Below are 144,179 nucleotides of genomic sequence, written 5' to 3'. Positions count from 1 at the left end.
AATTCCTCATTGGATAATATTGAGCCCTATGGTGTACAGGGGCCAATGGGAATCTACACCGGCGGTGACGGTGTACACCGCCGTGGACGTGACAGACATTTTCTCTATCATTCCTCACTTATTTCCTGACCTTCCACAGGAGAAGATCTACACTGCATGTGCTGCTGTGACCTGTGTCTGGAACCTACCATGGCCCGTGTGACCGGGGAAAGGGCCCCAGCCTTCACTTCGGTGGAGTTGGAGCGACTGGTGGATGGGGTCCTACTCCAGTACGGACCGCTGTATGGGCCTCCAGACCAACAGGTGAGTACACTGTGAGCACGATGCAGGTGGCATGAATGCATGGAGATGTGTGTGAAGGCATGGTGTACAGGGGTATCATGGGGGTACAGTGATTGTCTGTTGGGGGGTACATGTTGTGAGCTGGCCTATGTGTGTGCCAATGGTGATGGGATCGGGTATGGCGAGCCATGTGTGTGACAGGCTGGACTGTTTGTTTAATGGAGTTCTCCTGTATGTATTATCTCTGCAGGTTAGCGCCCATCAAAAGAAGGGATTATGGTGTGCCATCACCAAGGACGTGTGAACCCTAGGGCTCTATGGAAGGCGGATCACCCACTGTCAGAAACGGTGGGAGGACCTGAGACGCTGGGCACGGAAGATCGTGGAGGCCCAGCTGGGGATGGCCTCCCAGTGAGGAAGTGGTGCTCGTCGTACCCTTACCCCCGATGGCCTGCATACTGGCAGTGGCCTACCCTGAGCTGGATGGGCGCTTGAGGGAATCACAGCAGCTACAAGGGGGTGAGGACAGTGGGTATCATTACAACTTGTGGCTGGTGGGGTGGTATCCGGGTAGTGGTTGTGTGTTGGTGGGTGCCACTAAGGCCAGGCCAGACATTGCAGCATGTGTCCTCTGAAGGGTAATGGTAGCATGGCAAATACAGGTAACCTAGCTTGTTAGTATTCACTTCTAGGCCAATCTGTGTGGGTCCCAGGTGTGATGCAGTTGGCGGTGTGTGCTTCTCCTCATGCTTTGGTGACTAGCCATTTCACTGGTAGTGCAATACATAGTGCGTAGGCCTGTTCCCTGTGTGTGAGGGTGCTGTGTACGCCAACTGTGGTGTTGTTGCAGTCATTGACCCAGTGTATCCTTTGTCTCTCTCACTCCAGTCTTGTTTTGTCATCTTGTCCTTGTGTATATTAGCATCATCTGGCTGAGGAGCAGGGGCACTGACGACAGAGGGAGCTGCATCCCACAGGACCCTGGAGGCAGCGTCTACCGACGCTGCCCCTGTACCAGCACTGCCCTCCCTGAAGTCCCTCAGAGAGTTTCCTGTGCCCGCTCACACAGGAGGGTGGGCATCCCCTTCACCCCAGGCACCACAAGCCCTGCCACAGTGAGCCCTGCTTCCCTGAGTGAGGAGGCAATTGACCTCCTAAGATCCATCTCTGTAGGGCAGTCAACCATTGTGAATGCCATCCAGGGGCTGGCATCCCAGATACAGCAATGCAGTGCATTCCTGGAGGGCATTCATGGTTGTTTGGCAGCCCAACAGAGATGGATTCAGGCTCTGGCCTCCTCTTTAATGGCAGCAATTGTCCCTGTTTCCACTGCCCCCACTCCAACTTCCACTTCCCACTCCCATTCTCCTCAACCCCAACCCATCCCAAGGACACAGACAGACGAGCATGCACACAAGGCAACACACAAGAGTGGCACAGGCAAACACAAGCACCACACTTCATCCTGCAGGCACTCACACAAACGCCATACCGTTACAGACACAACAACATCCACAGCCTCCACTGTCTCCACCTCCTCCGTCTCCACCTCCCTCCCAGTTACGTCCACACTCACACCTGCCTGCACTACATCTACATCCACTATCAGTATCACCTCACTGGCAGACACCTCCACAACAGCCATGCACGCATCACCTGTGTCCTCTCCCACCGAGTCTGTCCCCTCCTTCTAAAGGACACAAACGCAAGCACTCAGACACCCAACAGCCATCCACCTCACATCAACATACAGCCCATGCACCTGCACCTAAATCCAGCAGATATACACCAACAACCACTCCCTCATCCTCCACTCCCATTACTCCTCCCTCCTCCCACCCCTACATCCCTAAAAAGCTTTTCCTTTTGCAACTTGACCTCTTCCCTACCCTTCCCCCGTCCTGCCCGTATGGCCAGGGTACCAAGGACACAGCCCAGCACCTCAGCCAAACAGTCCACGGGGACAGTGGTAGCACCACCAACACATGGTGGTAAGGATACCAGACCTACAACACTGAATGGGAAGTAGCCAGCACCACCAGGGATGAAAGTGAAGAGTCCTGCATCAAGTTTGAGGAAGGGGAAGGGGCCTGCACCAACTGTGAAAAAGGGCAAGGAGCCTCCGCCAGCTGTGAAGAAGGGGAAGGAGCCTGCACCAGCTGTGAAGAAAGGGGAAGGAGCCTGCACCAGCTGTGAAGAGGGGGAAGGAGCCTGCTCCAGCAGGCAGAGAGGGGAAGAGCCCATCCACCACTGCCAGGAAGGGTAAAGAATTTCCGACCCATGAACAGGAGGAGCCAAGGCACTCTACATCAGCGGAAGCTGTCAGGATAACACCACCCCCACTGCCAGCTGTGGATGTTCAGCCATCAGTGAGTGCAGGGGCTGCCAAGGAGCCTCCTCAAACAACCACCACAATGCAGCCATCAGTGAGTGCAGGGGCTGCCCAGGAGCCTCCTCCAACAACAACCACAGTGCAGCCATCAGTGAGTGCAGGGGCTGCCCAGGAGCCTCCTACAACCACCACCACAGTGCAGCCATCACCGCGGGCGGGCGCCATGTAGTCTACCCTCCAGGGGCTACTGTGCAGGCTGCCCCCTCCAGAACCAGTGGGAAAGACACCCACTCCAGAGACTGTGGCCTTTCACTTCCCAAGACAAAACAATGGGCATTTTGCCCCATCCAGAACCAGTGGAAAAGACACCCACTCCAGAGACTGTGGCCTTGCTCTTCCCAGGACAAAGCAATGGGCATGTTGCCCCCTCCAGAACCAGTGGGAAAGACACCTACTCCTGAGTCTGTGGCCTTGCACTCCCCACGACAAAGCAATGGGCATGTTGCACCCTCCGGAACCAGTGGGTTTGTTCCCGCATCCAGCTGAGGTGCCCCCCCTCCCCATGAGGTTCCTGTCTATTTGAAAACTGATGCCCCTGCAGTGTGCTATCCGGATGTGTTCAGGATTCGAGTTGGGCCTTAGACTGTGCCCTGTGGCCATGAGGGCCCTTTGAACATTGGGCCGGGCAGTGTCTTTTTGTGTACATGTGTACATATCTGTTTTATTGACAAATCAAATTATTGATTTGAATTTGATCTGATTACAATCACTTTAGTCAATTCCTGTTGCCCTTGCATTATTCTGCCGTTTTTCGGGGACAAATAGTTTTTCTTGTGCAGCTGGCTGTGTGTGCCCGGAGTGTGTTGTGTGTGTGTGTGTGTCACTGTTGTTTTTCTCCCACCCTCCCTTGTGTGCTAGGTGGCTGTGCTGACCGTCGTCGGCATTGGTGTTCCAGGTGGAGCATAACGTAGAAGATCATCGGAAAGACATACAGTTCCGGTTCCATGGCGGCGTGGTTCTTCCCTGTGTCTCCAATGGTGAGTCCTTTCACTTCTGAGCTCTGTTTCCGCCAGGCTTTCATTGGCGTTGGTACCGCCCCAGAAAAGGTGGCGGATTGCAGGGTCAAAATATGGTGGGTGGTATTTCAACTTCTGCCTGGATGTTGTTGGTTACCACAGTGGTGGCTGTTGTTTCCGCCGTGGCAGTTGGTGTGGTACATTGGCTGTCTATGGGAGTTATCACCGCCATAGTCAGAATTTGGCAGAACTTACCACCAGCCTGTTGGCGGTATTACCACACTTTATCATCCACCGCCAGGGTTGTAATGAGGGCCATAGTGTCAAAAATATTGAGAAGGTAAGCTTCCATAGGCAAGCAAAGTTTTACCATATATAACTCCACATATATCTACCTTGATGATAGATATATCTTCAAAGTACATTGATGTGGAGTTAAGAATAGTAAATCTATACTTACCTATTTGCACTTATGTTCCCTATATTTTGGTCCTCAATATGTTTGACACAATATTTTGTCCATCCAATATTTTTGTTTCTGATATTCTGTCAGTTATCCCATCCCAGCCACATTATTGCACCCCCTCCATTACATCATTGGAGGTGAGGGTTCTGAGAGTTGCTTGGCCAGCCCTCCTTGCTCAGCTATAAGAGTTTGACCTACGGAGAAACTGTAAGTGTAAAATAGGAATTACCATGAACACATGCATGGTTTTAGAGTTGTGTCCTGTCATGTGTTCCCTGTGAGTTTTGGTGTAACCTTCTATGTTATATTTAACAAGTTGTTGTTTGTGATCTGAAAGCTTTGGAAGCTAAACTTTGCTAACATACATGTTTATTTTTTGCTATGTTTGGATTGATTAATCAAACCATTTAGGCATAATGTAAATGCATTTAAAAAAAAACTTGGGCCTGATTTATGAAAAGTTAGCACCGCCTTTATGTCATTTTTTGACACAAAAGTGGTGCAAACTTAGAAAATATAATTCTCTTTTGTAAGTTTGCTCTGCTTTTGCATCAAAAAATGACATAAAGGCAGAGCTACCTTTTCATAAATCAGGCCCTTGGATGTACAATTCAGTACTATTTTCAATTTCTTCTTTAACTATGTATACTTACCAAGCTATGAATATGAAAGTAAACAATAGTGAGATAGGTGTTAAGGACTCTACAATGGCAGCACTTTTATGGGGAAAATCTCTTTTAGCAAATGTTACGTAGAGATACATTACTAAGCCAATTGATTCAAAATACCTCTGTGGAGCAGGGTAGCCAAATAATATCCCAGCAGGATCCAAGGCAAGAATCAAGGACCTCAATTAAGAGGAGACACTAAGGCCCATATTTATGCTTTTTTAGTGCCACATTTGTGCCGCTTTTTGACGTAAAACCAGCACAAACTTACAAAATACAATTGCATTTTGTAAGTTTGCGCCACTTTTGCGTAAAAAAATTATGCAAATGTGGCACTAAAAAAGTATAAATATGGGCGTAAGATTTTCTGCCACCAGTGAAGAGGATTACCTGCCTCGATATTATTAAGATCTGTCTCCAAGAGAGTCTGAGCGTAGGCCTACAAGCCAAAGTGTGAGATCAGGGGGCTGTCACCAGGAGGAGGAAATACTGGGTCTCCTCTTGGCCTTCAGCAAGACCTACCTGTGGAGTCCTAGGAGGATGCCCCACACCATCTGGATCTGGATCCAGCCCATCAAACACTCCTGAGTTTCCATTCCACTGGGGGCTTCCAGCTACACCTCTTGACCAAGCATTCTCTCTTCTTATCAGTGCGTACCCAGAACAACTAGTCAATCGTCACTATTGCCCCAACACCCCTCTTTTGTAGCCTACTCACTTCTCCCAGTTATGTGTCCTTGACGCCTCTCAAGGAAACCAGACACCCACCAGAGAAGTTTGAGGAGTAATTTCTTTGTGTAGGAAAGTACCATCTTTCCTGGCATGTTACCCCCATTTTTACATGTATATCAGTTTGTTTTTGCCTGTCTCACTGGGATCCTGCTAGCCAGGACCCTAGTGCTTATAGTTTGTGGCCTGAATGTGTATACCTGTGTAGTGACTAACTGTGTCACTGAGGCTCTGCTAACCAGAACCTCAGTGCTTATGCTCTCTCTGCCTTCACATTTGACACTATAGGTTAGTGACCACTTTTACAAATTTCAATTGGCACACTGGAACACCCTCATAATTCCCTAGTATATGGTACCTAGGCACCCAGGGTATTGGGGTTCCAGGAGATCCCAATGGGCTGCAGCATTTCTTTTGCCACCCATAGGGAGCTCAGACAACCCTTTACACAGGAGTGCCATTGCAGCATGAGTGAAATATTGCACACGTTATTTCACAGCCATTTTCACTGCACTTAAGTAACTTATAAGTGACCTATATGTCTAACCTTCACTTGCTAAAGATTAGGTGCAAAGTTACTAAGTGTGAGGGCACCCTTGCACTAGCAAAGGTGCCCTCACATCGTTCAGGACCATTTCCCCGGACTTTGTGAGTGCGGGGACACCATTACACGTGTGCACTACATATAGGTCAAAACCTATATGTAGCTTCACAATGGTAATTCCGAACATGGCCATGTAACATGTCTAATATCATGGAATTACCCCCCATGCCAAATCTGATATTGGGGAACCAATTCCATGCACCCTGGGGGCTCTACTTTGGACCCCGGGTACTGCCAAACTAGCTCTCTGGGGTTTTCACTGCAGCTACAGCTGCTGCCAACCCACAGACAGGGTCCTGCCCTCCTGGGGTCTAGGCAGCTCAGTCCCAGGAAGGCAGAACAAATAAGTTCCTCTGAGAGAGGGTGTTACACCCTCTCCCTTTGGAAATAGGTGTTAAAGGCTGGGGAGGGGTAGGGCACTCTGAAGGCCTCTGAGTGGCCAGTGTCAGCAGGTGACGTCAGAGACCCCTTCTGATAGGTGCTTACCTGACTAGGTGGCCAATCCTCCTCTGAGGGCTATTTAGGGTCTCTCCAGTGGGCTTTTCCTCAGATAACGACTTGTAAGAATTCACCAGAGTTCCTCTGCACCTCTCTCTTCGACTTCTGCCAAGGATTGACCACTGACTGCTCCAGGACACCTGCAAAACTGCAATAAAGTAGCAAGAAGACTACCAGCGACATTGTAGCGCCTAATCGTCCCAGCTTTCTCAACTGTTTCCTGGTGATGCATGCTCTGGGAGCTACTTGCCTTCACCCTGCACTGGAATACACGAAGAAATCTCCAGTGGGTCGACGGAATCTTCCCCCTGCTTCAGCAGGCACCAAACTTCAGCTTCATCCTGACAAGCGTGGCCCCTGGAACACATGTGGTGGACCCCCAGTGACCCAGACTGTCCAGTGGTCCAACTGTCCGAATTTGGAGGCGGTAAGTCCTTGCCTCCCCTCCCAGACAGTACTCCTGTGCACCAAGTGTTCTGCAGCTACAAGAGCTTCTGTGCACATTTCCAAGAAATCCTGCATGCACAGCCGAGCCTAGGTCCCCAGCACTCTTTCCTGTGGTGCTCAGCTCCCTGAGTTGATCTCCGGTGTCATGGGACCTCCTTTTGCAGTGTTGAGACAACCGCTGTGTTCAGTCTCCTTTAACCCGTGTTCAAGGACTTCTGCGGGTGCTTCCTGCTTGTGCGTGGGCTCTCTACATTGCTGAGGGCCCCCCGTCAATCTCCCAAGTGGCGACATCCTGATCCTTCCTGGGCCCAGGCAGCACCCTTTTTCTCCAACTGTGACTCTTGCATCTAGCAAGGCTTTTTTGTGGTATTTTGCCAAGGAAACAAACTCTTCATTCTCCAGCACTCCGTGGGACATCTTCTGCATGAAGGAGAACTTCCTACCACTTTTCGTTGTTGCAGAATCTTCAGCTTCTTCCATCCAGAGGCAGCCATTTTGCACCTTCATCCGGGGTTAGTGGGCTCCTACCTCCCCCTGGACACTTTAGCAACTCTTGTACCCTCTTCCTTTACAGGTCTTCAGGTCCAGGACTCCATCTTCAGTGCTGTGCAGTTTGTTGTGGTCCTTGCAAAATCCTTTATCACGACTTTAGTGGGTTTCTTGGGAAATAGTAGCAATTTACTCCGACTTTCCAGGGTCTTGGGGTGGGGTATCTTTGACACCCTTCATGTTTTCTCACACTCCCAGCACCCTCTACACACTACACTAGCCTAGGGGTCCATTCGTGGTTCGCATTCCACTTTCTTAGTATATGGTTTGTGTTGCCCCTAGGCCTTTTGCATCCTATTGTATTCCACAGTGTTTGCACTACTTTCTGACCGTTTTACTTACCTGATTTGGTTTGTTGTGTATATTTTGTGTATTTTACTTACCTCCTAAGGTTTTATATCCTCTGAGATATTTTTGGCACATTGACACTGCAATAAAGTACCTTTATTTTTAGTAACTATGAGTATTGTATTTCTTATGATATAGTACCTATATGATATAAGTGGTATTGCATGAGCTTTGCATATCTCCTCATTCAGCCTTGGCTGCCCTGCTATAGCTACCTCTATCAGCCTAAGCTGCTAGAACACTACTACTCTACTAATAAGGGATAACTGGACCTGGCACAAGGTGTAAGTACCATTGGTACTCACTATAAGCCAAGCCAGCCTCCTACAATTCGTGACTTAGTTGCTGAGGTCTAGATATTCCAAAACAAAGTCACTGATCAACTCTGAACTTTATATGGGGTTATAACCTCTTTTATAGCAGGTGCAATGTCACATCTCCCTTTTCACCCCATCCCACCACACCTCCTGATTTCCCAACTTCCACTTTGTCTGTATTCCCGGCTTCCACTGTTACTACTGTGTGTCACACTTCCCATGGGATATCTGGTCCTGCCATGGCCAGCTATTTGATGACTGCATGCTAGGAGAACTTCAATGATATTCCGTTGAAAGAAGAAAGCAAGGAAGGCCAGGAACTTTCCACTTCAGGCCAGGAATATGATACAAAAACTCATTCTGCCCTGAAGTGGACTAAATTTATTTGAAATTAGGACAGTGGACTCTAGATTTAGGACTGTTTAGGACCATGGACTTCACTTTTTCCCCTTTTCATATACACTGCTTCCCTTTATGATTCTTGGAATGTTTTTATTATTTCCCTACCCTCTCACAGTTTGCATTTTTTCAATCTGAATAAAGTCTCCATTTTTGTTTGTTTTGGCCCCTTCCATAGGTCAAATTATCATTTCCACTAACTCTATTTGTTATTACGACAAAACAAGTGAATTTGCAAGTTAGTGACAAAATAGAAATTTGAGATCACAATTATTTTGATTACTTTTTCTACTATTACTATTCCTACACAATGCCAATGGTGAGAATGCGTGAGACTGTGCTTGTGTTGTTGGTGGGTGAGTTGGTGGGGGTTGAGTTGGTGGGTTTGAGGTTGAGATGTTGGAGAGGGTGAATATAGAGGTTGTGCAGGTGGTTGTGGTGGAGCTGGTTGTGGTAGAGGTGTGTGGTTTGCAGGTTATGTGTCCCTGAGGTGCCTCTATAGATTCTCCAGCATACGCCAGTCATAAAGAGTGATATTGGTGTTTGTTATTTATTGCCTCTACATCTTGAGGACCAAGGTATTTTGGGCCAGATGTATAATTTTATCCAATAGCAATTACCTAAATGAGATTTTTTGAGAATTGCAATTAAGTAATCGCTATTGGAATGTATGAACTCCAGAAGTTACATACTGCGATTCGCAAGGGCTCACAAATGGATCTACCTTATCAATATTCATGAGGTAGGTCGCAACTTGCGAGACATTGCAAATGGCTGCAATCACAGGGGTGGTGGCCTGCTGTGCTCAGCAGACCACCATGTCTGTGATTGCTTATCAAAAAAGCAACCTTTTTCTTTTTAAATGCAGCCTGTTTTCCTTAAATTGTCATTTTTTTAAAGTAGGCAGTGGTCCCCAGGACCACTGCCTGCTCTTAAAAAACGTTTTTGCATGCATTCACAAAGGTTAATGGGTCCCTTGGGGACCCCTTCCCCTTTGCAAATGGGTTACCACGTACTTGAAGTAGGTGGTGACTGTGATTGTTTTGTGACCACATTCACGGTCACAAAACAATCATACATACCACTGCGATTCGTTATTAGGAATGGACGCTCTTGACACACCCCTTCCTAATACCGAATCGGTATGTAGTCACAAATCCAATTTGCGATTCGGTAACAAGTTACTGAATCGCAAATTGGACTTGTTACATACCAAAAGGCATTTTTGCGATCGCAAAAGGCCCGTTGGGCCGTTTGCGATCGCAGAAATGTTTGATACATCTGGCCCTTTATCTTTCATTCACTTCCCTTAAAGTTCTTAGCTGTTCTTGATGCATCTTTTCTATGTCTTGTGGACATTTTGCAACTTTATCCAAGGCATGGGTCTTCCTAACAGTCATCTGAGGAGCTACTTTATAGGAAGTGGCTATTGCACGCTGAGTAGCCCCATTTGCATTTATATACCCTCCCTCACTATCAACTGTTGTTGGAAAAATGTATCCTATTAGGTGGCATCATTACCCCCACATCAACCCACTGTATGCTGGCTGTGTGGCACGGCCAGCAGGTTATCTAGCATGAATAGGGGTGGTAGGCATGGGGAAATGTAGGAATAAGGCATACCTGCCAACAATGTTATGCCCCTCACATGGTTAAGAGAAGATCATCAATGCGCCTTCGTGGAGGGTATGTGAAGGAGAATGTGCATCATGGTACCTGTTAGTTGAAGACTGAATCGAGGTAAGCATTGCTTAGGCGAAATGCACATCTGTGGCTGCTTAGCTAATTACTGGTAATTGGAAATCCTCAAAAGTGGTTGAGGAAGAACACTGCTATCTGACCATGAAGTTGCCTTTTTGATTATCTGGATGGCCACAACAATGTCCTTGTCCTCGTCCTTTTCTTCCTTCTCTTCCTTCTCTTCCATGTCAAGCTCCTGCTTCTCCTCCTTTTCTTATTGTTGAGCAGTGCTGTCAACAGACATTGGGGCATAGTTAAGAGCCCCTAGCACCACTGGATAATCACTTTTTGTTACAACAACATTTCCACTGGGCTTGACGGCCGAAACCTCATTATTAGGAGGCTTCCACTGGCCAACCCGGAGGGAACAGTGTGGTGGCATTGACCTTGGCTCTTCAGGGAGCAGAGGCCAATGCAGTCGTACAGAAGGTGGCCCCAACACCTTTGAAATGTGCACTGTCTGCCATAGCAGACAGCGCACATTCCAAGGATGCTGGGCACAGGGGACCCCAGCACTGCCTTTCCACCAGCCATTTAATGGCGTGGACCCCACCAAGAAAAGGCTGGAAGAAAAGAGAAGTCGTGGTCAGCACGGTGGAGCTGAACTCATCACCGCTGTGGTTGACCGCAACTTCGACCGCCGCCAACCCGTCGAGATCCGTGATCCTGGTGGTGGCGACTGTCTCCTGATGGTCTAACCACCAGGGTCGTAATGTGGCTGTAGTACCACCAGGAGTGTGGCAGTCACACTGCTACCACAAGTTTGGCATTCTCATGACCACCATTCTCGTAATGAGGCCCTTAGAGAGGTACAGACCTCTTTTATTCTGCTTGGCTGATGTTTCTTTTTGCTACGCACATCTGTCTTCTTCAGAACTTCTACTGAGGTTTCTAGGATCGGACACTTTTGACTCATTCCTTATATCGATGAACTAGAGAATCTTTAGGTGTTTTCTTAGCTTATAAGAATAAGTAGATTCTTTAGATTTAAATGATTAGGCAGGAAGATAGAAATCTGGACTCTGATCATCAAGTACTTTTTTTTATCTTTTATATTGCAGCTACAGAGATTTTGATATGCCTTATGCTTGTGTGATTTAATCTGATTGGATGCTATAACTCCCCTTTGGCGATTCTGTGCATACATAGAATGTTTTTGAGATTCATTTATATAAGTCTGGCTTTGAATCTGTAATAAATCTTATGGACTTTAATTCCACCTATGAGGTTCGATGTGTGGACAAATGGGTTACAGTTAAATGTATTGATGTGTCTCTCCTTACTCCTCGAGACTCCTACCAAGGTTCATCAGACTTATAAAATTAGTGAATGGGAAAAACTCTTGATAATAAGCATCTGCGGTTTAGCTCTTTTTAATTCAGTGCCCATCATTGCTGTTTTCAGGTACAAATAATCAATGCTTGTGTTCTCGATTTTGAATGTTTAGAATGTGTTCCAACCACCCATACGAAAAAATACAAGCACAAACTCCATGCCAAACTCAACCCGAAATGTGTTGAGAGTTATGACCTCTCCCCATGTTGGCACAGATGATAGGAGTCTTGAACACTGAAATATACATCGTAGATGAAAAGAGCTAGTGAAAGAGTTCCAGAAGCGAACTTTATGACAGTATGATTAAAACTTTTCCCCTTCCTGCATTTCGTTGATTTATAGTACATTACTGTGAGGAACAATTTATCGTAGCATCTCACTGACAGCAGGAGTATCATTATTCAATCAAGTCTTCTTTAACCAGTGTTTAATTTATTTTCGTTCTGTCAGCGGAGTGTCTGAAAGGATGTTATGACCTTTTCATTTTAAGCTTCAGAAAATATTTTTGGTTGTTCAAGAATCGCATTTGTGTCAGCCATTTCAGAAAAATTAGAAAATGGCTCACCTCTGCAGTTAGAATTAAAGTGGCATAAGAACGAGGTTATGTATTGCTGGCAGCAAGGGCCTGTGCCATAATTAGAAAGAAAAGAATGTCAAATGTGTACATGGAGGGTGCTGAACTTCTAGGAATGTACATTCTGGGCATAATATCTTGCTTTCATTTAGTTTGTGAAGTACTGTGCCTTTCCCCGCAATAAGTCAGGTCTAGGGCTTAGAATTATTTCTGTAATAAGTAACGTACACACGTAAGCAGTGCAAGGGCGAATGCAGCTTTGACATCTCAAGTGATCATATTCAAGGTTTGAGCTTCCGGATGTGTGTTCGGTCATGCACATTGTTCTGCGTAAGTGTTCCTTTGTACATCTGGCATATGCGCACAAAGTGAGAAAATCTAATTGCTTGAAATGGTTTCGGCGAATTTCATTTATCTTTGAGCAGCAAATGTTCGAAATATGGATGCTGCTGAGCTTTAAAGGCTACAAAGTAAATGTAGGAAATTGTACATGAGACAAGTTATTTTATGAAGGGCATGAAGAACTGTCTCATAAAACTCCTCCATTGCTGCACATACCCAACATTAACAAAGATGGGCCATCAATTTGGGACTGTCCCTGACATTCCAGAACATGCACACAACCCTACAACCAGTAACCATCTTCCTCCATCTGTTGCTGGTCTTGCACACGTATGTATTAAGATTTTTAGTTTATTCGAATCTGCCTGCTCCTGGGTGTTATGAATGCTGGGACTGATTGTGTTTTAGGTGAATACATGCTCTACAGTGTTGTTTTGAGTGAGGATATGACTGCAGTGCCTGAAGGAGAAAGGTGATCTTTTTTTTCAGAAAAAAAAACGGTATGGCTTTAGGGCCACGTAAATATTCTGTCATAGATAATATTCTCTGTATTAGGTATAATTTCAATAATTTTGACATTCACGTATTCTGGAACCTACTGGCTGCGATGCGACTGGAAAGTTTCCCGGGAAAGATAAACATCCTTCTTTTGATATGGACGCCCAACGAGACCAGCAAAGAAAGTAGAAGGTTGTATGGTCAGCCCCAAACAAACTGGATCACATAGCTTCTGGTTGTGGTGTTCGTCTTACAGCAGGAACTACCTGTTGGATGTTGTTTAGGATAGAGACAGCCGCCGTGAGCAGTACGTGCAGCGGACATTTTGATTGATTGATATTAAAGCATCATAATATTAAAGAAATGGAGCTGCCGTTTTTTGGGGAATATTCGCGTCCCGAATTTTTCCGCTGGAGACATGATTTATTGAGTAAGGAAGTCAGTTAATTGAGGGTTTTATAGGTTGGAAGTGTATTTTAAGTTACTAAAGCAATTTGGTTTTGAAAAGGTGTGGAAGCAGAGAGAAGGACGGTCATAAAATAAGAATATGCCAGGTTATGTTAAGGAAGTAAGGCCCATGTTTATACTTTTTTAGCCCCGCATTTGCGCCATTTTTTGACGCAAAATTGGCACAAACTTACAAAATACAATTGGCCCATATTTATACTTTTTGACGCTAAACTGCGCTAACGCAGTTTAGCGTCAAAAAATTTAGCGCCGTCTAACGCCATTCTGAAGCGCCATGCGGGCGCCGTATTTATTGAATGGCGTTAGCCGGCGCAAGCAGACCGGCGCTGCCTGGTTTGCGTGGAAAAAAACCACGTAGACCAGGCAGCGCCGGCGTTGGGAAAAAATGACGTTAGGGCGTCTTAAAATGGGGCAAGTCAGGTTGAGGCAAAAAAATCGCCTCAACCCGATTTGCGCCATTTTTTTACGACGCCCAGACGCCATTTCATGACTCCTGTCTTAGTAAAGACAGGAGTCATGCCCCCTTGCCCAATGGCCATGCCCAGGGGACTTGTGTCCCCTGGGCATGGTCATTGGGCATAGTGGCATGTAGGGGGGCACAAATAAGGCCCCCCTATGCCACCCAAAAAAAAGTAAAAAAATATTTAAAAAATAATACTTACCTGAACTTACCTGAATGTCCCTGGGGTGGGTCCCTCCATCCTTGGGTGTCCTCCTGGGGTGGGCAGGGGTGGCAGGGGGGGTCCCTGGGGGCAGGGGAGGGCACCTGTGGGCTCATTTTGAGCCCACAGGCCCCTTAACGCCTACCCTGACCCAGGCGTTAAATAGTGGCGCAAATGCGGGGTTTTTTGACCCGCCAACTCCCGGGCGTGATTTTTGCCCGGGAGTATAAATACGACGCATTTGCGTCGCCGTCATTTTTTTTGACGGGAACGCCTTCCTTGCATCTCATTAACGCAAGGAAGGCGTTCACGCAAAAAAATGACGCTATTTGCCAATACTTTGGCGCTAGACGCGTCTAACGCCAAAGTATAAATATGGCGTTAGTTTTGCGCCGAATTTGCGTCGAAAAAAACGACGCAAATTCGGCGCAAACGGAGTATAAATACGGGCCAATTGTATTTTGTACGTTTACGCTGCTTTTACGTCAAAAAGCGGCGCAAATGCGGCACTAAAAAAGTTTAAATATGAGCCTAGGTGTTGTGCTGAAAAAGCCCAGTAATTAGTTGAACAAGAGACTGGGGAGGATATTTATACTCTGTTTGCGCTGAATGTGCGCACATTCGGCGCAAACGGTGCACCATATTTAAACCTTGACGCCCGAGCCCGCGGACGTCAAAATTCCTCTGTGTGCATCATTTTTTGGATGCGGGAAACTGCCTTGCGTTAATGACATGGAAGGTAGGCGTACCCAAAAAATGACTTTAACCCCTTCGCTGCCAGGCCTTTTCCCCCTCCTGTGCCAGGCCTTTTTTTGCCTATTTGGGGCAGTTCGCGCTTAGGCCCTCATAACTTTTTGTCCACATAAGCTAACCAAGCCAAATTTGCGTCCTTTTTTTCCAACATCCTAGGGATTCTAGAGGTACCCAGACTTTGTGGGTTCCCCTGAAGGAGGCCAAGAAATTGGCCAAAATACAGTGAAAATTTCGTTTTTTTAAAAAAAATTTGAAAAAGTGGCTGCAGAAGAAGGCTTGTGGTTTTTCCCCTGAAAATGGCATCAACAAAGGGTTTGCGGTGCTAAACTCAGCAGCTTCCCAGCTTTCAGGAACAGGCAGACTTGAATCAGAAAACCCAATTTTTCAACACAATTTTGGCATTTTACTGGGGCATACCCCATTTGTGCAATTTTTTGTGCTTTCAGCCTCCTTCCAGTCAGTGACAGGAATGGTCATGAAACCAATGCTGGCTCCCAGAAACCTAAACATTTCTGAAAAGTAGACAAAATTCTGAATTCAGCAAGGGGTCATTTGTGTAGATCCTACAAGGCTTTCCTACAGAAAATAACAGCTGAAAAAGAAAAATATTGAAATTGAGGTGAAAAAAACATCAATTTTTCTCTACGTTTTACTCTGTAACTTTTCCCTGCAATGTCAGATTATCGAAAGCAATATACCGTTACGTCTGCTGGACTCCTCTGGTTGCGGGGATATATAGGGTTTGTAGGTTCATCAAGAACCCGAGGAACCCAGAGCCAATAAATGAGCTGCACCCTGCAGTGCGTTTTCATTCTATACCGGGTATACAGCAATTCATTTGCTGAAATATAAGGAGTAAAAAATTGCTATCAAGAAAACCTTTGCATTTCCAAAAAGGGCACAAGATAAGGTGTTGAGGAGCAGTGGTTATTTGCACATCTCTGAATTCCGGGGTGACCATAGTAGCACGTGAATTACAGGGAATTTCTCAAATAGATGTCTTTTTTACACACACTCATAAATTTGGAAGGAAAAAATGTAGAGAAAGACAAGGGGCAATAGTACTTGTTTTGCTAATCTATGTTCCCCCAAGTCTCCCGATAAAAATGGTACCTCACTTGTGTGGGTAGGCCTAGCACCCGCGACAGGATATGCCCCAAAACACAACGTGGACACATCACAGAAAACCGAGCTGTTTTTAGCAAAGTGACTACCTGTAGATTTTGGCCTCTAGCTCAGCCGCCACCTAGGGAAACCTACCAAACCTGTGCATTTCTGAAAACTAGAGACCTAGGGGAATCCAAGGAGGGGTGACTTGTGTGGCTCGGACCAGGTTCTGTTACCCAGAATCCTTTGCAAACCTCAAAATTTGGCTAAAAAAACACATGTTCCTCACATTTCTGTGGCAGAAAGTTCTGGAATCTGAGAGGAGCCACAAATTTCCTTCCACCCAGCGTTCACCCACATCTCCCGATAAAAATGATACCTCACTTGTGTGGGTAGGCCTAGCACCCGCGACAGGATATGCCCCAAAACACAACGTGGACACATCACAGAAAACAGAGCTGTTTTTAGCAAAGTGACTACCTGTAGATTTTGGCCTCTAGCTCAGCCGACACCTAGGGAAACCTACCAAACCTGTGCATTTCTAAAAACTAGAGACCTAGGGGAATCCAAGGAGGGGTGACTTGTGTGGCTCGGACCAGGTTCTGTTACCCAGAATCCTTTGCAAACCTCAAAATTTGGCTAAAAAAACACATGTTCCTCACATTTCTGTGGCAGAAAGTTCTGGAATCTGAGAGGAGCCACAAATTTCCTTCCACACAGCGTTCCCCCACGTCTCCCGATAAAAATGATACCTCACTTGTGTGGGTAGGCCTAGCGCCCGCGACAGGATATGCCCCAAAACACAACGTGGACATATCACAGAAAACAGAGCTGTTTTTAGCAAAGTGACTACCTGTAGATTTTGGCCTCTAGCTCAGCCGCCACCTAGGGAAACCTACCAAACCTGTGCATTTCTGAAAACTAGAGACCTAGGGGAATCCAAGGAGGGGTGACTTGCGGGGCTCGGACCAGGTTCTGTTACCCAGAATCCTTTGCAAACCTCAAAATTTGGCTAAAAAAACACATGTTCCTCACATTTCTGTGGCAGAAAGTTCTGGAATCTGAGAGGAGCCACAAATTTCCTTCCACCCAGCGTTCCCCCACGTCTCCCGATAAAAATGATACCTCACTTGTGTGGGTAGGCCTAGCGCCCGCGACAGGATATGCCCCAAAACACAACGTGGACATATCACAGAAAACAGAGCTGTTTTTAGCAAAGTGACTACCTGTAGATTTTGGCCTCTAGCTCAGCCGCCACCTAGGGAAACCTACCAAACCTGTGCATTTCTGAAAACTAGAGACCTAGGGGAATCCAAGGAGGGGTGACTTGCGGGGCTCGGACCAGGTTCTGTTACCCAGAATCCTTTGCAAATCTCAAAATTTGGCTAAAAAAACACATGTTCCTCACATTTCTGTGGCAGAAAGTTCTGGAATCTGAGAGGAGCCACTAATTTCCTTCCACCCAGCGTTCCCCCATGTCTCCCGATAAAAATGATACCTCACTTGTGTGGGTAGGCCTAGCGCCCGCGACAGGATATGCCCCAAAACACAACGTGGACATATCACAGAAAACAGAGCTGTTTTTAGCAAAGTGACTACCTGTAGATTTTGGCCTCTAGCTCAGCCGCCACCTAGGGAAACCTACCAATCCTGTGCATTTCTGAAAACTAGAGACCTAGGGGAATCCAAGAAGGGGTGACTTGCGGGGCTCGGACCAGGTTCTGTTACCCAGAATCCTTTGCAAATCTCAAAATCTGGCTAAAAAAACACATGTTCCTCACATTTCTGTGGCAGAAAGTTCTGGAATCTGAGAGGAGCCACAAATTTCCTTCCACCCAGCGTTCCCCCACGTCTCCCGATAAAAATGATACCTCACTTGTGTGGGTAGGCCTAGCGCCCGCGACAGGATATGCCCCAAAACACAACGTGGACACATCACAGAAAACAGAGCTGTTTTTAGCAAAGTGACTACCTGGAGATTTTGGCCTCTAGCTCAGCCGCCACCTAGGGAAACCTACCAAACCTGTACATTTCTGAAAACTAGAGACCTAGGGGAATCCAAGGAGGGGTGACTTGTGTGGCTCGGACCAGGTTCTGTTACCCAGAATCCTTTGCAAACCTCAAAATTTGGCTAAAAAAACACATGTCCCTCACATTTCTGTGGCAGAAAGTTCTGGAATCTGAGAGGAGCTACAAATTTCCTTCCACCCAGCGTTCCCCCATGTCTCCCGATAAAAATGATACCTCACTTGCGTGGGTAGGCCTAGCGCCGGCGACAGGAAACACCCCAAAGCGCAACGTGGACACATCCTAAATTTTGGAAAAAAACAGAGGTGTTTTTTGCGAAGTGCCTACCTGTAGATTTTGGCCTCTAGCTCAGCCGGCACCTAGGGAAACCTACCAAACCTGTGCATTTCTGAAAACTAGAGACCTAGGGGAATCCAAGGAGGGGTGACTTGCGGGGCTCGGACCAGGTTCTGTTACCCAGAATCCTTTGCAAACCTCAAAATTTGGCTAAAAAAACACATGTCCCTCACATTTCTGTGGCAGAAAGTTCTGGAATCTGAGAGGAGCTACAAATTTCCTTCCACCCAGCGTTCCCCCAAGTCTCCCGATAAAAATGATACCTCACTTGCGTGGGTAGGCCTAGCGCCGGCGACAGGAAACACCCCAAAGCGCAACGTGGACACATCCTAAATTTTGGAAAAAAACAGAGGTGTTTTTTGCGAAGTGCCTACCTGTAGATTTTGGCCTCTAGCTCAGCCGGCACCTAGGGAAACCTACCAAACCTGTGCATTTCTGAAAACTAGAGACCTAGGGGAATCCAAGGAGGGGTGACTTGCGGGGCTCGGACCAGGTTCTGTTACCCAGAATCCTTTGCAAACCTCAAAATTTGGCTAAAAAAACACATGTCCCTCACATTTCTGTGGCAGAAAGTTCTGGAATCTGAGAGGAGCTACAAATTTCCTTCCACCCAGCGTTCCCCCAAGTCTCCCGATAAAAATGATACCTCACTTGCGTGGGTAGGCCTAGCGCCGGCGACAGGAAACACCCCAAAGCGCAACGTGGACACATCCTAAATTTTGGAAAAAAACAGAGGTGTTTTTTGCGAAGTGCCTACCTGTAGATTTTGGCCTCTAGCTCAGCCGGCACCTAGGGAAACCTACCAAACCTGTGCATTTCTGAAAACTAGAGACCTAGGGGAATCCAAGGAGGGGTGACTTGCGGGGCTCGGACCAGGTTCTGTTACCCAGAATCCTTTGCAAACCTCAAAATTTGGCTAAAAATACACATGTTACTCACATTTCTGTGGCAGAAAGTTCTAGAATCTGAGAGGAGCCACAAATTTCCTTCTACCCAGCGTTCCCCCAAGTCTCCCGATAAAAATGATACCTCACTTGTGTGGGTAGGACTAGCGCCCACGAAAGGAAAGGGCCCAAAACACAACGTGGACACATCACATTTTTTTATAAAAAGCAGTGCCTACCTGTGGATTTTGGCCTGTAGCTCAGCCGACACCTGAGGAAACATAGCAAACCAGTGCATTTTTGAAAACTAGAAACCCAGGGGAATCCAAGATGGGGTGACTTGCGGGGCTCTGACCAGGTTATGTTACCCAGAATCCTTTGCAAACATCAAAATTTGGCCCAAAAAACACTTTTTCCTCTCATTTCGGTGACAGAAAGTTCTGGAATCTGAGAGGAGCCACAAATTTCCTTCCACCCAGCGTTCCCCTAAGTCTCTCGATAAAAATGGTACATCACTTCTGTGGGTAGGCCTAGCGCCCACAAAAGGAAATGGCCCAAAACACAACGTGGACACAACATATTTTTTCACAGAAAACAGAGGTGTTTTTTGCAAGGTGCCTACCTGTGGTGTTTGGCCTGTAGCTCAGCCGGCCCCAGGGGGGGGGGGCAGAAATGCCCTAAAATAAATTTGCCCCCCCAACCCCCACCCTCCCCCGCCGGGAGCGACCCTTGCCTACGGTTCACTCCCCCTGCGTGACATTGGCACCAAAAAACAAATCCCCGGTGCCTAGTGGTTTCAGCCCCCTTGGGGGCAGGTTGACCTAAACTCAGCCAATCTGCCCCCAAGGGGGGCAGAAATGGCCTAAATACAATTTGTCCCCCAGGGGAGCGACTTTTGCCTGATGGGTCGCTCCCCATCTCTAAAAAAAAAAAAACAAAGAAAAAAAAAAAACACAAAAAAAAAATTGCCCTGGCGCCTAGAGTGTTCTGCTCCCCCCCCCCCCCGGGGGCAGTTCGGCCTAATAATAGGCCGATCTGTTCCCCGGGGGGGCAGAAATGGCCTAAAATAAATTTGCCCCCCCAACCCCCACCCCCCCCCCCCGGGAGCGACCCTTGCCTACGGGGTCGCTCCCCCTGCGTGACATTGGCGCCAAAAAACAAATCCCCGGTGCCTAGTGGTTTCTGCCCCCTTGGGGGCAGATTGACCTAAAATTGGCCAATCTGCCCCCAGGGGGGCAGAAATGGTCTAAATACAATTTACCCCCCAGGGGAGCGACCCTTGCCTGATGGGTCGCTCCCCATCTCTAAAAAAAGAAACAACAAAAAAAAAAAACACAAAAAAAAATTGCCCTGGCGCCTAGAGTGTTCTGCCCCCCCCCCGGGGGCAGTTCGGCCTAATAATAGGCCGATCTGTCCCCCGGGGGGGCAGAAATGGGCTAAAATAAATTTGCCCCCCCAACTCCCACCCCCCCCCCCGGGAGCGACCCTTGCCTACGGGGTCGCTCCCCCTGCGTGACATTGGCGCCAAAAAACAAATCCCCGGTGCCTAGTTGTTTCTGCCCCCTTGGGGGCAGATTGACCTAAAATTGGCCAATCTGCCCCCAGGGGGGCAGAAATGGTCTAAATACAATTTGCCCCCCAGGGGAGCGACCCTTGCCTCCCCCATCTCTAAAAAAAGAAACAACAAAAAAAAAACACAAAAAAAAAATTGCCCTGGCGCCTAGAGTGTTCTGCCCCCCCCCCCGGGGGCAGTTCGGCCTAATAATAGGCCGATCTGTCCCCCGGGGGGGCAGAAATGGCCTAAAATTAATTTGCCCCCCCAACCCACACCCCCCCCCGGGAGCGACCCTTGCCTACGGGGTCGCTCCCCCTGCGTGACATTGGTGCCAAAAAACAAATCCCCGGTGCCTAGTGGTTTCTGCCCCCTTGGGGGCAGATTGACCTAAAATTGGCCAATCTGCCCCCAGGGGGGCAGAAATGATCTAAATACAATTTGCCCCCCCAGGGGAGCGACCCTTGCCTGATGGGTCGCTCCCCATCTCTAAAAAAAGAAACAACAAAAAAAAAAAACACAAAAAAAAAATTGCCCTGGCGCCTAGAGTGTTCTCCCCCCCCCCCCTCGGGGGCAGTTCGGCCTAATAATAGGCCGATGTGTCCCCCGGGGGGGCAGAAATGGCCTAAAATAAATTTGCCCCCCCAACCCCCACCCCCCCCCCGGGAGCGACCCTTGCCTACGGGGTCGCTCCCCCTGCGTGACATTGGCGCCAAAAAACAAATCCCCGGTGCCTAGTGGTTTCTGCCCCCTTGGGGGCAGATTGACCTAAAATTGGCCAATCTGCCCCCAGGGGGGCAGAAATGGTCTAAATACAATTTGCCCCCCCAGGGGAGCGACCCTTGCCTGATGGGTCGCTCCCCATCTCTAAAAAAAGAAACAACAAAAAAAAAAAACACAAAAAAAAAATTGCCCTGGCGCCTAGAGTGTTCTGCCCCCCCCCCCCCCCGGGGCAGTTCGGCCTAATAATAGGCCGATCTGTCCCACGGGGGGGCAGAAATGGCCTAAAATAAATTTGCCCCCCCAACCCCCACCCCCCCCCGGGAGCGACCCTTGCCTACGGGGTCGCTCCCCCTGCGTGACATTGGCGCCAAAAAACAAATCCCCGGTGCCTAGTGGTTTCTGCCCCCTTGGGGTCAGATTGACCTAAAATTGGCCAATCTGCCCCCAGGGGGGCAGAAATGGTCTAAATACAATTTGCCCCCCCAGGGGAGCGACCCTTGCCTGATGGGTCGCTCCCCATCTCTAAAAAAAGAAACAACAACAAAAAAAAACACAAAAAAAAAATTGCCCTGGCGCCTAGAGTGTTCTGCCCCCCCCCCGGGGGCAGTTCGGCCTAATAATAGGCCGATCTGTCCCCCGGGGGGGCAGAAATGGCCTAAAATAAATTTACCCCCACCCCCCCCCGGGAGCGACCCTTGCCTACGGGGTCGCTCCCCCTGCGTGACATTGGCGCCAAAAAACAAATCCCCGGTGCCTAGTGGTTTCTGCCCCCTTGGGGGCAGATTGACCTAAAATCAGCCAATCTGCCCCCAGGGGGGCAGAAATGGTCTAAATACAATTTGCCCCCCAGGGATGCGACCCTTGCCTGATGGGTCGCTCCCCATCTCTAAAAAAAAAAAAAGAACAAAAAAAAAAAAAAATAGGCCGATCTGCCCCCAGGGGGGGCCGAAATGGCCTAAAATAAATTCCCCTTCCCCCCAGGGAGCGACCCTTGCCTAAGTGGTCGCTCCCTTTGCGTGAAATTCACGCAAAGAAAAAACTCCCTGGTGTCTAGTGGTTTCTACCCCCCTTGGGGGCAGATTGGCCTCATCAAAATAGGTCCCTGGTGCCTAGAGGTTTCTGCCCCCCCTGGGGGCAGATCGGCCTAATAGTAGGCCGATCTGCCCCCAGGGGGGGCAGAAAAGGCCTTCCCAAAAATATGCCCCCCTGGGAGCGACCCTTGCCCAAGGGTTCGCTCCCTTTTGTCAATAACAATAAAAAAAAAAAAAAAATCCCTGGTGTCTAGTGGTTTCTACCCCCCTTGGGGGCAGATTGGCCTCATCAAAATAGGCCAATCTGCCCCCAAGGGGGGCAGAAATGGCCAAAATATAATTTTCCCCCAGGGGAACGACCCTTGCCTAAGGGGTCGCTCCCCACCTCAATAAAAAAAAATGAAACAAAAAAAAAAATGGACCCTGGTGCCTAGAGGTTTCTGCCCCCCCTGGGGGCAGAAAAGGCCTTTTCAAAAAAATGCCCCCCCTGGGAGCGACCCTTGCCCAAGGGGTCGCTCCCTTTTGTCAATTTCTAAGAAAAAAAAAAAAATCCCTGGTGTCTAGTGGGGTTTCAAAAGCCGGATTGCAAGCAATCTGGCTTTTGAAACCCTCAGAGGGACTTCAAAGGGAAGGAAATACTTTTCCTTCCCTTTGAAGCCCCTCCGGGCCTCCCAAATGATTGAAAAAGAAATGCAGAGCTTCCAGCGCGACGAGGGAGGCCCCTGTGACACATCAGCGCGCGCGCTGACATCACAGGGGGGTGTGGGGGGGGGTCGGGGGTGAAAGGGGAAGGTCTTCCCCTTCCATCCCCGACTTGGGGGGGGAAGGGGGGTGCACGGGGGGGGCGCTAGCGCGCCCCCAAGTTCCCCTGTGCCATGGACGAGATGATCTCGTCCAAGGCACAGGGGAACTGTAGCCTTGGACGAGATCATCTCGTCCAAGGCACAGAAGAGGTTAAGGCCTGTGCACCTTATTTATACTCCTGCATCATTTTGACGCAATGGAGGGGGCAGGCCTTAAAAAAACAGCTCACCACCTGAGTCCAGAGGTGCCCTTCCCTGCCCCCAGGGACACCCACTGACCCATTCCAGGTAAGTACAGGTAAGTCGAGGTAAGTATTTAATTTTTTTTTTTTAAGTGGCATAGGGGGGGCTAATTTGGCCCCCCTACATGCTACTGTGCCCGATGACCATGCCCGGGGGGCAGAAGGGGGCACGACTCCTGTCTTTGTTAAGCCAGGAGTCATTTCAATGGTGCATCAAAAAATATCATGATATTGTCCCCCCATGCCAAATCTGATATTGGGGAGCCAATTCCATGCACCCTGGGGGCTCTACTATGGATCCCGGGTACTGCCAAACTAGCTCTCTGGGGTTTTCTGGGAATATCACAGCCATCATTCTCTGCCTTTTTGCCCAAAGTACTGGATGCCATCACTGGACTCACACCTCGCCACATCTGCTTCCCTAACACACTGTAGAAGCAGCAGGAAACAAAACAGGGGTTCTACTTCATTAGTGGCTTCCCACACGTCCTTGGTGCAATCGTCTGCACACATGTGCGCCTTGTGCCACCTGCTGCAACTGAACACCTCTACTGCAACAGGAAGCACACACATTCCATCACTGTGCAGGCCATTGTCGATCACCAAGGATTGATCACCAACATCGTGGCAAAATATCCTGGGAGTGTATATGACTCATTCATCTTCCGTTACACCACCATCAATCAACACTTCCAGGATGGACGGTATGGCAGTGGACTACTTGTTGGTAAGTACAAAAACCTACTTATATACACACTGCACAGCAACCCTCTAGGACACACAACACATACACCACAACAGCAACATGTCGACAGGAACACACTGAGGTTGTGACATCGCTAGCCATGTTTCATAGGTCACCATTGAACCTGTCACACATCTGAAATTACTGTACAGCCTAATGTTAAGACGTCAATAATCACAACGTTTGGAGTGTGTTGCCTAAATGTCACCTTGCAAATTGTAAGCGTCTCAATTATGTTTACATTAATCCATTGCATAAGTTTAAAGGTATGTGATGTCCAGGGTACATTGATATGAACGTGTCAACAACACTGTCAATTTTAACCTGTGTATGGAACTATCATCTCACCCCCAGTGAAGACACAGGGACACCTGTATCACAAGTCACAGTGCTAGGGAGGGCACACTGTACTGCAAATCCCAAAACATACTGCTGACAACCGGTCAGCAGCCAAACACTCGTTCAGCCAAGGAAACAACACACTGCAGATGGTACATCCCAAGCCTAGTATGCAAAACAATAACACAAAAGAGTCACAGACAACTACTGCCATGCAAGCTGATATAAATGGGGCAAGCTACATCAACATGATCCCATTCATTTTCTCTTTCAGCTGATCAGGGGTAATGGATCCAGCCATGGATTATGACACCTATTGGCAACCCAAGTACTGCAGCAGAGCGTGCCTACAATGGCGCACATAGGAGGACACGCAGCATAGTCGAGAGGACCTTCGGCATCCTCAAGACGAGATTCAGGTGCCTCGACATTACTGGTGGTAGCCTCCTATGTTCCCCTGAAATGGTCTGTGAGATCATTCTAACATGTGCCATCCTGCACAACATTTGCATAAGAAGGAACATTCTCCTCCTGGAACCAGAGCCACATATGCCTGAAGAGGAGGAAGAGGAGGAAGAGGAGGATGGTGGCCTGCAACATGAGGGGGAACAACAAAACACAGCAGCTGGATTGCGTAGACGCCAACATATCATGAACAATTTCTTTTAAGTATAATCACTATCACCACTTTATGAACTAATGTAAATAAACACCGATAATAATCACCATATCATGGTCTAGCTAATCAGTTGTGCTCACCTTTATCTCTAACTATCAGAATAAGAGTGTTGCCTCATGGAGCATTGCTGATATACCGATCATAACACTGAAAATCCCAGAGCAATTGTGATGCGTATCATACAACGGTCACATACACACACACTGTAAATGACATAGATCCTGTACATTTCACCTTTGAAGGGCAATAGCAGAGGACCACACCTATTTCACACATACCTGTTGGAAACATGGTTCATCGCAGCATATAGCACACAACTAAGACACCATCACTCAATAAGGGGGAAACAAGCCTCATACATGAGGCAGTTGTTGTGCTTTTGCATCAGTAACAGGAATGTATGACCAGACCCTTGACAGCAATAACTCCAACTGCATCCAATCTTTGCAAGGACTATCTGTGACCAGAGTTCCATGTTAGCAGAACATAGACAGCACAAGTGCCACACATATGACAAGCATTGCACACAGGACATTCCATGTACATGTCAGCCCATTTCCTAACTCCTGACACACCCATGCACCTGGTCACAACCCACCTGTCTGAAGATGTCCCTGGAATAGTAATATGTGTACCCCGATATTCCCTCCTCTACACACACAGACTAACAATTGTAATCCAGTGTGCTACACCCTTTCCTATGGTATACCATTGTCATAGTACATCTGACTGCATGGACGTCAGGTCAATTAATACACTGGCTTGTAGTTTCTAAGCCCTGTTATCACCTGTAGATTGCTTCCCATGTGAAAGGTACTGTTGGCCATTTGAATGCAAATCTCACCTACAGGACTTGTGAGAAAGTGATGCAGCCCACACCTATGATCACCTCCATGCACACCACCCATTTCAACATGCACTGCCCCTGCTGATGCCTGGAACAGCATAGAAGTTGCCATTTTGTCAAATACACCGTTATGCCTTGCTAGTAATGAAGCCGTGTAACACAGCCCTTGGGTTCATGTGTCACCTTCAAAAACACAGGACATGCACAATTTTACATGTCAACTGTCTAGTTCTTCCTCCGACCAGTCTTAGTCAGACCACTGATTATGTAACTTGTGAAATTGCTGGATCCCGATTGACCCTGAATCCTGTCAGCCTGACTGGCACCTGTCTGTGCATCACCCTAAAGATTCCCTGTGGCTACATATGTACCACACTTGCTTTACCAAACCTCTCATTCCTCAGAGGGTATTTTGTCATGTGCTTCATCAATGCATACCCAAATACATTGTATAGCATCATCTGCCTTTTAATTGTACCATATTTGTTCAATTGTCTTTGAATACCAAAATCATCGCCCATCCCTTGTCTGGGTCTCATTTATGCATGAACGACAAAGTGTGACAGCGTCCCAGGGCCATATGCAGGGATTGGGTACAGTGCTGCCAGCAGAACCAGTAACCTCTGATAATGTCCATGAAAAGTCCACAGATGTTAGGACCCTGACAGTTCACACGCTGAATTACATTGCTCACAACATATTGATGGGCTGTGTGTGGTGAATAGTTGCGAAAATAATCAGCACAGAGGCTATGATGTTCCCAGATGCAGTGGGAATTTCAGAGGCCAACCTGTGTACAAATGTTGTGATGACACCTGCCGGAACATGACACCTGAGACATGATCTCACTCAGCACACCAAGGTTGCCCTGTTGACAGTCTCATTACGCGTCTTCAGTGACAGGGTGGGACCATCCCCATGTAGGTTCTCATGTCCTCATTGACTTTATTCACATTGATCTCTGAAGGATATTCAGTAGATACAGGAATAGCTGCCACTGACTCATGATGAGACCTGGACGTAACTGTGACAACATACACCCCTAAAAATGTACAGGATCAACATTGGACCACACACATGAACAAGACACCTCTGTGCAATTGATCAAAGGAAATATTTGGACATGTGCTGCCTCGTATGCTCATCCACCACAGCCACTGGAGAGTTGTGGCTCAGTTATATGACCTCAACTGTGGCGTCATAATACATTTGTGGTTCACCTTTGGCTGTCTGGGCCAATTACATGGTACCCACTTCGTCAATGCATGTGCCTGACTCACTGTGGGATTCACCAACAAGTGCCTAGGAAGCAGTTACAAAAAATCTAGGACATGGGATGGTGAAATTGTGGACCATTGACATGAACAAGCGTCTGCCATATATCTGGTGCATGCTTTGTCATTTGTGGTGTCTACGTTACCCAAAATCTTGGAAGTGCACACAACGGATGTTGCTACATGTATGGCTAACACATGTCCTCTCTCATTTCCACAATGACTTGCATCTAAGGTTTGGACACATTGACTTCACATTCATACAAGCATATTTTCAATAATGCATCTTGTGATGCACACACACTGGGTCAACAACTACATTACTTGCCACTGCACACACATTGAGCCATAGGCATTGAGGTATTGTACTTATCTACGTCACCTTGCTATCCTCTCCTGATGCCAAACATGCCCAAATTGTGCAATACATATATGTAGGCCACGCATATGGCCATCTAGTGCGTCAGCCAACCGTCAAATCCTGTTAAGGAAGTAGCGGGTCATGGTCCGCTGCAGTATGATGTCTCACATGTGAACATACACCATCAACACCAAAGTGGGTGCAATCAGCCTATCTCAGTTATGTCCCAAATGTAACATAACATAAAAATTGAAAAAATCCCCAAAACCAGTTCATGCACTGAAATTTTGAAATTTTTAGCGTTATGTGTCATTTTTTACCCACCAATACAGATTGTGCGTCATATTTTTCGATGCACAGGAGTGAAAATTAGGCCGCATACAAATAATTGTAAAGACAATTTACTATTATTTGGATGCAGCCTAATTTTCACTCCTGTGGATCGAAAAATATGACGCACATTCTGTATGCGTGAAAAAATATGACACATAACGATAAAAATTCGGCCATTTTCTGCAGGATGTGATGTAATAGGATATCCTGTTTACAGATTATGTACAGTGGGTGTACTTTCACTTTCACTTTGCAGTCTGTGAATCTTCTAGACAGTGTGGCTGAGTTCAGAGTGTTGTCCAGTGATTTTGTGCTTTGGTGTCCTGTGTGCTATATTACTTGTTACTTTGTGAAATACAAATTGTTGTTGTATACTGTCTGAGTGTGTTTTGTTTACAATTATCCAGTATTGTAGTGTATTTGTTGTTTGTGGGAGTCTGTTGTGGGTAGTGCTAGTTTGGGGATAGTTCGGCTCTTTTAGTTGTTAAGTTTACTTCTTTTTTCGTACTCCTACTTTCCCCCATTTCTCCTTTCATCTTATTTCTCTCCTATTCCCCTTTTCCTTGCTGAGATGTTGGGTAGGCCACGTCTTTGCAGGATGGGTGAGGAGGAGTTGGGGGGGTTTATATGGCTGGTGCGCCACTTCCTCCCACTCATGATCGAGGCAGGGGGCAGGGTGATACAGGGGTATCACACTGAGGTGCGAAGAATCCGGTGGGGAAAGGTGCTGCATCACTTGCAGCACGTGTATGTGAATTAGAGGAATGACCACCAGCTGAAGCACCGCTGGGCTGACCTCATCACCAGTGAGCAAGATCTGCTGGACCACCTGGGAATAGTGACTGGTGGCCCTATTGGTGAGTACAAATGATGTAAATGTGCACATTTAAAAGCTCTGTAGTGACATCAGATGATTTGTACAATATCTGCCAGCTAAGTTGCTGACTGTGTGTAATGCTGCGGAAACATACAGGGTCATTGATGCACTATGTGAAGGATCACAATTGCTAGCTGTCAGGAAGCACGTGCTCTGCAAACTTACAGGATACTTTTGCTTAATGTAATTTGGCGCCACCTTTGTGTCAGACAACAAAACAAAATATGAGCCAATCATGTCTATATAGGTCACATTTGCCAGTGAAGTATAGATGTACTAAAATATTGGCAAACGTTGTTGACGCAATAGCTAGACTGACTTTAGATACACTACATGATGCAGAAAATGAGTGCTGGCTTCACGTCAATTGATGATAGCAATGTGGCCCAGACATATGTCTCATGTGTGTCTGGTGAGTGTATAAGGAAAGCGTTCCCAGAAGTTCTTTGAATGTTAGGGATTATTGTGGTCCTTCATCTTTTTGGATACATGTCAGATCTGGATTTGAAAACATCGGGAAAAGGTGTAAGGTGCCCTCAGCTAACATCTTAGTTTGGTATTTGGAGTTTGTTGTGCCACATTCCAATTAGGGATGGCAGTCCAAAGGTATGCACATGGGTTCATATCTCAATGCTTGGTGCAAATCACCATTGCTGGGCCACATCAAATGAAGAAACTGTAGCAACATGAGGGCTTACAAAAGTCCCTGTCCCTCTGCACATTGTACCTATGTGTCATAAATGTGTCATGGCCACATAGGCTGTTTGACTGGTAATGCAGTCCTCAAGTAACCAGGCCTTGGATGTCTCTCTTGGATGCACATGATGAGATGAGTACACACCATTATTATTTCTGCTCACTAATGAAGGAGCATGTTTGCCACCACATGAAAGTTAGGGCCACTGCATGTGTGTAGATATGTGTGTAACTGTCACAGGAGACCCATGCCATGTACATGTTGGCTGTGATATATCAGATGCAGTATCATCATGTCTGAATGGCTTTCATTACTTATGTCAGCTTACACATTGTTTTTGTCTTTGAAATTGTTGATCAGTGCACAGATTCTGAGCACATTTCTTCCTTCCATGCCTTACAAGTGGACCGGCACCCTACACTGTGGGAGAGGTGGCTACATTTGAGGACCCCGACCACTCCAGTAAGTGTTGATATGTCTGTTATGTGTTGTGTTTGCTGGTGATGTGTGATGGACTCCTGTGTGTTTAACACATAGCAAGGTGTGATGCGTTGGCCAATCATTTGTCTTGTTCCATCAGTGGGATTTTAGTTTCTCAAAATGTTTGAGTTGGCCAATGCTTATCCTATTGTATTATCTAGGGATTGTAGGTCATTCCTGTAAGCCCCACAATGAGAACTGGGGTGAGTCATGTGGATAACACTTGTATCAACAAGAGTCGCACTGGAACTCATATCAGATTTAGTCTGCCTGTCAGACCCACACTCTCCCAGATTGGTACTGCAAATCGCTTTCCAACAGACTTCTGCTTCCCTATTCACCAAAGTACTTATTAACCTGTAGGTTGAACTTCCTAGAAGCATGTACTTCCACATGTAGTGCTACAAGTATGTGGAACTTGAGTGCAATGGCCTAGGTGTGCATGCAAATCATGATGATGGGTGTTCTTGCAACTCTGTGTCTGTTGTAAGTCATGCCTTACTGGAAGTATGTGATGTGGACCAAGGTCTGCATTTCCTGACATGTGTGGCGCTAGGATTGGTCAATGGTTTGCTGACTCCTAATTGTTGATAGACCTTACCTGGGGTGTGTGTGTAGAGCCAAACATGTGTTGAGCTTTCTATACACTCCTGGGTGTCCTTGTTGTTTGTAATTGTTCGTTGTTTCTCCACCCCCCCTCAAACACAGGCATGGGTTTGTGATTAGGGTACCTAGGACTGATGCTACCAGTATGTTACACATACATGTGAATCAGTGAATGTTTGGTAGGAACATAGTATGCACACTCAGGTATGGCACATGAGTACTATACTACCATGTCCAAATACAACTTGCAGACCATGTGGCTTTAGATTTCCATCCTGTACACTGACATCTGTAGCCCAGGCATTGGCGGAGGATGTGCAGCATGATTGTTAGTTGACAACTGGCAGAACTCAGATGTCAAGTTAATGCCAGTTGTTACCCATATTGTAGGTTTTGGATGTGCTTTGTGTGATATGACCTTTGTAGGCTGGCCTGCCATGTACTTCCTCGGGGACATTCAATGATCTGTATGGTGATATGAGCTGTTACAAGTACAGTAGATGCATTGTCTGATTTACTTCTTGTGCCATTTCACACAATGCAGTTCCTAATGCAAATTGTTTGCCTTTGTCTTCACAGCTGCGAACATGACACCCATCCAGGTCCGTGAGTTCCAGAGGCGGGCCATGAGATACCAACATATCCTGCTGGTAGAGTCGGGGTTCAGGAGGATGGCCCGTAGATACCGGAATGAACGGGCATCCGAAGCATGGAGGGCTTTCCAACAGGGTGGCCCTACTTTGCCCACCACAGCCACCACCAGCACAACCACCAGTTCCACCCAGGTGGCACCACCCACAGCTGGGACTGTTGTCCCAAAGTCTGCAGTTGTCCAGGCCCCAGCAGTGCAACCCCTTCAGGGCAGCCCACAGGCACTGGCTCTACACACCCACAAACCTCCTCCGCCGGTACCCAGACTGCCCCAGCTGCTACAGTTGACCCTGCAGCTTTCCAGGCAATGGAACGTAAAATGGACCGTGTGCTACAGAAAATTAGTCATCTGAGCCGGGATGTTCGCCATATTAACAGGTATGTGCGGTCCATAAAGCGGACCCTCCGGAGGGCCAACCTCTAGACTTTTATATATGGACATGATTCCCTCCCCTCCCTCCTCTTTCCTTGTTCTCATACTTAGTGGGCTTAGGGGGCTTAGCGTTAGGTTAGTGTAGGCTGTTAGTTTAGTTAGTGTTAGTGGGTGGGGGGTCCAGAATCTTTCTAGTTTTACTTATTAAGTGTGTGGGTGGGTGGGTGGGTGGGGGGCTTTGTTGGGGTTCTTGTGTGTTTGAAAAAAATAAGATAAAAAAATATATATTTTTTTTAGGATAGTATAGTATGTGTTTAGGTTAGTATCTGTTGTCCTCCATGTGTCCCGTCTCATAAGGAGGGTAGGGGGTTTGTTAGGGACAGTTGTGGGTAATGAGTAGTCAGAGTACATTAGGGTAGGTAAGGCTTTTCCCTCAGTTTCCTCTTCTGTGATTACCATTTAATGAATATATAGTGAACCCTTTACAGTATGCGTTAAATGCTTGTTGATCATGGCCTTGGCATTAGTGTACATTAATTTTGTACTATTACATTTGTGTCCTATGCTATGAACAAATCCCAACTGAGCTGTAAGATTGGCAGCTACCCGAGAGCTACCTTGCAAAGATTCCACCATTCATTGCAACCACCAATCACAGTTAATATGGATCCCAACGTGTTTTTGTAAATAAGTATGTTTTCTAAGTCACAAGCAGTGCTTCCAGATTTGGTATGGGGAACAGTTTTAGGTCTGACTGCAGTGTGATGTTCAAGGACATCCTTATAAGATGAGTTGACTTAAGCACTCTTGTAGTATCGTCTTCATGACTCACATAGATCATTTGTGACACTGTTCAGCATGATTACCTATTTGGACGTAAACTCAGATACCTTCATTCATGCAGTTTTTGGAGTATTTGCTTAGATTTGTGTGCACTGTTGTATGTGTTAGTATTGCATGGTGACAACATTTTGCGGCCACTATTTGATGACTTAGATGTCCCTTGAGGATGCATTATTCTGTCCAACATAGCATGATGGTTTATGGTTTGTCTCTTCATCAGATATTACCCTCGGGAAGGGCAGAGTATGATGCAATCCTGGCAACTGTGTAGATTTATATGACTACATCATTTCAAGACAGTTGTATTGACAAGCTACGTTATTTCACAGGTGTCACATTACCCAGAGACAGATTTGTTGTGTAAGTGCTATTTATTGAAAAGTGCTGTAGTGATATATGTACATTGTGTAGGATTGTGAGTCCATTATAGTGACATCTTCCATTGTGATCCTACACAAGGGGTAAAGGAAAATGCTTTTGACATGCTGGGTTGATGTTTCAGACAGTGCAGAGGGACAGAATTTGCCAATGAGTAAGAGAGAGACAAGCACTGGACAGGCTGACAAGATATACAGTGGTTAGCAGAACAGTCATTGAGTACAGTTGTTGTAAGACTGGCATGTTACAAAACGCAGGACCTTGGTAATAGTTGGCCATGTGGCAGGGACTAGTGCTTCCGGGTACTTTTCCTTGTGAATGTGATCTGTTCCATGTCTTCTTCTTCTGATGTGTGTGTTGCCTCCTCTGTCCTTGGTGGTGGTGGTTGTGAAGGGGCAACACACACCTCAGTGTTAGAAGACGTGGAGTCAGACATCCCGGTCACTGCTACCTGTGAAGGTCTTAAGGGCAGTACTGCAGCAAGGAGGATCTGCTGATTCTTAAGAATAGCAGTCACATCACGATGGTAGGCAGCCAGGTCGGCCCTGAGGGGGTCATGATTGCATTCGTGCATGCAGTGGATGGTTTGGTGTGCGAGGTGCTGTGGCAAATCCCTTACTGCAGTGGTGAATTCCTTGACAGTTTCTTGTAGTCCTTGCAGGATGGATGTTAGGGCTTGCATGGCTGCTGCCTGATCTGCAGATGACATCATGCACGAACGCACCCCCTCTAGGCTGGCTGCCATAGTTTGCATCCCCACCCGCACCTCATTGGCCAGCTCCCGCTGTACCCCAACTACAGTTCTCTCAAAGCTGGTGCCTGTGTCGTCTGAGTCCTCAGCTGTATTGGAGCTGGCAGGTCTTACAATTGGGGTGGTGGGTGGATCCTCTGCGATGGCTGCTTGTTCTGTGCTCCTCCTTGTGACTGAAGGTGGGGTCTGGAGGGTTCCAAGGACATCTTGGATGGTCTGCTGGGGAATGTTTGTCAGCTCGTCATCCATGTCATCAGGGTATTTTGGGACAGGCATATCCGCAGGAGATCCATTGTCCTCTGAAATGAAATGGGGTACAATTAGTGTGTGTGTGTTGTGGCTTTTGTGATGTGACATGCCTGCCTTGTGATAATTTCACATTGTGATCTTGTTTCCTGTTCATTGCTCCAGTCTTTCAGATGGGCATTCTCCCAGGCCTATGCCCCACCTGCATGTCACATGTATTGTGGTAAGTTATTAGACTTGTCCGCATCATCTCTTCTAGGTGTTGGTTTTGGTCAAATAGTGATTAGCCCCCTTCTTGTCCTACTCAACCCTCAGTCTACATCCATTCTCATGGTGAGACCTTTCACTGGCTGTGGGTGCTCTGATGGTACTAGCAGCACACTTAAAAATCTGGACCTTCCCCAGTCTCTGATCTTTCACATCCACTTATATGTAGTTGACATGTAGCATATCCTATGCATAGCATTGTTATGGCACGATATGGATGTTGGCATTGGTAATGTGTACAGCTGATGTTAGGGAATGTGTGGTACATTGGATGCCCTGATAGTCGTAGCAGTGTCCTATTTCAGGTGTATTTCAGTGACCAGTTACATGTGTCCTCCCCCTCAATGCTGTTGTCTGAGCAGTATGCCATGTGGGATGTTACATTGTGACCCAGGAACAGGATGGACCCTGACATATGCAGCATGGGTGTGACCTTAGTGATGTGTAGCTCCTAATGTTGATAACATTGGCTGATGTTTGCGACAACTATGGGCATTGACATTTGACAGGACTGGAGCCTTTGTCTTGTTTCAGGGGATTATTGGAGTTGTCATCCTCAACCCTCTAATTTAGGTGTGTATGATCCATGGGGAAGTTACTACCATTGGCTACTTGAGCTGCACACAGAGTGGAGGTGGTAGTGGCAACTGCTGTCACTGTTACATTCCATTTGTCAGTATGACTAGAGGTTGTTAATTAGGCCATAGTTAATGTAGGGGGTATAGTGGCTGACGTGAGCCAGGATGTCAGTTTGGTGTTGGCGTGTCCACAGGACCCCCAACGCCTGGTCTGACCCAGGTGTTAAATAATGGTGCAAAGCAAGTTTTGCACCATTATTTAGCCCCTCCTCCCATCCGTGCGACATTTTTGCACAGGGGATAAATATGGGGCTATGGGTTAGCACCATTTTTTAGATGGGAACACCTACCTAGCATCTCATTGAACCAAGGTAGGTTCACGCATCTAAAATATGGTGCAAACTCCAATATTTTAACGCTAGTCGTGTCTAACATCAAAATATAAAAATAGAGTAAGTTTTAGGCAGAATTTGCTTTAAATGACGAAAATTGGGCGCAAATGTAGTATAAATATGCCCCCTAGGATTTCATCAAAGAACCCAAGAGAGAAAAAAAATCATGTGAAAAGGACAAGAGGGAGTAGTAGAGCAAGGTCAACAGCAGGTGGGTTTGGAAATGGACCTTATTTCTAGGGGTGTGCAAATTTGCTGCATCGTAATTATGTTATCTACCACAAAATTATGTGAAATTCTGCATATGTAAGCAAAAATGTATCACACACTAAACAAATATCTGAATAGTTAGCAAAAATTCAACTCTAAAACGTAATTTTGAGTTGATTTCCAGTAGCTCACATTCAAAACAATGCTGCTTGCCCAACAATTACCCAAACCATCCGCTTGGGTAAAAAAATACCTTAAATGCCACTCACTGTAAAAAATGGATTGAATGCTTTATCTCATGTGAAATAATTCTCCTCAAAACTACTGTGGTGTGGATCAATGATGTAATCTCTAGAATTCTGCATACATTTTGTTACACTAAATTAACAAGATTATGCCAATTACCCTGATGTAAATACATTTCACCCAGTCCTTTTTATTTCTATCGCTGTAAGACTCAGTGCCTAATCTACACAGTTTCTTGGAATGTTTGAGAGCAGTAAGGCAGAATCTATAGCTCTTATACATTATTCAATGCTATTACACAGAGTTCAGTAAGACACCAGAGCAGTTTGAGAAGACAAAAGGGTTACATTTCAATGCAGGAGTCTAAGCTGATGTTTCAGGAAGTTCAGACTTTGTTATAAAAAGTGCTACTGAAATTGAAAAGTTTGCTTCAAAAGGGCTTGGAAACAAAATATATTTGTCATAGAAACATAAGACGAAAGAATGAGATCAGTGATCAGTCTTGGACATTTGAATTCTTTATAGTATATTCTCATTTCAAGATGAAGGAAATCAAACTATTGAAGCATATGCTCCGGAAAGGGGTTTGGGTGACTTGCCTAGACTTGAAAGATGCATACTTAATGGTCCTGATTTGTAAGAATTAACAGGAGAGATTTCAGTGAGAAGGATAACTGTGGAGACTTAAATTCCGTCCATTCAACCTGACATCAGCATCTTCACGAAGGTGATGGGACCAATAGTGTCTTGGTTGTAGATCAGGGAGTATGGTTAACTTTGTATGTGGATGAGATTTTGGTCATGGCTCTGTGAAAGGCACAAGTAGTGAAACAGACATTTATAGAGATGGAATTACGCAAAGACTAGGGGTTTAGACTGAACAGAGTGAAGTCCAGCATGGTTGATGGAGAAGTAGAATCAGCTTTTAGGTTTTCAGTTTCTGACATTGGAGTGTATGTTGAAATTACAGAAGGAGAAGTTGGGGAAGATTTGCTGGAAAGTTGGAATATAAAAAAAATCTCTTTGAGACAGTGAGAATGGTATATATCAGTGGTGAGGTATGTGAACAAAACAGGAGGTCCACGTTCATGGGGTTAGGTGGAGATATCCATGGAATTTTGGCATTACTGTCTAGACAGAGGATAATATCACAGGCATATCACATTACTGGTCATGCAATGTGGTAGTGGACTGTAATTCAAGAAATTTGTGAGACTGTGGTAATTGGAGGTTAAGTACAGAGAGTTTTGAGGAGATGCAGAGGCCATGGGAAGCAGCTATGGCTTGTCCAAATTCAGCGAGGAGTCATTTGTGTAGACTGTAACCTCATTGCTGAAATTAAAAAAATAATTAAAGTGAGGAGGAAAAAAATCCCATTTGATGACAACACTTTCCTCAGTAATATTTGTTTCCCCAATGAATGATTTACAATAGTAACACATTGGTGCGTCTATCAGACCCTTCTACTTGTAGGGCTATATTGTGTTTATTAGTTGTCCAAAAACATGTAGTACTCGGAGAAAAAAACTAAGCTGCAGCTTCTAATTATTTTTCATTGTGTACCGACAATGCAGCAATTCATATTCATCTAATGAATGAAAAATGGGCATGAAGGAAATCTATATATATCTGAAATTTGTGCAAGATATTCGGTTTAGGAATGGTGGATATTTGCATACCTCTGAGCTTGGGTTGGCATTTTAGCCAAAACATAACTTGTTAGCTTCAATCTTAAAAGAAAATGTTAGGTGATACACTCCTCTTTAATGCATCTTTGACTTTATAAATATCTTAAGTAAAATGTTATTTTAGATTCTTTAAAAAATCAAACCACTTAAGGCTTTAATATACATGTTCTATAATGCCTGATTCAGGTTCAAACTCCTGTTTGTGATTAATCAGGATTGTAATTGATGACTCAAATTGTGTTAGCAAAGTGCGTAAACTCTGAGATTGCATACAAACAGGGAAAACCTGTGCTATTATTGTGTTCTCTCTATTCCAAGGACAAAACTCACACATTTGCACTTGATAACTACCAAGCCCTGTGATAACCATATTTACAGACACAATTTATGCATATAATTGCAGTTCAGAGAAAGTAAGCTTGGAGCTAAATCACTGAAGTTTAGAACCATCAAATGTGTCCCTAACATCAGTCTGAACAATTCTATCAATGCACATGATACAGATTCCATTTGACTTTGTGTACCCAGTGTGAAATCTCCAACCAAGAAACCAATTACTGCTAAAGAATAACAAGAACAATCTTGAGACAGAAAACAATTAAGGCATAGGAGGAATGGATGGCAATTCATGGAGATATAGTAAAAATAAATAAATAAGTTGGTGTGATAAAATAAAAAGCTTATGCTTCACTGTGCTACATATTATTGTTAAGTATATTTATATTTGGTAGTACAACAGAATATCAGGAACAGCAATGCTGACTGACATGAAAAGTTCATCAAAGATATTGTGTCAAAAATATTGTGTTTACGTACTTACACATTCTTGTAAAATAATACTGTTAAAAAGATATGAATATTCTTTGCTTGCTAAATATTGGTTTAATACTAGATTGTTTAACATATTAAATTGCTAAAAATGTATACATTTTAATACACATAGATTGTATTAAATTAATATACACTTAAATCAAATATAAACATATATTTAATTTAAAAACCTAAAACAATAATTAAACAATCTTTAACTACTTTAATTTTAAAATAACAGTAACATAAATGTAAAATTAACAAACCATCTATATAACAAACAAAAATATTTAACCTAATTTAAATATTAAAATGAATATATTAAAATAGATGTATTTATTATTTTGAAGTAAGTATGTCATTAATCTACATCATCAATATGTTTAACATAAAACAATATTACATTTTAAAAGATACAGTAGAAATATGTAAGCAATACTTCAAACAATCATATTAGTATGACATTCATTTAAAATAAAAAGACATTGATAAAAAATCATAGAAACATTTTAAAAAATCAGGGAAAGAAAGAACTAACGATTCATATTCCCTCTCCAGTATAGGCAATAGACAATATATATATATATATATATATATATATATATATATATATATATATATATATATATAATGATCAATTCAAATTGAACATAATTAATTATCAATTAGCAATTACATATTTCATTAGGTAAATAAACGCAATAAAATAAAGCATCAATTTAAGTGGCCTCTTGCCTTATTCCTCTACAAATGCACCAACCCACTGCTTAAACATAAATGACTAATTAAATTATAAAACGTAAGTAAATAAAATAGCAATTACACAGTTAAACAATGTTCATATTTATTACCTAATTAAATATAGTTATTTAAAATTACAAATTAGAATGAATAAATGATAAATTATTTAACTTCCCACCCAATTCTCCTATAGACCCAACAAACCACCGTTACAGTATACATGACTAATTGTATTTAAAAAAGGTACACATTTTAAAATTACACACTATATTTACAGACATTTTTATCAAGCAAACTAATAACACTAACACCTAAAATAATATACTAGCTAACATATATATATATATATATATATATATATATATATATATATATATATATATATTAAATAGTTTAAAAAAGCGGCCAATGATAGATACCCAGCTCATATTATATACGATATTCTGCTCCACAATATTTTTGCAGTGACATAGTATTCATGTCATAGGATATTCTGGAACCAATATTTTTGCCATTCACCGTAATATTTATGAAAAAAAGGCCTACGCCCTGCAGTCCTACAAAAATTAGATGACAAGGACGTTCAATGCACTCTCCTGAAATGGATTTCATCATATCTCACTAAAAGATTGTTTATCATTTTCTTCTAAATAACGTATCTACACAGGTGGCATAAAAAAAGTTCAAACATATCAGTCCTCCTGTTTAACCTCTGTCACATTCCATTACATATCCTTATATCCATATTTAAACTCACTTGCTATCACTTCCCTTTTGTCACTGACATATTACTAAACCACTGAATTTGATCATAGATTGACTCTTGCATCAAGGAACAACACTTGCAAGCAATTGACCACTGTATGTCAACCACTCACCTAAAGCTTAACATCTCAAAATACTAAGCCAACATCTTTTTTAGGGTGCTGTACTTGAGAAATCATGTGACTTGGATGGGGATAAATTAAACATATGTATTATTGTTCAATAATAAGAGCTTTCTTTTATTTATTTAAGTAGTTATCCAACAGAGGGTATGCAATAGACACAGTCTGGAATGTAGAGTATCATCATCTGGAAAACTTATCTGTAAAGAAAAAGTTGTTACCTAGTCTCTGAAGGACAATTGCAGTGGTAAATTATCTGGCGCTATCTTCATCTACATGTGACAACATCTAACTGTAAAATAGCTGACAAGATCAATTATGGAGTATGATGGAACTTCCTCTATGACGCATATTGCTTGTACAAGGCAACATTTGAAAAAAAGGTGTGAATTGGAGTGGAAAATATATGAAGTTCTTCAAATACAAATAGTGAATAAATCAACTCCACAGTAACATAAATACCAACCACCAAAAGGAGAACAATTTGAATACACTGTTTAATGGAAATCCCCTTTTGGAAAACGTTGACTGACCAAAACTGCTTTACTTCATCTGTAATAATGTTCTTTTTGTTAGCTAGATTTCTTTAATAGAGAACATTTATAGTTATTGTTCCTGGGTGTATTCATATTTGTACTCCTTTTTTTTTTTGATTGATAGATACTGTATTAGAACCAGCAATGTCAGAGGTTACAAAAGGTAGCTTAACACATCTGTAATCATGGAATGAATTTGTGATGAGTAAGAATACCAATATTTTGACCAGGTAGTAGATAGTAACTAGGTATCTTTTGTGTAACAAAAGAGAACTGTTCATCAAATGACCATAAAAAGTGATAGCCACAGTGCAAACCCTTACAATAATAAACTCTATGTGGTGGAACAATTGCTTCTGATTTAGCCACATTCACTTTTAAATCTTTTACATTTTTTTTCCTTAATTGACCCTGGTTAAAGCACTGCCCCTCTGCCTAAACTCTACTTGTCATGGAGCCTCTCACAAGTAATCTATTCCAAAAATCAAGCACAAATCAGCGCTGCACTTAACTCCGTCATCAATACCTTCCTCAAGAGAGCCACCTTCCCAGACAGCTGGAAAAATGCTAAAGTCACCGCCCTAATCAAAAATCAAAAAGTGTTCAAACAAGCTTGGAGGAGGGCTTATGACACTCTAGCTAATGTACATTATATGAGTGCAATGAAAAGTTATCATAAAATGATCAGGAAAGCTGGGGTTGAGTTATTCTCTAATAAAATCATAAAAAAGTAATAATCCAGCAAAATACATTTTCTCCATTGTCAACAGTTTAAGAAAACCGGCAGCCTCAGTAGAGCTCGTTGAGACCTTGAACGATCATATTACAAACTACCTGGCTACTCACAGTCACAGTCTAAAGTGATAGATCACAAGTAGTGGATGTCACATACTCACCTGATTCTAACCATATAGACGATACTTGGCCTCTAATTCCAGCTGGAGCAGCACATGAAATATGTAACCACAACCTTAATTCACTCACTGCCTTTGAGGGGAAGATGGTTTTGGAATAAAGCAAGAAAAAGATAGACTTGTGTCACTGGGCCCACTCTCCTGCCTTGCAACACTGCACAGGAGGGTCTGTACTCCGTGGACCTTTAAGTATTGATGAGGGTATTGTGCACTAGAAAGAATAGGAAGAGCTGTTTACTAACAGTTCCCAGCATATAGGGCCTCATTATGAGTCTGGCGTTCTTCAGGCCACCATCTCTGCGGACTGCCGTTGTGGTGGCGCTCAGACCGCCACATAAAGACCCTGCTGGTCAGACTGCCGGGGATTCGCCAGCACTGCCAGGATCTATAAAAAATCTGGCAGAGAACAGGTACAGGGGGCTATAGGGGGGGCCCTGCACTGCCCATGCGTTTGGTACCCCCTACCCAGCACCCTAGCAATGTTCACTATCTGCGAAGCAGACAGCGAACATTGCGAGGGTGCTGGTGCACCCTGCGGGATACAGCATTGCTGTCGGCTCGATTACAAGCCAGAGACAATGCTGTAGCCTGTTTCCCGCTAGGCTGGCGGGCAGAAACCGAGGTTTACACCCACTAGCCTAGCGGGAAACTTCTAATCGGCCCGGCCGATTGGTCACCACAAAGATGGCAGCCACCCTGTTGGGAGTTTAGCGGACTGGCTTTCCCATCCGCCAAACTCACAATAAGGCCCATATTGTTTAAACAGTTATTTACAACAGTATCAATTACAGGCTTCATCACAAATAAAGCTTGAGAGCAAGTACAATTCAAAGGAATACAAGAGTTTTCTGCCACTTTGCAGAATGTCTAAAACAACAATGTTCAATTCAAAGCTTGAAAGTATAGATTGTGTGCTCAAAGTCTTTCCATTTTATTGGGAAAACATTTTTCAAGAAATATAAAAATGAAGAGATTCACTTTTGAGTCAAATGCAGTTCGGAGCACCCATTAGCTAAAGTGTTTGGAGTGCTAGGACTTTCAAAATTTAGGAAAACAGAGGCCCTCATTACAAGTTTGGCAGTCACAGTACCTCCATGCCAGCGGTGGAGGTCAGACCGCCGTTGGCCGTGCAGACTGCCATATTACGACCCTAGTGGTGATCCGACTGTAACACAGCCAATTCCCCACCAGTACCGCCATTGCGGTCTGACCATCGATGACAGCGGTTGCCATTTCCATAACGGTAGAAAGCATTTCACCACCCACCATATTACAATTCAGCAGACCGCCACAAAAAGCCTGGCAGAAAAAAACAGTATATAAGGAGACACTCACCTCCAGGGACACAGATGAGTCCATGGCCACCATGTAACTTAAACTGGAAGTCTTCCCAATGCCGTACCCCCTCATACACCTACAGGACCAGCAATACCAACGAAGACACAACCGTAAGTACACCCGCCTAGCACACAATGGAGGGAAGGGGAGAGTCACCCATACGCAACACACATACCCGACACGGACTGCAATGCTCACACTTGCAAAACAACACCCGTACCGAGACACACACATACATCCACAAACACACATCCACACACAAACTACACACAAGCACAACCGAAACACACACACAATACCTAACACACATGTCACACAGACACCCACCCGATGCAAAACAAATCAATGGCACCTCACATACACCCACCCACAGCAAGCCACATTCAATAGCTGACAAAAGTACTGTAAATACCCAACGCTTCTGCAGAAAGGGCCACAAAGCATATACACTTGTAAACACAATCTGCATGGCAAAGGAAACACACAAAACCAATTCGGAGGGCTCAGACATCTATGCAAAGGCACAGTACTAACGCCATGTACACACAGCATACTAATATCTCCACAGATGCATAAAAATATGCACCCACACAAAGTACACAACCGAGCATACACATACACACCATTCCAAACACATAACAATAATCTCACTGCCCAAGTAATGCGCCAACCAATGCAGCTATATAGATACATAGCATGTACATGCATAAAAAACTGCATCCAAAAACATGAGTAATAGAAGCATGTAGATTGAAAGGCTGGACAAATATGAGCAATTGTCACCAACGTTGTATGTTGGGCAGATGTATCAAAACATCAAGAATTATGTGTAAAAGTGGGCCACTTGCCAGTCTGAAATAACACATGCCACAGGCACACAGGGCCAGGCAATTGACCCAACTTGACTCCTGACAGCCTCATGCCCTCCACACGGCAGGGATATCAATGGGACTGCCAGGCACCCCAGATGTGAGGGGTGGGGGTGGTGGTGGTGGTTTGGATTTGGAAGGGGGGTCCTTGTCTTATGGTTTGGGAGGGGGTGGGGGCGAGGGCTTCGTTTTTGATGGAGGAGGAGTAGGTTTGGATCTGGGGGTGGGAGTTAACACCATTTTTTTTAATGAGAGAGGCTTTATGGCTAGGGAGGGGAATGGGAAACAAAAGGGGGTCATGGGAGGACTGGGAGCTTGAGATACAGGGTTTGAGGAGAGCAACATGATGCTCAGGGACAACATGGGGTGGGACTAGACGAGGGAACAGGTCAAGGCAGGCAAGGAAAAGTTTCTTAGGGCCAGGGGGGATGTTCTTGGGAACAGGTCTGGTAGTGGAGGTAGAGGGAGTGCTTGTGGGATGTGTAGGTGTGCTGTACATGGATGCAGGTGTATGCAAAGTATGCTTGTGTGAGGTGGATGAATGTTGAGTGTCTGAGTGGGGGCATTTATGTGTCTTGGGAGGAGGGGAAGAGAGACTGGGACAAGACAGACAGGTTTTGTAAATGTATGTTGGGGTGGTGTCTACAAGTAAGGTGGGTGTGCTGCCTATGGTCGTGATGGTGGTTGTGGTGAGTGCGGATGTTGTGTTTGGGGTGCATGTCTGCATGTCTGCTGTTGTGGTGACTCTGGGCAAGATTGAACCTGGTGGCAGGATTTGGGATTGAGGATGTAGTGCTGGCAGATGTGAGTGGTGATATGACTGTTTGGCAGGAGGTGGCGGGGAGACAGTGGAGGCAGTGGCTATTGTGTTTGCTGGTGTGCATTGAGTGTGTGCATGCTTGTGGTATGACTTGTGGTACCTGTGTTTGTCTTTGTGTACCTTGTCTGTTGCACTGGGTGAATGCTGGTCTGAATGTGTGCTTTGGATGGGTGATGGGAGAGGGGTTTGGGAATGGGAAGAGGAAGCAGGAGGGGGGACAGAAGAAGTAGGGACACTGGTTGCCGTTAAAGAGGAGGACAGCGCCTGAAACGATCTCTGTAGGCCGCCAAAGTACAGTGAATGCCTTCCAGGTAGGCATTGGTTATCTGCATCTGGGATGCCAGGCCCTGGATGGCATTCTGATGGTTGACTGCCCCACAGAGAAGGATCTCAGGAGGTCAATAGCCTCCTCATTGAGGGCAGCAGGGCTGACTGGGGCACGAGCAGAGGTGCTTGCGGCGAAGGAGACACCCACCCTCCTAGGTGAGCGGGCATGGGCAACTGGGTGGGGAGCTACTGGTGGGGCGTTAGTAAGGGGGGTGGCAGATAATGATGCTGCTGGGCTAGTCCCGGAAGGGTCCTCCACCGCCAGGGAGCTTCCATCGGAGGAGGAATCAGATTCAGATGTTGCTGTTCCTGTCTCCCCTGTGGTGCTCTCCTTGCCCTCCAACCCACTGGTTCTCTCAGCGTTGGTGGGCTCTGCCTCCTTGGTCCTGTGGGCTGCAGCCTCCCTACTCACCAGTGCCTCTACTCCTTCACCTGCTGATGCTAATGCACACAAGGACAGAACAGAACAAGGAGGGAGGGAGGGGGAAACAGAAAGGAAGCATAGGGTTGACACCAACACATCTAGCACAAATGACTGTAACTTTTGCCCATTTACAAAGGTCATTACAGAATGCTGAGCCTCCTACCTGACCACACGATTGCCTACTCACAACATGAGACCCTGATATATGAAGCCACGACCATCGTCAATCGATAACAGTACACTGGTTCTGCTGCATACTGTCGCAACTCAATAAACCATGGTTGGGAGTATCATAAGGGACAATTTCATGTACTCCATTACAGTGTATGACCAACCTGCATTTGCCTGTACATACCACAAAGATATGAGAAACAGTTCTACATGGGTTTCACTATAGTACAGCTTAATCCTAGGATGTACCACTCTACATCTGCAGGCACACATTGGAAATCACACCTACCTATATAACATACCAATTAGCCCTACAGCAATGGTTTCAACTACATACCCTAGCATAGATTCCTCAGACATCCTCCATTCATTGGCAAACCTATTCATTCCCTACAGAAGTCAATACAACACGAAACACACTCTGAGTACTCATTGCGTTGTGGCTGCTGTGCTTCCCTCAAGCACCCATCCAACTCTTGACAGGTCACCACCAGTATGCAGGCCATTCAGGGGGTCTGGGTCCGCCGGGCAACCCTCCCTCATTGGGAGGATGTACCCAGATGGGACTTTGTGATCTTCTGGGCCCGGCGTCTCAGGTCCTCCCACTGCTTTCTGCAGTGGGTGCTCCACCCGCAATGGACTCCCCGGGTCCGCACTTCCTTGGCGACGGCATGCCATAGTCCCTTCTTTTAATGGGTGCTGACCTGGATGGGAGACACAGGGAGAAGGGCACATTTATGTAGACTAATCAGCCAGAAACTGTAATGCACTACATACTGTTTAGATCTCACATTCATGCTAGACATGACACGTAACTATTTGCACAGCATGCTTGTCCAACGCAACACTCTCCAATGGGCATACAGCATACATTCACCTACAGACAACCATGTTGCCTCAAATTTACACAAATGCAACTCATCTGCGTATCTGGAGCTCCATTCAATTGTCCGTACAGGGGTAAGACACCATCCACAAGCTTTCCTAGTTCTTCTGGTGTGAAGGCTGGGGTCCTATCCCCTTTAGAATGTGCAATTGTGGTTTCCAGATACAGGACACAGCAGCACACGCAGTGGAGGTCTTGATGGCTGGAAAGTCAGGAGTCAAGTGAGATAGGCTGCAGAAAATGGCGTTTACGGCCGCAGCGGTCTGCACCGTCACCGCCAGCGGTGATCATCATTGGCCCCTGTTCACCATAGAGATCAATGTTATCCAATGAGGAGTTGCACGGCTGTTCCGAACGCCTACCGCCATGATGACTAATGCCTGCCGACTTAGGTTACTTCCATGAGTCCTCTGCATGGACAGACAGCTGACATTTTACACATCTATTGAAAATAGTACAGTATTCAATGTACGTAATTGCTCGATCTGGCATTGCACATGCCAAGCACAGGACGTTGTGAATGTTGTTTTTAGGAAGTGATGTGAGTAGTACCTTTTCTATCATAACCATTACAGTACTCCAAACTGTCACAGCTTAGGCAATGTGAAAATCATTATGGTGTCAGTACATCCAAAATACTAGTCTCCATCCATTGTAAAGCTATGATGTGGTCAATCATGACTAGTTAAGGGGGTTATCTTAGATGTCTGCATTGTTTTTAGAAGTATATAATGGCTAAGAAGCCAAGTAGGTAGCACGTGAAGTGGAAATTACAGCATTGATGTCACAATAGGGGGGGTTACAATATGTATTTGTTGTCACACTTGTATTGTTTGATATGTCTAGATACCGACCAATGTGGAGGCTGAGGAATGCAGCAGTGTGCCGGCCCCTTGTTGACCATGCAATCATGGAAGAACAACATGTTATACTCACCTATTGTCTGAACTGTTTGACAATCAGAAAACTGTGTACCCAATTGGAGCCAGGCCTACTGCCTGCCATACGTTATCCTCATGATATTTCTCTAGCTTTAGAGGTGGTTTCTGTGCTCCACTTTTCAGACACTGGCTAATTTCAGGGGACAGTGGGCCTGGCAGCAGCTATGTCAAAGCCTATGTTCAGTAATGTGTTTGAGGATGTCCTGTGTGCCTTTCTCAAACATCTTGACGGCTACATCAAATTCCCCCAAAATGATGATTTGCGCACTGTGAAGGCAGATTTCTATGCAATGGGAGATTTCCCTCATGTCATGGGGGCCATTGATGGCACCCATATTGCATTTGTTCCTCCCAGGAACACTGAACAGGTGTATAGAGAGAGGAAATATTTTCAGTCATTTAATGTGCAGGTAGTGTGACTTGCTGAACAGTACATCTCCGAAGTGACTGCCAAGTTTCCTGGGTCTGTGCATGACTCCTACATTTTGAGAAACAGCAAAGCCCCACACATGATGGCACAACTACCGAGGGAGAGAGCTGGGCTCAGTGGTGAGTATGATTTGTGTGTCACTGTCACTTCATCTATCCTTTCTCTTCTCCTCTGAGTATAGCAGAACTGTCATGTATATTTCTACTATTCCCAGGTGACTCTGGCTACACCAACCTATCCTGGCTCTTGACACCGGTGAGAAATCCCAGAACAGAGGGTGAAAATCACTACAGTGAGGCACCTAGTCAGACTAGAAGGGTGATAGAGATGAAATTCAGCATTCTGAAAGTAAGATTTCAGTGTCTCCACATCTCAGGAGGTTCCCTGGTCTAATCCCCTCAAAAGATCTGCCAGATAGTTAGGGCCTGCTGCATGCTGCACAATTTGGCCCTGAGAAGGCATGTTCTATTACTTGAAGAGGAGGGAGTATCCAATGCACCGGTGGCAGAAGAAGGAACACTAAACAGTGATGAAGATGAGGAGGAGGATGATGTGTACTCAAGAACTCAGCTGATTCAGCAGTACTTCCAAAGACAGTCAGGTAGGTATGTGCCTTTATTTTGCTCAAAGTATCCTGAAGTGCAGTCTGGCAGCTGTAAGTAACCATTCTGAAAGTGTGAGCACTTTTCAGTCTCAGTGACTTACATCAGTATACTTTGCTGTAAAGGTAGGACATATTGAGCTAAAGTACTCCTGTCTTCGCTAAGTTTCTTTTGTATGAGTGTGTTCTAAAGTTGTTCCAAACCATTTTCTAACTCTAATATTGTGGTAGTTTTGAAGTGAATTCTGTAGTGAACTTTCATTATTGATGTCAAAACACATCCCCTCTGTGAATTGACTCTCCCTGACTGTTCCCCCAGCAATGGGTGTCAATCAGGAAAGGTAGCATGCAGACAAGAGAGCTAGGCTGTAATCCTAGCATGTGTCATGAGGCCAATACTGAGGTTGTGTGATGTGTGTAGTCTTGTGAATCATATCTGCTATGTGTTGTATATTCTGCAATTGATGCCTGTCACTGTAGACTGCGTTATAGACAGGATCATGGAGTGTAGCACATTTTTGGTTGTATTATATATGTCATGTCTGTTTTACTTTTTTCACAGGTGTTGTAGTAGTGTGTACTGAGTTTCCATGCCTTTTTGCTACCTGATTACACAAAGATGTGTGGATGGGGAATGGTGACAAGCAGTTACACAGAGGATGTATACCTCAACCTGACAGTACAGTGGCAGAAATCTGATGTTTAGTATCATTTCCAGTGTCTCATTGTAGTACAAACATTGCATTGGCAGAGAATACATTCACATATGCAGTAGCTAGGTTCAAGTGTGTTTATTGTGATTTAACATTGGAAGGGATGGTACAGAAGAGTGGGGTCATGGTGGTCAAAATCAGCAGTGTGGTGGTCCAAGCAGTTGGTAGCACAAGTCCAGTATCAAGGGGCCATAGGAAAATGGTGCTATGGCAGTAGAGAGTCAACAAGGAGTCAGTGGCACACAAGGGAGACAGTTCAGGAGAGGCTAATTTCCTGGCAGTGGGGTTGGTCTTGGCTTCAGTCCTGCAGGATGTCTGGCTTGGTGTTCATGTTTCCGAGGAGGTTCCTCAGCTACAAGGGGAGGGGTGCTAGTAGCCTATGAGTCCTCTTGCAGGGTCTCTATTCCACTAGCTGCTGCAGATGTAGAGGGGTGGACAGGACAGTGGCTAGTAGAAGGGGCCTGATAGTGGGGGTGGGACTCACGTAGGATGGAGGTCAGCTCCTGTAGCACCCCTTTGATGGAGGCCATGGTGGCATTGTGGGCCTGCCACTGCTGGATGGCCTCCAGATGGTGTTCTCTATGCTGCCTCTGGATCTCCAGCATCATGGCCAGAATCTGGCCCATCCTGCCCTGGAATTGTTGGCATGCTCCCAGGACTTGTGATTTAGCCTCCTACCCAATCGTCTCTCTTGGTTGCCCCACCCTTTGGCCCACAGTTGCCCTCCCACTAGCCCCAGCCCCCTGTGCCCACTCCCACTTACACAAGGACCTTCCTCGTCTTGAGTGATAGGTGTTGACCCCGGTCCCTGTACTGGTGGACACACTGCACTTTGACGTGGCTTGGAGACAATGGTTTGAGGGCATAGGGCGACTCGTGTTGTGGTGGCCACAGTTGTTGGGGGCTCCAATGTGGCATGGGTGAGACTTGCAGAAGGACACTGACAAGAGGTCCCAGATGGCCCAGGGAGGTCTTCCAGTTACAGACATCTCGAGTTACTGCCATCACTGGGGCCTTCTTCTGGTGGAGTACTGGGTCCTTGTGGAACCTGCTGCTGGCTGACATTAGCAGTGGTACCTGTGGATAGCGAAGATTGTTATTCACATCTACCTAATCCGTTTGACATTGGCCAACCAGGGAGATGGTGCATGATAGCTGCTTCCCAGGAATGGCATTGGCAGTGGTGATTATACACTATTTTCAAAGCCAGATGAGGTGAGTTTGTCAATTATCTACTGATACGTGATGACATATCAGTTGTTTAGCATTACTGACATTGCCCTCTCCTGGACTGCTGTTGACACCTGCTTAATCAGTGCTATTTGGCATGCTTCAGATTGCAGGGCTGTAGGAGGCTGGCCTGGCTTATAGTGGGTACCTTGTAGTACTTACACCTTGTGCCAGGTCCAGTTATCCCTTATTAGTAGAATAGAGGCTTAGGCTGAGAGCAGCTTAGGCTGAGAGAGGTAAGTATAGCAGAGCAGCTTAGGCTGAACTAGGAGACATGCAAAGCTCCTACTATACCACTTATATCATATAGCACTATATCATAAGAAACACAATACTCAGAGTTACTAAAAATAAAGGTACTTTATTTTAGTGACAATATGCCAAAAGTATCTCAGAGGATATACTCCCTTAGGAGGTAACTAATATACACAAAATATATAGACACAAACCAAAATCAGGTAAGTAATAGTTAGAAAAGTAGTGCAAACAATGTAGCACAGAATACAATGCAAAAGGAAGAAATAGGCCTAGAGGCAACACAAACCATATACTCCAAAAGTGGAATGCGAACCACGAATGGACCCCAGGCCTAGTGTAGTGTGTAGTGGAGGAAACAAAGGGAGTGCTCGGCAACACAGAGAGCCCATGCAGAAGCAGACAGCACCCGCAGAAGCACCTGAACAGGCACTTAGAAGATCGGAGGACAGCGGTCGACTCAGAGTCACAAAAGAGGGTCCCACGACGTTGGAGTCCAACTCAGCGAGTTGGGCAATGCAGGACGGAGTGCTGGGTCCTGGGCTAGGCTGTGCACGAAGGAAGTCTTGCAAAAGTGCATAGAACCCGAGAAGCTGCACTTCACGCAGTACACAGGATTACTGTCTGGCGTGGGGAGGCAAGGACTGACCTCCACCAAATTTGGACAGAAGGGCCTCTGGACTGTCGAAGACACTTGGACCCAGCTCCTGTGTTCCAGGGACCACGCTCATCAGGATGAGAGGGGACCCAGAGGACCGGTGATGCAGAAGTTTGGTGCCTGCATTGGCAGGGGGAAGATTCCATCGACCCACAGGAGATTTCTTCTTGGCTTCCAGTGCAGGGTGAAGGCAGACAGCCCTCAGAGCATGCACCACCAGGAAACAGTCGAGAAAGCCGGCAGGATGAGGCGCTACAATTTTGCTGGTAGTCTTCTTGCTACTTTGTTTAGGTTATGCAGGTGTCCTGGAGCAGTCAGCGGTCGGTCCTAGGCAGAAGTCGAAGAGGGAAGTGCAGAGGAACTCTGGTGAGCTCTTGCAATTGTTATCTGGTGAGATGCCCACAGGAGAGACCCTAAATAGCCCAAGGAGGAGGATTGGCTACTGAGAAAGGTAAGCACCTATCAGGAGGGGTCTCTGACGTCACCTGCTGGCACTGGCCACTCAGAGCTGTCCATTGTGCCCTCACACCTCTGCATCCAAGATGGCAGAGGTCTGGGACACACTGGAGGAGCTCTGGGCACCTCCCCTGGGAGGTGCAGGTCAGGGAAGTGGTCAATCCCCTTTCCTTTGTCCAATTTCGCACCAGAGCAGGGCTGGGGGGATCCCTGAACTGGTGTAGACTGGCTTATGCAAGGAGGGCACCATCTGTGCCCTTCAATACATTTCCAGAGGCCAGGAGAGGCTACTCCTCCCAGGCCCTTCACACCTATTTCCAAAGGGAGAGGGTGTAACACCCTCTCTCACAGGAAATCCTTTGTTCTGCCTTCCTGGGACCAGGCTGCCAAGGCCCCAGGGGGGCACAAACCTGTCTGAGGAGTTGGCAGCATCGGTAACTGCAGTGGAGACCCTGGAAAGTTAGTTTGCCAGTACCCGGGCTCTATGATGGAGACCCGGGGATGCATGGAATTGTCCCCCCAATACCAGAATGGTATTGGGGGTCAATTCCATGATCCTAGACATGTTACATGGCCATGTTCGGAGTTACCATTGTGACGCTACATATAGGTAGTGACCTATATGTAGTGCACACGTGTAATGGTGTCCCCGCACTCACAATGTCTGGGGAATTTGCCCTGAACAATGTGGGGGCACCTTGGCTAGTGCCAGGGTGCCCACACACTAAATAACTTTGCACCTAACCTTCACCAAGTGAGGGTTGGACATATAGGTGACTTATAAGTTACTTAAGTGCAGTGTAAAGTGGCTGTGAAATAAAATGGACGTTATTTCACTCAGGCTGCAGTGACAGTCCTGTGTAAGAATTGTCTGAGCTCCCTATGGGTGGTAAAATAAATGCTGCAGCCCATCGGGATCCCCTGGAACCCCAATACCCTGGGTACCTAGGTACCATATACTATGGAATTATAAGGGAGTTTCAGTGTGCCATTAAGAATTGGTAAACTTAGTCACTAGCCTGCAGTGAAAATTCTAAAAGCAGAGAGAGCATAAACACTGAGGTTTTGGTTAGCAGAGCCTCAGTGATACAGTCAGGCACCACACAGGGAGGCCACAAACCTATAAGCACTGGGGTCCTGGCTAGCAGGATCCCAGTGAGACAGTAAATACACCCTGACATATACTCACAAACCAGCCAAAAGTGGGGGTTACAAGGCTAGAAAGAGGCTATCTTCCTACAAGGGCTACCTATGTGAAGGGGTGTGTGGATTGGTAGGTTAGTAAAGAGTGATGCATTGTGGGACTCGTAGTGCTTTATGCTCAGCATGCCCTAGGTGTATTTGTGAGTGCCGATATTAGGATGGCTTAGTGGGGTGGTGTGGACATGCAGGGAAATGGGTATAGGTGGCTAGGAGGGTGGGTATCAGTGTGGGGTGGGGTGATTTTGGGAGTGATAGGGGGATGGGTACGCATGCGATACAGGCTTACTTATTGCCAGAGGAGTATAGGTGACTTACCGGTCTCCAGTCCTTCAGGGATTCCACTGAGGCCCTCATGGTGCAGGATTGCCAATATCTTCTCCTCTCTCAATGTGTACTATGGGGGAGGAGGTGGGGGCTCACTGCCAGTCTTCATCATAGTAATTTGGTACCTGAACACCATGGAGCGCACCTTCCCCCTCAGGTTGTTCCACCTTTTCCTGATGTCGTCCCTTATGCGTGGATGGCTTCCAACTGAGCTCACCTTGTCGATGATCTTCGGCCATAACAACAGTTTTCTGGCAATGGATGTCTGCTGGACCTGTGCACCAAGCAGCGCAGGCTCTGCTTGATGATTTCATCCACCATGGGCCGCAACTCCTCATCTGTGTAACGGGGTACTTTTGTCAGGACATGGTGACGTGATATGTGTTTGTGTGCAAATATGTTGTGTGATGTGTAATGCATGAGGGGTGTATAGGTGACTTGTGGGTTGTAATATGGAGGGCGGGATGTTGTTGGCGTGGCAGTTGGGGTGGTGGGACTGCCTCTCTCCCTCTGTCCTTCAGCCTGGCGGTGTTGGATTTGTGGCTGTTTTCTGGCAGATTTGTTTTTGGGACTCATAATACGGCGGGCAGTTTACCACCTACGCAGCGGTATTTAGGTGGCCGCCAGCACGGCTGTCTTCGGAAAAGACCGCCAAACTCATAATGACCACCAAATTGTTTGATTTCCAAGAATGCGTTTTCCCCTTGAAAGATCTCGGCCCTAGACAAATCTCAAAACTTAACTAAGAATTAGTGCGCACTAACCTGAGGATTAAGAACTTAGCCTAGTCTTTGATTCTTTAACTGGAAACTGAAGGAAGGCTGAAAGCTAAGAAATAAGAAACCAAGAGGTGGAATAGTAGCTGTGGATGAGAAGACACTGAAGACGTCAGCGGAGTCAGGATCACAGGATCAATAGGAAGGCTTGGAAGACTAGGGCACTGGAGGTTCCAGGTGACTCAGAAGAGGAGTGCAGGGAAGATGCTTTCACAGGACTGGAATGAGACCAAGCACCGGCTCATGTTCAGATGGGATATTTATGCCCAATGGGAGAGACTGTTTCAGAAGGGCATGCACCTCACATGGGAGGCCAGGAAGTTCCAATGGAAACCTGGGAGAAAGCTTGTGTTAGCTAATGGATGTGACTTATGCTGATGGCGGGGGCAAGTGACGTTTGGAAACAATTAACCAAAACAGCCAGAACTAGAGAGCATAGTCATTAGAGTCAATAAGTCATGAAAGTTGGCCCCAATAACCTAGGCAGGTGAAACAATCAGCTTAAATGGTTACGTGCAATAGGTAATGGCGGATGAAGCTAATTAACTAGGAAGCATGTGATACTCTTACAAGAGTTTAACCAGGGGGAGACACAGAACAGGAGGCTCAAGGGGGTGAAAATCTCTGTGAGGGAAACAATGGCTTGCAGGAGGCAGTGAGGTGCCACAGGGAAATCCAACATAAGCCCTGTGAGCAAAACCCATAATACAGAGGACATGAGAGGGTGGTGTGACAGTAAAAGTCTCTGCTCAACAGATGAGCCATGGCAAAGGGCAGTACTGAATGAATGAGCCTTACTTGACACTGCCTCTCTAATGCCTCTATGCATTAACTCTTAAATTGGGCTCTCCCTATGACCCAATTAAACCTGACCTTATTTTAAAACTCCCAAAAATTATTTTATCATCCTTTTTAGTGATTGCCAACCTCTCGTTGTCCTCTGCAGTGGTACTTAGGACATGTTAGCATGTGAAAGTAAATCCCCTTTTGAAGAAAGCATCCCTTGGCACAGCCAACCATGAAAATTACAGTTCCATCTCCCTGCTACCCTTTTTAGCTTAAGTAGTGGAGAAACATCTAGACACTCTTCTGACTAAGGCCCCCATTATGAGTTTGGTGATCCAAGGATAGCTAAAGCCGCTGAGGTGGTCAGACCACCACACTCCTTGCTGTCCGACTGCCAGATTATGACCCTGGCAGTTGGACCGCTGCCACTGCCAGGTTCTTAGATGCTGATGGGGTGGTGGTGGTCGGAGTTGTGGTCAGCCACTGTGGTGTTGAGTTTAGCACCAGTGTGCTGATCATGAGTCCATTTTCTGCCAGCTTTTTAATGGCAGGGCCCGCCATGAAAAGGCTGGTGGAAAGGCAGTGCTGGGAGTCACAGAGGGGCACCCGCACTGCCCATGCCCATAGCATGGACATTGCAGCCCCCGCCAGCACCCTCAGAATGTGCACTGTCTGCTCTGCAAACAGAGTACATTTTGAGCCTGCTTTGGACCTGTTTCCACCAGACTAACTGGCAGAAACGTCATAATGTGATGTTTCTACCAGTCAGCTGGGTGAAAACATCGTAATACAACTGGGAGGGAGACCACCAGTATGACAGCAGCAACCTCCCCGTGGCTTTGGTGATCAGCTCATTCCAACTACTAAAGTTGTAATGAGACACTAAGTTTATCTGTTTGTCTAATTGCCAGATTTCAACCCTGATAGTCAGACCACCAGGGGACCACTGCCACCACAAGGATCTTAGTAAGTGGTGGCGGTCGGAATCATGGTCAGCAACGACCGTGCTGAGTTCAGTACAGATGTGCTGATCACAAATCCATTTTCCACCAGCCTTTTCATGGCAGAGTCCCTGCCATGAAAAGGCTGGTAGAACGGCAGTGCTGGAGGCCAAACACAGACCCTTGCACTACCCATGCCCATAGCATGGGCAGTGCAGGGGCCCCTCAACTAGACAAGGCGCATTCCAAGGGTGCTGTTGTGCCACAGCATTGGCCTCGATTCAACTGGAGGGAGTGGAGGCCAACGTCGTGGCCGGATTCGGAAGATTTGACTGGCAGAAACATCATAATATGATGTTTTCACCAGTCAGCCCTGTGGAAACATTTAATGGGACTGCTGGGGAGTACACCGGTATGACTGCAGCCTCCTCCAAGCAGCTTTGGTGAGCGGCTCATTCAGTCCGCCAATGTTGTGATGAGACCATAAGGGGCAGATTTAAGAGTCCCTAGCGTCTCCTTGTGCCACATTAGTGTACTTTTTAAATGCGGGTGTAGCCCAACGGGGCCAAAATCACCACGCCAAATTTACAAAGAGGAGCAATGCATGCCTTGTGCTAATTTGTAACTTTTTGCGCTACATTATGCCTGTGCCATGCATAATGTATGCAAAGGGGGCGTTCCCCGGTTAGGGGGACGGAAACAATGATGCAAAGAAAACTAAGAGATTTCTTTGCATCATTTTTTCAACACTTTTAATGCCTGCTCAGAGCAGGCATTAAAAGGAGGTACACAATTGTTTACAATGGCCCTTCATTGGCTTTGCAGGATTAGCGTCAAAATTTGTTAAGCTAATCCTGAAAAGCTCCAAACTAGCGTGAAAAATCCTGACACTAGTTCCCTAACTTCCGCCATAGTCCACTGTATATTAAATATGACGCACACATTGTGGCATTGGGGGGGTGCTAAGGGGCACAAGAAAAGTGGCGCTGAACTGGGTGCAGCACCACTTTTCTGAAATCTGCCCCTAAGTCTCCTAAGGGAAAACACATTTTGAATATCTCCCAAAGTGGTTTTAGACCCTCCCATAGCACAGATTCTGCACTCCTAGTGGTGACGGAGGCACTCTGTAGTGCAGCAGATGAAGGCAGCTCTTCTGCCTTATGCTTTGGCAAAGTGCCACATAAGGTGCTTCTCTGGCATCTTTGTGATATAGTGAAACCAGGTAACACAAGTAACCCACATACCTCAATCTTTGGCTTCACTTTCATCAACCCATAGACAACATTGCTCAGTATCACTCTCACTCAAACACACTCGCAAACACTCCCCCATCCACAGAGGCAGAAAGGATGGGTTGATCATTCCCACACCGAGCCTACAAATGATCGAATGGCCTTCCCAATGCATCAGAACCTCTTCCTCACTTCCTGAATTCCGCAAGAAGCTGAAGACCTGGTTTTTCAATTATTCCTATTGCAGGACCATCTAGACTGCTTGTACTCAGGCTCAGCCTCACCACACACCTACTGTCACATACTCAGCACCTTGATTTTGTCATGGGTGACAAGCAGCACTCTACTAATCCATCTTACATTGCATACAAATATTTAATGTAAAATACAAACCTCTCTTGTTTAACTCAAATATCTCTAGACTCACCTGGCAGAGGGTGCATATAATAATACCATGAATAAATCTATTTGTTTAAAATATATAATTTTTTAATCTATGGTAGTAAACATGCTTTATTGTCCTTGGTTCTGGATTTTAAACAATTCTCAAATGCCTATAGTCTGCGTAAACGTTAAGACCGCAGCTTGAACATCTGCTTAAAAAAGATTTTTACATATACATCCAACATTAAATGGTTTTCAAAGTCTCAAAACAATTATACAATAAGGCCCTCATTACAACCCTCGCGGTCGGTGTTAAAGTGGCGGTAATACCACCAACAGGTAGGCGGTAACAAAAATGGAATCATGACCAAGGCGGAAACCGACAACACAGGCAGCCACTTTAACACTCTGACAACCACGGCAGTAGCAACAAACACCATGGTGGTAACCACCAACAGCCAGGCGAAAGACAATGTATCGCCCACAGAATTACAACCCACCCATCTGCCAGCTTTTCCTATACTCAAGGAAGAACCAGGACGCCATGGAGCCTGAGCTGCAGGTCCTCCCCATGCTGGTGTATCCGCTCAAATACCACTAGCACCAACGCCGGCGACGATGACCACGGTGAGTACTGCACCTAGCACACAGGGGAGGAAAAAGAGAGTGACACACACACACGAAACACGCAACACACCCACCCCCACCCTCACCCCCAACACCATACACACAAACAGATGCAATAGCATTACATGTACACCCCATAACCATCAGGAATAACGCAAGGACAAAAGGAATGGAGTCAAATTAGTGTAATATTAGAAATCCGTAGAAATACGTACATAAATAAATGAACAGTATCTACAATATATACAAAATATACAAAATGAGGGACAATGTCCACCCAAAAATAGTCCGTGGCCCACGGGGCCATAACACATAGGCCAAGCCCACACTTGACTCCTGCCTCAAAATGGAGAGAACACTGCAGGGGCATCAGGTTGAAAACAAACAGGCACATCAGGGGAACGGGGAAGGGGGGCTCCTCAGCCAGAAGATGGTACAATGCCACAGCTCCTGGAGGGAGCTCCATGTCCACTGCTTGCTCCTGAGGAGTGCAAAGCCACAGTCTCTCAAGTGGGTGGTCTGCCCACTGCTTGCTCCTGGGGAGTGAAAAGCCACAGTCTCTCGAGTGGGTGGCTCCTCCACTTGTTCTGGAGGGGGCTTTGTGCCCAGTGTGCTTCATCCTGCCAAGAAGGGGCTGAGTGGATGCCTTCCTCCACTGGTTCTGGAGGGGGCTTTGTGCCCAGTGTGCTTTATCCTGGCAAGGAGGGGCTGAGTGGATGCCTTCTTCCACTGGTTCTGGAGGGGGCTTTGTGCCAAGTGTGCTTCATCCTGGCAAGGAGGGGCTGAGTGGATGCCTTCTTCCACTGGTACTGGAGGGGGCTTTGTGCCCAGTGTGCTTCTTCCTGCCAAGGATAGGGTGAGTGGATGCCTTCTTCCACTGGTTCTGGAGGGGGCTTTGTGCCCAATGTGCTTCATCCTGGTAAAGAGGGCTGAGTGGATGCTTTCTTCCACTGGTTCTGGAGGGGGCTTTGTGCCAGTGTGGTTCATCCTGGCAAGGAGGGGCTGAGTGGATGCCTTCTTCCACTGGTACTGGAGGTGGCTTTGTGCCCAATGTGCTTCTTCCTGCCAAGGATAGGGTGAGTGGATGCCTTCTTCCACTGGTTCTAGAGGGGGCTTTGTGCCCAGTGTGCTTCTTCCTGCCAAGGCTACGATGAGTGGATGTCTTGATCCACTCGCTCTGGAGGAGGCTTAGTGCTAAGTGTCCTTCATCCTAGCAAGGAGGGGCTGAGTGGATGCCTTGTTCCACTGGTTCTGGAGGGGGCTTTGTGCCCAGTGTGCTTCATCCTGGCAAGGTTGGGCTGTGTGGATGCCTTCTTCCACTGGTTCTGGAGGGGGCTTTGTGCCCAGTGTGCTTCTTCCTGCCAAGGATAGGGTGAGTGGATGCCTTCTTCAAATGGTTCTGGAGGGGGCATGGTGCCCAGTGTGCTTCTTCATGTCAAGGATAGGGTGAATGGATACCTTCTGCCCAGTGATGCAGCACCTGGGGGGTGCCAGGTCACAGTCCCTCAACTGGGTGTCAGAGCCATGAGATTTGCAGTGGCCAGGATGCATGATACTCCATGGAGTCAGGGCTACAGTCCATCCGCCGGTGGCTATGGCTGCACAGTGTTGGTAGTGGTGGTGCTGGTGGGGGTGCTGCCAGTGGTGGGGGGAGGCTCCAGCCCTTCCCCTGCAGCCTCGGACGGCTGCCCACTGGGGCTGCTGCTGCTAGCAGTGGTGTCACTCTCAGCAGTGCAGGTGGCAGTGCTGGCCTCTGTGCTGTTCCGATGCTGCCAGTGGTGGGGGGAGGCTCCAGCCCTTCCCTTGCAGCCTCAGACGGCTGCCCACTGGGGCTGCTGTGTTAGGGTTTGTGCACAGCAAAGAGCATGTCCCCTCTCACTGCACTAGTGGGTTCTGTAATAGCTCCCTTTTAAACTTACTATTGAAAGCCTTTCTTGTTATCTCACCTTCCCCCCCCCCCTAGGCTTCTGTGTATGTTGTTTAATGTGCTGTTTTGTTTACACATTGGGCCTTGCTTTTACCAAGGCTTCTTTAAAACACTCCTCCATAGGCCATGTGTTAATTTAACTCATTTGCATAATAACTGAAACTCTGCACACCTTTCAAGAACATGTGCAGCATGTGAGGACCACACCCAGCTCTTCAAACCACACCCAGCTCTGCACACCTTTCAAGAACATGTGCAGCATGTGAGGACCACACCCAGCCCTGTCTATAAAAGGCAGCCCTCGAGCCTCGCCCAGTGCTTGTGCTCGTCTACCTCCCGCTTACCTGAGGACAGATCCCTCGGCGCTGGCACTCCTGCTCTCTACAGACTTTCATTGGCTTCAATGGGCGCAGATGCTGGCTCTTCCTTCTTCCGGTTTCCGGTTCCTCCTTGCCTCAGCCTCTCTCCTACAAGCAACCTGCAAAAGAGAAAGAAGACAAGGTTAGACTGATCAGTATCTCTTGCCAGCAACAAGTAAGTGCAAAACTTTTATTACCTGAAAGAACTTTGACAACAATTTCTGGATTCGTGTATAGACAATTTGAAACAAGATACCTTCCACGAACATTGTGATTCAAACTCTTTGTTACAACAATACTTTGCGGAACTTTGTGAAGCAAACATTTTTTTATGGAACTTTTAAGAATCGAACCGTGGAAACCATTAACAGCAAGGCAAACAGTAAAACAAGGACTTGCACAAATTACATGCTGTATTTTGACGTAAAAGTACAGTATTTGTTTTATAAAAGATTCTGGAAATATGGGAAAAGTGAGTCTGCTATTGGCAATTTAGGCTTTAGTTATATTAAGATGAATGTTTGATATTGATAATTCTGATAACGGTATTTGTTTAATGTTTTAGAAGCTTTAGAGTAATAGAAAGCACATCCCAGAGCAGTAACACATTCCAAACCTGGAAACTAGAGACCAGGATCCAAGAGGTACTTTTAGAAGAAAATTTCTAATAAATAAAGGGATAGTCAGGAACCCAGTTAGGAATAGGATGTACTTATCTGTTCTTTGTTTATGTTTCATTAGGCACCAGTTTCTACCGAAGTCAGAGAGGGCCGCAGATTTGTGCAGCACTTCAACAGTGGAAACGCAAGAACGCTGTTGTCTCTTTATTTTATTTTATCCACTTCCCCCCTTCCCTTGAGCTTCTGTTCTTAGTGCACTGTTTTAAAAACTAGTGTGCTGGAACAAGCAGTTTCAGGGTGGGGTCGGATTGTCTTCAACCTCCATCAGAACTGAACAAGGACTCAGGTGAGCTGGGCTTTGACATGCTGCTGCTGACAGTAGTGGTGCTTGTGGCGGTGCAGGTGGTGTTGCTTGCGGCAGTGATTTGCGGGGGTGCAGGTGGCAGTGCTGGCCGCAGTGCAGGTATTGGCCGGTGCTGCCAGTGGTGGGGCGAGGCTCCAGCCCTTCCCCTGCAGCCTCAGACAGTTGCCCACTGGGGCTACTGCTGCTGACAGTAGTGGTGCCTGCGGCGGTGCAGGTGGCGGTGCTGGCAGTTGTGCTGGAAGCCACTAGGCCTTCACCTGCAGGCTCAGACGGCAGAAGTGCCTTCGCTGGTGTTCAGTGCCCCTTCCTGCCCTGGCAGATGGTGGTGTCACCTTGGGTCTGGCAGCTGGAGTCTTTGACGTGGCCTTGCTGGGTTGTTGTGGCTCCTTCTCCTTGCTGGATGCTGTCCCCTTCTTGACATTGACAGGTGGCAGAATCTTCTTGGCCTCGTCAGGGGTTGGTCGCACACTGGCTGGGCTAACGGGTGACCCCTTAGAGCCTCTGACAGCTGCAGAAACCACAGCGAACGTAGACTTGGTGGCTGAGGTGCTGGGCGGGGTTCTGGCCACCCGACCTGAGGTGAAGGATGGAGGTGTGGGGAAGAGGTCAGTGTTGGCTAGGAAAAGCTTATTAGGGACATTGGGGTGGAAAGAGGGTTAATGTTTGGGAGTGGAGGAACAGGGAGTGTTTGTAGGTGGTGTCAGTCTGCTGTGTTTGTGTGCAGGTCCATGAGCTGGATGCTGTTGTGAGGAGGATGGCTGTTGGGTGGGTGTGTGCTTGTGTTTGTGTATTTTGGGAGGAGGGGTCACAGACACAGTGGGAGAGGGCACAGGGGACGTGTGCATGGATGTTGGGGTGGTGACTGCCAGTGAGGGGTGTGTAGTGATGGGCGTGCTGGTGATGGAGGTAGTGGATAAGAATGTAGTGCATGCAGGTGTGAGAGGAGAGGCTACTGGGAGGGAGGTGGATGAGGAGGGGGAGGGGGACACAGTGGAGGCAGTGGATGTTGGTGTGTCTGCATGGGGATGGTGCTTGTGTGAGTGCCTGTGAGATGAAATGTGGTGCTTGTGTTTGCCTGAGCCACCTCAGTGTGTTTATTTGGGTGAATGCTGGTCTGAAGGTGTACTTGGGGTAGGCTGGGGTTGACGGATTGGGACTGGGTAGAGGAAGTTGGAGGGGGAGGCTGGAGACAGGGACAATGGCTACCACCAGTGTGGAGGCCAGAGCCTGAAATGCTATCTGTTGGGCCGCCACGCCAGAGTGAATGCACTCCAGGTATGCATTTGTTTGTTGCAAATGCCTCTAGACACCCTGGATGGCATTCAGTATGGTTGACTGCCCAACAGTGAGGGATCTCAGGAGGTCAATAGCCTCCTCACTGAGGGCAGCAGGGCTGACTGGGGCAGGGCCTGAGGTGCCTGGGGCGAAGGAGATGCCCAACCTCCTGGGTGACAGGAAACACGCTGAGAGGCTGCTGGGAGGGGGGCGCTGGTAGGTGGGTGGTGGCTGTATCTGTTGTTGGGGTGGGCACAGAGGTGTCCGCCACCGCCATTGGAGGAGGAGTCGCTGTCTGTACTGTCCTCCTGTCTCCGTTATGGTGCTCCCCTCGCCCTCCGTCCACTGCTACCCTCACTGTCGGTGGATTCAGCCTGCACGCCCATGTGGGATGCAGCTCCCTCCGTCGCCGGTGCCTCTGCTCCTCCGCCAGATGATGCTAATGCACACAAGGACAGGGTGACAAAACAAAAAGGGGGGGAGAGACAGTGGATACACTTGGTCAATGCCAGCAACAACACTACTGTTGGTGTACACAACACTCAGGGAGCAGCCCTATGCACTAGGCCATGCACTACCAGTTACAAAGATAGTCACCAGCCCATGGGGTACATAACATAATGCCATCAGCTGCACACCTGAAACAAACAGGGCCCTGCCCAATAGTAGATGCCCACTAGCACCATTGGGGTCGGAGTGCTTCAGAGCCTAACCAACAAGGGACCTACCCTGCCATGTTCGTCCTGGCCTAGGGGCACCCACAGTCCACATCCCCCACCCAGGTAAAACCTTAACGTGAGCAAGGTCATGATTCTGAATCTGTATTCACCCCCTTGTGGATGCTGTGATGCCCTCAAGCTCCCATCCAGCTCCAGATAGGCTACTGCCAGGATGAGGAACATCGGGGGGTAAGGGTATGAATGTCACCCCTTCCTCGTTGGGAGGCCAGCCCCAGCTGGGCCTCCGCCGTCTTCCTTGCCCAGCGGCGCAGATCCTCCCACCGTTTACGTCAGTGGGTGCTCCTCCTGTCAAAGACCCCCAGGGTTCGCACCTCCTTGGTGATGGCACACTAAATACCCTTTTCTGATGGGAGCTGACCTGCAGGAAAAAGACAGCAGAAAAGGGATTAGTCATATCATCCGGACTGTCATACTCATGGCCCACCATGTCCCTCCCATCCCCTTACGCACATACATTGACCACCATACATGCAGCGCTCTGGTCAGGATCCCTTAGCCCCCCCCTACATGTGGCTTACACACACAGCACTCCATACATTCATGGCCCACGTATCTTGCTCACAGTGTACTCACCTGTTTGTCTCGAGGACCATAGAGTAAAGTGTACTGGGGTAGGACCCCATCCACCAGTCTCTCCAACTCCTCCGAAGTGAAGGCAGGGGACCTTTCGCCAGACATATGAGCCATTGTCGCTTCCAGACACAGGTCATAGCAGGTCTTGCAGTGTAGGTCCTCTCCTGTTGAAGGTCCGGTAGCAAGCAAGTGAACAGTTAGAAAATGGCAGTCATGTCCGCGGCAGTGCATACCGTCACCAGCGGCGTACATCGCAATTGGCTCCTGGAACCCATAGGGCCCAATGTTAACCAATGCGAAGTTGCGTGGCGGTCGTCCACCGCCGACCGCCACAGCGCACAATGTCAGCGGAATTGCCTCATTTCCACTTGTCTCTCCATAGAGGTCAGCCAGCCGCCATTTCAGGGGGGCAGAGGGCATGGCAACTAACTGCGTCAAAGCAGACATTGGCACATCAACTGACTCTCAAATTCACATACTGTTTCTGTAAAGGAAGAGATGCATCATTATTTCAATAGATGTGTGAATATGACCCTCTGCTCACCGTTTTTCTCTCTAAACTTCAACCGCTGAGGATGAATAGGAGATGGAGACATCCTCCCGTTTACAGACCCCTGTGGACCTGACGATAATGGAGGACAGACACATTATCCTAACCTACAGACTTGATAGAGCCACAATCCAAGAACTGTGTGACCAATTGGAGCCATACCTGATTTCAGCTATCCGCCAGCCCACAGGTATCCTCCCTCTTGTCCTGTCAGTGCTCCATTTCCTGGCAAGTGGTTCATTCCAAGCGACAGTGGCCATGGCATCAGGGATGTCCCATCCTATGTTCTCCAATGTGTTGACCAGAGTGTTGTCTGCCCTGCTGAAACACATGCACAGCTACATTGTATTCCCCCAGGTGGAGGATTTGGCCACAGTGAAAGTGGACATATCCCCAACATCACTGGTGCCATTGAGGGTACACATGTAGCATTTGTCCCCCCTCCCCAGAGGAATGAACAAGTGTTCAGGAATAGAAAAAGCTATCACTCTATGAATGTGCAGATGGTGTGTTTGGTGGACCAGTACATCTCCCATTTGAATGCCAAGTATCCTGGCTCTGTGCATGATGCCTTCATCTTGAGGAATATCAGCATTCCATATGTGATATCTCAACTCCAGAGGCACAGGGTGTGGCTAATAGGTGAGCCAATGGTCCCCACCCAGTTGATGTTGGTATATGGGTGTGGGGTTGTCCCTAATGGTGAATGTATGTCTAACAGGTATCCCTTGAATATTTGCAGGTGACTCTGGTTACCCCAACCTCTCATGGCTACTAACCCCAGTGAGGAATGCCAGCACAAGGGCAGAGGAACGTTACAATGAGGGATATGGGCAAACAAGGAAGATAATTGAAAGAACCTTTGGCCTCCTGTAGGCCAGGTTCCGGTGCCTCCATCTGACAGGTGGATTCCTGTACTACTCATCCAAGAAGGCGTGCCAGATTATCATTGCATGTTGCACAACCTGGCCTTGAGACGCCAGGTGCCTTTTCTGCAGGAAGATGAGCATGGAGATGGTCTTGTGGCAGCGGTGGACCCTGTGGACAGTGAGGAAGAGGAGGCAGAGGAGGAAGATGTGGCAACAGAAGATCACTCATACAACAGTATTTCCAGTGACACACAGGTAAGACACTGTAACTTCACTTTCCATTGAAGTTTTGTTTTGGACATTGTACATGGCAGCCTGATTTTCCATATTGTATGGCCACTTACTCTACCCTTTGGCATCTCTATTTTCAGATCTATGTGTTCCACTCTGGCTCCTGGTGTGTTCCCTGCTGCCCACTACTGGTCATACCTATGCATACATGAGTGTACAGTTGAATTGCAATATTTACAGCTTGTTAAACAAATACATATTTGAATCAAATGACGGACTCCATGCTTGTATTAGTTTCAAGGGTATTTATTTTTGTGCAAATAAGTGGAGGGGGTATTGCAATGGGTTGGGTTGCTGATTGCGGAAAGTCCAGGGTAGTGTCAGTCTATTGGTACCACAGGTGCATTGTCCAATGGGGCATAGGAAGGGGAGCAATAGCAGTTCAAGGTGGACAGGGTAACAGCGTGGGACAGAAGGGTGACAATCAGGAGAGTCTTATTTCCTGGCGGAGGTCTTGGCAATGTTCTCTGGCTGCTGCCCGGATCGCAGGGACCGTTTTCAGGGTGGTTCTTCTTCTGCAGGGGGAGGGGTGCTGGTGGCCGGTTGGTCCTGTGGTGGGGCTTCCTGTCCACTAGCGTCGGTGGAGGTGGAGGGCTGTTCATCGGTGTGGCTAGTGTCAGGGGCCCGTTGGTGTGCCACTGCCCCCCTCATGGTGTTGGCCATGTCAGCCAGCACCCCTGCAATTGTGACCAGGATGGTGTGGGTGTGTTTGAGGTCCTCCCTGATCCCCAAGTACTGTCCCTCCTGCATCCGCTCGGTCTCCTGCAACTCGTACAGTATTTGGCCCAAGGTCTCCTGGGAATGTTGGTATGCTCCCAGGATCCCTGCAAGTGCCTAGTGGAGAGGGAGCTCCCTGGGCCTGTCCTCCCCCTGTCACACAGCAGTCCTCCCAGAGTCCCTGTTGTCCTGTGCCTCTGTCCCCTGAACCGTGTGCCCACTGCCACTGACCCCAGGTCCCTGTGCTGTGTTTGTGGGGTTGCCTGGAGTCCCTGTAGTGGTGGACGCACTGCTGATTGACGTGTCCTGGGGACAGAGGTATGGGCCCGATGGGTGGGTGCTGTGCTGGTGTTTCCTGGGGGGGGAGGTTCTGTGGTGGTATGGGCCTGTGGCAGGGTAACCGACTGTCCAGAGGTCCCTGATGGGGAAGGTTGGTCATCCTGATCCAGGCGTGCAAAGCTTCTGTCATCACTGTGGGCCTCTTCCGTGGGGTGACTGGATGTTGGTGGCTCCTCCTCTCCGGTGACCTTGAGTGGGGGTCCTGTTGGGATGTAAATGCAGTGTTATTGTATCTGCATGTGCCATCTTGTGCATGGGTGTGTTTCCCTGTATGGTTGTGATTGCCCTGTCAGCTTTGCCTTATGTGAGTGGTGATTGTGTGAGCTAAGTGATTCTCTCTAATGTGCATGCTTTAGTGATTGGTGTTCATGCAGGTGTGTGTTGGGTGTCCATGCATTTGTGTGGCATGCAGGGCTTGGTTTTGGGATGGGTGGGTTGTGATAGTGTGGTATATGTGAGGTGGTGTAGTGATGGGGTGAGGGTAGGGGTAGGAGTTTGTGATGGCCTGCTGGTAAGGTGGGGGATATAATAGTAAAGGTCTGACTTACCAGAGTCCAGTCCTCCTTCTACTCCTGCCAGGCCCTCAGGATGCATTATTGCTAAGACCTGCTCCTCCGATGTTGTTAGTTGTGGGGAGGAGGTGGGGGTCCACCGCCAGTCTCTGTACGGCTACCTGGTGTCTTGCAACGACAGAACGCACCTTCCCCCGTAGGTCATTCCACCTCTTCCTGATGTCATCCCTTGTTCTGGTGTTCTGTCCCATGGCATTGACCCTGTCCACAACTCTCTGCCAAAGCTCCATCTTCCTAGCAATGGACGTTTGCTGCACCTGTGATCCGAATAGCTGTGGCTCTAACCGGATGATTTCCTCCACCATGACCCTTAGCTCCTCCTCTGAAAACCTGGGGTGTCTTTGGGGTGCCATAGATGTGGTGTGAGTGGTATGTGTGAGGGAGTGTGGGGTGCTGTGTTGGGGTGTTGTGCTGTGCGGTGCGTGGATGGTGTATGGGTGATGGTGTTCTGTGGCTCAGATTGAGTGGGTGCTCCTGGCTTGTCTCTCTCTGTTAGCAATCTTTTTGTGTGTGTTTTATAGTGGTCTGAGTGTGTGGTGTGTGTATGTGTGTCAGGTGTGTGTATTTTTAATTGTCCAATGTGGTGTAGTTTTGCATGTGTGTGTGTATTTTGACTGCGGCGGTTTGTACCGCCAATGGTTTATCGTGGTTGAAAGGCCGCCGCGGTGATTCGTGGGTCCTGATACTGTGGGCGTATTTCTGTTGGCTTAACAGTGTGGGTTTTGGTACTGGCAGTTTATCACTGACCTTTGGGCTGGCGGACTTGTGTGGGTGTCTGTATAGTGGTGGATTTCTCTGTGTGGGTCATAATACCGGTAGCGGTATACCGCCGCGGTCGCGGTATGTTGGCGGCCGTCAGAACGGCGGTAGGCGGCACTTACCGCCAGGGTTGTAATGAGGTCCTAAATGCCCTGGTTTCTGCATTTTTAAATACACAAAGGGGGCCATTACAACTTTGGAGGTCCCAGGACTGCCATTTTGGTGGTGGCGGTCATACCGCCAACAGGCTGATGGAGAAGACTGCCAAATTATGACTTCTGCAGTCTTGCCTACAGAATACAGCCAATGTAATACCGGCACCCCCACTGCGGTCAGACTGCTACAGATGACTGAATTCACCTGCAGGTCGGCAGAGACCATGTTTCCACTGATCATATTATGAGGTTGCACACTGCCAATATGCCCATCACAATCACACCACCACGGAAACCCTGGCGGATACGAACAGTATCTCAGCTCCAGGAAGCCACATCTGGAGGCCCCACTGAACCACAACAGGCATCATCCCGCAGCTCCTGTTCACTAAAATACTTCAGAATCATCGCTGAAGATGACAACAGCAACCATAAGTGCACACACTTATCTGTTACAGTTGCATATTGTTAATTTTTGTACACTTATATAACATCCCACGGAAAGGGGGTGTGAGGGCGACACTCATACCTAACTTTACACTGACACGCGCACTCACACACAGCCACACAGACACCCGCACATACACAGTACACACACTACAGCCAGCACACATACACACACATTAACAGCACACACTTACGGAGGAAACAGACCACAGGCCCATCCTCACACAACAACACACGCCACAACTCATCACAACAACAGCACAAACACACCACAACCCCACCACAACCGCACCATCGTCAACACGTTGGCTCTTGGTGGGCATGACCAATTGGGTGCGGAGCCACAGGGAGGGCAGTGGTAGAAAGGGGGGTGGCAGACAGAGATGGTGCTAGGGTGGTCCCAAACGGGTCCGCCACCTCCAGGGAGTGTCCACTGGAGGAAGATTACAAAAATGATGAGGTGGATCCTGAGTCCCCCATGGCACTCCCCTTGCCCTCCGGCCCACTGGGTCCCTCTGTGTCAGTGGTTTCATGACTTCAGGTCCTGTGGCCAGCAGCTCGCCCACTCAGCTGTCCCCCGTCTCCTTCACTTGCCGATGCTGATGTTGGAAAACAGGAGGAGAGGTAGGGTCATCACATTCTTTTCATACACTAACATCACACTGTACACATCATTCACATTACATCCAATTGTATTACATCCCCCAGGTAGAACCAGCTTAGTGCCAACATCACGTCACAACTATATACTGTCTACACCACTACATTACAACAATGTCACACACCAGCAATGCCACCTATTGCACACCTGCTATACCATCATTTCAGTAGAGTTATCATACTAACCATTCCATGACAACCTGACCTGGCAACATGAATCTGAGACCCTATCCACATCATCATAGTCATCCAATGACCAAGCAATGTGAAATACTGATTACATTCATTTCCACATATCACAAGCACAAAATCCACACATACCTATATTATTAGCTGATGTCATGTACCAGAAAAGGAACCGTATTGTATGCCAAACACAAAACAGCATGTTGCATACAAGCCAAAACCATTTCATGTCACAGAGCCCACAACCTTCACAGTTGAATTTAGCAAAAATGCAACAACGATATTTGGTATTTCCTAATTTGGAGTATAATAGAGTCTAAACACATGTCACCAACACATGTACCAATAGTGATGTAGGAAAATATGCATACTTTGTTTATCTAATCATACCTGTGAATCTCCACCTGTAAGTGATGTATTGCACACTCATAGGGGCCTACTTAGCCCACTGCATTTACCCACAGACAACCACAGATAGCATAACCACTCCTTAAATATAATGAACACCTATCATGTGCATGAAGGCCACATACAGTACAACGTATCATGATGAGTGGTAACAACAATAGTCCAATGTTTGAGTAGAAACATCACTAGCCACACTTCAGACATGAGTAGCCTTACATCTGTATTGGAATTTGTCAATGACATACAACCACATCTGAGGATTCCATGATGGAGACATATACCTTGAGCCTGCCCAAATGTCTGACTACATGTACCATTCCACCCACATGTGAATGTGAACTAAAACACCTGAACCACAATCTAGTCAGTGGAAACAATAGGTTTCCATACTAAAACAAATCAACCCATATCCAATATAGCAAAAGAAAGTATGTCTATGATACATTACAATGTTTTTTTTAGGTCAGAACCTTATGATGTGCACATGATGCTGGCAAAAAACATTGAATAATGTAACTGTTCATAAGTGTGAGAAAGTAGCCTCTTTCTAGCCTTGTTACCCCCACTTTGGGCCTGTTTGTGAGTGTATGTCAGGGTGTTTTCACTGTCTCACTGGTATCCTGCTTGCCAGGGCCCAGTGCTCATAGTGAAAACCCTATGTTTTCAGTATGTTTGTTATGTGTCACTGGGACCCTGCTAGTCAGGACCCCAGTGCTCATAAGTTTGTGACCTATAGGTATGTGTTCCCTGTGTGATGCCTAACTGTCTCACTGAGGCTCTGCTAACCAGAACCTCAGTGGTTATGCTCTCTCTTTACAAATTGTCACTAACAGGCTAGTGACCAATTTTACCAATTTACATTGGCTTACTGGAACACCCTTATAATTCCCTAGTATAGGGTGCTGAGGTACCCAGGGTATTGGGGTTCCAGGAGATCCCTATGGGCTGCAGCATTTCTTTTGCCACCCATAGGGAGCTCTGACAATTCTTACACAGGCCTGCCACTGCAGCCTGAGTGAAATAACGTCCACGTTATTTCACAGCCATTTTACACTGCATTTAAGTAACTTATAAGTCACCTATATGTCTAACCTTTACCTGGTAAAGGTTGGGTGCTAAGTTACTTAGTGTGAGGGCACCCTGGCACTAGCCAAGGTGCCCCCACATTGTTCAGGGCCAATTCCCAGGACTTTGTGAGTGCGGGGACACCATTACACGCGTGCACTACATATAGGTCACTACCTATATGTAGCTTCACAATGGTAACTCCGAATATGGCCATGTAACATGTCTATGATCATGGAATTGCCCCCTCTATGCCATCCTGGCATAGTTGGCACAATCCCATGATCCCAGTGGTCTGTAGCACAGACCCTGGTACTGCCAAACTGCCCTTCCTGGGGTTTCACTGCAGCTGCTGCTGCTGCCAACCCCTCAGACAGGCATCTGCCCTCCTGGGGTCCAGCCATGCCTGGCCCAGGATGGCAGAACAAAGGACTTCCTCTGAGAGAGGGTGTTACACCCTCTCCCTTTGGAAAATGGTGTGAAGGCAGGGGAGGAGTAGCCTCCCCCAGCCTCTGGAAATGCTTTCATGGGCACATTTGGTGCCCATTTCTGCATAAGCCAGTCTACACCGGTTCAGGGACCCCTTAGCCCTGCTCTGGTGCGAAACTGGACAAAGGAAAGGGGAGTGACCACTCCCCTGACCTGTACCTCCCCTGGGAGGTGCCCAGAGCTCCTCCAGTGTGCTCCAGACCTCTGCCATCTTGGAAACAGAGGTGCTGCTGGCACACTGGACTGCTCTGAGTGGCCAGTGCCACCAGGTGACGTCAGAGACTCCTTGTGATAGGCTCCTTCAGGTGTTCCTAGCCTATCCTCTCTCCTAGGTAGCCAAACCCTCTTTTCTGGCTATTTAGGGTCTCTGTCTCTTGGGATTCCTTAGATAACGAACGCAAGAGCTCATCCGAGTTCCTCTGCATCTTTCTCTTCACCTTCTGCCAAGGAATCGACTGCTGACCGCGCTGGAAGCCTGCAAAACTGCAATATAGTAGCAAAGACGACTACTGCAACTCTGTAATGCTGATCCTGCCGCCTTCTCGACTGTTTTCCTGGTGGTGCATGCTGTGGGGGTAGTCTGCCTCCTCTCTGCACTAGAAGCTCCGAAGAAATCTCCCGTGGGTCGACGGAATCGTCCCCCTGCAACCGCAGGCACCAAAAAGCTGCATTACCAGTCCCTTGGGTCTCCTCTCAGCACGACGAGCGAGGTCCCTCGAATCCAGCAACTCTGTCCCAGTGACTCCCACAGTCCAGTGACTCTTCAGTCCAAGTTTGGTGGAGGTAAGTCCTTGCCTCACCTCGCTAGACTGCATTGCTGGGAACCGTGACTTTTGCAGCTACTCCGGCCCCTGTGCACTTCCGGCGGAAATCCTTTGTGCACAGCCAAGCCTGGGTCCGTGGCACTCTAACCTGCATTGCACGACTTTCTAAGTTGGTCTCCGGCGACGTGGGACTCCTTTGTGTAACTTCAAGTGAGCATGTTTCATGCATCCTCGTAGTGCCTGTTTCTGGCACTTCTCTGGGTGCTACCTGCTGCTAAGAGTGTTCCTTGTCTTGCGCGACGTCCCTTCTACCTCCTGGTCCAATATGCGATCTCCTGGTCCCTCCTGGGCCACAGCAGCGTCCAAAAATTGTAACCGCACGATTTGCAGCTAGCAAGGCTTGTTGGCATTCATTCGGCGGGAAAACACTTCTGCACAACTCTACAAGGCGAGTGGGATCTGTCCTCCAAAGGGGAAGTCTCTAGCCCTTTGCGTTCCTGCAGAAACCGCAGCTTCTTCAGTCCAGTCAAAGCTTCTTTGCACCCGCAGCTGGCATTTCCTGGGCATCTGCCCATCTCCGACTTGCTTGTGACTTTTGGACTTGGTCCCCTTGTTCCACAGGTATCCCAGATTGGAAATCCAGCGTTGTTGCATTGTTGGTTTGTGTCTTTCCTGCCTTATTCCCCTATCACGACTTCTTTGTCCTTTGGGGAACTTTAGTGCACTTTGCACTCACTTTTCAGGGTCTTGGGGTGGGCTATTTTTCTAATCCTCACTATTTTCTAATAGTCCCAGCGACCCTCTACAAGGTCACATAGGTTTGGGGTCCATTCGTGGTTCGCATTCACTTTTGGAGTATATGGTTTGTGTTGCCCCTATCCCTATGTGTCCCCATTGCATCCTATTGTAACTATACATTGTTTGCACTGTTTTCTAAGACTATACTGCATATTTCTGGTATTGTGCATATATATCTTGTGTATTTTTCCTATCCTCTCACTGAGGGTACACTCTGAGATACTTTGGCATATTGTCATAAAAATAAAGTACCTTTATTTTTAGTATAACTGTGTATTGTGTTTTCTTATGATATTGTGCATATGACACTAAGTGGTACTGTAGGAGCTTCACTCGTCTCCTAGTTCAGCCTAAGCTGCTCTGCTAAGCTACCATTATCTATCAGCCTAAGCTGCTAGACACCCTATACACTAATAAGGGATAACTGGGCCTGGTGCGAGGTGCAAGTACCCCTACGTACTCACTACAAGCCAGTCCAGCCTCCTACATTGGTTGTGCAGCGGTGGGATAAGTGCTTTGAGACTACTTACCACTCTTGTCATTGTACTTTTCATAAGAGAAAAATATACAAAACAAGTTCAGTGTATATACACATTGCCAAAAAGTTTTGCATTTCCTCTTTTCACTCTTTTCTAAGTGCTGAAAAGTACTTCTAACTTTCTAAAAAGTTCTAAAAAGTTTAAAAAGTTTTTTTCTCTGTCTTTCTAAAAGCTCTGACAACCTTTTTTATCTTTCACTTTAACTCTCTCTAAAAATGTCTGGCACAGGCCAAAATGTTGATCTGTCCAAACTTGCATATGATCACCTTAGCTGGAAAGGAGCAAGGAGTCTCTGCATGGAGAGAGGTTTGAGTGTAGGGAAGAATCCTTCCTTGGAATTGTTACTTAACATGCTTAGAGAACAAGATAAGGCTAAACGTGCCCCATCTGTTGAAAAAGTAGCTAATGGTTCCCAATCTGATCCAGGGACTCCCCCAGGAAAAGATTCAGGAAAGAAACTTCCAAGCCTGCCCATTACTAGACAGTCTAGCATAGTTGGTACTGATGTTGAGTCACACCATACAGATAGTGTTGTCTCACATCATAGCAAGAGCATTCATTCTCATCACAGTAGAAATTATGTTTCTGTTAGCCAAGCTGTTAGGGTGCCCTCTGTAAGGGACAGGTCTCCTTCTGTTCATTCTCATCATACTTCTGTGTCTAGGAATGTCCCTCCCACCCACCCTGATGACAGATTGTTAGAAAGGGAGCTCAATAGATTGAGAGTGGAACACACCAGACTGAAGCTCAAGAAGCAACAGCTGGATTTGGATAGACAGTCCTTAGAAGTAGAGAAGGAGAGACAGAAATTGGGTTTAGAAACCCATGGTGGCAGCAGCAGTATTCCCAATAGTCATCCTGCAAAAGAGCATGATTCTAGGAATCTGCACAAGATAGTTCCCCCTTATAAGGAGGGGGATGACATTAACAAGTGGTTTGCTGCACTTGAGAGGGCCTGTGTTGTACAGGATGTCCCTCAAAGGCAGTGGGCTGCTATCCTATGGCTATCATTTAGTGGAAAGGGTAGGGATAGGCTCCTTACTGTGAAAGAAAGTGATGCCAATAATTTTACAGTTCTTAAGAATGCACTCCTGGATGGTTATGGCTTAACCACTGAACAATACAGGATAAAGTTCAGAGAGACCAAAAAGGAGTCTTCACAAGACTGGGTTGATTTCATTGACCATTCAGTGAAGGCCTTGGAGGGGTGGTTAGATGGCAGTAAAGTTACTGATTATGACAGCCTGTATAACTTGATCCTGAGAGAGCATATTCTTAATAATTGTGTGTCTGATTTGTTGCACCAGTACTTGGTGGACTCTGATCTGACCTCTCCCCAAGAATTGGGAAAGAAGGCAGACAAATGGGTCAGAACAAGGGTGAACAGAAAAGTTCATACAGGGGGTGACAAAGATGGCAATAAGAAGAAAGATGGTGAAAAATCTCAAGATAAGCATGGGGATAAGGGTAAAACCAAAGATCCCACTTCAAATCTTAAACACTCTTCAGTGGGTGGGGATAAAACAAATTCTTCCTCTTCTTCTCAACCTGCACAAATTAAAAAGCCTTGGTGCTTTGTGTGTAAAAACAGAGGCCATAGGCCAGGGGATAAGTCCTGTCCAGGTAAACCCCCTGAGCCTACCACCACTAATACATCAAGCTCTAGTGCCCCTAGCAGTAGTGGTACTAGTGGTGGGACTGCTGGCAACAGTCAAGTTAAGGGTGTAGTTGGGTTCACTTATGGGTCCATAATAGAAACTGGGGTAGTCAGTCCCAAGACAGTTTCTGTCACACCTAGTGGCATTGGCCTTGCCACACTGGCTGCTTGTCCCCTTACAATGGATAAGTACAGGCAGACAGTTTCAATAAATGGTGTTGAGGCCTTGGCCTACAGGGACACAGGTGCCAGTATCACTTTGGTGACTGAAAACCTAGTGGCTCCTGAACAACACATCATTGGACAACAGTATAAAATTATTGATGTCCATAACTCCACTAAGTTTCTTCCCTTAGCTATAATTCAGTTTAGTTGGGGTGGAGTTACTGGCCCTAAGCAGGTGGTAGTATCACCTAGCTTACCTGTAGACTGTCTCTTAGGTAATGACCTAGAGGCCTCAGGTTGGGCTGATGTAGAGTTTTATGCCCATGCAGCCATGCTGGGCATCCCAGAGGACTTGTTCCCTCTCATTTCTACTGAAATGAAAAAGCAAAGGAGAGAAGGCCTGAAAACTCAGGATCCCTCTCCATCAACAGGTAAAAAGGGTATCACAGTATCCCCTAACCATCCTGCCATTCAGGATACCATTCCTATGGTGGGAGAAACCTCTCCTGGGGTGAAACCTGTTCCAAGGGAAGCATCAGCTGGCAAAGCTGTACTCCCTGAGGTGGAAGTACCTCTCTGTGGGATAACTAACATTGGTGACAAAAAGAGCACCATTTTAGTTAACATGGAGCATCCCTCCAACCCTCCCAGAGAAACTTTAGTGCAGAAACCCTGCACTGCCTCACAACACTTAGGACAGCATCCCTGCCCTAGTGTGGAGCTCATAGGACAGCATCCCTGCCCTGCTCCAAATCAAGAGAAACAGCATCCCTGTTCTCTCTTCCAGCCATATGGACAAAGTTTTTGCCCAGCTATGGCTTTTCTGAGACAGCATCCCTGTCTGGCATTTCCATCACTACAAATAGGTTCAGTGGACAATTCCCACTGCTCTAAACTAAAACTTACTGATAGAAACTCTGAAAATACATCTTCACATTGTTGCTTAGCTAAAAAACTTCAAACAGGGTGGTTTACATCCCCACAGGGAAGTAACCATATAGTGGATGATAAAGGGAGTAACCAGTCTATTGCAGAGCTACTCTCTACTTATCACCACTTAGACAATAAAGTCTCAACTGGCCAAGGTTAGCCTTATTGTCCTTCGTTTGGGGGGGGGTTGTGTGAGAAAGTAGCCTCTTTCTAGCCTTGTTACCCCCACTTTGGGCCTGTTTGTGAGTGTATGTCAGGGTGTTTTCACTGTCTCACTGGTATCCTACTTGCCAGGGCCCAGTGCTCATAGTGAAAACCCTATGTTTTCAGTATGTTTGTTATGTGTCACTGGGACCCTGCTAGTCAGGACCCCAGTGCTCATAAGTTTGTGACCTATAGGTATGTGTTCCCTGTGTGATGCCTAACTGTCTCACTGAGGCTCTGCTAACCAGAACCTCAGTGGTTATGCTCTCTCTTTACAAATTGTCACTAACAGGCTAGTGACCAATTTTACCAATTTACATTGGCTTACTGGAACACCTTTATAATTCCCTAGTATAGGGTACTGAGGTACCCAGGGTATTGGGGTTCCAGGAGATCCCTATGGGCTGCAGCATTTCTTTTGCCACCCATAGGGAGCTCTGACAATTCTTACACAGGCCTGCCACTGCAGCCTGAGTGAAATAACGTCCACGTTATTTCACAACCATTTTACACTGCATTTAAGTAACTTATAAGTCACCTATATGTCTAACCTTTACCTGGTAAAGGTTGGGTGCTAAGTTACTTAGTGTGAGGGCACCCTGGCACTAGCCAAGGTGCCCCCACATTGTTCAGGGCCAATTCCCCGGACTTTGTGAGTGCGGGGACACCATTACACGCGTGCACTACATATAGGTCACTACCTATATGTAGCTTCACAATGGTAACTCCGAATATGGCCATGTAACATGTCTATGATCATGGAATTGCCCCCTCTATGCCATCCTGGCATAGTTGGCACAATCCCATGATCCCAGTGGTCTGTAGCACAGACCCTGGTACTGCCAAACTGCCCTTCCTGGGGTTTCACTGCAGCTGCTGCTGCTGCCAACCCCTCAGACAGGCATCTGCCCTACTGGGGTCCAGCCAGGCCAGGCCCAGGATGGCAGAACAAAGGACTTCCTCTGAGAGAGGGTGTTACACCCTCTCCCTTTGGAAAATGGTGTGAAGGCAGGGGAGGAGTAGCCTCCCCCAGCCTCTGGAAATGCTTTCATGGGCACATTTGGTGCCCATTTCTGCATAAGCCAGTCTACACCGGTTCAGGGACCCCTTAGCCCTGCTCTGGCGCGAAACTGGACAAAGGAAAGGGGAGTGACCACTCCCCTGACCTGTACCTCCCCTAGGAGGTGCCCAGAGCACCTCCAGTGTGCTCCAGACCTCTGCCATCTTGGAAACAGAGGTGCTGCTGGCACACTGGACTGCTCTGAGTGGCCAGTGCCACCAGGTGACGTCAGAGACTCCTTGTGATAGGCTCCTTCAGGTGTTGCTAGCCTATCCTCTCTCCTAGGTAGCCAAACCCTCTTTTCTGGCTATTTAGGGTCTCTGTCTCTTGGGATTCCTTAGATAACGAATGCAAGAGCTCATCCGAGTTCCTCTGCATCTCTCTCTTCACCTTCTGCCAAGGAATCGACTGCTGACCGCGCTGGAAGCCTGCAAAACTGCAACATAGTAGCAAAGACGACTACTGCAACTCTGTAACGCTGATCCTGCCGCCTTCTCGACTGTTTTCCTGGTGGTGCATGCTGTGGGGGTAGTCTGCCTCCTCTCTGCACTAGAAGCTCCGAAGAAATCTCCCGTGGGTCGACGGAATCGTCCCCCTGCAACCGCAGGCACCAAAAAGCTGCATTACCGGTCCCTTGGGTCTCCTCTCAGCACGACGAGTGAGGTCCCTCGAATCCAGCAACTCTGTCCCAGTGACTCCCACAGTCCAGTGACTCTTCAGTCCAAGTTTGGTGGAGGTAAGTCCTAGCCTCACCTCGCTAGACTGCATTGCTGGGAACCGCGACTTTTGCAGCTACTCCGGCCCCTGTGCCCTTCCGGCTGAAATCCTTTGTGCACAGCCAAACCTGGGTCCACAGCACTCTAACCTGCATTGCACGACTTTCTAAGTTGGTCTCCGGCGACGTGGGACTCCTTTGTGTAACTTCGGGTGAGCACTGTTTCACGCATCCTTGTAGTGCCTGTTTCTGGCACTTCTCCAGGTGCTACCTGCTGCTAATAGGGTTTCTTGTCTTGCTCGATGTCCCCTCTACCTTCTGGTCCAATTTACGACCTCCTGGTCCCTCCTGGGCCACAGCAGCATCCAAAAACGTTAACTGCACGATTTGCAGCTAGCAAGGCTTGTTGGCGTTCTTTCGGCGGGAAAACACTTCTGCACAACTCTACAAAGCGAGAGAAATCCGTCCTCCAAAGGGGAAGTCTCTAGTTCTTTGCGTTCCTGCAGAAACCACAGCTTCTTTAGTCCAGTCGAAGCTTCTTTACACCCACAGCTGGCATTTCCTGGGCATCTGCCCATCTCCGACTTGCTTGTGACTTTTGGACTTGGTCCCCTTGTTTCACAGGTACCCCAGATTGGAAATCCAGCGTTGTTGCATTGTTGGTTTGTGTCTTTCCTGCCTTATTCCCCTATCACGACTTCTTTGTCCTTAGGGGAACTTTAGTGCACTTTGCACTCACTTTTCAGGGTCTTGGGGTGGGCTATTTTTCTAACCCTCACTATTTTCTAATAGTCCCAGCGACCCTCTACAAGGTCACATAGGTTTGGGGTCCATTCGTGGTTCGCATTCCACTTTTGGAGTATATGGTTTGTGTTGCCCCTATCCCTATGTGTCCCCATTGCATCCTATTGTAACTATACATGGTTTGCACTGTTTTCTAAGACTATACTGCATATTTCTGGTATTGTGTATATATATCTTGTGTATATTTCCTATCCTTTCACTGAGGGTACACTCTGAGATACTTTGGCATATTGTCATAAAAATAAAGTACCTTTATTTTTAGTATAACTGTGTATTGTGTTTTCTTATGATATTGTACATATGACACTAAGTGGTACTGTAGGAGCTTCACTCGTCTCCTAGTTCAGCCTAAGCTGCTCTGCTAAGCTACCATTATCTATCAGCCTAAGCTGCTAGACACCCTATACACTATTAAGGGATAACTGGGCCTGGTGCAAGGTGCAAGTACCCCTAGGTACTCACCACAAGCCAGTCCACCCTCCTACAATAAGTTGTACTGGTTTATTTAGCATGCCCACAACACAATGAATACGGAAATAGCTGTGTAGCCAATTACCATTCAAATAACATGTACACGGTACTAACATTCAGAGCTCCGATAACAATGTATGTGTGGCAATAGTAGTCTAATAATACCTCCATTGTTTCTAACATGTAGGATGTCTACTCATATGAGACATACCAGAGGCCAACGTACAGCCCTCACTTACCAAATAGGTTCACTTCCTAACAGTTCTGAGTACATTTAGCAAGTATGGCATGTGAAATGTTAAATGGATATCAAGGCCTCACGTGAAGTTGTCACTCATCAGAAATCTCAGGAAAAGTAGGCATGACTAAAACTAGTCAGACTCTGTGTTGCACATGTGTCAAGAGGCATTGGAATGGACAGAGAGCAAATACCTGAACAACTTACCATCATGATATTGGGAGTTTGGTTCTGTAGGTGGCAAGTAACAATCAGCATAGTATATATAGCAGTTTAGAGGTACACATTTGACACGGTCACACGTGCATCATTATATGCTTTCGTACAGAAGGGATAACATAGGAGACTAATATTTCCTTATACACAATAGTATGTGCACACCTGTGTACAAATGTCAAGGACTTTACATCTATGTGTTAATTGGAGATCTTTGACCCTTTGCACTTACCACATTGTCACAGCTTAGATTCTATCCCTTCACACACTGACCTTGCATGGGTATGAAAATGTGTCAAGTCAGTACTTACCACCTTGTGGCTGCTGTGCTACCCTCAAATGCCTATCCAAACCAACGTAGGCCACCACCAATATGTGAGCCATTAGAGGGGTTAAGGTCCGATGGACACCTCTTCTTCCACGGGATGACATCCCCAGCTGGGCCTCTGGGGTCTTCCGGGCCCAGCATCTCAGGTCCTCTCATCACTTCCTACAGTGGGTGCTCCACTGGCTGTGGGCCCCCAGGGTCCATATTTTCTTGGCGATAGAATCCCCTTTTTCTGGTGGACATTGACCTGCATGGATGACACAGACAAGAGGAGAAAGTCATGTCCACATGCACGATCCCAAAACCAGAAGGGTGAAACAAAAGTTTGTGCAAGTAGCCATAGATACCCTTCCTTCAACATCCCCTTCTTTGTGGAATGACCATCTGCAGAAGGCCATGTGTAAAGTGAAGTCAGGCATACAACATGCTGCTAGAAATGGGGTTTCTGGTTGGCCAGTGTATGCACCGAAGCAAGCATAAACCATCCACACTAGTTAGGGCGAAGGAGTTACCCACCCAAGATAACCCTTGCACACCCCCTTGGTAGCTTGGCAGGAGCAGTCAGGCCTATCCCAGAGGCAATGTGTAATGCGTTTGTACAATACGCACAACACATGTGACACACTATTCCCACCACAAAGGAAACACAACAACAAGTTATATAAAAATAAACTGTATTGTACACAACATCATTAGACCAAACACAACATGGCAGGAATACCTTGCTACCCAAGCAGTTGTCAGAACACTACACAGTACTATTACTCTGCAAAAGCTAGCTGTAGTCACATAGAGCACATAGGTTACTGATTATCCTGCAACATAAGCTGTAGTCAGGAAAACATTAGTAAAGAAATGCACATGTCATAGTAAACATAAATGCCCATAAAGGACCATCAGAAAACAAACACATGGCAAGTCATGAAAAACACATTATCATAAATGCATGGGTCATAGTAACCCACCTATTCTACATGCCCATAGGAGAAACATCAGAAGATAAATGGACAGTCAGGAGGTTACACTGTAGCACTCACAGTGCACCAAAGATAATTATCAGGCCATGCATTCCAGCAGATAAGAGAAAGAGCTCCTCATGCTGAAAAGCAAAACGTTGAAGAGGGCAGGGGCCACAGCACCCAGCCTCTGGGGACACAAGTAAAGCACAGGGCGGCAGGACCCAATAACAGACCAGCACAAGGGGGTATGCAGTCAGTGGCAGTTTCTTCTAGTGACTCAGCAGGTCACAGGTCAGCACAGCAGCATCAGTGCAAGGCGGTTCCTGGTGCGTCCCTCCAGCAGCATTCTGTGTCCATTTCTAGAAGATGTTCCTTGTGCACACTTTATGGTGAAAAATCCGCTGTACTTACACTCAGTTTTGCCAGGCACTCACAAAGAGGAGGAGAAGAGGTTCCAGTCAGTTACAACTGGTTCTTGGAGTGTCCCCTCTATCCTTCAGCACAGGCTCCAGACATCAGTTGGGGATAAACTAGCCCTTTGTGTGAGGCCAGGGCACAGCCTTTATAAATGCAGATATGCCCTGCCTCCTCTTCTCTCAGCCCAGGGAGACCATTCAATATGTAGATGCACCTCTGTGACACCTCCACCCTCCCTGTGTACAGGCTGTCGGAAAGGTATGCACAAAGCCCAGCTGTCACTCTGCCCCAGACGTGGATTGGAGTCAAGCTGCAAAACACCAGAATCATAATCACAGAGAAATGCTCAATTTCTAGAAGTGGCATTTCTATATTGGTAATTAAAAATCCACCTACACCAGTAGGCAGCATTTCTCACCACCATTACAACTATACCAAACATGCCTATGCTACCCTTCATAAATCAGACAATACCCCTTAGTCATAAGGCAGGGCATTTCCAAAGCAATCCTAAGAGCAAGGCAACACTCACAGTAGTGAAAAACCAAACAGGCTGTTTGTCACTACCAGGACAGGCCACGCAACCAGGCACATGTCCTGCCTTTTACAGACATAGCACCCAGCCCATAGAGCTAGCTAGGGCCTACCTTATGGGTGACTTGCATGTAGTAAAAGGGGAGTTCTGGGCCTGGCAAATACATTTAGATGCCAGGTCCCTGTGGCAGTAAACTGTGCATGCAGGCCCTGCACTAGCAGGCCTGAGACAAGTTTGGAAGGTTACTTCTGTGGGTGACACAAGCAGCGCTGCAGGCCCACTAGTAGCATTTAATCTACAGGCCCTGGGTATAGAGAAATCACTGTACAAGGGACTTACAGGTAAATTAAATGTGCCAATTAGGTGTAAGCCAATCATACCAACTTTAGTAGGGTGATGACCTGCACTTTAGCATTGATCAGCAGTGATAAAGTGCTCAGAGTCCTAGAGCCAACAGCAAGAATTCAGAAAAATAGGAGGAAGGAAGCAAAAAGTTTGGGGATGACCCTGCAAAAGGGCCAAGTCCAACACATGCATACACAGTACCAGGTCTTGGCTATAAACACATGACCAGTTCACAAGCATGTCTTTAAACATTGTATAAGTAAACAACTATTTGAAACGCAACCTTCATTTATCTTGGTATACAGTTTCACTTTGGGGCAGGGTACATACATCACACACTCCTTACTAAGTATCAGGGATAAAAACCATCTATGCACATGTGCACATGTCCATCTTCCTACACATATCATCCCAATCCTTTATTCCACCACATTTCATCAACATCATCACACACTCAACCTTTCATACATTGATACTCAGTGCACTTATCTGATCCTTTGGTGCACTATAGAGGTGTTCATACAGGGGTAGGACCTCCTCCTCAAGCTTGTGCAGCTCATCAAATGAGAAGGCAAGGGCCCTATCACCTGTAGGACATGGCATGATTGCTTCCAGAGGCAGTACACAGCAGCACAGGTCGTGAAGGTCTTGCTGGCAGCAGTGTCAAGAGTCAAGTGAGGCATAAAGTATGAGATGGCAGCCATGTCTGCAATGTACAGGACCGTCACTGCCGGCGGATATCTGTAGGAGGCTGGCCTGGCTTATAGTGTGTACCTTGTGGTACTTACACCTTGAGCCAGGTCCAGTTATCCCTTTTTAGTGTAGAATAGAGGTGTTTCTAGCAGCTTATGCTGTTAGAGGTAGCTATGGCAAAGCAGCTTAAGCTGAACTAGGAGACCTGCAAAGCTCCTACCATACCACTTATATCATATAGCACAATATGATAAGAAAACACAATACTCAGAGTTACTAAAAATAAAGGTACTTTATTTTAGTGACAATATGCCAAACGTATCTCAGAGGATACCCTCACTTAGGAGGTAAGTAATATACACAAATTATATGTACACAAACCCAAAACAGGTAAGTAACAGTAAGAAAAGTAGTGCAAACAATGTAGAATCACAATAGGCTGCAATAGGTAGATATAGGCCTAGGGCAACACAAACCATATACTACAAAAGTGGAATGTGAATCTCAATTGGACCCCAGGCCTATGGTAGATTGTAGAGGGTCGCTGGGACTGTGAGAAAACAGTAAATGTGTCCAAAAGACCCCACCCCAAGACCCTGAAAAGTAAGAGTAAAGTTACCCTACTACCCCAGAAAGACAGTATAGTTGTGATATCACAACTGCTACCACAGTACTGAAAACAGATTCCTGGACCTGAGGACCTGTAAAAGAAGGGGACCAAGTCCAAGAGTAACACAAGTGTCCAGGGGGAGCAGGAGCCCACTAAACCCCGGATGAAGGTGCAAAAGGGCTGCCTCCAGGTGGAAGAAGCTGAAGATTCTGGAACAACGGATGGTGCCAGGAACTTCGGCTTTGGTGAGAATATGTCCCACGACATGCTGGAGGGTGCAGAAGTGTTTCCACACAAAAATACCACAAACAAGCCTTGCTAGCTGCAAGAGTTGTGGTTAAGGATGTTGGGTGCTGCTGGGTCCCAGGAAGGACCAGGATGTCGCCCCTTGGAGGAGGAGACAGAGGAGGCACTCAGCAACTAAGAGAGCCCCCACAAAAGCAGGCAGCACCCACAGGAGTACCAGTACAGGCACTTAGAAGACCTGAGAACAGCGGTCGACTCAGAGTCACAGAGGAGGGTCCCACGGCATCGGACTCCAACTCAGCGAGTTGGGCAATGCAGGACGGAGTGATGGGGACCCAGGCTAGGCTGTGCACAAAGGAAGTCCTGGAAAAGTGCACACAAGCCAGAGCAGCTGCAAATCACGCAGGACACAGGTTTGCTGTCTGGCGTGGGGATGCAAGGACTTACCTCCACCAAATTTGGACAGAAGGGCCACTGGACTGTGGGAGACACTTGGACCCAGCTCCTGTGTTCCAGGGACCACGCTCGTCAGGATGAAAGGGGACCCAGAGGACCGGTGATGCAGAGATTTGATACCTGTGTTGGCAGTGGGAAGATTCCGTCGCCCCACGGGAGATTTCTTGTTGCCTTCCAGTGCAGGGTGAAGGCAGACAGCCCTGAGAGCATGCACCACCAGGAAACAGTCGAGAAAGTTTGCAGAATGAGGCGCTACAATGTTGCTGGTAGTCATCTTGCTACTTTGTTGCGGTTTTGCAGGCGTCCTGGAGCAGTCAGCGGTCGATCCTTGGCAGAACTCGAAGAGGGAAGTGCAGACGAACTCTGGTGAGCTCTTGCATTCGTTATCTGAGGAATAGCTCAGAGGAGAGACCTTAAATAGCCAGAAAAGAAGGTTTGGCTACTGAGAATGGAGGCTTGGCTACTGAAAGAGGTAAGCACCTATCAGGAGGGGTCTCTGATGTCACCTGCTGGCTCTGGCCACTGGGAGCAGTCCATTGTTCCCCAACACCTCTGAATCCAAGATGACAGAGGTCTGGGACACACTGGAGGAGCTCTGGGCACCTCCCCTGGGAGGTGCAGGTCAGGGGAGTGGTCACTCCCCTTTCCTTTGTCCAGTTTCGCACCAGAGCAGGGCTGGGGGATCCCTGAACCGGTGTAGACTGGCTTATGCAGAGATGGGCACCATCTGTGCCCATCAAAGCATTTCCAGAGGCTGGGGGAGGCTACTCCTCCCCAGCCCTTCACACCTATCTCCAAAGGGAGAGGGTGTAACACCCTCTCTAAGAGGAAATCCTTTGTTCTGCATTCCTGGGACTGGGCTGCCCAGGCCCCAGGGGGGCAGAAACCTGTCTTAGGGGTTGGCAGCAGCAGGAGCTGCAGTGGAGACCCCGGAAAGGCAGTTTGGCAGTACCCGGGTTCTTTGCTAGAGACCTGGGGATGCATGGAATTGTCCACCCAATACCAGAATGGTATTGGGGTGACAATTCCATGATCCAAGACATGTTATATGGCCATGTTCGGAGTTACCATTGTGACGCTACATATAGGTAGTGACCTTTATGTAGTGCACACATGTAATGGTGTCCCCATACTCACAAAGTCCGGGGAATTTGCCCTGAACAATGTGGGGGCACCTTGGCCAGTGCCAGGGTGCCTACACACTAAGTAACTTTGCACCTAACCTTCACCAAGTGAGGGTTAGACATATAGGTGACTTATAAGTTACTTATGTGCTGTGAAAAATGGCTGTGAAATAACGTGGAAGTTATTTCACTCAAGCTGCAGTGGCAGTCCTGTGTAAGAATTGTCTGAGCTCCCTATGAGTGGCAAAAGAAATGCTGCAGCCCATAGGAATCTCCTGGGACCCCAACACCCTGGGTACTTAGGTACCATATACAAGGGAATTATGAGGGTGTTCCAGTGTGCCAATGAGAATTGGTATAATTAGTCTCTAACCTGCAGTGACAATTTTAAAGCAGAGAGAGAGCATAAACACTGAGGTTCTGGTTAGCAGAGCCTCAGTGATACAGTTAGGCACCACACAGGGAACAGATATAGGCCACAAACTTATGAGCACTGGGGTCCTGGCTAGCAGGATCCCAGTGACACATATCAAACATACTGACAACATAGGGCTTTCTCTATGAGCACTGGGCCCTGGCTAGCAGGATCCCAGTGAGACAGTAAAAAGACTCTGACATATACTCACAAACAGGCCAAAAGTGGGGGTAACAAGGCTAGAAAGAGGCTACCTTCCTACACAGTGGCATTGGCCGAAGTCCGCCAAAGACAGCAATGTGTTCAAATAGCAATGTCCACAGTGATTGAGACCTCCTACTGCCATGACAATATCCGCTGGGTGAGTTAGTCCACTTCCTGATGTCCAGTACAGTAGGTCAGGCAGCTGCCATTTTGAGGCTCAGATATGTATGTTAGGGTTGTGAAAGTTGTGTCATTGAATAAGATTCGTATTTGTGATAATATGTTAATTGCTGGCTTAATACAAACATGTAACAATGTGCATGTAATATGTATAGGATGTGAAAATTTACTGTCCAGCGTTATGTACGTGAAAACAGTAATATCAGCACAGAAATTATTATTTGAACATAGTATGGGTGCTCCAACTACGTTACACATGTTAAGTAAGTTGATGTCACTTTTACACTCAGTGACATGTTCATCCATTCAAAGAACATGCCAGGGGTTGGGAGGGATATGATTACAGTATTTAGGCAAATGTTGCCTAGGTATGTGCAGAGTACAACTTTTCCACTGTTTCATGTGACATAATGCAGCTTTATCAGTGACGTTGGTATGATCATACTTATGATATATAGATTCATTCACGTTTCTGGTTTTGTCCCATATTGTCACCCTGGTATGAAAAGAGAAAGACAATGCCCAATGTACTGTCCACTAGCAGATCTACACACAATAGAGAAGTGACATGTCATCCAAATATACTGCCTGGATAGGCAGACAATAATGGATCTCTGTAGTCTTTTGAAGCCAGATCTGATGCCTGCCATTCGTAATCCTAATTTCATACCTCCTATTGTCCAAGTCATGTCAGTGCTACACTTCCTGGCCACTGGGTTCTTTCAAAATACATTTTCAAGGCTGTACTCTCTGCATTGTTGAAACACTTGGACAGCTACATCAGATTTCCCCAGCGTGAGGATTTGGCCCATGTAAAGGCTGTTTTGTAAGCTTTGGGGCACATTCTACATGTGGTGGCAGCCATAGATGGCATCTATGTTGCCTTTTTGTGAGAAAGTAGCCTCTTTCTAGCATAGTTCTAGCATGGTTACCCCCATTTTTGCCTGTGTGTCAGTGTGATTTTACTGTGTCACTGGGATCCTGCTTGTCTGGACCCCAGTGCTCATAGTTTGTGGCCCACATGTCAGTATGTTTTACTGTTTTGTCAGTATGCTTGACTATATCACTGGAGTCCTGCTAATCAGAACTCCAGTGCTTATGCTCTCTCTGGTTCCAAATTTGTACTTACATACTGGTAACCCGGTATTCCACTCCAAATTGGTATACTGGACCCCTCTTATAAGTCCCTAGTATATGGTACCTATGTACCCAGGGTATTGGGGTTCCAGGAGATCCTTACGGGCTGCAGCATTTCTTTTGCCACCCATATGGAGCTCATGCAAACACCTCTTCAGGAATGCCATTGCAGCCTGAGTGAAATAGTGTAAGCACTATTTCACAGCCATTTTCACTGCACCAGGTCACTTATAAGTCACCTATATGTCTACCCTTCAGACCCTGAAGGTTAGGTGCATAGTACCTGTCTGTGAGGGCACCCCTGCACTAGCAGATCCTGTGGGTGGAAATGCAGATTTGCTAGGAGAGGATGAGCATGATGAGGATGATACTGGAGACATCAGGGCTGATCTCATCAATCAATACTTCAACTGAATCAAGGTACGTGATGTGATGTAATAGATGTGATTCAGTGGGATACTGGTGCAGGTTAGGAATGCAAGATAAAGGTCTTATTATGACCCTTAATAGGTCATACATGGCTCCAAAGCCCATGACTCAGATTTGTATGCAGATTGTTACTTGGAGCTGTGTACAGAACTGTTATGTACATAGTCTAATGTTTTTACAATGCACAAATTAAAGTGCCATATGCACATATGATTCGGCAGTGTAATGCACATGTATCAATGTGACCTGTACCTTATGTTTGTCAATTCCAGATTGCAGATTGGCTGTTTGGCTCATCCTTTTTTGGCAATATCAGACAGTGTCACAGGCAGTAGGGATTTGCAGACTGACATGTGAATTGAACATGGATTCAAACAGGTACTGTCTGGTGTGAGTTCTATGCCCTGACTGTCAGGACAGTGGGAAAGTAGTGTCCTTTTCCACACTAAAGACCTGTTTGGTATAGGAGGTGGTACCAATGAGGTCATATGTGTGTTCATTGGTCTCTGATACATGTCATAATGTGGTATCCAGAACCTCTAGCATCATAATGATTTGTGTTGTATGTGAACTAACTTGTCAGCGTGTATCCACCTTGCAGACCAACGTGTATGTGTCTGAAGACTAACATAGGGTAGTGGCAAGCCTACAGATATCTGAAAATGGTAAGTGGGAGGTTCCATGACTGGGGACATTAGTACTGGCCTCTGTCTGTTTCATGGGTATGGTCATTTGGGAACTGTGGCATGAGTATGTGATAAGGCGTTAGCTGATGATAAATTGAATGAATATGTTTGCCTCCTGGGATACTGACAGACTGACATGTCCCTAACTTCAGACGTCTGTGAGTTGGTAGTGTTTGACACCTATGCTACAACACTGAAGTTCACAGCCGTACTTCACTATGTGGTAATTGGCATTCTCCAAATAAAGATTTGGGAATGTACAATGCAAATGATTTGTGTAATGTTTATAATACATTGACAAAGCCATAACTATCCTGGTGGTTTTACAGTACTTGTGTAATCACCATGACAAATGTTTTTACAAAACAGAGGAACATTTTGATATAAGCCTTTCATACATGACACTTGTATATAGTTGATAAATCACACTAACACATGACCTGTGGTTAAGTGGTATTTATTGGTGAATGTACAGCAAAATGAGAGAAATAAATCAAAATAACACAAACAGAACAGTGAAAGGTTCAATTGTGGTGGATGAAATCATTAGGTTAGTTACTACACCATTTGAAAACACAAGTCCAGTGTCCTTGTACCATAGAAAAATGGAAATAGGTTTCAGAACATTCAATAGGGTGTATATGTGCCACAAAATGGGAACCAATTAGCAGAGGCTCACTTCCTGTCAGTGGATTTGGTCTTGGCATCTGTTCCTCCTGGGTGTCTGGGTGGACATGCACATTTGCGGTGGGCTCTTCTGCTACAGCGGGTCGGTGTCTGAGGTATTCCTTTCCCCTGGCAGGGCCTCATTTCACTAGTAGCACCAGATGAAGAAGGGCCTGATGTTTCATTGCTAGTGGAAGAGACCTGATATTCGGTACACAACCTACTCAGGGTGATATTCATGCTCCTCAGCATCCTAGCAATGGAAGCCAGGGTGGCATTTTGGGCCTGCCACTGTTGCATGGCTTCCTGGTGGTTGTCCCTCTGCAGTTGTCGGATCTCCCACATCATGCTTAGTTCCTGGTCCATCATGCCTTGGGAATGTTGGTAGGCTCCCAAGACTTGGAAGATACTGCCCTGGTCAGTTGTGTCCCTTGAGGCCCCCACCCTATGGGCCACAACATCCCTCCCATGCACCCTACCTCCACTTACCTGTGCCCCTGGCACGGTGTGCCAACTCCCACTGGTGGCAGGACCATCATTGTCAGGGGTGACAACAGGAGACTCAGGTACCTGTACTGGGGACACACCATGGAAGACACTGTCCCTGGTACATAGGTATGGGGGTGAATGGTTGCCTGTGATGTGGATGCAATAGGGCTGGGAGGAGTCGATGTAGGCAGGGTGAGGCTCACAGTTTTTGACTAAACAGGTGTCCCTGATGGGCCAACTTGGTCCTCAGTGTCCAAACATCCAGGGGTGTTTTCCTCACTGGGGCCTTCATCCAGAGTGGTAGTGTCAGTCTCTGGTGTCCTCTCCATGTTGAGTGTGGCAAGGTTACCTGTAGGAGAAGTGAAACACACAGTTACTATAAGTGATGCAACAAGTGATGTTAAACTTTGACAACTACACATGCTATGCGATATTCACACACTGCCTTTATATAATCCCCTGATTTGACAATGACAGCTGCTTCCAAATCTGGGTTAGAGCAATGTGGGACACAGAGATATGCTATTGCAAACACAATGCTCCAAGCTCTTGGAGTATTTTGGTGTTTAGATAACTGCTGATAACCTCATATCTTGTCTGAGTATAGACATGACAATATATATTCCTCTCCTAGTAAGGTGTATGGCATCATTGATTCATCTTACAGCTGGACAGTTCACAATGGTGACAGAGCTGCACAGAGTATGAGAGTTACCATTTGACCTGGGCCTCTGTATGGATGTAGTGCAAGTACATCCAGTTTCCCATAGAGTTTTCACCCCCAGGTGAATGTATGACATTGCTTGAAAGGCTTTGTCAAAGGCCAGATTGATAGGGGACACAGCTGTAGCTGTGTTTTTCGTATAATAATACTATTAGTGGGACATAGAATTGCTGTCATTGCCATGGACTGTAAGACAGTGGTGCATTCAGAAAGGGTTAAATAGTTTCACATGCAAGACATTTTAAAATGTAGTACACTGTTCTGGTTTTCTTACAGGTCGAACAGTGCCTGCTGGGTGCTGTCAGTCCCTGTACTTCACATGCCATACACAAATACTGTGGCCCCAGGTGAGTTTACTTGACATGTGGCATGCCAGAAAGGGGTATTTAGACATTTGAGCACAGGGGTGGTGGGTGGTTTAGGCATTGAGATGGGGGAAGGTGATCCATGAGAATGCAAGATAAAAATTTTTGGTGACATGAATAATATTGTAACTTACCAGATTTTACTCCCCCAGCTATTCTTGTCAGGCCCTCGGGATGGCAGATGTCCAAGACCTTCTCCTCCCATGATGTGAAAGTAGGGGAGGGGGGTCCACTGCCAGTCTTGGGAATCGTCAGATGGTAGCTGGCAGCCATGGAACATACCTTCACCCTGAGGTCATACTTCCTCTTCATGATGTCCTCCCTTGTGCGTGGGTATCTGCCTACAGAATTCACCCTGTCAAACATCCTTTGTCACAACTCCATTTCCTGGTTATTGATGTTTGCTGGACCTGTGCTTCAAAAAGGTATGGCTCTACTCTGATGATTTTGTCCACCATGACCCTCAACTCATCATCAGTGAAACATGGATGTTTTTGTGGGCACATGGTAGTGGTGGAAGAGACGGTGAGGTAGTGAAAAAATATGTTGGAATATTTTTAGTGATGAGGTGTGGGTGCTATGATGTGAGTGGGTGACGGTTGTTGTGTATTGTGTGGGGTACAAAATTGTGTGTTGTGTATATTTTGCAAGTCTGGGATGAGTGCAGAGTGAAATGTGTAGGGGTGCCTATTGTTTGTTTTACTAGATCTTTTTATCTTTTTCTAGTCTCTGGCTGTGAGTGGCGTTCTGGTTGCAAAGGATTGTGGGTTTTGTAGGGGTATGCTATATAGTGCAGCTTGTACGTGCATCAGGTGTGTGGGGGTGTGTCAGGTATGGGGTATTCAAACTATCCAATGTGGTATTGTAATTTGACTGATGTGACTTTTGACCGCCGCAGTTCGCACAACCAATGGTTTTCTGCCATGGAAGAACCGCTTTTGTGATTTCAAATGAGGCTTTTTGGCAGCCTGGCAGTTCTGGTGGTCAAACCACCTCTTTTCCGTCTTACAGTGTCCTAGTGGTTTCAGGAATTTGGCTGTTTTTTGGCAGACTGAGCTGTGTAACTCTTAATACGGTGGTCGGACGACTGCCATTATGGTGATCTTTTGGCGAACGCCACCATAGCGGTCTTACCGTCATACCGCCAAAGTTATAATGAGGCTCAAAATTGTTATGCCTTTTTAGAATTTCACACCTTTGATGATTGGTGGCTTGAGAGTGACTTCACTCCTCACTCAGCCCAAGTGTTAGAGCGACCTTTCATTCTACCTAATACACATATACATTAAGGGCCTGGTTCACAAAGGTAACATACTCATTTTAGTAACTTTCCCACATTAGACTTTTCAGAAAGGGCCTGGTTCACAACAGTAAATTCACGTTTCAGTAAATTAAACATTTAAAGATGTTTACTACTTTTTTCTTATTCACAAAATCCAAGTGTTAGCTATTATTAAAAAAAATGTATTAAGTCCGTTACCACACGACCAACTGCTGATACTGCAATACACTTTCTTAGACAATGATGGAGGTAAGGAATTAAAATAAAACCCCATATGAAATAATGTTAAAAAAACTTAAATTATTTTAAATAGTTACAAATTTAAATAAATGTAATTTATTGATAAAAATTAAAAAACTAGAAGTAGATTAATTTGAATAAATTCTAATGATCACTTTTAATAATTATTCAGAAAAATAACTGAAATTTAATTTAAAACATTGTCATCTATTAGCCATTGAATTCAAAATTAAGATAATACTGCCATAGCATTCCTTTGTTTTGCTTTACATTTAAAATAAATATGTAAAATGTACTGATATTAACAAGTAAGATTAAAATATGTTTATATTCATTTGTCAAGTTAAATAAACTTCTTTATTTTCTCTTATATTTACCATAGGGAAACTCTGCAGTTGGAGTGATCTCCACCCTGTAAAGTTTGGGGGAAAAAAAGTTTAAGGGGAAAATAAATAGTAAAAATATTTCACGTTAAAATTATTGTAAATTAATTGCATTCATATATATTAAATATTGAACAAAAGAAAACATTTTGATGGCTGTAAAGTTACATGATAGTGTTTATAATAGGCAATATGAGCTAGGTAATTCGTGAGCTGCTGAGTTTGCCTGGCAAACTTGACTCAAGACTCATCCCCTGCACATGATGAAAATTGTGTTCTTCTGGGCAGATCACTTACTCTCATTGCACCTAAATGAACATGAGCCACTTGGTGTATGCAGTCTTATATCTGATGTACACAATGCTGTAGTGTCATGCATTACCCTATAATAATATACAGTGCTCTGTTGCTCCCTATCCAGGTTTGTACAACATATACAGGAACACAGGCATTAAAACGTATTTGATTGCTATCTCCTCATGCGTCTTGTGTCAATCTGAAAAAAGCATTCCTGTCATAGAGCAACAATAGTTTATTGATCTAAAAGATGCATGGCATCCTCCAACTGGTGATCTTACTTCAAGCATATATTTCTCAATGCTTTGAAGTGAGCGGGAGCTTCTGGGATCAGTATTACTGTCAGTTCCCATACTTTATTTTAAAAGGTGTTCTTGAAGGAGGTGTCCATTCAGGAAATCTTGTATTTTCTGACAATCTGTTTCGGTTGCACACATTATAACAGGAGGGATGGGTTGCTAAGGTTTCTTATCCAATGACCCAATCTCCTGGAGACCATTAATAGTGGTTGGTAATATGACTTGTTAGCAAATCCTTTTGTGTCAGAAGAGTGTTAAGTGTATGACCTGTATCATTTTGATGCACATCTGTACTTTAAGGCCATTTCTAACCCCCCTCAACTTGAATCACCTTTATTTCCTCTAATACTGTGAGCTCACCAAAAGGTCTGGTTTATGATTGCCTGTGCCCTCTTATCTGTGTTGCTGACAGATAAAAGCTGCCTCCTTCTATCTGTGCTGCTGACAGATAAAAACACCACATTTATCTAGGTATCTAAGAAACCTTAGTAGCATTACAATGTTATGTGTGTGCCCCTTAAAGTTCAAGCTTTGGCTGCTGGATAAATAAACAAAACAAGATGATCACAGCTGTGTGGAGGGCAACCACATTTTTGAAGCAGTTTACAACTTCTGCCCAATCAGTACATGTACTCCTGGCTCCCAACATGGGCAGAGGTAAAACCCCTTTCCTGTTGGTTCTCACATAATTGTCTGGCGACAGCTGCACTATCACGCCAGACCAAAAAAACGGATCTTTTTTTTTTACATACACAGAAAACGTAAACTGACAGGATGAAACTTGTCATCTGTGACTTCTTATGCCAAGTCTCGTTTTTTTTTTTCTAAAAGCTCTTTGACATTCTGGAATTTATATATTTTTTTTACTTTATAGCTTTTTGACAGTGAATATTTAGGCACGTGGTATTTTCTATCCTCGGTGCCTAGTTTGGCCTCACACCTTTTGGCAATACCTCGCCCCCCAATCATGCGCTTCGGCCTCACATCCCATATCATAGCTCCCTGAAGATTCTTTTTTGCATTTAGATTACTGCTTGAAACAGAGATTGTTTTCTTTTGCATAAGCACAATGTAAGGCTCACAACTTAATATTAAAAAAAACTATAATACATGATACTTTAAAAGAGGGACTTATCACTTTGCTAGCGTCTAGATAAAAATAAACAATAGTTAACAAGATGAAAACCAATGCGCATTCAAGACAATATTCCTCCTGGTATCATAATGAAATCTATCAACTTCACAGCTGTTATTGCTGATACTCAGATACTTCAGGAATAAGGGTCGGCTTAGCAAATGTTGGAGAAGACTGTGTTTTACTATCTTGTGAACACATTTATGATAATATTTCCATATATCACTACTAAGTGAATTCCTGTCAGAGCCATCAATATGTTTTGAATGCATCTACAACAATTGAGTGCACAATAAGCAACATGCTTGGAAAGTTAAATGACTCTGGCATCAACACCCATCCATTTTAATGCGCTCTCAACTCCATATATATTCATGCCTGAAATTGATGGTTATTTTCTTTGCTACCTACATAGTTATATGAACAAAATGGGCATAATGAGTTCTCCCGTGTCAACGACTCACAAGTGGAATCGATATGCTACATTTCAGGCTATTTTCTCTGGTGGGAATCCCTTTCTTCACACAGCTACAAATAACATTATACATTTTTTGGCACTCTCAGGCCTCGTCCTCTAACCTGGTGAGTAACGTGCTGTTCATTTATTTTGAGTGCTGATTCTCAGATTTCCGAATTAACAGGAAAAAGTAGTGAGTTTAATTCTCATTAGTCTCTTGAGTGTATGTTTGATGATGGATGAACAGCAGTCTAGAGACTTGGGTCTGTCACTGGTAAACGTGTTAGTACATAGTGGATGTATTGTTCACTCTTTTTCATTAAAGGGTTTATCCCGTTAAGAAAAATAAAACACTTCTCTTTACCCAGTCCCACATGACAAATAATCCCCAACAACAAACATTCTAGAAGACTGATTTGTTTGATGATGTCTGATTGGGTTTCGGTATATATTGAGAAATCTTTCACCACAGCCATTTCCCCCTTAAGCAATTTTACCCATACCAAAGGTGAGATATTTGTTCAGTGTATACATGAAGTGAAATTTCAATTACTTCTGGCTTGGAAAAGAATCAACTAAAGTGCTGTATCAATTTTTCATTACAAGCCGTTCTAGAATTAGGCATTTAAGGGCATATTTATACTAAGTTTGTGCTGAATATGCGTCATTTTTTTTTACGCTAATTCAGCGGGAACCTAACTCCATATTTATACTTTAGCACTAGACCCGTCTAGCTCCAAAGTTTTGGAGTTAAAGTCATGTTTTTGCCTACAGAAAACTACCTTGCGTCAATGAAATGTAAGGTAGGCGTTCCTGGGCAAAAAATTACAATATGGCCTTATCTCCCTGTGCTAAAATCAAGCACAGGGGATGAGGGTCTTAAATAATGGCTTGCTTAGAGCCATTATTTAATGCCTGGGTCATTGCAGGCATTAGGGGGCCTGTAGTCCTATTTCCATGGTAAGAGACCATGGAAAGAGAACACAGGTGCCCTTCCCTAGCCCCAGGGACATCCCCATCCCCACCCACACCAGATGGGGACCTCATCCCAGGAAAGTATAGGTAAGTAGAGGTAAGTATTTTGTTTTATTTTTTGAAGTGCCGTAGGGGGGCCTAACTTAGGCCCCCCTACATTCCACTGGGCCCAATGGGCATGCCCAGGAGGCATATGTCCCTTGGGCATGGCCATTGGGGTGGTGGGCATGACTCCTGTCTTTACTAAGGCAGGAGTCATGTCCATGGGGGTTGTGTGTCAAAGGATGATGCTAGTCTGTTTAGAGGCATTTTTTATGCCTCTGCCTGTACTAGCGTCAACCTTTTAAAGCAAACCCCCTGTTCCCCCTACGCCTCCCCCACAAGGCAAGCTCCTTTTTTATGACGCTAGCCGGTCCTTACCGCCGGCTACCGTCATACCATAAATATGGCGTTAGCCGGCGGTTTTCTTTTTCACGCAAAACTACATTGGCACAGTTTTGCTTGAAAAAGTATAAATATGGGCCTTAGTATACAAAGGTAAGATTTTACAGTATAATTTATTCTTAGTATTAGAGTCCATTATAGGACTGACAGACAGCAAAATGGCATTGTAGGTTTGACGAGCATGGCAGTTCCTTTAAGGAGTAGGTGGGGGCGGTTTGTTTACTTTTTGTTGTTTAGTTAGTGCTTTCTAAAATGCTCCATGACAGTGATAATGGTCATGTTGCCCAAAAGTGTTGGTACCTCTGAGCCAATTCACAAAGCTCCATTTGTGAAATTCAAAACATTACCACGCAGGATTTCTTTTACATCATAACACACTTATGACTTAGATGGTTTTCGAAAGGGATCTAGGAGTTCTAAAGGAAATCAATGGCATCCAATAATTTTTTTAAATTACTCAATTCATAAAATGTATGAATGTTACATTTCTACCAGGTGGAAAATTTCACTGGTGTAAACCAGAAAGAAATGTACAAAAACTTCTTCTGCTGCTCTCCCAATGAAATATGGTATTGTTTCCCCTGCAGTATCGCTAAGGAATACACTTTCTACAAGCAAGGCTGAACTTCTGTTGCAACACTGTGTCTCAGTCCACTGCATGCACTTTTCATGGGCAGGTGGTTGGACATGCTGCTACAATGAAACACTCAGCCCAGCACACCTCTGATTGATTCTGATTGGTTCAGAGACAATAAAAGAGGTGGAGCACAATAATACAGCATTCGTCCATCCTTAGGGTTGTTGGGGGCATGACACTGCACATTTTGGACATAAAGAGGGTCCGTCAAGTTGAGCATAGGTCAGTCTCACAGGCACTCTTTATTTTCAGGTCAGGCAGCCAGGAGCAAGACGTGCTAAATGCTAACTGTGCAGGCTTCTTGCTACCTGAGATGAACTTTTCTGGGCTGAGGAGGTCACAGCTCCTGCGGGCATGACATCTTCAGCTCAGCAAAGGCCCTCGAGGCCCTCTCCCTCCTGACGACGGAAAGCGTCAGTGATCGCCTATACCTGGGAGCATCAAGTTTAAACCCTGAAGTGACCAGGGCAGAGTATCTGTCACTGACACCATGTCACAGAGTGGGTGGGGTCAGCAGTCTCTCTGACCCCATCCTACTCTGTGACTAGGTAGGAACTCCTGACCTTCGGTCAGCTAATGAGGGGAGGCAGCAGTCCTAACCCTTCTGGCACCACAGAGGCTTCTCTTCCCTACAGCTGCAGCAGGTAAGTGCTGCATTTTTATTGTCTGTTTGGTGCATGCTTATGTGTATGAATGTATTTGTATTTGTGAGTGAGTGTTGTGAACGAGTGTGTACGCATGTGTCTGCATGTGAATGCATGAGTGTAAGTGAGTGTGCATGTGGGTGTGCACCTACCCACTCCTGCCCCACTTCTGCCCCCTCTTATTTGTACTTACTGACCATTGCAAAAGTATACAGTGAAAACAATGCATGTTTTGTCATTGTTGTCAAATGTGTCATTTAAAGCAGTTGATAAACAATAGGAAACAGGAAACTTGCATTAGACTGCAAACCAAGGACTGCAAAGCCCCAATCACTTTGTGATTTGTACAATGTTTGAGGAACCACTGGTAATAGTTTGACCTTCACAGCAGACTAATTTGGTTGATATCAAATGCCTTTGTTGCTCAAATATCAGACCCAGACTGTGTAAGTCACCCTTATACCTAAACTAGTAGTTTGCACCCAATGGCAGAAATGGACAAGATCATAGCTCAAGACCTATTTACTATGTTCAGAAAAGAGGGAATAGAGGCATTATTTACCTGCCATAATTTCTTAGGGCTTTTTTATGAGTCTGGCGGTCTTCAGACCACCAAGCTTGTGGTGAATCGTAAAGACACACTCCTGGAGATCTAACAACCAAGCTACAACCCTGGCGGTCAGATTGCCAGGGGACCGCTGCCACCACCAGAAACATGGTTCCCGACCGGGTGGCGGCAGTCAGAGTCATGGTCAGCCACGGCAGCACTAAGTTCAGCACCACCATGCTGATCATGAGTCCTCTTTCTGCCAGCCTTTTCATGGTGGGTCCATGCCATGAAAAGTCTGACAGAATGCCAGTGCTGGGGGCTACATGTGGGGCCCCTGCACTGCCCACAACATGTTGTGGACAGTGAAGGGCCCCCCTTCACCCAGAAACCCTCAGAATCCACACTGTCTTCTATGGCAGGCAGTGTGTATTCCGAGGCTACTGGGAGCAGCCTCTGTATAACGACATTGGCCTCGACTCCATGAGGAGCCGAGATCAATGCGGCTGCACTGTTTCCACTGGGCTAACCAGTATAAACCTCCCATTTCTGAGGTTTCTGCCTGACAGCTAAGTGGAAACCTTGTAATCAGCCCACCAACCTCATAATGAGGCCCTTTGTTTGTAAAAGAATAAGTGCTGAGGCCCGGGATTTTGCATACAAGCCTGTGCCCCCCCCACTATCAAACATTGTGTGCTGACTAGTATGTATATGTAGTATTTCTTTAGCCTCATGTCTCTTTAATAAACCACCAGATCACACCTATCTTTTGCTTCATTCTTGAAGGTTGTTTTACATGCCTGTTTTGTTTCTTTTAGGCAGTTTTTTTAGTCTCACTTTCTCCTTCTTTCCCCTTTTGAGTTGTTCTCTCTTTTGATATGGGTGAAAGCCTGTAGAGGAAAAATAAGAGCTGGTCACCAAAGATTAGTGCTGGTGCTGGCAAGCACCACTTGCAAACACTGGATCAAGTTAAGCACTATATTACTGCAGTCATTGGAGCTAACAGCTTGGCTGATTTAACTGAAGCCATTGTCATGGATTACCTTTGAGATGTATAATGCTACCAAACATCCACTGCATAATTCAGGTGCAATCATCGGGAGAACTATCTGTTTTGGTGAATTTTCAACCAGGAGTTGATAATGACTGAATAAGGTGTAGACAAATATGAGAATCCCAAATAAATTCTCTATTTACAATCAGTCACAACATTTGGTGTGAAGTCTATAACAGATGGTGTGAGAATAGAAACAATGTAAAGTAAGTTATAAAATGTAGAGGTCTCAGCACCATTGTTGCCAATTTTGTTGGATTCAACTTTCAACCCCTGTCAAAAAATCATTGCACATCCTTATTTAATCTCTTGGACACCGCATCAAAGTCCTCCTTAGGGCACTAATAAAGAGATGAGTTTACAAGCCAACAGTATCATAATGAAACCAGCGACCATGATATATTTGCACAAAATGGATCCCCAGTGTATGTGAAACCTTGGAGGAAGGCTGAATTGAGTCATACCAGTGAAAAAGCTTGATTTATATGGTGATCATATCATTTAAAAAAATGATCCAAATAACATTAAAACTGGTTAATGACACCAGGTATTCCAGGTGTTCCAGCAGATGAGAGTTACCCATTTTCAATGTCCACAGTGAGTATAACATAACAATCGGGGAGAGGTTTCTCCCTCAGAGATTGTAACTGGAGTAATTCCACACCAAGGTATAGATGTCCCAATATAATGCTTGGGAAATATATTACTGATAGAAATCAGACACATATCTAATAGTAATAGTAATATCTTATCGACAGCAATCTAGTAGGTTTTCCCAATCTATACATCCATATCTATACATCCAAATCTGTTCAGCACAATTATCCTTAAACTGTATACTTAGTCATGCAAAACCAGTGATCGGATGGGAGCTAATGTCAATTGTTGGGTTGATGGAGACATTTTTCATGAATGTGCCAAAGCAACATTGCTTAAGTCACAAGGAATCCCCCCAGGGACAAGGGAGCCATTCACCAGGTAATCCATTACTAATATGGCCCTGCACCTGTGCTGCAATAGTTGGCAGGAAGGCTTCAGATTGACATTTGGTTTTCATATTTTTGTATTAATCCATGCATTGATCAAAAGATAAGTCAGAAATATTATCTAATACACATATGAGGCCCTCAGTATAATTTGCAAAAATGCTGTCCAGCGAGATGTAGATTTTCTATCATTAACTCTAACAGAGCAATCTTTTATTAAATGAATACTCAGTAGCATTAAAGAGTAGGAAAGTACCATCTTGCCTGGCATGTCATCCCTATTTTTACTGTATGTATGTTTGTTTTTGCCTATGTGTCACTGGGATCATGCTAGTCAGGACCCTAGTGCTCCTAATGTATGCCCTGTATCTGTTCCCTGTGTGGTGCCTAACTGTATCGCTGAGGCTCTGTTAACCAGAACCTCAGTGTTTATGCTCTCTCTGCTTTCAAATTGTCACTGCAGGCTAATGACTCATTTTACCATTTCTCATTGGCACACTGGAACACCCTTATAATTCCCTTGTATATGGTACCTAGGTACCCAGGGTATTGGGGTTCCAGGAGATTCCTATGGGCTGCAGCATTTCTTTTGCCACCCAGAGGGAGCTCAGACAATTCTTACACAGGACTGCCACTGCAGCCTCAGTGAAATAACATCCACGTTATTTCACAGCCATTTTTCACTGCACATAAGTAACTTATAAGTCACCTATATGTCTAACCCTCACCTGGTGAAGGTTCGGTGCAGAGTTACTTAGTGTGTGGGCACCCTAGCACTAGCCAAGGTGCCCCCACATTGTTCAAGGCTAATTCCCCAGATTTTGTGAGTGCGGGGACACCATTACACGCGTTCACTACATATAGGTCACTACCTATATGTAGCGTCACCATGTTAACTCCGAACATAGCCATGTAACATGTCTAGGATCATGGAATTGTCAACCCAATACCATTCTGGTATTGGGGGGACAATTCCATGCATCCCCGGGTCTCTAGCACAGAACCCGGGTACTGCCAAACTTGCTTTCTGGGGTCTCCACTGCAGCTACTGCTACTTCCAACCCCTCAGATAGGTTTCTGCCCCCCTGGGCCCTGGGCAGCCTGGTCCCAGGAAGGCAGAACAAAGGATTTCCTCTGAGAGAGGGTGTTACACCCTCTCTCTTTGGAAATAGTTGTGAAGGGCTGGGGAGGAGTAGCCTCCCCAGCCTCTGGAAATGCTTTGATGGGCACAGATGGTGCCCTATCTGCATAAGCCAGTCTACACCGGTTCAGGGATCCCCCAGCCCTGCTCTAGCACCAAACTCGACAAAGGAAATGGGAGTGACCACTCCCCTGACTAGCCAGTGTGTCCCAGACCTCTGCCATCTTAGATGCAGAGATGTGAGGGCACAAAGGACAGCTCTGAGTGGCAGTGCTAGCAGGTGACGTAAGAGACCCCTCCTGATAGGTGCTTAGCTTTCTCAGTAGCCAATCTTTCTCTGTGGGCTATTTAGGGTCTCTCCTGTGGGCTAATCCTCAGATAATGAATGCAAGAGCTCACCAGAGTACCTCTGCACTTCCCTCTTCGACTTTTGCCAAGGATCGACCGCTGATTGCTCCAGGACGCCTGCATAACTGCAACAAAGTAGCAAGAAGACTACCAGCAACATTGTAGCACCTCATCCTGCCGGCTTTCTCGACTGTTTCCTGGTGGTGCATGCTCTGAGGGCTGTCTGCCTTCACCCTGCACTGGAAGCCAAGAAGAAATCTCCGGAGGGTCGATGGAATCTTTCCCCTGCCAACACAGGCACCAAACTTCTGCATCACCGGTCCTCTGGGCCCCCTCTTATCCTGACGAACATGGTCCCTGGAACACAGGAGCTGGGTCCAAGTGTCTCCCACAGTCCAGTGGCCCTTCTGTCAAAATTTGGTGGAGGTAAGTCCTTGCCTCCCCACGCCAGACAGTAATCTTGTGTACTGCGTGAACTGCAGCTGCTCGGGCTTCTGTGCACTTTGAAGACTTCCTTCATGCACAGCCTAGCCCAGGTCCCAAGCACTCCGTCCTGCATTGCCCAACTCGCTGAGTTGGACTCCAACGTCGTGGGACCCTCCTTTGTGACTCTGAGTTGACTGCTGTCCTCAGATCATCTAAGTGCCTGTTCCGGTACTTCTGCGGGTGCTGCCTGCTTCTGCGGGGGTTCTCTGAGTTGCTGAGCACCCCTTCTGTCTCCTCTTCCAAGGGGCGATCTTCTGGTCCTTTCAGGGCCTTCGCAGCACCCAAAAACCTCGACCGCGACTCTTGCAATTAGCAAGGTTTGTTTGTGGTCTTTCTGTGTGGAAACAGCTCTGCATCCTCCAGCACACCGTGGGACATCTTCTGACCAAAGAAGAAGTTCCTGGCACCTTTTGTTGTTGAGAATCTTCAGCTTCTTCCACCCGGATGCAGCCCTTTTGCACCCTCATCCGGGGTTTAGTGGGCTCCTGCCCCCCGGACACTTGCATGACTCTTGGACTTGGTCTCCTTCCTTTACAGGTCCTCAGGTCCAGGAATCTATCCTCAGTGTTTTGCTGGCAGGTGTTGTCCTTGCAGAATCCCCTAACTCAACTTTACTGTCTTTCTGAGGTAGTAGAGTAACTTTACTCCTACTGTTCAGGGTCTTGGGGTGGGGTATCTTGGACACCCTTAGTGTTTTCTGACACTCCCAGTGACCCTCTACAACCTACACTAGGCCAGGGGTCAATTTGTGGTTCGCATTCCACTTTTGGAGTATATGGTTTGTGTTGCCCCCAGGCCTATTTCTACCTATTGCATTCTATTGTGATTCTACATTGTTTGTACTTCTTTTCTAACTGTTACTTACCTGATTTTGGTTTGTGTACATATAATTTGTGTATATTACTTACCTCCTAAGGGAGTGTATCCTCTGAGATATTTTTGGCATATTGTCACTAAAATAAAGTACCTTTATTCTAAGTAACTCTGAGTATTGTGTTTTCTTGTGATATAGTGCTATATGATATACGTGGTATAGTAGGAGCTTTGCATGTCTCCTAGTTCAGCCTAAACTTCTCTGCTATAGCTACCTCTATCAGCCTAAGCTGCTAGAACACCTCTACTCTACTAATAAGGGATAACTGGACCTGGCACAAGGTGTAAGTACCACAAGGTACCCACTGTAAGCCAGGCCAGCCGAAGTCATGAATATGAAGGACCTTTCAAACATTAATAAACTTTTATATCATAAGGAATTGAATTTCACTTGGCATGACCAGGCTAGGCTGCTAGAAAAATATAGGCCCTCATTACAACCCTGGTGGTCGGTGTTAAAGCGGTGGTAACACCGCCAACAGGCCGGCGGTAAAAAAAATGGAATCACGACCACGGCGGAAACCGCCAACATAGACAGCCTCTTTAACAAACACCACAGTGGTCACCGCTAACAGACAGGCGGAAGACAATGTACAGCCCACTGTATTATGAGAGGCCAATCCGACAGCCTTTCCGGGGCGGTACCAATGACATCAAAAGCACGGCGGAAACAGTACACTGAAGGGGAACCACTCACCTGTCGACACTCAACGAAGAACCAGGACGCCATGGAGCCCGAACTGCAGGTCCTCCCCATGTTGGTGTATCTACGAATACACCAGGAAATAGAAAGAAGGCGGTGATGACGACGACGGTGAGTACTGCACCTAGCACACAGGGGAGGGGGGGGGTAAAAGTGAGTGACACACACACGTGACACGCAACACCCCCACCCCACACCCTCACCCACAACACCATACACAAAAACACATCTAACAACATTACAGATACACCCTGTTGCCCCCTGGAAGAACGCAAGGACAAAAGGATTTGAGTTCAATCAGTGATATTTTGGAACATGCAAATATAGCAAACGAATTGAAAAAAATCAGTATATACAAATAGTTACATTATGTACAGAAGGCCGTACACTACTGTCCCTTGTAAATGTCCGTGGAGCCCAGACTTGACTCCTGCCTCAAAATGGAGAAAACACTGCAGGGGCATCAGGTCGAAAAAACACAGGCACCTCAGGGGGAAGGGGAGGGGGGCGCCTCAGCTGAAAGATTGTACTACGCCACTGCTCCTCGAGGGGGTAACATGTCCACAGCGATGTCCTGGGGAGTGCAAAGCCACAGTATCTCAAGTCTCTCAAGTGGGTGGTTTGCCCACTACTTGGTCCTGGAGAGTATAAAGCCACAGTCTCTCAAGTTGGTGGTTTGCCCACTGCTTGCTCCTGGGGAGGCAAAGCCACGGTCTCTCAAGTGGGTGGTTTGCCCACCTATTGCTCCTGGGGAGTGTAGAGCAACAGTCTCTCAAGTGGATGGATTCTCCACTGGTTCTGGAGGGGGCTTTGTGCCCAGTCTGCTTCATCCTGCCAAGGATTGGGTGAGTGGATGCATCTCTCCACTGGTTCTGGACGGGACTTTGTGCCCAGTCTGCTTCATCCTGCCAAGGATTGGGTGAGTGGCTGCATCTCTCCACTGGTTCTTGAGGGGGCCTTGTGCCCAGTCTGCTTCATCCTGCCAACGATTGGGTGAGTGGATGCATCTCTTGACTGGTTCTGGAGGGGGCCTTGTGCCCAGTGATGCTGCACTTGGGGTGTGGCAGTTCTCATTCCCTTACCTGGGTGTCAGTGGCACGAGATGTGCAGGGAACAGGTACCATGGAACACCATGGAGGCAGAGCCACACTCCATCCTGCGGCGACTTAGGTTGCAAACTGCTGGTAGTGCCAGTGCTGGCGCCTCATGTGGTGTGTGCAGGGTCTAGGATGTCTCCTGCAGCCTTGGACAGCTGCCCACTGGGGATGCTGCTGATGTCTGATGTAGTGGCACCGGCTTGGCACGTGGCGGTGCATATGGTGGTGCAGGTGACGGTGGCTGTGGTGGTGTCTGCAGCGGAGATGCTGCCGGTGCTGCCCGTAGAGCAGGTGTCTGTAGTAGTGGAGGGAGACACCTGGCCGTCTTCAGCAGACTCGGACGGCTGACCACTGGGGAGGATGCTGGTGACTGTTGTTGTGGCAGCGGCGGTGCAGGGGGTGGTGCAGATGGTGGGGCAGGTGGCAGTGCAGGTGGAGGCCGTTGTGGCTGTGCTTACCGTGGTACAGGTTGCTGCCCTGTCAGAAGAAATGTTGGTCACCAGTCCCTCATCTGGAGGCTCCGTGACCTGTGGTGACTTGCTCTTGCTTTTGTGTCCCTTCTCCACCTTGGTAGTCGCTGCTGGGAGCTTGGCACTGTCCTCTTTGGTTTTGGATGAGGCCTTGCTGGGTGGGTGTGCGTCTTTTCCCTGCTGCATTCCGGCCCCTTCTTAACCTTGGCAGGTGGCGAATCGGGTGATCCTTAGCATCGGTAGCTGGCACACTGGCAGCCCTGATGGGTGCCCACTTCGATCCTCTCGGACTTTCAGGGACCCAAGCAGACACCGATTTTGTGGCTGGGGTCCTGGCCTGGGATCTAGACATCCTGGCCCTAGGGGAAGGACAGGGGGGAGGTGTAGGGAAGAGGTCAATGTTAGCCAGGAAAAGTTTTTTGACACACTGGGACTGGAAGATGGAGGGGGTGTGGAAGTGGAGGATGAGGTAGTGGTTGTAGGATGTGTACGTCTGTTGAGTTTGGGTGAAGGTGCAGGGGCTGGAGGCTGTTGTGAGGTGGGTGGCTGGTGAGTGGGTGTGTGCCTGCGTTTGTGTACTTTGGGAGGAAGGCTCACAGACACACTGGGAAAGGACACAGGGGACATGTACGTGGTTGTGGGGTGGTGATTGCTCGTGAGGGGTATGTTGTGATGAGGGTGCTGGTGATGGAGGCAGTGGCTGATGATGTAGTGCATGCAGGTGTGAGTGGAGACACTACTGGGAGGGAGGTGGACGAAGAGGAGGAGGGGACACAGTGGAGGAAGTGGATGTTGGTACGTGTGCATGGGTATGGTGCTTGTGTGAGTGCCTGTGTGATGATGTGTGGTGCTTCTGTTTTTCTGAGCCACTTTTGTCTGTTGATGTGTGTGCATGCTGGTCTGAAGATGTGCTTGGGATGGGCTGAGGTAGAGGGGATTGGGGTTAGGTAGTGGAAGTTGAAGGGGGGAGGCTGGACACAGGGACAATGGCTGCCATCAGTGCTGAGGCCAGAGCCTGAAATGCTCTCTGTTGGGCCGCCACACCAGAATGAATGCCCTCCAGGTATGCATTTTTTTGTTGCAAATGCCTCTCGACGACGTGGATGGTAGTCAGAATGGTTGACTGCCTAACAGTGAGGGATCTCAGGAGATCAATAGCCTCCTCACTGAGGGCAGCAGGGCTGACTGGGGCAGGGCCTGAGGTGCCTGGGGCAAAGGAGATTCCCATCCTCCTGGGTGAGCGGGCACAGGAAACACGCTGAGGGGCTGCTGGGAGGGCGGTGCTGGTAAGGGGGGGTGACGGCTGTACCTGTTGTTGGGGTGGGCACAGAGGTGTCCGCCACTGCCAGGGAGCTTCCATCAGAGGAGGAGTCGCTGTCCCTGGTATCCCCTTCTGTCCCTGTTGTGGAGCTCCCCTCGCCCTCCATCCCACTTGTGCCTTCACCCGCAGTGGATTCACCCTCATGGGCCATGTGGGATGCAGCGTGCCTCTGCTCCTCCGCCAGATGATGCTAATGCACACAAGGACAGGGTGACAAAACAAGAAGGGGGGGGGGATAGATAGAGGATACACATGGTCAATGCCAGCAACAACACTACCGTACACAAAACACACTGAGCTGCCCTATGCACTAGGCCATGCCCAACCACTCACTAAGGTAGTCCCAGCCTATGGGGTACAATGCCTAATGCCAGCACCTGCACACCTGACACCCACAGGACCCTGCCCAGTAGTAGCTGGCCACTTGTACCATTGGGGTAGGGCTGCTTCAGAGCCTGCAAGCAAAGGACCTACCCTGGCATGTTCGCCCTGACCTAGGGGCACCCACAGCCCACATCCCCAACCCAGCTAGTTCCTCGAGCGCGCAAAGTCAGCTTTCTGAAACTGTACTCACCCCCTTCTGGCTCCTGTGATGCCCTCAAGCACCCATCCAACTCCGGATAGGCCACCGCCAGGATGCGCAACATCAGTGGGCTCATGATGCGATGGGCACCCCTTCCACATTGGAAGGCAGCCCCAGCTGGGCCTCTGCCGTCTTCTTGGTCCGGCAGTGCAGGTCCTCCCACCTCTTGCAGCAGTGGGTGCTCCGCCTGTGATAGACCCCCAGGGTCCGCACCTCCTTGGCAATGGCACGCCAAATACCCTTCTTCTGGTGGGCGCTGACCTAGAAGGAAAAGACAGCAGAAAATGTAATTACTCACCCATCCAGACCATCATACTCATTGCCCACCAGTTCCCACCTATGCCCTGACGCACATACACTGACCACCTCTCATGCAGCATTCAGGCCAGGACGCCTTAGCACCCCCCAACATGTGGCTTACATCCACACCATTCCAAACAGGCATTGCCCACGCATCATGCTCACAGTGTACTCACTTGTTTGTCTGGAGGACCATAGAGGAACGTGTACTGGGGGAGGACCCCATCCACCAGTTTCTCCAACTCCTCTGCAGTGAAGGTAGGGGCCCTCTCCCCAGACACTCTAGCCATTGTCACTTCCAGACTCAGGTCACAGCAGCACTTGCAGTGTAGGTCCTGTCCTGTTGATGGTCAGGTAGCAAGTGAGTGAATAGGTAGAAAATGGCCGTGACATCCACGGCAGTACGTACTGTCACCGCCGGCGTACATCGTCATGGGCTCCTGGAACTCATAGGGCCCAATGATAACCAATGCAGAGTTGCATGGCGGTCTTCGACCGCTACCGCGACGCTGCACAATGCCAGTGCAGTTACCTCATTTTCCCTTGTCCCTCCTCACATGTCAGGCGGTCGCCATTTCAGGGGGGCACATGGCACCTAACTGCGTCACAGCACATATTGGCACATATACTGACTCTCGATTACACACACTGCTTCTGTGACATTAATACAAACACAGTTGTGCTATCTATGTGGTAAATGACCTTCTGCTCACCGTTCTTCTCTATAGGCTACAACCGCTGAGGCAGCATATTAGATGGTGGCATCCTCCGGTGTACAGACCCCTAGTGGACCTGTCGACAATGGAGGACAGGCACATTATAATCACTACAGATTTGATCGTGCCACAATTCAAGAACTGTGTGCCCAATTTGAGCCAGACCTGATGTCAGCTATCCGCCAGCCCACAGGAATCCCCCCTCTAGTGCAGGTCCTGTCAGTGCTCCATTTCCTGGCAAGTGGCTCCTTTCAAACTACAGTGGCCATGGCATCAGGGATGTCTCAGCCAATGTTCTCCAACGTGTTGACCAGAGTGTGCGCAACTACATCGTGTTCCCCCAGGTGGAGGATTTGGCCACAGTGAAAGCGGACTTCTATGCCCTGGGACATATCCCCAACATCATTGGTGCCATTGATGGTACACATGTGGCATTTGTGCCCCTCCGCAGAAATGAACAGGTCTACAGGAATAGAAAAAGCTATCATTTGATGAATGTGCAAATGGTGTGTTTGACGGACCACTACATCTCCCATGTGAATGCCAAATATCCTGGCTCTGTGCATGACGCCTATATCTTGAGAAATAGCAGCATCCCTTATGTGATGGGCCAACTCCAGAGGCACAGGGTGTGGCCAATAGGTGAGCCAAAGGTCCCCACACAGTATAAGTAGGTGTCTAGGTATGGGGTTGTCCCTAAGGGTTAGTGTGTGTCTCACAATTGTCCCCAGATATTTACAGGTGACTCTGGTTACCCCAACCTGTCATGGCTACTGAGCCCAGTGAGGAATCCCAGGACAAGGGCAGAGGAACGTTACAATGAGGCACATGGGCGAACAAGGAGGATTATTGAGAGGACCTTCGGCCTTATGAAGGCCATGTTCCGGCGCCTCCATCTGACAGGTGAATTACTGTACTACTCACCCAAGAAGGTGTGCCAGATCATCGTGGCCTGCTGTATGTTCCACAACCTGCCATTGAGACGCCAGGTGCCTTTCCTGCTGGAGGATGAGACTGGTGATGGTCTTGTGGCAGCGGTAGAGCCTGTGGACAGTGAGGAAGAGGAGGCAGATGAACAAGATGTGGACAACAGAACAAACTTTATACAGCAGTACTTCCAGTGACACACAGGTAAGAGACTGTAACTCCTCTTCACATTTCAGTATATTTTAGGACATTGTACATGCAGCCTCTTACCCTCTGTGTATGGCCACTGACTGTTCCCTTTGAGTTTCATTTGTTCAGATCTGTGTACCCCATTCTGGCTTCTGCTATGTGTACTGCTGCCCACCAACTGTCATACATTGGTATAATTCAATGAACATAGATGTTGCAATGCTTTGGGACTGTTTTAAGAATACATCTTTCAAATCATTACATTGACTCCAGTATGGTTTATATTTCAATGGTGTTTTTTTTTGGGTGGTAAATAGTATGGGGTTACGTGCAAGAGACTGGGCCCGGTGATGGTGGAGGAAGGTCCATGGTAGAGTCCAGTCTCTTGGTATCACAGGTGCATTGTCCAATTTGGTGTAGGAAGGGGAGTAATGGCAGTTCAAGATGGACAGGGTGACTGAGTGGGACAGAAGGGTGACAATCAGGAGAGTCCTATTTCCTGACGAGGGTCTTGGCAATGTTCTCTGTCTTCTGCCTAGATCGCAGGGAATGATTGCGGGGTGGTTGTCCTTCTGCAGGGGGTGGGGTGCTGATGGCCTCTTGTTCCTGTGGCGGGGCCTCCTGTTCACTAGCACCAGTGGAGGTGGAAGGCTGTTCCTTGGTTTGTCTAGTGTCAGGGGCCCTTTTTTGTGCCACTGCCTCCCTCAATATCTTGCCCATGTCAGCCAACACCCCTGCTATGGTGACTAGGATGGTGTAGATTTTTGTGAGGTCCTCCCTGATCCCCAGGTACTGTCCCTCCTGCAGCATCTGGGTCTCCTGCAACTTGGCCAGTACTGTGCCCATGGTCTCCTAGTAATGGTGGTATGCTTCCATTATGTTTCAGAGTACCTATTGGAGGGTCGGTTCCCTTGGCCTGTCCTCCCCCTTTTGCACAGCAGTCCTCCCAGCTTCCCTGTTGTCCTGTGCCTCTGTCCCCTGAACCGTGTGCCCACTGCCACTGACCCCAGGTCCATGATCATCCTGTGTTTGTGGGGTTGCCTGGGGTCCCTGTGGTGGTGGACACACTACTGATTGATGTGTCCTGGGGACAGTGGCATGGGCCCGCTGGGTGGGTGCTGTGGTGGTGTTTCCTGAGGGGGGAGGCTCTGTGATGGGTTGGGACTGCGGCAGGGTAACCGACTGTCCAGAGGTCCCTGATGGGCCAGGTTAGTCATCGTGATCCAGGTGTGCAGAGCTGCTGTCATCACTGTTGGCCTCTACTGTGCGGGACTGGATGAAGCTGGCACCTCTTCTCCAGTGACGTTGGGTAGGGGTCCTGTTGGGATGCAAATGCATTGTTATTGTATCTGTGTGTGCCATCTTGTGCTATGGGTGTGTTTCCCTTATATAATCGTGGTTTCCCTGTTGCATTGGCCTTGTGTGATTGATGATTGTGTGGGCTGGGTGAGTCTCTCTACTGGGCATGTTGTGGTGATGGGTGTCCATGCATTGTGGTTGCATGCAGGGCTCGGTATTGGGATATGTGGGTTGTGATGGTGAGGCAGATGTGAGGTGATGGGGTGATGGGGTGATGGGAGTGAGGCTACGGGTGGGGGTATGTGATGGCATGCAGGTAGGGGGGGATAAAGTAGTAAAACGTTTGACCTACCAGAGTCCAGTTCTCCTGCTACTCCTGCGAGGCCCTAAGGACGCATGATCGCCAAGACTTGCTCCTCCCATGTTGTTAGTTGTGGGAGAGGAGGTGAGGGTCCACGGCCAGTCCTCTGTACAGCAATCTGATGTCTTGAAACCATGGAACGCACCTTCCCCCGAAGGTCGTTCAAACTCTTTCTGATGTCATCCCTGGTTCTTGGATGCTGTCCCACGGCATTGACCCTGTCGACGATTCTCCGCCATAGCTCCATCTTCCTTGCAATGGACGTCTGCTGCACCTATGATCTGAATAGCTGTGGCTCAAACCAGATGATTTCCTCCACCATGACCCTTAGCTCCTCCTCAGAAAAACCTGGGGTGTTTTTGAGGTGCCATGGGTGTGGTGTGAGTGATATATGTGTGAGGTAATATGTGGGGTGATGTGTTGTGATGTATACTGTGAAATGCGTGGATGGTGTATGAGTGGTGGTGATCTGTGCCTCTGATTGGGTGTGTGCTCTTTGCTTGTCTCTCTGTGCTTGGTCTCTTTTTTTTGGTTGTAACGGGTTGTGGGCGTTGTGTGTGTGTGTTTTATAGTGGTGTGAGTGTGTGGGTGTGGTGTGTGTATGTGTATCAGGTGTGTGTATTTTGAATTGTCCAATGTGGTGGTGTTTTGTAAATGTGTGTGTATTTTGAGCGTGGTGGTGTGTACCGCCAATGGTTTACCACAGTTGAAAGACCGCTGTGTTGATTCGTGGGTCATGACACTCTGGGCGTACTCCTGGTGGCGTGACGGTGTGGGTTTTGCTATCTCCAGTTTATCACCGACCTTTGGTGTGGCGGACTTGAGTGGGTGTCTGAATTGTGGCAGTAATCCCTGTGTGGGTCATAATACCCGTGGCAGACTACCGCCGCGGTCATGGTATCTTGGCAGCCATCGGCATCGCGGTAAGCAGAATTTACCGCCAGGGTTGTAATGAGGGCCATAGTCTTGTGCTAGCATTTTTTTTACTTAATGAAAAATGCTCATGTTTTGTTTATTTGTGCGCTAATCTTATGTGACAGAATACCATTTTGAATAGTTATGTTATGTACCTGCACAGAAAATCATTTTGAATAGTCATGTTTTGTAACTTCCCTACCCTGAAGACCTTTGTCCTTTATCTGTATTTTTCCCTGAGCGCTGCTACTCAGTTCTGGTTTTCCAACTCCCAAAGATCCAGGCTACCCCAGGCTTGAGAGAATAGAGTGGTGTTTCTGTTTTTGTTGTGCAGTGAGGGGTTTCTCACACCACCAAAATCCGCTCTTGGACCCCCCAAATATTTGCAGAGCCCCTCGCTCTCCTCTTTCTGCAGAGCAACAGGCACCATAGGATCCCTAAGGAGATTCACCATAGGACCCCCAGAAGAGAGAGGATCTGACTTGCCCAATTGGCTAAACCTGGTGTGGCAATTGTGATAATAAGGTTTCTATTTTGTCATGAAGGTTTTATTTTTATCACATCTGCTGCTTTAGATGTTGAGGAGTGTATCACAATAATCTGTTTAGAGCTGGGCTGCAGCTATTCTGTTGTTGGTAATCCTACCTCCACTAGTGCATTATTGTGAAAAACAGACAATGCAGACTCCTTACATAGAACCCCCAAAATTCTCAAGCTGCTGTAACCCACTCCCAACCACTGAAAGAGGATAGCGAAGGCACACAAGCACAGTTAGTCTATGTGCAAGATGTTAATGCGGCTCGTAAAGGGGGTGTAAGTCCCTGGTGGGTCAGGGAAGTCAGAGCTACAGTGCCTTGGGGAGCCAGTGGGGGAACTTATGTTAAAGGGAATATCCCAGAGAGTTAACCTCGAGCTTTAGTGGTGTCCCACAGTAGCATTATTGCCCCATTCGTGCAGAGCCCCAAAAAATATTTGAATAACAATCTCGGTGTGGCCACGACAATAGTATCCTTAAATATTTACCATCTCACGGGGGGCAACAGGTGCCCATCGAGACTGCAATCGTAAAGGTAACAGCCCCTGTGAGGCTTTAACTTCTTCAAGGCATGCACTACCTTCAAAACTCCAGAGTGAAGGAAGCAGAGGGAGGAGGAAAAAAAGTAAAGGAGCCTCTTACTTCAACTGATGAGTGGTAAAATCGCAGGGTTCCCAGATAATGTTGAGGCTTGAAACCCACTTCTCTCAGCTTCCTTCCTTTCTGGACACCACTCTTATGGCAGATGCACCTCTTGCGGCCCCACTCTGCTCTGCATACTGCTCTGTGTACCACCGATTCTGTCGGCTCTCCTGTCTCACCTCCACCTCCCTGGTTTCAGCAGGACTGTTCTTGCCCTTCATGTTCAATGAGCGTGCTGAGTTCCACTTTCTCCCCTATTTCCAACATGGCTCAAACTATGCATCTGATTTGGATGACTAGGCTCATAAATCATTCTTGCTTTTTCTGGCAACCTATGCCCCTCGCAACCTCAGAGCAGAGGATGAATGCCCAAGCCCCCATAATAACAGCTTTCAGGCGCACAGCCTGCAGGGAATTAATTTTCCCCTCATGCCCATTACTCACTATTTGTGCAGAATGAATAATTTTAATAGTGTAATCATGGTATTTTATATAATTCTCCTTACTACTAGGATTTTGCTATGAGTTGAGCATTTAACAGTTTGCCATCAAGAGCTGTGCAGTAAATTATTGTATACCTGTTTAGTACACATAAGTTATCCTGTGTTCGTAAGGCCAGGCTCTGTTTGTGAAAGTCCAGCTTGCTACTAACCAATTTTCTTAGCCATAGAGAAACCAGTTGCTTGGTATCCAAGATGCTCCTCTTTGCGCCACAGAACAATGAGGACCTTGGGGAATATTTAAGAAAAGTGGCACTGCACTCAGTGCAGCACCACTTTTCTTGCGCCCCTTAGCGCCCTATAACTCCACCATGTGTTTGCCATATTTAAAATACGCACACCATGGCGGTAGTTAGGGGACTAGTGTCAGAATGTATGACGCTAGTCCGGCGCTTTGCAAGATTAGCGTAAAAAATGTTGACGCTTATCGTGCTCTTAGCAGGCACTTAAAGTGCTGAAAAAAATGATGCAATAAAATCTCAGTTTTTTTTGGCCCCCTTAATGGGCGAGCGCCCCATTTGCAATCATTATTCCTGGCGCAGGCATAACATAGCGCAAAGGTTCACAAAGTGACTCAGTGCATGCATTGCGCCACTCTGTAAATATGGCTCAGCATTTTTGGCCTTCTAATGCCACGTTAGGGTAAAAAAATTATGATGATGTGGCATTTGAATGGTGCTAGGAGCTCTTAAATATCCCCCCTTGTTTTTTGTACTGTATACAGAGTTATCGTTAGAAATCATTGCTTTGATTAATCTCACTATGCATGAAGAATTTTGGGGAAATTTTTACCTATAAAAATCCATGTAGAAAATCCCTAGAACGAAAACGAAAAAAAAGTATGTTATTAATATATGAACTAAAGGCACATTAATATAATGCACAAAACATAACCATCGTATTTAGTATCATCATAAAGTGACTAACAATTAGGTCTATCAATGAATACGCGGGGGCCTTAGACCATAAACACATTGTATGAATGGCACAGTGGGCACCAATCAAAAACCAGTAAGACACAAAACACTTAAAATTCCTTTTTGGTCTCCTTAGAATCTACCTTCCAATATTCAAGAGCTTTTGTACCTACTGCAATCAGGCACTTTGATTCAAGGGATTCAATTCACAAAGCTTTTTCTATTAATGTTTGTGCCTTCTTCCTTACTTAAATGTAACTATCATTTAAATATACAGGCCTCATTTGCAAAGTATTTATTGTGATTAGTTTCCAAGATTACGAGAAGCTGAATAACACTGGTGAAAACCGGAAGTGTGCGTGTATTACAACTGGATATTAATGAGCAAGTAACACAGGTAAGGCACACTTGTTGAAAATGAGTTGTAAATCAATCCTCAATATTCAATCGCAAATCACAATTAACCATGGAATTATACATACTTACTCAGAGAAGGTTCGTGTATTGGACGTATTATGCCTACAGTTAGTATAACAAACTCACATTTGAACCAGAGAAAGCTGTCATGTTTACCTTCCCCAGGTACAATTGGCAATCTACTCATACACATCTTTTAAGGAGTTAAACTTAGTGAACAAATCCATGCGGTCTGATTCTATTTCAACTGTGAAACAAAGATTTTATAATGCATCTCAAAATCTGCAAAAAAAAATATTTTATTTTATATGAAACAACTAGTTCTTCTTGCTTTCTTGATATTTAGGCCTTCATAGGGAATACAGATGAGAAAACAGTAGACTCTATCATCAGGGCCCAGTTGTGGACAGGACTTATTATGCTGTCTTCCTAATACGAAAGCATTGCGCCTTATTCTGCAAGAGGGCAAACATAAAATAATTGATTTCATGCAAGGTCAAGAGTTCAGAAAGAGAGAGGTCATCGAGAGTAGATAAAACCATAATGTGAAGTCCAAGGCTTTAAATATTTCACTCAGTTCCGTTATTGCAAGCATATGCCGCGATACTGCATAGAGGACCAGGCAAAACAGGAAGGGGAGGAGCCAGGATCCGGGAGGGCAACAAGGCTGAGGAGACTGTGAGGAGCCAGGACCTGGGAGCAGGGAACAGGGAGCCAGGAACTTTGCATTGTGGTATCTGTGCACTTGTTTGGACCCGGCACCCACCGCGAAGGGCGAGCTGTGAAGAAGCGGAGAAGCGGGGTCTTCTCCTATTGCGTCGCTACAACTACTGCACCAGCACCTCAAGCTTCACTGCCTGTGCCCACAGAACCAGCCAACCGGCACTCCATGGCTCCTCAGGAGGGGGCAGGTAGCGGTTAGCGGCTGAGGAGAGGATGCAGCGGTAGTGGAGAGAGGCAGCGCGGAGTGCCGCAGGGCGGCACTTTGGGATGCTGTGAGGAGAGTGGTGAGGAGAGCGTCCTGCTCCACATGCTTGCTCACCCAAATAAAAACTAAGCTGCCCAGCTAGTGGCTCCATCAGCCCTGAGACTTGAGACTTTTATCAGGGCCCAGAAGCGTTGCTGAAGTTGGACCCAGTGCTGGTCAAGTGTAGACTAGAAGAACTAAACTAAAGTAGGGCTGGGACGGTAAGGCTTAGAGCTGCAGGTCTCTGAGGTGGAGTTGAAGCAGCTGACATTAGGCCAGTCCAGCTTGCTCCTCTCAGGGGGCCCACCGTAAGAATCCCCCTATATGCACACGTACCCATGAGAAGCTTGTGATTAGTGTTCAGTGTCTTATGGTGGTTGGGATTGGTGTGATTGGTGCATCAGTACATCAGCGCATTGTCGCGTGGAAGAAGGCATACATTGGATTTTTAGAACACGGATACCGTGCTCGTGCCGCCGCCTGTGTGTGTGTCCACCCTGTGCAAACAGCGCTACTATTGCCAACATTTTGCTCCTGTTAAAGTTATTGGAGTCTATTGGAGTGTAACGAAGTCTAATGAAAACTGCTGAAAGATTGTGGGGGTTAAGCTACACAGCAAGTGGAGGCAGCGGTAGTGGAATCAGAAGTGGGAAATCAGGGGAACATCTATCCATATGCAGATTATTTACCCCAGGAGGAAGATATTTACCCCAGGAAGAAGATATACAACATGCCAACAAGTAAAGCTCAATCAAGCAGTGGGTGTGGCACAAAGAAGAGGCCGAAGGGACTGAAGGCAGCCTCTAAAATAAAGGAGGTCCCGAATGTTAGTCTGCTTCCGGGGTAACAGTTAGTAGCCAAGAAGGAGAGGATATATTCTAGACATTGCAACAAGAGGTAGCCCAGAGAGACAATGGAGAACGATCAGCTGTAACCCCACTGTGGGCATCAATTAAAGAATTTGTGGGGAAATATTTAAAAAAGACTCCCAGTGTGTTACAGTTTTCAAAGGGAAAAACAATTTCAGAGTGAAATTGAACGGTGTGGAATGAGTGACTCTCAGACCTCGGATTTTCTGCAAATAGAGGATTTAGTACTAGGGGTTGGACCAGATGAGACCATTAGGGGGAGGCTCCAGTTGGAACCTAGGCAATCCTCCTCATGATGCCACTCATTGCAAGTAAGGGATAGCGTTATGCTAGAGGAAAGACGCTCATTCTGTTCAGCATTAGAGAGAAAGGAAGAGATGGAAGGACTCTGGAGGGGGCATCAGAGGTGCAAGTAAAATGGAACACTCTTGCCTTCTTCCCTCTTGGGTAGGCAGTCCACCCTTACTTTAGATACCTCTGCCATACCTACTGAATCCTTACTAGATGTAATGTTCCTAATGCAGAAAACCCTACAGGCTATCCTTGAGGTACTGACGGCAAATAATGGCTTGGGTAAAACACATAAAAAAACAACTATAAGGGATTATGGAGGAATTGAAACAAATGAACAGCTGTATGCCGTGCTGGTACGACCAACACCGGAAAAAATAGATCAAGAGACAGGTACCCCAAATGAAAGCAGAGAAAGAGAGGTAGGAGACAAAATAAAGTTAACAGAGCACCCGTCAGTATATGTTTCTAAACAACCAATGCTGGTGCTAAAAAAGAGTCGAGGATGGGGAATGATATGTTATATGCCTTATAGGCCCTACCATAACCCACAAAGAAGTAAACAAAGTAAGCAAAGAACCATCAGGATCAAAAGGCCTGCAGAGAGAGGGAGAAGGCAGTTTGGGATAAGAAATCAAGAACAATCCAAGGACAAGGACGGGAGGCGGCTTCCCCAAATAGAGGGGGGCACACCGTGAAAAGCACCTAGTGTACCATGTATAGAAGACACTCAGCTAGTAAAAGGGAAGAAGTGTTCCCAAAGAATGGTAATGGAAGGAAGAAGGGGAAGTAGGGAAAAAAGGAAGAGAGCGACATTAGAAGACCGGTAAAATGGGGGAAAAGTCGAGAAGTAGATAATTCAGTCTGCCAGGAGAAGGGTATGATCTTATCACCACTAAAGGGCCCAGGAAACAAGAGTAAGATGGATAGTCCAAAGGGAAGTAAGAGTAGGTGGGTATATTTGGAACCCAGGGGAAGGGAGATTAGGAGAAAACGTTGGAGAAAGCTTAAGCTGTTGAATCACACGCACCTTCTAGAAGTTATTTCCCTGTGCCCAAGTCTATGTCAGATTGGGTCAGAGGATATAAAGCAAATAGGGTTTACCTCAAACTTGGACGGGGCAGAGGTGACAAAAGCTCTTTTTTACTCTGAATGTGTTAGACAATTGGTTTTGCAAGCAGAGATGGAGTTAATAAAGGAAGGCATAAGATTGGTTCAATTAAGCTAACCAGAGCTCGAGGAAAGATATAGTAGAGCCCTTAAGTGCCATGCAGGTCTGCTCCCTAACCAAGTGCAGTATAACTTGTTAGGTTGTAAAAATCAAAGAACATGTGTGGATGGTAATAACGGCAGATTACCTGTAACTATTGCTACAGAGTTTAATGACCTAAAGCTGAGGAATCGCTTTGAGCCCCTTGTAAACCCCTGTGATAATTACAGCGGGGGAGTTGAGTGATGTGGCCTAGGAATTAAGCTCTTCGCACAGCCATTTGATTTTTTCTTGGAACTTAGGTGGCTATAAAAAACACTTAAAACAAGATCTATTTAAAGGAAGGTTGGAAAAGTGTGAAAAAATGTGTTTCAAGGAAACCTGGTTGTGAGAAGAACATGAACCAATATATGGGTTTATGGGGCTCTTTAGGGGTGCAGCTAAGCAATGTTCGGGCAGTCCCTTGGGGGTCCCAATTACTCTGATCTCATCTAGAATAATGAACAGACTCACAGAGGGAAAATCTAAATGTTATTGGCAGGACAAGTAGACCTATATATTAAGATTGAAGGGTCTAGACAGCTCATGATAATTAATGTATATAGAGAACCAGGGATGACATATGATTATGATATTCAGCTGGGTTTGTTTGAGGAAGATCTGGAAGTGATAAGTACAGGCAAAGCAGAACACTTAATCTTAAGGCTGGGAGATTTCAACCACAAACCTGACCCCAATAGTAGTGGTAAATTGTATAGGGATTCTGCATAGTACTTTCCCAACTGTAGAATGTACTGCCCGGGACCTGTCCCTGCTAGGAATTCTAGGGTCCCTAGGTCTGTTCTGCATAAATGGACGTATGAATATGGACTGTCCAGCAAAGCAAACCTTTCGAATAGGCAATCAGGTATGCTCCATTGAGTACGCCTTCATAAACACATGGCACTTTGGAGATGTATTAGACTTTGGAATTGAGCACCTAGAGGGCAGTGATCATTGGCCCCCATGGTTAACAATTGGGCCAGTAAATAGAGCCCAAAGAGAAAGAGGAAAAGTGCTGCCACTGGAGGTAGAGCATCCACGTAGGATAACTACCAGAATTACAGAAAGTAGTCTAAAAGCGCTTAATGAACTGACAGTAAATTATAAAGATATTGGAATGGAGGAAGACCCAAAAAAGGTTTTCAAGGGATATAATAGGGGGATTGAGTTAATAGTTGATTGTTTGAAAGTACAGTTAAAAACAACACAGAAAGGAAAGACGAAGGGAGGAATATGAGGCCAATAAAAGAAAATGGTATAACCAGAAGTGTAGGAGCCAGAAGCGGAAGGTGAGAAAATTAGAAAGGGAACTTAAAAAAGACGCACTACTGAAGTAAAACAGAAGCTCCGCCTAGCAAAACAAGGTTATAAAGCAATCTCAATGTAGAAGAAACGGGAATATATAAATAGGAACTGGGATATAATGGTAGAAGTGATAAGTACACAAAATATTATGGGATTTTGGCAGTTGGTAAGGGAGGGAAAAGCTACAGGAACTAAGCGGTGCATAGTTGGTGAAGATGACTGGATTACATGCAAGAAGTCAGTAATTGGATGAAGACAAATTAGCTGAAAATGAATGCCACTAAAACCGAAATTCTCTGCTTTGGGTCGGCAAAAGAGTAATGGAATCCACGTTGGTGGTCTTCCGATTGCGATATCCTTCCTGTTCCCACCACGGTTAGTGGGAACCTGGGCATTTTTCTTGACGATCACTTATCTTTTTAAAAACATGTAAATCACACCTTAAAGACATGCCTCTGGCTTATCAAAATGCTCCGGAAAATATTTCCCTACCTCCAGCATGAATGGTGAGTATCTGCTATTTTATACCAAAGTTGATTATTGCAATGCCTTATTCCTTAATTTGGATAAGGCATTGATCAATAAGCTGCAATTGGTTCAGAATTCAGCTGCTAGAGCGGTTCTGAACCTCTCACGGGGGCATCAGTTAGTGGGAGCCTTACACTGGCTCCCGGTGGCTCAGCGTATTATTTTCAAATCGCTCTGCTTGACTCACAAAGCAACCCATGGGATTGGTCCTCGTTATCTCATCACAAGGCTGTGTTGGCATGTTCCTAAGAGAAATCTGAGGTTTTCCAAAGCCTACAGAATCCAGGTCCCCCGTACTTACAAGGCTAAGGGGGGTGATAAAGCCTTCACCGTGGCTGCTGCAAAATGCTGGAATTCGCTGCCTGTGAACATTAGGCAAGAACCCGGTTACTTAAGGTTCAGGAAATTGGCCAAAACATGGCTCTTTCCTCGATAGCCTTTGTTTTGGCTTTTGGTTTGTTATTTTAAGTAAGTTTTCCCCTTTCTATTGTTCTGCTCTTTTGGGGGGTTTCCTGGCTCCTTTATTTTTTCCCCTCTTCTTTCACCTTCTACACTAGCGCTTCAATGCTCTTTGTGAGTCGGAATGCGCTCAACAAATATGACATACATATATACATACATACATACATACATACATACATACTGGAATAAACACCTGAGCAATATATATAGAGGAATGGATGCAGAGGGAGAATGTGGAGTTAATATGAAGATAGGTAGGGATGTAAGATCAGTTTTTACCCTGCAAAAGATAAAAGAAACAATTGCAGCAATTAAACTAACCAAAGCTACGGGCCCTGACAACCTTCCAGCAACGAAAATAAAAAAAAAATATCGGTTAATGGGCCCAATTCTTTCATGCCACGTTACATATAAGTTTTGATTACAGTTGTTTCACTGATAATTGGAATTGTGCCATAGTTAGGCAGAGCTATAAAAAGGATGATCCAACACTACCAAACAATTATCGCCTAATGCAGGCGAAAAAGTCTTCACAAAGTTATTACTGGGGCAAATTAAATCCTGGGCAGAGATGAATGGCTTGATACCGGTAGAGCAAGGTGGATTGAAAGATGTCATTTGACAATTGACCACTGTTTCAGCCCCTGGCCATTAGCAAAAAAGTCAATTAAAACGCGAGGAAGCCTATTTTGCTGCTTTGTTGATTTTCGGACCGCATTGATTTGGTGCGTAGAAAAATGTTATGGGACCTATTATTTCTCCTTCAGGGTCTGCACTCACAAAATCTCCTGCTTACTTTACGCGGGTGACCAGGTGATAATCAATATGACTGAGCTAGAGTGTATTTACCTACTTTTTGGGAGGAGAAAGAGTAGAAAAGGTGAAAATAATTAAATATTCCGACATGTGAGTGAAGCTGAATTAAGCTGGAAAGAACATATCAGAGCTTTAAAGAACAAAGCTTTAACATCGGTATGAGGTTATAACAGTTTAGCAGGAAATATGAGGGACTGCCCTCCGCCCTGTTGTGTCTGCCTTAATGCTATAGTATGCCCTCAATTTCAATATAGGGTAGAAGTTCTAACACTCTCTGGGAAGTCAAGTTGGGAGACAGAAGAAAGTAAATGTGTAAAACGCATGCTATAGCTGCCCCCCTCAAGTATGATACAAGCTATAAGGGTGGAATGTCAACTGATGGCATGGACCTATCAGGGGATGCAGGCACGTTGAAATTTTGGTTGAGCCTGAGCGATGAGGGAGTTTCTAAGATTGCAAGTCTGTGTAAAGCTGAAACAAAGACAAGTGAGTTACACTGGTCAGCACAAGTGAGAGGACAGTTAAAAAACATTTGTGTCTTCTCAGGCTTATCATGAAATCAGTGGCGCGTAGGCCAAATCCCAAAACAGGAGCTGTGTACAATGGTAAATAAAATGGCAAGAGAAGCAGATATAGAGTACATGGAGAGAAATATTTCCACCCAGTTTATGGTAGGTGGGTGGAGGAATGCTGAACATTTCTCCTGTATAGAGGTCCTACCCAACCCAAGACTAAGAGATGCAGTGCTACAGTTCAGAGCCAAGTTAAATCCCGGCTATACGCACCCCAAAGCAAAAGCCATATTTAAGGATGATCAGGGTCTATGTACATGTGGCCTACAACAAAAACATAGTACCCAACATATTTTATTAGATTGTTTTTGGTTTTTAGAGGTGTGCAAGAAGATTTTTTTTAAACCATTTTTTTAAGGAATATAATATTACAAATCAGGATCAAGCACTTAAGTTACTATTAGATATGAGATTTTTGAATGCAGCGTGTGTGCTAGGCTGATTTTTAAATGAAATATGAGGGATTTTAGTGGGGCTCCTATGGCTTCCACAAAAAGCAGTATGTGAAGCTCTGAATAAGATATGGGGCCAGATGTACCAAACAGTTTTGCCCATTCTGTGTCTATGGGAAAATGTGTTTGTACATATGGCCCATGATGTTTCCTTAGATGAATGAAGAGTTTGCAAATTGACTGCTTTTAAAGTTATATTGAATTATGGTAATATATGATATCGGTCTTATTATAATATGTAGGTTAAAGCAAAAGCACCGCCATTTTATCTAGGTTTGGACCATATGTAAATCATAAGAACCCTGGTTTATTAGAAATATAATTGGATCAAGTGGGTATGTACAAAATACTTTGTAAAGTTAGGAGGAAAATGAAACACATATTCAGGGTTAGGAAGTTGTATCAATCCACATATGGAGGGAGTTGCAAATATGAAATGTGATGAAGTAAGAACATAGTGTGGGAATACATCATGTAATAGATTATTTCTATGAACCATTGTATAGGTTATCTATGTTTTATACTTTTAAGGTTTTAAGCCAAGTAAATAATGTATACAATGAATCATTCACTTAGTGGTTCTATACACAAACTTATTATGTCTAATAGATTGTAGGATGCTTGCTTTTGAAATAATGTGGATCAATTAGAAGATAAATGCAATGGCATGAGCTCCCCCTTCCTTAAATTATGGAGTAGAGTATACTGGAGTCCTCTTGAATTCTCAAGGATGAGTTGAATATTAACATTGTTCCTCAATAATTGATACCTTTAGGTCTTTTTTAGCTAATTACTAATTAGGTCAAAAGATACCCAATTACTCACATCTCAGCAAGAAAGAGACAATGTGTAAGTACTTGATGAGGTTTGCAATATGTATTTCATTATGTATTACAGACTCAAAATTTATTGAGGCACAGTTCAGTTTGAAAATACAGTTTGAAAAAACAATGCAGGGAAATAGTTGCCTATCATATTTGAATACCATGTCTCATGCTTACGTAGCACACAAGAGCTAATCAGTCTTTAATTATTTTTTGGGGTAAGCATTCTATTCTGTTCAGACCTGTGGAATTTGGCAGAATTTAGCGATTCAGCGCTACTCTTGTATTGTGGAGTTCTGGACAAATTCTGCCAATTACGGCGTGGCAGACTTGTTTCATGTGTGAGGCTCCAGAATGGTAAGTTGGTGAGCACAAGTGAGATTTGTTTTTCCCATGCGCTATTTCTAGTCACAGGGCGGACATCCAGTGAGACTTTTCTAATGCATGCAGTCATGAGCGTTCATGGTCAGAAGGATTTTACTGGAGTAGAAAATGTACTCCAGTGCAGCAAAAGCAACTATAGTAGCTGTACCATATGGTGCAGTGTGTGGTGTTGTTCCCGCTAATCTTTCAGTGTGGAACACCCTACTGGTGCTAAATCACAGCGTGAGCAGCACAACATGCCTATTTCTGCCAGTTGGTGGAACTCCATGGAATTTTGCTGAGTTTATTATGTAACTCTGCAGAATTCCACTGTGTCAAATTCCAAAAGTTCTGTCCACCTCAAATAATTGTGAAGGGGTGACCCCAGCCCATATATTATTCACTTCCACACAGAAACCTATAGTTGTTTCTTAAAACAGAGTATCATTCCCTTCTTCCTTCATTCCACTCTTCTTACCTGTTAGGGATTATTGACTTTTACTGCCTTTTTGACAATTTTTAAAGTGATGATTTACATAATTTAATTTCTTTTTCACTTTCATCCACATCCCTCTCTCTTTTGGGAATTAACTCCTGAATGTCTTCTTATGTTTCATCACTAAAACATCAGGTAACAGATGAGACAACCTTAGCTCAGAATCATTCAGGGTATATTTTTCTGGTGGAGTGCCCTCATTTAAAGAGGATAGCTCCTGATCCATAGATCTCTACCCTGGCAGGGGAGTGCTGCCTATTTGATACATCCCTAGAACAATGTTTCATGGACACTTTATCAGAAAATAACAGGAAATGCTAAAAACAAATGGTATGTTTGTAATGGGGACTTTCTTGGGAATTTACTTTGAACAAGAGTGGCCATATGTGTTAAGTAGGGTCCTGATTGATTGAAACTGACTGTTTTCCCAGCCACAGTAGGCAATGTAACATGAGGAATTGATTTTGCAGGAAGTAAAAGTAAAAAAAGGTAATGAAAACCCAATAGAAACAGAACATGCATCCTATGGTAACAGTCATGCACATTCACTGTAACCTGACAAAAATAGTACTGATTGCATTTGTTATACTGTCTCATCATAATACCCTTGAGGTGCATATTAAAGCAGCAGGAAAAGAAGGGCAACTCCCTGGAAAGAGTGGGTGGTAGTTATTTTGGTGAATTGTCAAAACTATACAGTCTTGTCTGCCTTTGTCTACTGTGATGTCATTCCTTAGGCCCTATGTGAACAACTAGCAAACACTGTCTAGAAATACGTTTTAAAACATAAAGTGAATATGATATTCACACCTTTAAAAATAATACACCACACAAAGAACATTCATGCATACCTCTCATTCTATTTTAGCTCCCCAGTGTTCCTTATCATCATCCTACTCATTCTGGTCCTTCTTCTACTTATCACCATCATTTGCTTGGTCCTCTACCTGAATCTAGCCTTGACATCATCACCAACCTTCTCGTACTCCTCCTTTTCATCCTAGTTGGACTTTCATCCTCAACTTCCTCCTACTAGTGGTCTTCCTCCTACTGCTTTTCTAATAGGTCTTGCTCTTCTCTTAACTCTTTATATTCACGGTCTCCTAAGCCAGTTCTGCCTAGTGCTTCTCCAGGCCCTCTCCTTGTCCCCAGTCCTCCACGTCTGTTCATAATGATCTTTGTCATCCTAATCCTATTGTTTCTGATTCTCCTGGACCCTGGCTGTCATCCTGACCTTCCTCTTCCTTGTCCCTTTCTTTTTCCAAACCATCTTCCTCAACCTCCTAATTTTCCCCCAGGTCTTTCTTTGCTTTCATGTTAGAGTGCTACACTTCATCCTCTTAGTTATTCTCCTATTGCCTCTGTCCTCCTGGTCATATTGCTCCTCCTCATCACACTTTTCATCCCCTTAGTCTTCCTCCTCATGGTCCTTGCCCTCCCTGCTGTGGTCCCAGGTATGTTCTTCATCCTGGTCCTGTTGATCTTCTTGGTCAGGATTTTTCTGGACCCTCGTGGTACTCCTGGTCCTGGACTTTTATTGGTTCTTGCCTCCTGTCATTTTGGTCCCCGTTGTTCTGATCCCCCATTAGAGATCCTCTTGGGTTTTCCTTGCTTTCCTAACCCTTGTTATCCTCGTCCTGTTCCTGCTCTTCCAGATCCTGTTCCTGGTCCTATTGATCATAGGTCTGTTACTTTTGTACAGGTTATCTTTTTAATGGTCCCCATAGCCCTGTTCCTTGTCCTTCTAGCACTGGTCATCCTGACGCACTAATCATCCTGACTGCGACTCTAGTCTACTTGACCTTGGTTGTCCTAGCCCTGGTCTGAAAGGGAATTGTCCTTCTGGTCCTTATCCTCTTTGTATTCCTGGTCCTCTGTGTTCTCCTGCTCCTTGATCTATGTGTCCTGACCCTTACAGATCTGCATGGGGATCCTGGTACATCTGATGTTGCTGCTTGCTCTGCAGATTCTCTTAGCACTTCAACAGTTTTTTCTCCTCTCCCTCAATGAAATCCATATCCTCTTCCACCAGGTCCTCCTCTTCATCCTATCCCACAGGTGAGCCAGTTTCTACACTTGTGGCATAGGGTCTATATTATTGTTTTTTAACTAACCCACAGAGGACAGAAAAAACAACCTGGTGAGAACCCATCTCAAAACCTCTTTTTCCTATGATTCTGACCACCAGCAACCTGGGCTGTTGAGGATAAATAAATGTTTCAAATAAGTTCCTGGGTATAACAGTTGTAAGTTAACTGTGGTGGTTAAAGTATTTCCTGGACAGGCAGATATGTGAATCATCTTTAGTCACATATATAAAGCCTAATAAAATAGCATATAGGGTTAATGGGCCTCCTTCAGAGCACATGGTGTAACAAGTAATTCACAAAGTTGAATTTTATGTGTGATAAGTGAATAAGTTAATTCATCTTTTGAAGATGTTCTTATCTGCAGATAACTAGCTACAATCCTGGTAAAATAGCTCAACAAGTAGTGTGCATGATCAAATACCTTTATGTAACCTGCAAGGTATAGGTTTCAAAGCTTGCACGTTTTAACTTAGTATTCTACTATTGTAATGTTGATAACATGGGCCCCGTTGAGTAGAAATGAACAAGTCTAATTGAAAAAAAAAATCTGTGTTGTGTGCTACATAAATGGTTATAAGAAAAATACTTACCAATATAGACAGATATAACTGATATCCAAACAGAGAATGCAGAGACTTAGAACACTTAAACAAATCTAGTGATACTGAAACTCAAAAACAAGATCTCAGTCCATTTCTTGGCAACTTGTGCATCTCCGGATTGACCACCAACTACATTCGGCCAGGCTACAGTATGAACAAAAAGAGTTACTTATCTGCCACTTGAAACTTTCTGTGGGAGTGATTTTTTAATTGCTCCCGAACTCTGAAGGACAGCCATGGTTTGTTATCAGTCAGGTAGGTGACATGCTCTGTCTGTGACCTTGTGAGCACACTGAATTCCAAAGAAAAAACATGGGGGCTTCTTTACAAGAATCTGACGCATCGTCATTGATGCACCCGGTTTCTTTCTCTGCCCTGCATCCCCCTAACGATACCATGGTAGCACTGTATTTACTATGCAGAGCTCAATGGTGCAGTGTCCACAGATGCATCAGAAATTCTGACACATCTGTGGTGATAAAATTATACAATGCTGGGCTAGCATAAAAAAAGACACTACTCCAGCAGTGGCAGGAGAAACCCATTCAAACAAGGCTTGCATCAGTTAAAAAAGTGATGCTGTGAAAGCTCCGAACGACACAGTGAAATCTTGTAGATTTCACTGTGCCAGTTCTGTGTGGCTTATAGTGGGGGAACACCTACCTTGCATTCATTCTACAAGGCACAGGTATAATGTGGCAAAAGGCTTTTCAAACTGGCACAATGGTCCAGCACCAGTTTGTAAATGTGGTGAACTGTGGGGGACTGCTTTGCTCCACTGCTGTGTAAAATAAATGACGCAACGGTGGCTCAAGGGGCTTGTAAATAAGCCCCATTGTTTTTACCATTCACGAGATTCCAGTGACAGTAGGCTATACACCTCATATTACACGCATACTCCTCTTGTTTGGAACACAGGACCAGATGTATCAATATTAGACATAGCGATTACCTAATTGTGATTCTCTGTCAATTGGAATTAGGTAATCACTATTCCTATTGTGTGAAACTCACAAAGTTTGGTTTAGCGATTCCAAGTGAGCTTCAAGTCAATCTACCTCATTAATATTAATGAGGTAGATTGTAATTTACAACCCACTAGGACATGCAAAAATCACAGGGATGGCAGGCTGCTGGGTCAGCAGTCCACAATGTCTGTGACTGCTTTTAAATAAAGCAATTTTGTTTTTAAATGCAGCCCATTTTCCTTAAAGGAAGAACAGGTTTAAATGGAAATGAAATATCAAATATCAACCCACTGTCACGTTGTAGATGCTCCTCAGACTCGGTGCGATGCAAATAAGGGTCCGCCTCCTGACACCACCAAGTCACCTATATAAACCACGGTGCATTGGAGTAATCGGGTGAGGGAAGGAAGGGGAAGGAACAGCAGGGACGGGATATCTGTAAAGAGAGGAATACACAGTGTTAATATCACATTGCCTGTCTACTCTCGCAATGTCTCGCTAAAGTACCAACGACCGTACCTGCCCATAACTCATGAGGGCAGAACTAATCCAACACCTATCTGTGCTCCATCTAAATCATAGATGGACGCCACAAGCCAACAATTAACACCGATGATCTGTAATGGGTTGCTCAACACCCACTTTTATACAAGATAGTCACGAAATAATGAGGAGACAGAAACGAAAAGAAAGGGAATAAAATTAACGATGATAAGAACCTATCTCGTAGTCCTTTCTATGACTCAGTTAATCCACTAAGCCCCATGTCATAGTCACGCAATTTGTAGGAATAACCCTGTGTTATTTCATTAGGTATTGAAAAGAAAAATCGTCCTGGCAGTTCAATTCCCGCAAAAATAAACATTAACCCTCTGTCGTAGCCAAACATATAATGTTCTCTGGCCCCAAGGATAATCGTTCGTGCTTTATTGGTAACTCAAACAAAAGACCGCCGTGCTTCAGAAGTTACCAGTGTCCTTGTCGAACTGTAATAATGGGAAAAAGAAAGGCGAGGGATTCCGGCACCAAATCGTCTCACCGCTTACCACCTCTCCTTCGTGTCAGGTTCCCCTGGGAAAATAACTCAACACTCCCACTGATATCGGGAAGGTCCCAGGCTCCACGGAAAACCGGAGGAGGAATTAAACCTCCTAAGCAAACAACTCAACCTCGGAAACGCCGTCAGCAAGAGCCCTCGTTGTCCATCCGACTGGTTTCTAGGAAACGAATAACGCACATTACTTCCTGTATGTGCTTGCTTTTTAAGCGACCTCTTCCCCTCTAGGCGTCATGGGATATGTAGTCCAAAAGGACTACGTTATCCCGATCGGCAATGTAGGCGCCGCGGCTAACACCTGACAGTACGCCCGCCTCCAAAGCGCCTCCTAGGACCAGGTTTAGAGGGATGACGGGCATGAAACAGCCGTATTGCCCTAGGGGCATGGACATTGCTTTCCGGCTCCCATGAATCATCCTCAGCATGGTACCCCTTCCATGAAACCAAGTACCACAGCTTACCCCCCCGTCGTTTGGAATCCAACACTCTGCGCACCTCGTACTCCAGCTGCCCATCTCTGACCACCGGAGGCACCGCCTGCCGGGTCGCTGAAAGAGCCGGTTTCAAAAGGCTGCAATGAAATACCGGATGGATCTTTAAGGAAGCAGGTAAGTTGAGACGGTAAGCCACAGGGTTTATCTGGCGTAACACCTCATAGGGACCAATGTAACGAGGATGAAAGACGCTACGCATCTTGAAGCGTATATACTTGGTGGAAAGCCACACTCTATCGCCTGGCTGATATGCCGGCCCCTCACGCCGATGTTCATCACCCCACTTTTTATACTGTTCTTTGGCCTTCTCCAGATTGAGTCGTATCTTCTTTTGCACGGATTGGAGATTCTTAATCATGGCATGAACCGTAGGTTGATCCGTGACCTCCCTAGGTATGTTTATGGGCAACATTTCCGCGTGGAACCCCGTGTTAGCACGAAAAGGAGATTCCAGTATCGAGCTATGCCAAGCATTGTTGTATGATAGTTCTGCCAGCCATAGCAACGAAACCCAGGATTCGTGAGCGTCCTTTGCATAGCACCTCAGATATTTTTTCAGGGTTTGATTGAGGCGCTCCTTCTGGCCATCGGTTTGTGGGTGGAAACTGGTGGACAGTGCGGATTCAATGCGCAGCACCTTGCACCACATACGCCAAAACCTAGCAACAAACTGGGGGCCTCTGTCCGAAATAATGGTTCTCGGTAGACCATGTAACCGCACCACTTGGGACAAAATTAGATGGGCGGTTTGACTGGCTGTAGGCAGATTTCTACAAGGGAGAAAATGACCCATCTTGGTAAGGCTGTCGATTACCACCATGATAGCGTTGTACCCCTGATCCATTGGTAATCCTACCACAAAATCCAGGCTAATGGTTTGCCATGGTTTATCCGGAGTGGGCAAAGGCATCAGTCTGCCCTGGCTCTTCGCGTTTTCTCCCTTGGCCCGTGCACATATCTCACACCGAGCCACCCAGGCCGCAACGTCTTTAGCCCAACCTTCCCACCTGAAATGTCGTTGAACTATTTGCGCCGTTTTGGTGTAACCAGGATGACCAGCCGTTACCGCATCATGACACCAATTAAAGGCTTGCACTCGGAGTTCACGTGTTGGCAAATACAAACGATTACCTTGCAAAGGTATTCCATGCTTAAGGGTACGGTCCTGACTTAACTCCGCCCATTTCTTCCACTGAGCAGCAGACTTATGCTTAGAAACCTTTTCTAAGAAATGGGAGATATGAAGGGCACAAAGCACTCTTTCAGGTTTGATGATTGCTTCCTCAGGTCTTGAAGCGATGGTTCTCACGTCCTCTTGTCGAGACAGTGAATCTGCCTTGCGATTGTCAACCCCAGGACGGAAGGTCACCACAAACTCGTATTCTGAAAAAAACAGCATCCACCTCATTTGCCGCTGGGTAAGTTGTCTTGCCTCCTTCATATACTGCAGATTTCGGTGATCAGTATATACCGTGACCGGGTGTTGAGCTCCCCATAGGTAGTGTCGCCATTCCTGGAATGCCTTTTTGATGGCTAACAATTCCTTTTCTGCCACCGTATAGTTAAGTTCCGCAGCCGATAGTTTCCTAGATAAAAACGCAACAGGATGAAGCTGTCCGGTGGTTTTGTTTCTTTGTGATAACACGGCCCCAATCGCTATATCCGAGGCATCCGCTTCGACGATAAAAGGGGCATCCGGCTGTGGATGTTGAAGTATAGGTGCGGAGCAGAAGGCCTGTTTCAAAAAGCAAAAGGCCTCCTCTGCTTCCTCTGACCAAACAAAAGACACCCCCTTTCTTAGTAACCTTGTTATAGGTGACACAATGTGAGAAAAATGAAAGATGAATCTTCTATAGTAATTGGAAAACCCAAGGAAGCATTGCACGTCTCTCACACTAGTGGGTACTGGCCACTCCTGAACAGCCTGTATTTTTCTTGTCGACATGCAAAACCCTTCAGGGCTTAAATCCACCCCCAAGAACTCAACCTTCCGGACATGGAACTCGCATTTGCTCAGTTTGCAAAAAAGACTATGCTGTCGCAATGCTAGGAGTACTAAGGAAACATGGTCAAAGTGGCGCTCCAGGGATGTGGAATACACCAGAATGTCATCTATATAAACGATCACGAAACGGTCTACGTATTCCTTGAGAACATCGTTCAGAAAATACTGGAATGCCGCCGGGGCGTTACACAACCCGAACGGCATTACCAAGTACTCAAACAGACCATAACGGGTTTTGAACGCCGTTTTCCACTCGTCGCCTTCGCGGATTCTGACCAGATGGTAAGCTCCCTTCAGGTCCAACCTTGTATAGATTACCGCCTCTTTCACCTGTTCCAATAACACAGGAATGAGAGGAAGAGGGTATCTATTCCTCACTGTATTCTTGTTCAGCATTCGATAATCGATGCAGGTTCTCAACTCTTTATTAGCTTTAGCTATGAAAAAGAGTGGAGAGGCTGCCGGAGAACAAGATGGTCTAATGAACCCGATCTCCAGGAAGTGATCCAAGTATTTTCTCAAATGCTTGGTTTCTGGGTCTGATAGAGCATATACCCTACAGGAAGGAAGGAGAGCTCCAGGAATCAGATCTATCTTGCAATCATATACACGATGGGGTGGCAATGTCTCAGCCTGACCTTCGTCGAACACATCCTTGAACTCGGCATAAACAGAGGGCAATATCACTGTTTTCTCCATCACTGTGGCCAACTGTAACCCTTGAGCCAATGCTAACATGGGGGATTCGTCATACAAGAAGCAGATATTCTCACACCTCGAGGACTGAAAACTAACCGTCTTGGTTTGCCAATCTATAACAGGATTGTGTTTTCTTAACCAGGGCATTCCTAAAATAATTTCATACTGAGGAGCCTCTATTATATCCAGTCTAATTCTTTCTTTATGTTCCGGAGATACCCCATTGAAGATCAACCCAACGTCCTCAGTATGTCCTGTAAGGGGCCCAGATTTCAGCGGTGTACCATCAACCGCCAACACTATTTCGGGGTCCTTTCTCGGAATGCTAGGAAGTCCCAATCTCCAAACCACCCCTGCATCTATGAAATTTCCCGTGGCTCCGGAGTCTATCATCGCCCATACTGGAAACTTTTGTTCTTTGGACACCAGCTCCACTGCTAACAAAAGGTGGGACGCCTTTTCCTCCTGTGGAAAAAGGGCTAAGGAAGTTAACCGTAACACCGGTTGGGGTTCTATAACGGGCAAATCCTCTTTCTCCGATGTTTTTCCTGCCGTAACCGCTGCCTTTTGAGTGGGGGAGTAGGAGAATCTCTTACGTGGTTTTTGGGGACACTCTCTTACATAATGACCCTTCCTGCCGCAATACATGCACAACCCCTGTACCCTCCTACTCTCCTTCTCGGACTTCGACAAGGGTGCCCTAACGGCTCCCACGTCCATAGGCTCCCCACCTATATCATTGGGAGTAGAAACAGATCGCACTTCCCTTTCTGGAATGCCTGGTCGCCTATCCCCCGCTCTACGCTCTCCCCTTCTTTCTGCTAATCTGTGATTCAGTCTCAGGGTAAGATTCACAAGATCTGTACAAGTGGAAGGCTGCGGGTCTATTTGAGCGAGTATATCCTTCATGTCGTCTCGTAAACCTTGATAATAGAGAGACATTCTCTTCTCCTCTGGCCACCCTGATTCTGCCACCAATCTATTAAAGGTCGTGAGATAAGAGACCAGATCAGACCTCCCCTGTCTCAACTCCAGTAATTCCCTGTCAGCACTAAAAGTGGTTGTTCTATGATCAAACACCCTCTCGAAAGCCGTCCGAAAGGCATTCCAGTCCGATAACAAGGGGTCATCGTTCCTGACTAATGGTACGGCCCAATTGGCTGCGTCTCCCGAGAGATAAGAAATAGCGAACATTACCCTGGAAAGGTTAGAGGGAAAAGACGCGGGTCTACAAGAGAATTGTAGAGACAACTGAGTTAGAAAGGCCTGAACTTTCCTGGGGTCCCCTGAATACCGTTCCGGGCTGGCCAAAGGGATAGGAGGGGAGACATTCACGGTTACCTGTGGTGTGGATGCTGAAGCATCGAAGGGATTCCTAGTAAGCCTTTCTACCTTTTCATTTAACGCTGCTGCCTCCACCCTAGAATTAGCCAACTCTTGTTGCACTACTACTAACGCCTGTAATACATCATCCATAGACGCCATCTTTGTATCACACCGAGCGGGAGGAGCGTTATTCGTGGGTGCGTTATTCTGTCACGTTGTAGATGCTCCTCAGACTCGGTGCGATGCAAATAAGGGTCCGCCTCCTGACACCACCAAGTCACCTATATAAACCACGGTGCATTGGAGTAATCGGGTGAGGGAAGGAAAGGGAAGGAACAGCAGGGACGGGATATCTGTAAAGAGAGGAATACACAGTGTTAATATCACATTGCCTGTCTACTCTCGCAATGTCTCGCTAAAGTACCAACGACCGTACCTGCCCATAACTCATGAGGGCAGAACTAATCCAACACCTATCTGTGCTCCATCTGAATCATAGATGGACGCCACAAGCCAACAATTAACACCGATGATCTGTAATGGGTTGCTCAACACCCACTTTTATACAAGATAGTCACGAAATAATGAGGAGACAGAAACGAAAAGAAAGGGAATAAAATTAACGATGATAAGAACCTATCTCGTAGTCCTTTCTATGACTCAGTTAATCCACTAAGCCCCATGTCATAGTCACGCAATTTGTAGGAATAACCCTGTGTTATTTCATTACGTATTGAAAAGAAAAATCGTCCCGGCAGTTCAATTCCCGCAAAAATAAACATTAACCCTCTGTCGTAGCCAAACATATAATGTTCTCTGGCCCCAAGGATAATCGTTCGTGCTTTATTGGTAACTCAAACAAAAGACCGCCGTGCTTCAGAAGTTACCAGTGTCCTTGTCGAACTGTAATAATGGGAAAAAGAAAGGCGAGGGATTCTGGCACCAAATCGTCTCACCGCTTACCACCTCTCCTTCGTGTCAGGTTCCCCTGGGAAAATAACTCGACACTCCCACTGATATCGGGAAGGTCCCAGGCTCCACGGAAAACCGGAGGAGGAATTAAACCTCCTAAGCAAACAACTCAACCTCGGAAACGCCGTCAGCAAGAGCCCTCATTGTCCATCCGACTGGTTTCTAGGAAACGAATAACGAACATTACTTCCTGTATGTGCTTGCTTTTTAAGCGACCTCTTCCCCTCTAGGCATCATGGGATATGTAGTCCAAAAGGACTACGTTATCCCGATCGGCAATGTAGGCGCCGCGGCTAACACCTGACACCCACAAGCTATCACAAGGGATAGCATTTACACAGCATATTCTCTGACACTCTCCAATTCATCCCGTTCTCATGCCTTCCAAAAGGGGTCTCTTTAAAGCATCAGAAGAAGTCAGTACATGTAATCTAATTCCTTGAGACCCCCAGACGCCTGCAGAGGAGGATGCTCTTTAAGGATCTCTTTCTCTAATTATATAATTGACATTGAAGAGGGATTAAAAGTTAGATATAGGAAAGAAATGTATTGGTTAGGAATAGGGTGGGTGAAGGATATGTCAGCCAGGGCTTGATAATAGTTGGGATATGGGTGAGGAGTAGTAGTGAGCTCCAGGGATAGTGTTGTGAAGAAAAAGATAAGGGTGACATAGAGCTAGTGTGTGAGTATTTTAACTTAATAAAAGTTTGACACATTGCAGTTATTGTGACTGCAGTGTTTCTGCCCTACTGTTGTTGGGCCAGTTGACTGTGGATCTTACCACTTATCACTTGACCTATCATCTGCCATGTTTTCTTCATGAGGAATGGGTACACAACGCTTTATTGCCAGATATTGAAGCATGCAGCACAGAAATGATATTTGACACAATTTCTAAGGTGCCTGAGCTACTTCCCCACTACTTCAGTAGGAACATTGGAAGAGAAGATTGAGCAGCTCAAAATTCAATCCGATCAACGTGTTCTTGAATGTATCTCAGTGTATGCATATTTTGTGTGAAATGTTGAATAAAGGACTGGTGTCCTCAGTTATTTATGCAATGGATATTACCTCACCTGCACTGTAAAAAGAGGTAGGGATTTTTTGAGTTTGTCATGCCGACATTCCACATGCCAATACATCTGCAACATTAATCACTTTTATTTCATATTGAGTAAATAGCCTTGGCAAATTTGTGTCATGCTATGTTTTGCTTTATTGGATATTTGTCAACCTGTCATGTCTGCACTGAATTTAGATCATATGTTTTTATACACACTAATAATTAGAATAGTATATATGAGGACAATATGTTGCACATGGTCAATAGTCCTCTATGAAGGCAGCATTATTGCAGGCACAAAAATCAGTAATTACTAGGTCCATGAAACACTATATAAACATCTTCCAATTACTGACTACATGTTGTCACACTCTGTTTGGTAGTCAACTGTCCACAGGTAGACATGGGCTAATAGACCCAAACCATAGAGGGTGTGGTTATTGCCCAACCCAGTGCTAGTATTTCACTAAAAGAAAAAACTTTTGTCACACAGTGAAGCTTATTAATTCACAGTGCAACTAGCTGAAAGCTATACAGGGTTAAAATCCTAGTCAAGTTTCTAGGTGTAACACGTCAGTGTTCTTCCCTACCAATATATGTCAGGAGTGCATGTGGTTCCTGTTGTTTAAGTTAAGCAGGGACACAATGCTGGCTAGGCTCAAGTGCAGTCAGAGGTGCAGTCACTCAGTCACCCCTGAGCCTTATGTAAGGCCTAAGGTCAGTTTGCTTTTTTCTTTCTATAATACTCATCTGGGAAATGTCTCAGCTTGTGGAACGGGCTTTAGCCAGCTTCCCAGTCACTCATTGGTAATCAATGCTTATGCCCTAAACTGGTAGGTGAAGGAGGAATGGTGCAGTGTTCCAGTTCCTTTGACAGTCTTGGATCTGTCAGGAACAAGGCGGTGGGATGGAGACTCAGCCTCCTGGTGGAGGGAAGGCCCTATGATGGTGGCCTCATTATCATCAGAACAGTGAGACTCTAATACAGAGAGAATGGCGTGGGAGCACTCCTAGTGATTACCCTTGAGCATCTCACATTCGGCAGTTGCAACCTCCATTACCCTAATGCAGTAGGGATGTGGGCTTGATGACAGTAGCATCCTCCTGGCTAAGCAGGGTGCACTCCTTAGCATTGCTGAAGCACAAGGCTCTGATGTTGGCATCAGCAGCATGAGTCTTTCAGCTCTGGGGGCAGCTGATCTTGTTTAATCTTCGTTCAGCAGCTTTGAGCACACTAAAAGTAAATCCATGTTGTATTCACAGGTTTTTAATTGCAACTTTATTTTCATTTGGTCGAAGCACCCACACCTATACCATGCCAACACGTGTTTTGTCAGGGCTGCTTTAGGTGCAGCTGACTTGTTCAGGGCTATAACAAAGTTGTACTCTGTAGGAATTGCTATTAGGATATTGGTAATTTCATACAGATCATTTTGCATTGCCTGAATTGCATTTCTATGGAGCCGCTATTTAGGAAATGCAAAATTGCATTTTGATACAACTGGCCCTAAATCTCTTAGGGGGTCATTCCGACCTTGGCAGTCAAAGACCGCCAGGGACACGAATGACAGAAGCACCGCCAACAGGCTGGCGGTGCTTCCTTGCCCATTCTGACCGCGGCGGTAAAGCCGCGGTCAGAAAACCGGGGCCGGCGGTTTCCCGCCGGTTTACCCCCCGCTGGGCGAATCCGCCATGGCGGCGCTGCAAGCAGCGCCGCCATGGGGATTCTGACCCCCTTACCGCCAGCCTGTTTCTGGCGGTTGTCACCGCCAGGAAGAGGCTGGCGGTAACGGGTGTCTAGGGGCCCTCTAACAGGGCCCCATGAAGCTTTTCACTGTCTGCTTAGCAGACAGTGAAAAGCGCGACTGGTGCAACTGCACCCGTCGCACGCCCGCAACACCGCCGGCTCCATTCGGAGCCGGCTTCTGTGTTGCAGGGCTCCTTCCCGCTGGGCCGGCGGGCGCTATCTTGGGTGGCACCCGCTGGCCCAGCGGGAAGGTCAGAATGGCACCAGCGGTCTTTTGACCGCGGAGCGGCCAAATGGCAGTTCCCGCCAGGCGGGCGGCAACCGCCGCCCGCCGGGGTCAGAATGACGCCCTTAGTCTGTCTAATCATCACGTCAATGTTGTTACATGCCTGATCGTACCCTAAAGTACACCATAAGTGTAACTTGAATCAGCTAAAATGTCTTACAAGACAAAGGGAATGATTTTAGAAATGTGGCACTGCATCCAATGCAGTGCCACTTATCTGGCACCCCTTACCGCCCCCTACAGCCATCATGTTTGTGACGTATTTAATATACGGTGCATCATGGCACAGGGTAGAGGCAGTAGCATCAAAATATTTGACGCTATTGATGTACTGTGTAGGATTAGTGCCAAACTTGTGGTGCTAATCCCGCACAGTACATAGGGGCCCATTGAAAGTAATGGTGTGCCCTTTTTCAATGCCTGCTCTATGCAGGCATTAAAAGTAGCCGTAAAACATGATGTAGCGGAATCTCTTAATTCCACTGTCCCATTTTTGATGACCCCTAAAGGGGGAAACCTCCCTGCATAAATGTTGCCTTTTGCAGGTATAATGTGGTGTAAGGGGTTACAACGTGGTGCAATACATGCATTGCACCACTTTGTAAATATGGAGCAGCGTTTTTGGCCTCGTTGGGCCACATTAGCATAAAAATTGCACTAATGTTGTGCAAGGTACAAGAGCCAGATTGCTTTACATATGTAAGACCACAATAATCAGCACAGGTGTTTTGATTGTCTGCACAGATCCACGTGTGTGGGCAATCATGGTAGCCCACATATTGTACGTGACATCACATGTACCTGGGACAAGTGCACAGGCACACTACACAGCACAGGTGCTCTGTCCAAGCACAAAGCAGAAAGTGTGAGAGATGAAAATGGAAATGTAATCATTGGCAATGGCTATTCTAATACCCTCAATAAAAATGATGGTTAAAGGATGAAAACAATTTTCCAGGAGAACATCTGCAACAAGACGGCAACTCCAACTAAGACTCATAACCTAAAGGGACCCTGGGAGAACTATAACACTTGAATCATTAAAACAGACAAATCTAAAGGTTTGTGTTTGATCCCTGTGGTACTCGTCCAAAAATTCACTAACCTGGAAATGGTAATTAATCTCACCTGAAGGAGACAACATCTAAATAGTACAGAATAAATTGCTATTAAATTACTCTTTCTTCTCACATAAGCTTTCTACTTCCTACAGTCTCTCTCACTTGTAGTGATTATAAGTTGCATAGCACTGGGACACTGGTAACATCACATGTGATTTTGCTGTTATCAAGCGGTAAATCCTCACTGGTACTGTGCACTAATAGTAACATCCAATAGAAATAGAAAATTAACATGTGGGACAGTTTTTTCTGATCATAATGCCAAACAGAATCCCCCATTCAATTGGTTTTATTACATACACGTACCACCTTCTCTGAGCTGTCAGCAAATGTGTGCAGGGACCTGTGGGTAGTGTGGGGGATATGGAGCATGATTGGGGATTTCAGGTCTATTAGAAACTGGGTTTTTGGTTGGCAGAGAAATGCACCCTGTCCATGCAGGAACCACAATCCTAGTCAGGGTAGGTTAGATACACAATATAAATTAACCTGCTCTCTCCCTCTGGCAGCTTGGCACAGAGCAGTCAGGCTTAACTTAAGAGGCAATGTGTAAAACATTTGTGCAACACTTCAAACAGTAAAACAGTGAAAGCACCACACAAAAAGACACCTGGTTAGAATAACAGAGGTTAACATTATGAGCAAAATAAGACCAAAATGACAAAAATCTAATAGGTAGAAGTTGAGATATCAATTTTCAAAGAATAAATTACAGTCCCAGACAAGTCCCGCTGAAGTTTTGCCTTCTCAGGAATTGAGGCAAGATTCTCATCCCTGGGTAAGAAGTTCACCAGGAGCAAAGAGAGCATCACTGGCGGAGGTCCGCGGAAACAAACAGTCAGTCAAGTGTTGTGGACAGGCAGACTGGAGCCTCGCGGTCATGAACACTGAAGTGTGCTGTGCGAAGACATGAACTTTCAGCAGCTCACATCGATTCTTCAGACGAGCGTCGTACGTCAAGAGTCCGAAATCTTGATTTCAGGATTTCAGGAGACAAAAAACACTTCCAAGGGCGCAGTACTGGAGAGGTGCCTCTTGATGGTCAGGAAATGGTTGAAGAAAGGTTCAGGAGTTGTAGCAGGTGAGTTGGAAGTCTTGTATCCCTGAGACTTCAGAAGAACAGAAGGCAAGCCAGCAAGCCCCTGGAGTCACTTTGTTTCTGGAATGTAGAAATGCAGGTCCAGTCCTTCTCACTCCCAGTCAAATTGACAGCAGGCAGGAGGTCAGCTCAGCAAAGCCAGAGTACAACAAAATGTCCTTTCAGCAGCTCAGCAGTCCTTTTTCATGGCAGAGTATCCACTGGTCCAGAAGTGTGCCAAATTGATGGTGTCTGAGGTCCAGTTCATATAACTAGTGGTGCCTTTGAAGTCGGAGAGACTTCAAAGAGGGAACTCAGAAGTGCACAGAGTCACTACACTTCCTGCTCTGGCTCCAGACTCACTAAATGGGGTTATGCAACCCTTTGTGTGGGATCAGGACACAGCCCATTCAGGTGTGTCAACACCTCCCATCTTGGGCAGGATGGCCTATCAGGCTGTGGATTGCCCATCAGTCACACCTACCTTCTTTTTGTGTGTGGGTGTCTGCAGGGAATACCCAAAGTCCCAGCTGTCACCCACCAAGACATGTTCTCATAGACAGGCAGAAGGCATCAGATGGTTAAAGTAAAAATATGCCAACTTTCTAAAAGTGGCAGTTTCAGAATTACAATGAAAAATTTGACTTTACCATAAGTTGTGATTTTAAATTATGCTTCCAGAGACACCAAACACGGGGTCCCATCTCTTCTCCATCAACAATTACACTTCTAAAAGGTAGAAAGGCAATCACAATGTTATCCTATGGGAGAAATAGAACTTGTAAAAGTGAAAAGCAAATTTAGGAGTTTTTCACTACTAGAACATGTAAAACTTAAACCTACATGTCCTACTTTTTAAAAACCTTACACCCTGCCCTTCGGTTGTCTAGGGCCTACCTTGGGAGTGACTTATATGTATTAGAAAGGAAGGTTTGGGTCTGGCTAGAAGGTTAACTTGTTAGGTTGACATAGCAGTTTAAAACTGCACATAAAGGCTTTACAATGGCAGGCCTGAATCAGGTTTAAGTGGCTGCTGAAGGGGGTGGCACAATCAGTGCTGCATGTCCACTATTGGTATTTAATTGACAGGCCCTGGGCACATGTAGGTCACTTTACAAGGGAGTTATTAGTAAATTATAGCGGCCAACTATGAATAAGCCAATGTTGCCATGGTTTAGGAAGAGAGCACATGCACTTTACAATGGGTTAGCATTGGTAAAGTGCCCTGAGTCCTAAAGCCAGCAAAACATGGTAAAACAAACAGGAGGTCAGAAGGCAAAAACAGTTAAGGGGAAACCATGCCAAGGGTTCCAAGTCTAACAGTGATGTAAAATGTGTTTCTGGCAGAGAAAGCATTGCATACTCTGTCTGTCACAAAGTGGGAAATGAGGTTTGGTCACTACTGCAGCAAAAGGCTCCTTCTATTTTTCCAGCCAAAATTACTGGTTAGAATATATCGAGTGTAGTGCTCCCAAACTTGGAAACATTTTATGTGCCACCTACTCAAGATCAAGCTGACCAAAGTTCCATGTGATATTTTTACTCTGAATTAGGGCCTTAATGTTCAGTAGCTTTTGTGGCCTTTTAGAACACCTCTCTATTAAATGAACAGTACTCTCTAAAAAGCAGTGTACAACACACTACCGACTTTCTTCTGTAAGATCACCAATCTCTCATTCACAATGTTTTATCTTTAGGCCAAGAAGCACTCCCTGATCTGTGTTCAACCACCAGGACCAACCCACGCTTTCTATTTCCTTTCATATTCCACTATTGTAACATTCAAGTTTGTCAAATTGATGTTAAACACCCTCCTCAACTTGAACCATGCCCCACTAAACTGAACAAATCCTCAATATGTACCTAAGAACCCCAGATTTGTAGCAGGGTTGAGGCCCTCGTCCATGCACCCTACCAAGCCAACGGAATCAAGAATGTGGAACCCCTTTCCATAATTTGTACCATTTACCGATCAGACATCAACAATGTTTGCTCAGTATCACAAACTATTCTTGATCAAAGCAACAAACTAGAGAAAAAATACTAATTATATCCCCAGATCTTTAGGATATCAAAAGCAAACGCTGTATTCAATAACAGACAATAATATTGACACACTGCTGCAATGCATCAAAACCAGAGTACCTTCAACTATTTGCTTGACGACCAACTCTTTTCACTGATTTATGTAAAACTATGCAATCATGTGATCAAATGATGAATTCATTTTTTAATGTCTCTGTATCTTACATAAAGCCATGCATGTGATTCTCTGGATTAAAAAATAATATGCTACACAACAGAGATCTATCTACCTTGACAGGGATCTCATTCCTAGCAGTTCCAATGAAGGTGCTCAAAGTTTGGTGGACAGCCATTGTTGATTCTGTCAACCATCCACCAAACTTTATTACGGTTTTTGTTTTTCAAAACTAACTGACAAACACAAATCTGATGGCCCCCATCCACTGGGAGTCTTCCTGAGTATGGAGTCACAAGTCGTGTTCTATTCCTCTCCTTGGTAAAAACGGACACCGAAAATGGACATTACACTGTCTACACTAAATAGGGTTGGGATATAATACTGCACTCCCTTGGGCCGTTGTTGGAAGCTTTTGTGTCAGCTGAGCCAAATGGTGCCTTGTCAACACAAAGCTGATGACCTTCAAGAAACTAAATAGGGCTTGTGGTCCATTAATGTGGCAGTAAGGTTACTCCAGCCCATCTGCAATGGATTATCCTATCCACCAAACTCTAAACCAACCACTAAGTCATGCCTACTGGCAGTAAAATATTTGTCAATGAGGCACTGTATGTGTGTTCACCGAACTGTCTTTAAATCGATTTTAATATTAATTGTTTTGATACTTTTGTAATATAATTATGCGTTTGCAATGTTATACTTGTTTTTAACTTGAATAAGCATAATTTGTGATTGCAAGAGAGTAAAATCTAAATTTCTCCCAACTATTTTAGCTTTCTGAGCAATTGCTAGCCTACAGGGCCATCCACAAACATTCTCCTGTCCAGCCCAAAGAGCAATTTGACTTGTGGAGGACCTGCGTTTAAGGTTTCCTTCTCACACATTGGAAAATCCCTCATTCATCATATCAAAGAAGTAACTGATCTTCTGACTCTTTCAATAAACTACTGAAAACTAATGATATCATTTACGATGCTGTAGCAGCACATTTTTTTTTATTGTCCCGGTGTGGCAGTGTGCCAGCCCAAATTTACAAAGCCACGCAAAGCCACCTTGCTTGGCTTTCATGGCCTTGTAAGTAAGGATCCTTTTCATGCATAACCCTGGGAGAAAAGGGCATTCCTTCGGTGTTGCTTGGGGTTTTCTAATGCAACACCCATGGAACCTGGAGGAATCTGACACATTCTCATATTTACAAGTCTGGGAATGCGTCAGATTCCTACGTCACCTCAAGGGTGGCGTAAGAGTGACGCAATGGGGAGAAATATCTGTACTTCTCCCTGTTCTTTCCTCTTTCTCTGTGTGCTGAATTTTGCAGTACTCCTAGAGAGAGGAAAACACCTCTTGTCATTGGTTTTCTGCAGGAAAGTGTCCCTTTCTGAATAGAAAAAAACATCCCTGCAACGTAGGCATTCTTGCATCTAGTTGCAAGGGTGCCTGCTTTGTCGCTAGGCAGCAATTTGTGCACCAGCACAGACAGAGAGGACAGAAATGTGCAATATCTTGTAGATGTGGTGCATTTCTGTCCTTTCCCAGTGGTGCAAGGTGGCATTGTAAATGAGGCCCTACATTTTTGCACAACATTTCTCACCTAATCTACAAAACACTGAAAAAGACACAGACCCTGATTTAGAATTTGGTGGAGGGGGTTACGTTGTCACAAATGTGACAGATATCCCATCTGCTGTATTAGGATCCTTACTATATCCTATCAAGATTGTAATATGGTAGACGGAATATCTGTCACAATTGGGGCGGAGTAACCCGTCCATCAAACTCAAAATCGGGCCCTCAATCTATTACACTGTTGTTAAGCATCTCATGAATCCTTAAACTAAACTTTGTCACATACTGGCACCTCCCAGTCAAAGGCCTAAGATCACAGACCCTAACTTCAAGGGAAATTGCGACTGAAAAAATGCTTTTTGAAACAAAATTAGCACATTTAGTAATCAGTAACAGTTTTTAACATTAAAATGGGCTTAAAAATCGATAAGAAATCTATATTTGGAAGAGACGTTTTCTAGTCATCCCTTCCAAATGGTGATTTCCATCTCTAAGTGTCTAGGGTTTAGGACTGAAATAACAGTTGTAAACCATTGAATAGTTATCCACCCCCAAGTTGGGGTGGTAAGGCATTTGCAAAGGTAAAAGAGTTCCCTCGACACCCCTTCTCCTTTGTGACAAAGAAAGGTCTTTGGGGAGTAGGCAGTTTCCGCGGGACCACTGACAACTATCACACAAAAGTTTTTTTAAAACAGTAATCTTTTATTTTTAAACATGGTCCTATTTCCTTTATGGAGAGTGGGCTGCATTTTAAAACAAAAATACTTTATTGAAAGA

This window comes from Pleurodeles waltl, chromosome 8, assembly GCF_031143425.1.
Source record: "Pleurodeles waltl isolate 20211129_DDA chromosome 8, aPleWal1.hap1.20221129, whole genome shotgun sequence".
Classification (NCBI taxonomy): Eukaryota; Metazoa; Chordata; class Amphibia; order Caudata; family Salamandridae; genus Pleurodeles; species Pleurodeles waltl.
The sequence above is the reverse complement of the archived record's forward strand: the minus strand, read 5'-3'. Positions refer to the sequence as shown.